Source organism: Callionymus lyra, chromosome 16 (assembly GCF_982586985.1).
Source record: "Callionymus lyra chromosome 16, fCalLyr1.hap1.1, whole genome shotgun sequence".
Lineage (NCBI taxonomy): Eukaryota > Metazoa > Chordata > Actinopteri > Syngnathiformes > Callionymidae > Callionymus > Callionymus lyra.
The window spans coordinates 2,650,207-2,761,387 of record NC_141833.1 but is presented as its reverse complement, the minus strand read 5'-3'; the positions used below and the strand labels follow the sequence as shown (position 1 = coordinate 2,761,387).

Here is a 111,181-nt window from a genome sequence, read left to right as displayed (position 1 = left end):
GTCGTAGTTGATGCATCATTCTGGGCTACTTCTCCGTGCTGTCATTGGTTTTTCACCCAGGCTCATCATTATTTTATGCCTGTGTCCTTTATTATACTACTGTACAGAACACACTCACGCACACACATGCACAGAGAGTCAAGACCAATGATAAATAATAAATCAAGCATTGATTTACAAAGTAGAAAGAAGCAAAAAATAATGAATAAACAATAATAAAATTAGGGGAAAAGATAAAACATTCAAAGATAGATCAGGATCTCATCAGTGTTTTTGATCAAAATAAAGCCACTCTAATGGACGTACTCTCTTTCTGTTATGGCTGCATTATTTACGATTTAAGGGTCCAGATATTGTGGGATTGTCGCACTAACATCGTCATCTACAGTCTGTCACGCATCATCCCGCTGGAGCTGTGATATTTATGTGACAGAAGTGATATTAGGGTGAAGGTTTCAGGGAGAACTGAATGGAAAATGACATGAAGCAGCTCTGAGCTGTGGCACGCTAAAATGTTTTATAATTTCCCGTGAATCATAAAACTCTGCACAGTTATAGTCGGACAAACCGTCCTGTGGAGGAGCGACCTCAGACGTGACGTCCATTTCTGCTCACGCCTACGACATACTCAAGTGTGTATCACCTGATACACTACTAAAGTCGTCCCCTGGATCACCTTTAAACATGCATCAACGCTTTTGTGTGAGTTCATGTTTGTGTGTTTTACAGAGAGATAAAGTTGGCTTGAGAAGGGATAGCAATTCTGACAGCTTGTCACTTTGCATAGACAACAGTTTGACAATGAGGTCTGCACTGTTTTGACAGGCTGCTACATATGCGCGCACACACACGAGCACACAAGAGACAGAAAGAGACATTATGAACTTAATTGGCTTGCACAGGTTTGTTACTTGTGTAGGTGAACAAAGTGTTACAGGGATCGTGATAGTGGCATAGAGTAACTTGAGTTACTTGGAGCTGAACTCCTGAATTCTCTACAGATCTGATTTATTTAGAATTCAATTCAGGTTACAAGTTTCATGAGACAGAAATACCTCCTATTATTCCTTGAAACAATAACTATTGTGCTTATTTATTTGTTTTCTGCCTCTAATTCTCATTTGTGGACTAATGGCATACTGTGTTTACAATCATTGAACAGTTGAAACAGCAACAATTCGACACAGAATATGACAAGAAAGAATTTCAGTTCAAATAATAGCTATTAGACCCTTATGTGCAGTACTTACTTACTTACTTACCTACTTGTAAACGTTTAACAGCAGCGCACAAAACTTAGTTAAAAACACTTGCAGGCAATTGTTTTAGGAGTGAAATGTTTTAGAAACCCTGCTGCAATAAGCATGTAAAAACAATGTATCTGTGCCATGTTAACTACATATTGACTTTTGAAACTCAACACTTTTGTAGAATATTGTAGTTTTAAACCCAAAATTAGTTAATTAACTTTGATATTCAAATTTGTTCGTCCACCGATATTTTGTCTTCTTTTTAGGGTCTCTTAACATAATTCCATTGTATTCATTGTGTTCTATTTAACTAGTTACTTGTGTTACTATGTCTTACAGTGTCTGTTGACAGATTTTTTATTATTATTGTTATATATTGTTTTACTATATATTTTTGTAAATATCTTACAGGCAAAACAGCAAAAATAAATAGTTATTGTTAAAAAAATATAATTCATTGCATTAGTTTGATCAATCAACAGATCAACAAAACCCACAATGCACTCACTATATACATTATATTTATATATATATATATATATATATATATACTCAATAAGTGCACACAATCATTTTTTATCAGAACATGTAAGGAATGTTGTGAAATTTAAATATTCAAGATCTGCTTTCCAAATAAAAAAAAAATGGTGTTGGAGTCAAGATAATGGTTTGTTGTCTGGTTGTTTTGTTTGAAAGCTTCAGATTTATCAACGTCGTTATGCTCGCTTTCCCATCCAAGTGTATAACTTAGATGAGGTTTCAGCTACTGGACCATGGTTGTCAAGAATGAGAGCAGAGGGTTTGATTTCTTGATTTGTGTTATTTATAAGCAATGCAAGGAAGTGAGGTGAGACTGATGAGTTGCATCCAAACTACAGAAAAACAATAATTTTGTTGTACTCTTGATGACAAAAGTAGTGAAGCTATGAATATAAATCTATGCTTGTGCCAATATTCCTGTTGTGTGTGAACATGGAAGGTGTTTTAAGGTCTTCTAATCGTTAATTTTTTTCTGCTTTTAGGGTTAGACATACTGTTTAGATCGACCACGTCGCCATTTTAAACGAACAATATACAAGTACCTGTTACTTACACTTCCTGGTAACTTCAAAATGTCTCTCAGTACTTCATCTGACAGTACGCTCTCTGAAGTACTGCAGTTTGGAGTTCACATGGTGCACCCAGAAGTGAAGAGAGTTGATTCATTCAATAAGGAAAAATAAATAAATAACATAGAATGTTATGTAATACTGCTTTAATGCGCAATGCATATTTGTTAACATTTTCATGCATCAACAGATAAACTGAATTAACCAAATACTGTACAACATTTTAAGTACAATTTGTCTTCACCACATAGTAAACAAGTTCTTGAACTCCATTGAAATATGTGAAAAAACAAAGCGAGGAATAAAGTGCACTAAATGAGGCTTTAAAGCTTTTACTCACACTCAGTTTTGAATCATGGTGGGAAAGATTATCTCGACAGTACAGTACATTGTAAATCCTCAACAATTAAATCTGCACTAATGGTTAAACCAATACAAATGTATCTAGAAATATAATGCATATGCAGCATAAACTTTATTTTAAGTGTCTCAAACAGGAAGTGCAATTGCACAAAAAAAGATCAATATGAGAATCAAATATATTATTCCAGCTCTTTTATTAAGTTGGTCAGTTCCCATTTTAAAGGATTTGTTTGTTCCCCAAACCACTTATTTCCAGTAAAACATTAGAGTAATCCAGTTTACGGAGCAATTTCTTTATGGTAGATTGCAGAGCTATCTATTATCTGCACACAGTGATGCACAAATGCACATCCAGAAAGGTCAAGTGAAATGACAAAGAGATTGATTGGAGCTCTAAAACAGATCTGGGGTCAAATAATCTTCTCAACTATTCATTCAATTTGACTTTTAAAGGGTTTTTTTTCTCAAACAAAACCATTCACTTTATTTCCCTTTGTCTGTTTTTTCTTTTTAAATTTGTGTAAAAATGCAGTTAAGGACACAAAAAAAGAGAAAGCGCATGATAGAGAGAAATAAAAAGAGAGGAAAAAAACAGAGTCCAAATGGGGAGAAATGGAGCGCAGCACATCAATCATTAGGATGATTATTATGGCAGTTGGCATGGCAACCTCCTCCCATCCCCCTCTCCTCCTCTCTCCTCTTTTCTGTTTCTCTTTCCTCCTCAAATCAATTCAAATGCACTTAAATGCCACGGTCAGAGTGGTAAAGATTGTGCAAAGTGAAAAGTGATATGGAGAACATATAACCCAGGAGGAAACAGAAAAATAAAAATCAATCTGCACGCTATAAAGTCTTATTTTGAGCCAGACTTATAAGTATAAAGGACAAAATAGAGCAACATTCCTACCTGAGTCTTACAAAAGGGTCAGATACGATACATTTGTGTACATGAGGGATCTTCATTTGAGCTTCAAATCTCTAATTTGGGGCTAAACCACAAATAGAGGGTGATTCACTAAGATGGGCTTGAAGGTAAATGCAAGGTGTTGCAATATTTTTAATTAACAGCAAAACAGCTCTGTGGAGACACACATGTTGGATTAATCCAATGTTTTGTTATGCCTTAATGTTCTTTTCCACCGAGAATAACAGTACAGTAAGTCATTTTAAATATTTTTCTATAAATCATTTGTAATAACTATTATTTAAGAGATCAAGCCAGTGCTGGAAAGTATGCATATATGTGTTTCTAGTGCGGCCATACACCACCAGACCACATCCAGCTTCTACAACAACAACACAAACCAACAAAGTATTTCTTGTTACTTTGATATTTGATACTGATAATACTGTAGTTAAATCAATCATCCAATACAGTCGTAATGATATAAATTAATGTTTGAACGACTGTTGTAGGTTAATATTAAAGCAGCAATATACTAACAGACGAAAAGTTTACGTAATGATATTTGCAAATCAATTGAATGTAATAAATAAAAGTTTTGCAGTAAGACAAACAAGACCATTATGCATGAACAACATGTCATACATAATAACAAAATATCAGTTTTCAAGCAATATACATGGAAGCTTGATATAAAGATGTGTTGTGTGTGTTTGTATGTGTGTGTGTGTGTGTGTGTGTGTGTGTTCATCCATTCCTGCAGTGCACTGGAGCATCCAGGCGGGTGATCAGAGCTGAAGTGTAATTGTGTCAGAGCAAAGAGCCAGAAAACACAGAGAGACAGCTAGATAGATAGAGACGGGACGAGAGAGAGGGCACAGTTCTTTATGTCATCAATCCACATATTTTATTGTTTTCCACCGTCGTTCTGTCAGAATATTTCCGATTGACTCACCTTCCTTCCACATGTGCGTCACCATCATCATCCTCATCCTCATCACCAGGTCAAAGTTCCATTTCAAACTCAACTATTTCTCTGATGAACCATTTTGATAGTAATATGTTACGATGGTTCACCCGGGCTGTCATTCGCAATTGAACGGAAAAAAAAATGATCAACCTTTTTTACAATAGGAATGTTGCAAAAATTGAAAGTGTTTATCTGGTGTGAAAAATGCTCTAGCTTAAAAATAAAAGTAGACACAGTTGTAAGAGTATTAAGATAAACATTTATTTACATTTAATATAATAGATTTTATTTATTTTGACACATGACAGACTCACACTCTTGTTTTAGTTAGCGTGTCCATAATACATAATAAATAAAAGATGAATTCATAAAAATTCAAGACATTAAAAACCAAGGATGAGCTGATGAAGCTTCATGAAACAGTATCATGTAGATGGCGCTCTTGGCTTGAAAATCGTGGATGGTTTTATTAAAGTAGTTTCTCTGAACCAAAGATTATACAGCAAAGAGTGCCATCTAGTGGACTCTGAAAGGAGGACAATGCTTCAAGAAGCTTCATAAACTGACTTTAGCGATAAATAAACCTTAGCCTAAATGAGATCATTTTTGTTCTACAATTGAATGGCGATTCAGTGCAGAATATATATCGTCTACCAAACATCCAAAGATGATGTAAAGATTAGCTTTTAACTCATAAAACTTCATAACATTTATGTGCAGGACGGAGGTCTGCGGACTTCTTTCCTCTCTCCTTCCCTCCTTCTATTATGCCCTCTGTAAATCAGGGGTTGATGATGTCTGTGTTAATGTGATCGAGGCCAAGGGCACTATCCAAACACACACACACACACACACACACACACACGCACACACACACACACACACACACACACACACACACACACACACACATACAGAGAGAGAAAGAGAGAGAGAGAGAGAGAAAGGGTGGGAGATTGAGATCAGAAAAATTGCTTTGATTATATCTGACATTATTCCATTTCAACTTTCAACATTCCCGGAGCAGGAATCCAGAACCTGGACCTTCACAGACACTCTTGTTTTCTGGTGCTCACTCAACATAAATATAAGAATGCGACTCTAAGAGCAGTTTTTAATCTGTTTTCGTTTCTTTTAACAGCCTCCCCCCTCAGTCCTCTCATCCTCTCATCGCCATCCATCAACCCATCTGCTCATTAACCAGTCAGTTACTATGGAAATATGAAGTTGACAAACACACACACACACATATATCCACACACTTTATTTAATCAGTCGTGAATTCAGCTGCTTGTGCTTCAGCTGTGGAGAAATACTAGTTATAATCAAAGACCCCTTCATGGGGATCTAGAACCCATGGGTGTATTTAAAACCCTGGTTAAAAGTGGTCCAGGACTGGCTGATATATCAGTGGAAAATAAACAAAATTAACTCTTTGCTAGTTGCTATTGATAAAATGTGATTTTATCTAACGTTAAGTCAACATTTCACCTTGTAACACAAAAGCATGGCATCTCTACTTTGGTTTTTGTGTGGGGGTACAGCGACACCTGCTGGTACATAGATCAAACGTCCCAACGGCGAACAATCTTTCTTGTTAGATTATAAATTAGTTTTATTAATAAGTTACAGACTATAATCTGTAACAAGTATCTGCCGAAATTAACCAACAATTCAAATTCATTGAACACGTATTGATGTTGATGTTGTGTTTGATCAAATGTATTTCTCTTTATTGATTTTAACAGAGGTTTGTGAGATTGACATTGTTTTTTTCTGTTCCTGAAGTCAAAGTTTTGCACCAATATGATATATATAGAACTTAACTAAATAAAGAGAATTAAATAAAATAATTAATAACAACGACACGTTTTGTTACAACAGCTAAGTTGAAGTTGTTTTATTGATTTGATATTGATTGAAGTCTGGGTTTTGTACAGTCCTGTTTCCCTTTCTTGTTGTCCTGAAGACAGCACAACATTGAAGCTCTCTCTCGACTTCACAAAAAAAAAATCAGTGATCCTTCAAAAGTTTCATTTCAGGTCGTTTTTTTTAAACGTTTTTAAAATACGATTAGACACGAAAAGGTTGCTGTTATGAACACATTCAAACAATTCAAACTTGGAATGCTTCGTTCCATCTGCGTCACTTGTAACAACAAACAATGAAAAATGTTTATTCCACTTTTTCAACATAAAAATCCCATTCAAATACTGTATACATTTAATAATTGCTCATTATAATGGTCTACAGTCTTATGGTTTTCATTCTCTTTTGTTGAGGATACTTTCACATAACATGATTCTCCTTTCATTTTCTTCAACACTCATGAAGTCATGAAGTATTAACATTCTAGATGTAATATTTAGTAAAATACTGTGTTTCATACAAAGGTGGTGCAAATGGAAGAAAATAAAAAACAACACTTTAAAACTCATTCTTCCTGCATGTTATATGAATGTTTTCCCTTTAGAAACAATAATGCATTAATATTGTTAAATAATGTTTTAGATGTATAATTAATAGTAGTCGTATTAGTAGTAATGGATAAATAGAGTTATCTCAAAACAATCCATGAGCACAGCGGAGGTCTTCTTTCATCTTCTGTGTTCCCCCTGTCAGAAAAAATATAAATCAATTTAAAGCAGAAAAAAAAGGAGCCAAAATGATGACCATGATGACACATTTGATGAAAATGATTTTACCAGTTTGCTTTGTGAATGTGACACTGAAAGGCTGATGATCATGTAGCATTGTCATCACAGTCCGAGCAACTATTTTAATAAAACTTAAATTACAGAGCGCCATCTACTGACCTCTGGATGTGATGACTCTGCTACAAAAAGACTCACCAGCACAGCTTTAGGTGGACTAATATTAATGATATGATGTTATGCTCTAAAAGCTCTTCCAATATTTTTCAGGGATTATAAAGACAAGAACGGGATCTAATGAAATCATTATCATGCATTTCCACCCGTCTGACTCATTTATGCTAGTCCGCCTGCCTCGCTTATGCATGTTGCACTTATTTTTTTATTTTTTTATAAGATAATCTTAAATATAGGATTAATTTAAAAGTACATTCAAGACTAAGCAGTATATATTTATTCATGTATTTATTTATTATTATCTCCTGACTGAACTACCTTCAAAATAAATCACAAAAATTCATAACAACTCAAAACTGCCATGAAAGAATTAATTATTGTGTTAACTTTTTTTTATTTGTTATGAGTGGAAAAAATAAAAAAGTAAAAAGTATTGATCTTCTGACCAATTGCAACAAAGTAGGCAGGGTCAGTTCACCTTGACCTAGAAGCTACACAAAGCATAAAACAATTTTTTTTCCGGGTCACATTGACCCTGAGATAACACAAGAGTTAAGTGTTAAGATGGTAGTCGCCGACTGTTTATTATTAATGAGTATTTTCTTCTTCAAATAAACCTATAAAGTGTTCCGCTGAGGTCCAAATATTTTGTATTAGTATTTTGAAGGGTCGACAAATGAGTAGACATTGATACGACTTGTTTTCTGCGGTGGAATATGACGACTCATGATGTACAACTTGTCAGCATATTGCCACATCTCTAAAGGTCAGCTATCCACAGATAGACTTAACTCCGGTTTCAACCTGCAGCCAAGAAGGCGGTGCTTAATGTCCGTCTCTAGACTTGACTTCTAATATTGCAGAACACAAATGTTTACTGATGGATAATCAAAGGTTAAGCAGAGGTCTGCTATAGTCTGAGCTGTGTGGACTTTAATACACAATTTGGTACGTTATGACATTTTTTTTGGCTGGAGAGCTTATGTGATCGTCTACGTGGTATTAAACGAGCAGCATCAAGTTTCTGTGTTAAATTAAAGCCATTATTGTCATTATGGTTGCAGCCGAATTGGAAAAGGTTTTATGGCTTGAAAACCCTGACCTGTGCAGAGAAACACAACTCAACATTACACACTTCTCTGAACTATTGTCTGATTATCTCTGAACTAGCCCCCCAAAAAACGCTAGAACTGTCTAGACACGTGAGGAACCTGCTCCCCATTTGTGCCCCACGGTTTGAGTCGGTGGGATCAGATTAGGATCCGTTTACAGCGCACATACTAGTCCCTTGTTCATCCCCTCTCTGGTATTTTCCTTGCTAACAAAGCCCCCTCCTCATATTTGAAACAAGAAGTTCCCCCTGTTTGATGCACAAACTGAATTTTCTGGGGTCAAGAGGTGGGTTCTTCTGGAAAACTAAAATACAACAATGGTTGACCCGGGTTTGTAGATGCATGAGAGGATCATAGGACAAACTGTGAGGCACATTTTAAACATGGCAGATCATATAGACGTCACTACTGAGGTAAACTTCCTCTTTTGATGAACATTATTTTGTGTTTTTATTACTATACCTATGTACTCTGTATGAGGAACATTTTCAGTCTAGAACGTAAGACATTCTTTTATATAGTTAAACTTTCCCTGTTTGCTTCTCCAGGTCACATCTTCCTATATCAGCACTTCTGAGCTAAACTGAGACTCTTTGTATATAGGTTTGTCCCAGATCCCTCCCTGAACTGGGTTACTTCTTTGAGGACTTGATCTATTTTGCTGTGGTTTCCAAGGGACATAATTCCACTGTGGAAGTTTCTTTAAATGGCATTTTTAAATGCACGTGTGGTGAACGATTAGTCGTAGGTTTTTATTTCCAGAGTTTAGAGATGAAAACACCAGTACCGTCTCCTAGTGTGGGTGTAGGTGAGCAGGGCTTCCGTGTTGGCTGAGTGTGAGTCACTGGAAGGCAGCAAAAACTGTCCGGTCACTCAGCGGCTGCGTAGGACGGAAGTTGTCCCCCAACAGCCCGTCATTCCCTTCAGGCAGCTCGGCCCCTTTGACATGAGAACGCAGACGCCGAAATTCTTCTATCTGGAGTAACACAGAGATTACACACAATATTATGTCAACTCAAGTTTGTGAAATAAAAGTGTAACATTTTGACGTTTTTCAATTTAAAAAAACACTAAACTACTATTTGGTAGAATAGAATTCCATCATGAGTAAATATTTTTTAACAAATTAAGATAAAATGTCAAGGTGCTGGAGACACTTCTTTTTCCAAGAGTAATTACACTGTTCTCACAGAGGAAGGAGTCAGAAATAATCGGCAAAAATTGTATTTAGTGTTCCGTAGTGTTGCTTTAAATGGGCCCTATCCTGCGTTTTCTAACCTTTTTTTAAAATGTATTTATGTTTTTAAATGCTGAACTCTTACTTTACGTTATGTTTAAAGTTCTACTCTATGACGAGGCTTAGTTTTAAAGTAATTTTTTTAATAAATTCTCCCCCAGGGATCTTTTGAAAGAGAAAATACAAAAGTAACAAACATGTCACAATGTCACAAAATCCGAGTCTAAGTTACTGTAAGCCTTGTGTTAACTCAACACTTTGACCCTGAGACAACACAAGGGTTAATAAATTCTCTGTCCGGGATCTTGGGGATGAGAAGATACAAAAGTAACAAACATCTCACTTAATTTGCGTCTAGCTTCTCTTAAAGGGAAACACATTCTCCAAGTTGCAAGTTTTACATCAACAAATAACAATGTGTGAGATATATTACGGCCCACCATCATTTCATATCATTACCTGGCATATTCTCAGAATGTTAACTAAATAACTACATTTACAATCTAAGAACCAGTCGTTGTGTGTCTAGGATTGTTATAAGTTAAGTTCTGGTTACACTTTTTTAATAAGGTCGTCCATTAAGTGGGATTGATGGGCGTTTATTGGATCAGTCGCCCGTCAGTTAGTCCAGTCCAGCAAGGCTGCTTGTCTGAAAGCAGCTGTCAGCAGAGAAGGTTGATCGTTTGTAGGTAGAATCTTCCTTTTCTAAAACTTTGTACATGCAGACTGCAGTGTTCTATATGGGTCAATCAACATATCAAAAGCCACTTAAATCAGTGGGTTAAGCCCGAGTTAATAAAAATGATTTGTCTAAATCAGGGATGTTAGTCAAGAGAATCCAGACAATAACAGCAACAGTTCTGAGATATACAGACTTTTGTGCTTCAGATTATTAGGCAATTTTCCCCAGAATAGAATTGACATGTTTTCCCAAAATGTTGATTGTTATTCCAACGAAGTTTTTCTTAATGGAAACATTCTCAAGTTGTTTTAATGTGGGGGGAAAAAAAAAACATAACAACCTATATTTAGGTTTTTGGACAATTTTTTTTTTTTCCAAAGCACCTGTACGGCAATAGCCCTCATTGTCTGAATGACAACCGACGTCGGTGCCGTGTAACAGAAACATTGACTCTAGCAAATCGAAAGAACAGTGGATTTCGGAGTTCTGGCTTTCTCTTTTCCATCTCTGAACTGAACCCACAACAGTCCTGGCCCGCTGTAAAAGGATCGTGAAAATTCTACAGAGTAAAAAAGTTGCCATAGTAATTGCAGTTTGACTCTCAAACACACACACACACACACACACACTCCGCCGTATCCTGGCACTAATGCACCAGGCACACACACTTCATCCAGAGCAGGATGTTTAATGTCTTCGCTCGTAAAATACGGGACCTGCAAACAGCTGTCAGTCGGAGACATTTTATTGTTTGCAGAAGAAAAGATACCACTTAAGAAATATGTTTGCTAGTGGCAACATTGCAAAGAATAGAAATACATTTATTAACAGAGATAAAAAGATAATTCAAATGGTTTATAGATAATCCAATATAAGAACGAATAGTTTTGGTTAAAACGGTAGGATTTTAAGAAGTTTTTTCTTATAGAATATAACATTTCCTTTATTTAAATTTAAGCTTGGAATGGCATTACATGATGACACATTCCTAATAATTTGACAACATTGTCCAAGAGACCAAAAGTTCACAAAAGTTAAAAACATGTTTGAAATAAAGTAATCACCTCTAGATCAAGTTCAAGTTTCCACCTATATCCTTTATTTATCTTTCGTTATTTGTCTTGTTTCATCAGACTGCCTTGTTCAACCAGACGGCTCAGGTGATGATTATAATTGAGTTGCTTTAAGATGTTGACTGAGGCTGTTCCTGTTGAACTGCCGATCGTTTTTATTGCCGTCACGTGAAAGAAAATGATGAAATGAAAATGACTCGAAACATTCAAGCGTTGATGCTATCTGTTGATAATGAACAAACTTGTGTTGTTAGAAAAGGACAAATATAAATGGTGAATTTCTCCCACTGAAGAACGTAAAATGACTATTATCATAACAAGATCTTGATGTCAGTATCATGGAACCAACACAACCACATGCAGGTTTCTGCAAATGTGGGAAGCCGATGGCACAGGTGTGGTCGGGCAAACATGACATTATCATAGTCTCCCCAGCAAACACTTGTGTTCATTATCCTGTTTTAAGTAAATAACATTATAATATAAAATAATATTCGAAAAACAATCAAATGGCAAGTGTTTTGTTTACATTTTTTCTTAAATCAAGACCAGATTGATTGTCTATGTTTCTTACTCCCTCTTGAGTGTGAATGCAAAATGATGAGAAGAATGAAGTGTCCCCAGCCGTGTTTACAAAACAAGATGAAGCACCTTTTTTGTTTGGTGTCCATATTTCTCTGTCTGAAGCTGTACCCTCTGCTCCAGCCGTGATGCAAGTAATTCATCTCATTCATCAGTTCATCCACCCATTCTTCGAGCTCCTTTATTATTTAATGATGGATTGATGAAGCTTCATGAAGCATTGTCTTCATTTTCAGAGATTAATAGATGACCCTCATTGCTGTATAATCTTCGGTCGTCACGTTAAAGCCAAGAACGCCATCTACTGAGCTCATCAAATATTGACAGTGTTTCATGAAGCTTTATCAGAATCACTAGCATTTTTGATTTAGTGACACAAAAACCACATTGAAAGCAACATGGTTTTATATAAGCAACCAATTTACCTGCATTTTGTAATTGTTTGATAAAAAATAAATAAATACAATTGGAAATCTCAACTTTCTATAATGATGAGTTGTGATGGTAAGGTTTTACCCTTGAGGTCATTCAGCTGGAATTTGACATGGTTCTTAATACATTATTAAGCTCTTATCAAAAGATTTAAATCTATAACTGTGAACAATGGAGTTGTTATATTTTAGATACTTTCACTGTAGATCTAAACTGGTCAATAAAGCAAAGTCAATACCTGTGACTGGGAGATGGTCAGAGGGTAGCGGAAGAGAATCCAGGTGACCTTTTCACTGCAAGGCGGAGTGGTCAAGGAGCCTTCATAGACCCAGTAGTCTCTCAATAAGGGGTCTGAGAAGTGAAGTGATAAATCATAGTAAATACGTAACAATTTAGTCACCTATCATGATTATTAAAACAATTGACTTAAGTTTATTATTTAATAATTAAATATGTGTATTTTGGATCGCCATATTTAAATAAAATTGAGATACTAGAAAACATGGAGAGGGGAGAGGAGATGATAAAAAAAGAAAATCAATTCCACTTGTACAGTATGCATATGAAAACGTATTGGTAATAATAACTTGCCCCAATAATTCAATAACAGTAACATACATATAATTCAATCACAACATTAGTTGACATCACTTTATAATGTTTTGATTAAATTAAGAGGCGAGCAGAGTGGAGAATAGTTCTTATTATTTCTGTCTTTCATTTTCACTATTTATATTATATAACATAGTTATTTGAACTTGTTGTTTCTGTTGTTTTCCTTTTCTATAACCTGTATTCCAAAAGGGGTCTTGAAATTGGGCAATGTTGAAGAGATGGTCTTGGTATAATTAAAGAAACTACTCAATACATAGGTTATGTATTCATTAATGTATCTTAAGTATTAAAAAATAGTGTTAACTTGTACTATATGTGAAGGTTACATGCCTTTTTCTGTTACTTTTATATCAAATCAACAGTGTTTAATATTACTGATATGTGTCCAAATCTATCTAAAGTATATTCAAATTTAAATGTCAGAAAAATAGGATTTAATCCTGAGATTGTGACACTTTAAAAAATACACAATTCAAATATACAAATTTGACAACTCACCAGGTAGTAGAGTGTTTGGATTGAAGCAAGGAATGAGCTTGCTCTTTCCCTGGAATACACACAACAATGCTTATACTTTCCCAAAATGGTTTGATATCCTTATTTTGTGTTGTAATGTCACCTTGTACTGGAGGTCCTGGAGAACCTCTGTGATGGCCTTCAAACCAAGATGCTCTTTGCCAATCTGACACACAAAGCAAGAAGAGTGAGCTGTTCGTTCATGGCCAGCAAAAGCCTTGTGTCAATGTTGTCCTAAAAAAGGTAATTCCAGCTTATCTGGAGAAATAACTTCTCTGTGTTGTCCAAAAACAGACTACCATCCCTAGGTACAATCCCTGGAAGGAAAAGCGTCACACTTGGATGTGTCAATATTTTCAAAAGGAGACAGGGAGGGAAGAGATTCATACCCCTAATGTTCTGGTAGCTATGGACACAACTGATCTCGTGGGAGTCACCTGACCTCCACTTTAGTTGGACTTGAGTCTTACCTGCACAAACAGAGCTATGTTGAGGACCCCGTTCTTCTTCCCTTGTGCGTCCTCCAGAGAGTTGAACAAGGTGCTGTTCCAGTGGATCAAATGGAGCTGCACAGACATGAAACGGTCTGGGATTGAAAGGCCATTGTGGTGAACAGGTGTGTCTAACAGTAAGAAGGAGGAATCAGCTGGTGCTGACTGAAGACTCTTGAGTCAACAACCTGCTGAAACATCAACCTGGATCAGGCAAGAAATGACTGTATACATTTGACCTCAAGATAGAAATGTTTCCTTCATAGTTTTGGAAATAAAAGTAGCCTGGGTTCTTAGTACAGGATTTTTTTTGCTAACCAAACAATTTATAACTAATTTGATTAAACTTTTTTGCCTTGAGTTAGAGACGCTACTTACACTTCAGAACCATCTTCAACCCTGCAGCCTAATTTGCAACATTCATGATAAAAATGTTTACAAATGTTACCTGTTTTGTTCTTGGTTCTTACACTTGGATTGACCTAAATTGATCCAGCATCAAATGAGCTTGGCTTGTTGCACTGGGTAAGGAAAGTAAAGGAAACGAAGCAGTGATCATGACATTATATTTTTGTTATTAACATAAGAATAGAACAACAATATATCTGTTGAAATGAAGACAATTACAGATTTTGCATTATTTATTTATACTATCGTGTGTTCAGTAAAGAGTGGAAAACTACTCTGGATCCATGTCGACCACAGCCCTTCCTGGTTTTTCTCAACAACATTGCAGCCAGCCTTTGGAAATCGATCTAACGGATTCAAAGCAATCTGTTCTCAAGTCAAGATACTCAACAGAAATTGCCTTAACTTCTCTTAATCTCACCTCATTCCTGGTTTTGGTCTTGCAATGATAAAAGCCTAATTCAACTGGAAAATCAATCTGAAAGTAATCTCTTTCTGAAATGTGTTTCTTTTCCACTAGGGTCCTACAAGTATCTGTGGGTGTTCTTTAAATCTTGTTTATCAATTCACACGATCTCAGTATCACCCGTGAAAACTCTGTGATCACTAATTTACACACTGCATAATATCTGAGTAACCAACCTTCCATGAAGGCCAACATTGCTGAAACAACTACTGCATCCCGATGGTTTAACGTCTCAAATTTCAAAGCCTGGAAGTTCTGGTCCAGTCTCTTGTCAATTTGTGGTTTGATTGTATCCTAATGTATCCGCTTCAATTTCCTGTCTTTTTTACAACCACATTTTCATTTCTTTCTATGTTAAAAGCAAGCCTTTCCTGCAGTTTTACCTTCCACTCTCTAATTATTAAATCTCCTGGCTATCACACTGTACAGTACAACTTATTAAAATGTATCTGCTTTTTTTGGTAAAGAGATAGCGCCAGCTAAACTTAATCTTACCACCCTATAAAGCAGTATAGATAGAAAGGCTGTTTAAATCATACGTTTTTCTTCAACTGTAATGAGAAATGTGAGCAGGGATTGGTCCGGTCTCTCATGGGTGAAATGTACAACCCTGTTACGCTTTTTTTTTAAGATTAGAATCGATTTCACTAAGTAACTGACCTCCTGTCTCTTTTTTTTATCAATTCTTAAAAAATATTTTTTCAAGAAGTGGAAATGATACCGAAGAATGCCCCATGGGTCCAGTGTTTCCTTGTGTAGAGTGAAATTGGTTATACACAGTTAATGTGACGGATGTTCAGAGTCAAAGATAAGAGATTATTATATGACTCAGAAGGACACATTCCATCAGAAATCTTATCTCTGTTTTAACTTTGTGAAGGTTGTTGATTTGGCACCCTGGTGGGCCTCATGGCCACACTTCTGTTACCAACTAGTTTGTTTACCTCCATTGGAAAGGCCTTGAAGTTGACAGTGTGTTCCGATCCCCTCTGGTTTTCTTTGCCCCAGTGGAATCGGACTTCATGCAGTTCAAACTCGTGATCACTTGGCAGTGGACCGCCGGTAACCACTGGCAACAGCACAAGAGACACAAAGCTTAATGGGTAAAAGCAGACGAGACAACAACATAATAGATCCTTAAAGAAATAAACCGTTTACATTTTTAACAAGCATATGAGAAAACTCCAGCAGCTGTTTTACTGGTCAGGATGATCAGGGTTTGTAGTAGTTACCTGATTTAGACTTGAGTATGATGCGAACTGTGTGTCCATCGTTGATGACCTCACAGTCTCGACACACCACGTAGTTTGGTGATAGGCGGACATTCAACAGCGACGGGTCGTACTGGGCCTCTCTGGAGTTCAGGTTGATGGGAGACTGGTACTCACCGTTGGCTGTTGGGAAATGTAGACCCCACTCTACACCTGTGAGGACAGAGGGACCCTCAATTCATCTTCCCTTTTAAAAAGTGTATATACAGTCATACGTTAGATAAAATGTCTGTAAATGTGTGTGAAAGAATTTGTAAATGTGGAGGGCATCGGGTTCAGTGCAGCTCGGTCTAACCATGAGTGCAGTTGGGAGGGTGCAAATTCAGTCTTTTCTCAGCAGCTAAAACCTTGACAACAATTACGAAACGCAGCAAGACTTTGTTTGTGTGCGAGCAGCTTTGGCAGGAAAGGCAAATGAATCTTTGACTTTAGAAAAAAAGTCATTCTAAATCTATTTTGTCTTTTTGAGAAAACAATACCATGCCTATGTAAGTTAGTGAAAATATCACGAAAAGATTCCAAATACATAGATGTATGTGCATATACAGTATATACTGTATGTGATATGTTGTCCTATTTCTTACATTGTGCCAAATACTAAATATGCAGTCACCCTTCTTTACCAGTAAAAAAAACCTTACTATTACTCTGTACAAGAATATATACTACAAGAACATATAATATTCTTCCCATATACCCATGGAAAGATTGAACCACTTGACTACACACTCATACTTCTTCTACACAATAATGAACATGTGAAAATGTGCAGAGACACGTAGAAGACCACTCATCCGCACCGCTAAATCAATAACACATACAATTATACAGATCCATACAGCTGAAACAGACACATGTGAACGATGCACTCCTTACCACACAGTAAAGTACACACCAGACACAAATCCATTTGTACACACAGTGTGATCGTTATTGTGATGTCTTTATTGAACATTCATGTACGTAATAGATGGCGAGGCCCACCTGTTATACTTACATTTGGAGTACCATGGGTCAACACAGATGGCAGTAAAAGAGAAAAAAAATCCAAAAATTATTTTTTACACATCAAGTTAAGAAGAGAGAATTTCATGAATGATAAGGAGTTTTTTTTAAGGATTAATTTTATTACCTAAAATCCTCCTATTAATGTTGAGGCACAAAAATATTGTCCAGTCATTTAAACAGCCTGCTGAATATATTTGTTGTTAATATAACAATTGTTTCAGACTTACAGTAAGAAAACCTGAAAATGGATTAACCTGCTTTAATGTTTTACCTCTGCCAATGGGCCGACCATTTTGAAATGGTTCCAAAAGAGAATCTGGATCTGAATATTATTTCATTCAAACATGAAAACTTTCTATAGGTTGATAAAATTAAGTTTAAAATAAAGTTTCTACTAGGAAAAAATGTGTGTCTTGAATTTTTTTAAATTGTTTTTGATTGTTCAAGTCCTTTGTGACCCTGGTCTAGAAAGGCACTTTACAAATAAGTATTACTTATGTACTTACTTACTTACTTACTGCTTTATCATGTCCACACCCACTTAATTAGAATTTTTCATTGCTATAACTTGAAATACTGAAAATCCACTCAGGGTGAGGCTTGCATGTATCGTGTTTTTCTTTTAACAGCTGTTGACACAACATATATACAACATACATAGAAAGTACAGTTCTTTTTTCAAGTTTTTTTTTGTGTAGTAAAATACTATTCATTGTATGAATAAGCATAAAGCTAGTCGAAACGTAGGGGGAAAAAATGCATTTATAAAGGCAATAGATTTCAACAGAGTTGACCTGGACCACCAAAAATGAGAAATGTTTTGGATTTAATATGAGGAGCTAGACTTGAAGTTACCATGTTTGTACTAATACCACTCTGTACACTGGACCTATAAAGTAAGTGATTGACATGCTGAACAGAAAATGACTGTAGTCGATCCTTATCTTGTTCTTTCCAAAACATAATGCTGAAATCAGGTTTATTTCTGAAGTAATAGAAACAAACTTGAAACAATAGAATGTTTTGGAGCCACTCTGTGAACCAGAATGTTATACTGTCTTGTACTTCCGGCGCCTCCAACCATAGTACCTTACCTTCCTCGTATCCCCAGTCCAGCTCATCTTTCCCGGGATTATAGTCTGTCCTGTCGTTCATGTTGTCAGCCATGGTGTTTGTCAGTCTGCTCACTGTGTGTGGAATCCAGTCTGGTTCTGCAGTTCTCTCCCAGGCTCACTGGAATTGACAGTTAACTCTCCCTTCACTCTGTGTTGGAAAGAGTCCAACTTCACTCTTTTCTACTTCTCTCCTTCTGCTTCTGTTCTCCTCTCTCCTCCTCTAGATAGTGTCAGGACTTCTACAATTCTCCTGTTTCCCTTTTCTCTTTGCTCCTCCTCCTGCCGTTTCTCTCTTCTCGGTCATCCGCCCCTACTTTTTTTCTTTCTCTCTCTCCTTCTCTCTGCAGGTGCCTTTGCTTCCACTTTTGAAAAACAAGATGACTTTTCTCTCTCTTCTCCGATTCAGGATTTCTGTGCTCAACTTCTACTCTGTTGCATGTCCCTGAACTGAACGTTTTTTAACCTTGTGAGTGTGTGTGTGTGTGTGTGTGTGTGTGTGTGTTTGTGTTGGCGGGAAGGTCATGCTGGTGTTTCTAGTGGAAGCCACAGTAACACCCTTGGCTGGAATACTGTTTTAGACACACCATGCCCAAAGGAGAGAAGCCACAAGAGTAAAGTCAACGGTCATGTAGACTTGATGACTTCAAGATGGAAGTCCTTGTCTGCTTAAATAGCTACTGAAAAACCACACAAACATGCTTCCTTTTTCTTCCACCACACCCATAATCCTAATGCATGCACCAAAAAGACACACAAACACAAAAAACACACTTGTACAGACAGGTAAATCAAGTTACATTCACATGTACACAAACAAACGACAGAATACGTACTGTATATACTGTATGTATGTATAATGTTTACCTTTATTTTCTTAATGAAATGATCCACATTTATCTTTTGTCATTATATTTTCACTTCATAGTTGAGACATTTTAGTTGAGATATAATGAACTATCTCCACTTACCCTTGAGTCTGTATATTTCTAACAACTACTTCAGTCAAAGGTTTAAACCATGCAAATTCTGATCATGAACTCAAGAAAAACTTTCACGTCAAGTCAGTCAGAGTGAATCCCACATATACTTTCTGAGAGCTCTGTACATCTGAAGTTCCTCTAAGTGTGATAAAAGAAGGCAACTGCACTTGGCAATAGTCTTCATCTCTCTGTGTCAGTCCTGCAGGGTTATCTCTAAATTGCCCTAATTCTATAAAAGGAAACTCATTAGAGGCGAAAGCAAAGTTGCTTGCAGTGATCTACATCTGACAGCAGCGACTACAGTATATATTCAATCGGATTATGTTATTACATGAATCTTTCAAAACTTTGATCACTATCAGCCAGGTACTTCAGCCTTTCCACAGGGAATTGAAAATACTTCTTGAGTCGAGTTAGGGTTGTGAAAATAGGCAATTTGTACAAAAGTTCTGTAGCGCTGACAAATGCACAGAAACTAAGTAAGTAAGTAAGTAATTTATATTTGTAGAGCACTTTTCCAGACCAGGGTCACAAAGCGCTTAAACAATCAAAAAAATACCCAATAAAAGATATACTTAGAAGCTCAAGATAACGCAGAGAACAACACAGGAGTCTCAGAGAATCAAGGAAAAGCCTGCAGGAATAAAAATGTCTTCAGATGTTTCTTGAAGGAGTCAGTAGACTCCATCAAGTGCAGAGAAAGAGAAATATCGTTCCAAAGCTTATGAGCAACAGCCTGGAAGGATCTCTCTCCTCTGGTCTTGAAATGTGGGTTCTTCTTGAAGGAAAAAGTTTCTGGTCAGTTTTCGTATGTATACATTTTTCTTGGCTTATATGATACTTAGCAAGATTAGCACTGAAAGTCAAGATGATGTTGATGGAGATTCAATCAAACAAAGAGGTAGAGGAAGATCATTCCAAAGCTTAGGAGCAACAGCCTGGAAGGATTTCTCTCCTCTGGTCCTGAACCGTGTGCGAGGAACCATCAGTAGATTCTGATCCACAGACCTCAGAGCCCAAGCTGGGGTGTAAGGCTGGATCAGATCACTGATGTAAGGAGGAGTCTGACCATGAATAGATCTGAGAGTAAGAACCAGAATTTTAAAGTTGATCCTGAAAGAAACTGGTAGCCAGTGAAGAGATTTAAGGATCGGAGAAATGTGAGTTCTGGGGAAATACATTTTAATCTACTAGTTTAACCGTAATCTGTGTTTACTTGTACTCTTTCAGGTAACAGTTCCTAGTTTTCTATCATTCTTGCCTAAAGAGTCAAGAGTAGAGACAGTGCACAGAAGCGAGCAGAGGGGAACTCCTAGACCAGCTAAAACTTTGGCCAGCCAATGTCTTTATCCATAGTGAGTGTGGAATGGACAGAACCTACTCCTAGCCTCCCCTCATCATACTCTGTAGAAGAGTTGTGTGTCGTGCTGGAAGGAAACAGGGACCCAAGCTATCTTAATTACTCTTAATCAATCTTAATTTACTCTGCTGTGGATTATAAAATACAGAAGAAGTACCGTACCTATTGTCGCAGTCTGAGTCACTAATCTAATCCCCTTACGATATCAGGGAAGGGCTAACCTCAACATCTCGAACAAACCTGCTTTCTGTGACAAAACACTGACACATGCCCAGTTCTGGACCAAAGATTATGTTGTCAAGGTGGTCAGGACAAAGGGCCAACAGGGATAAATCTAAGTGGGGACGGTCAATCTGAATTCTATTCCTTTGCCATCCATGATCGATGGGAAGAACTGGGTCACTGAGAGAAGAGCTGTTGCCTTATCCTGATCCTCTGTTTACTCTTTGGACAAAAGACTTGTTCTACTATTATAAGTTAGCTGATTAAGAGAGCTAGTCAAAACAACCTGTAACACGCTACACCAGGAAGGTCACTTTTGACCTTTATATGGGGATTCTGTAGCTCCAACAGTACCTTACAGTGGTTTCATGTTCCGTTCTCTAGGTGTGAGAAAAAGGTTTAGGTTTTAACTTCAAGCGCTTAACCAAGAATGTGGGAGCAGGGGTCATCAACTATTTGGCAAGTGTGAGCTACCACAAAGGCATGGCACCAGAAGTGCTACCATTAGTTTGGTACACACTAATATGACTTAATATATATTATTAGGAATGATAAATGATATTCCTCTATTACTCCTGGCCCATTATTAATCCTCCAATAAATACCAATGGGGTAACACGAAAGAAAAGACAAAACAAACCAATGATGTTTGAAAAAATATTATTGAACAGGCTCAAGGGTTAATCCTTTGGTGCCCGCGGGCACCACCGTGTTAGAGGATGCGGCAGTAGGATATTAGATATTTAATGAAAATGGTTCTGCTCAAGTTTTATAAGCATTGCTATCCCTATATACTATATACTTTCAGATCTATTCGTGGTCAGGCTCCTCCTTACATCAATGGTCTGATCCAGCCTTACACCCCAGCTCGGGCTCTGAGGTCTGTGGATCAGAATCTACTTATGGTTCCTCGCACACGCTTCAGGACCAGAGGAGAGAAATCCTTCCAGACTGTTGCTCCTAAGCTTTGGAACGATCTTCCTCTCTCTTTGCTCTTGATGGAGTCTACTGACTCCTTCAAGAAACATCTTAAGACGTTTCTATTTGTTCAGGCTTTTCCTTGATTTTCTGGAACTCCTGTTGTATTATCAGTTTTACCTTGCCCTTTAAAGTATATACAGTACTTTATTGAGTATTGTTTTGATTGTTTAGGCGCTTTGGATTGTGACCCTGGTCTGGAAAAGCGCTATATAAATAAAAATTACTTACTTACCTACTTACTTACTTACTCTCGGCCTCAGTCATCACTGTGTCCTCTCGTTCTCAGTCATCAATGTATCCGCTTGTCCTCAGGCATCCCTGTATCCTCTCATCCTAAGTCATCACTGTATCCTCTTGTCCTCAGTCATCACTGTATCCTCTGGTCCTCAGTCATCACCAGGATCATGCTGAATTTCATTGTCACACACATTGTTTCACTTTATTGAAATGAAAACAAAATCGATCAAATTACTTACTTACTTACTTACTATATGAGTAACGATTAAAACATTCTTTCTCTGCAGTAGAATTTAACTTAACTTTGCAGGCGACGGAATATTAACCGTACGGTCGATCAAGCGGCTTTTTTTGAAGGAGCAAAACAAACAGACACAAATAATAAGAAATGGATGACCGCGAACGCATCTCGAAACTTCCGAGGCACCCTGAAGCCATCACACTGTAGCGTGGCGAGGGCGGGGAGTGTGACGTCACCGCTGGGTCTGGCTGTTTATTGTTCCTTGTGAGCGGCGACAGAGAAAAACAGGCTAACGCGCTGACAGCTACACCGCTCACTTTCACGAAGGTGTTCCGCTCGAGACAGCTGACTGCGTCAACAAAGATCATGGCGTACGCGTACCTCTTCAAATACATCATCATCGGGGACACGGGTAAGAACGCCTACACACTCGGGTAGTTAGCTTTTAGGCTAGTGGCCCATTTCCGCAGTGTTGGACAGTCCAATGACGTGGTACAAACAGAACCCAGCGCTGGGATGACAGCGCCTTCTCTATATCCCCATGTTTTTTTTTAAACATCATGCCCTTGTTGTTAAAGCAAACATCACCCGAGTACGACCCCGAACACATTATATCTTAATTTAAAGTCGGAATTAAAAGTTGGGCCTTTTGTTCCTCTTGGGTGGGGGGGTGTTAGCATAATGCTAGCTAGCACAGATTCCTCGAAAAATAATGTTGCACCGAGTATCTACATGACTTGAATCTATTGTTTTCCAGTTGTATCGAACCGGTGACTTCAGTATTAGTTGTTTATCTTTCGCATTTATCGACATACATCACTGTTTGTTTGAGGTAACGTCCCTCCTCGGAAAAAGGCCACAGCGACCAACTAAGCCTGTCAATGTGTGAATTGCGCAGGCCTTTCATAAACAAGTGCATGTGTCCCTCCGTTATAAGTCGTAAATGTTATTTATTCTGATAAATATAACCTTCTTTACTATCTTAACCGGCCATTTGCTCTGCCTTAACCAAGGCACTCGGTGCAGTCTGTGGGAGAGCAGGTGCATCAGTAGAAACGCTTACTCAAATATCATTTTCAGCTTCTCAATTCCAATTGAAAAAACAAACTATTAAGGATAAAAAAAACAAAAACTATAAGTAGTTTAGCTTGTGTTGCACATATTGAAACGAGAGTTTCATCATGACTTGGCTTGTTTACATGTTTATCAAGAAAATAACTATTCCAAAAATGTTTGGATTGCTTAGAAACACATTTACCAGATGCTGGTTGTCAAAGTTGATTCTGTTTTTTCAAGCTAGCATAGCCAGGTCAGAACTAACAAGTTTGATTTTGCTGTTAAATTTTTAATATGCATTTGTCTGATGTGTCATAAATATATGGCAATGTCTGAAACCATTTTTGGATATGAATAACTTTGGCCAACTCCCCATGTTAGCCTGTTTAATTGGGAACAACCTCTCTTGTACAGCCAAACACTTTGGAATATTATGTATAATAGAGTATCTGATTTAATGTCAACCTCTCAATCAATAAAGACACCTAAAACAATTGGTTGGAATACCTAATAGTTTATTAAACTCAAAATATTCAACTCTGAATTAAAAGAAAAGAGCTGTTGGACCTTTTTTAAAACATTAAAGTGATATGAAAAAGTCCACTTCAGGATCATTTGAGGTCAGTAATAATATTTCTGTGTAAAGAGATTGTAGAAGTCGGACCGGATGTATATAGTAACACATGCCATCTGAATAGATGTAGCAGAGGTAGATTAAGATGCATTTGACGTGTGTGTGATAATCCTAAAATAACCATATTTGTGAATTCCAGCTGGTTTCATTTTTTTAATTAAAATTGTATTTTTTATTTTTTTAAGTATTCCATAAAAACAGTTGATATATTAATAACATTGTTTCTGATACAAACTTAAATATGTGATTCTCTTCTCAAACAAGTTTCTTAGTCTAACATTCAAAACTTTTTTTTAACGGTACTTGCGGAGAATAAACATGATGCGTTCATGGCACTGTTGGTTGAATGTATTATAATCCTAAACAAGCAGGCAGTCAAGTCCTTTGACAAACTCTCTATTCTACCTTTTATTTTTATTTGAACTACAGGCAATACTTGAAAGAAAACATGGTGAAGTTTGATTGAAGTGTACAGTCTATTTATATTTATTTTACAAATGGAGGTTTACTGTAGTGCTCAAACTTTAGTTTCTTTTCACTGAATCAGCATTGTCTGCACTAAAAATGTGCACTGTCACCACAATGTAGCAGACTGTCATACGTTTAATGATTACAATGGACATGAAAGGTGAAAATGTAAAAAATTTAGTGGGTTTTAACATAAATCATACACACTAATTTTGGCTTTTTTAATGTTTATTCCACATCTTTGGTTCCTCAGTTGGTACCTTAAGAAAACAGGCTTTAATTTCATAGAATTAATAAAATACTTCCTTTATATATTTATATACATATTGAAATACTGCAAAGGCCTAATTTTAGTTTGTTCATGTTATTCCCTCTGAAAGCTCATATAATTGCATATTTTCCAATTGTTCACATATTTGAAATAATACCAAACAAGTTGATGGTATCATTTTAGTTTAAAGAATTTGCTTTAATGCAATACTTCAAACCACTTTAGGAAAAGTGTTACAATAAAATAACTTGAGAAGCTAAATAATTTATTTTCTCTTCCCTTATTACCTTAATTGAGTCGTGGGGGTCTGGTGACTGTCCCTGCCTCACAAGGCAGTACTCTAAATCAGCAGTCAACACTTTTGTTCCCCCAGAAATCCTTGTCATGCGCCTTAATTAAAGGTGAACGCTGTCTATTACGGATTTATTATTCTATTTTCTCTCGGTGTGGAATTTTCAGGAAAATCTGAAATGTATTTCAATCTTATTAAGAGGAATGCTGCCTCTAACTTCAATATTAAGCCAACGTGTTCTATATATGTCCAAGGTTAAGTGCAAGCCATAATTTATACAGTACATACTAATTTTAGTCTTTATAATCTTTTGGAAACTTTTAATTAAATGCTTTTCTCAATTTATTACCTCTTTAACTGATCATACATCTACGTTCAATGACCATAACACGCTAATTATACATCTGCATTATTGGATTATTAGTGCAGTTGTGATCATTATATATACTGTATATATATATATATATATATATATATATATATTTGATATTGATCCACAGGACATAAGCTTTACTGGATGTTCCCACATGAGTAACGTTGCATGATACGGTAACACGGCATAAGTGGCTTAATCTCCACGAAAGTGATATCGGATTATCTTGAGATTGATTGAAACACTAGTAGTCTGAAAGTTGCACAACACCCTTTCCAGAGGGTTCTGAGTTTGTTTATAATAGAAAGGATACTTTCATAGGACAAGTTCTATTTTTTTTTTTACAAAATATCATCTTGATTTTCCTTAAATCTTCTGTTATTTTGGAAAAATCCCTTACAGCTGCATGCAGAGAAACTGCACCATTAATGTAAAGTGTGAGACTGCTTTTTTTTTAATATATATATATATTTCGACTCATTTTAATTTTGTAATTGTCTTCAAGAATTTACTTTGATGACTTTGAGATCAGAAAACTGTCTTTAACTGGTGTAAACTGTCCCAATATTTAAAAGTGAGCTACATGGCTCCTAGCTGTGTGTTTAATTAAATTTCCCCCAACCCCCCACGGGTCTTAACTCATGTATTGAATTAGTTACTGCGACGTTTGGGCTCATCTTCACTGTTTGTCATGCTACCTGACAAAGGTTCCTAACAAACCTGTCAGTTACACAGTTGACATTAAACTGTTTGCTAGTGGACTATGGTAAGACGTTGAAGGTAATTTCTCCTTTACTCATCTGAGGAGTATATTTGTTAATCTTAATGTCAAACTGTAAATTCCCTCATTGGAGATACTATTCACATTTGTTATATTAAAATGTTGGCCTACTTTAAAAAAAATATATATATATAGAGTTAGCAAAGGTAGCATGACTTTGTATCAGAAACTGACCCATAATATAAATTATTATTCCTTTTCCACTTCTCTTGTCACAATCTAAACGCATATTATTGACTGTATGTTAGCTAAATACATTTATTAAACAAAGTTTGAACTAACTTGATGCTTTGAGACTTGATTTCTACAATGTTTGATTTAAAATGAAACAAAAAACACATTTTTTGCAACCATGGCCTTTTAATCCTTAAATTCATGAATGAGTTTTGTAATGCAAACGTGTTTTAGTTACGGTTCACATAAGTGCCACTGAGCTAAGAGCGTTATTAGAACCAAGACCAAAGCGTAAACCATTTAAAAATATCTAACCCTCATCCTTAGAACTCTGACATGAGCTTAAAGCCATGTTTTCCCAAATAATAAGGAAACGTGTCCCTCCATCTTATTGTCATCCTCGCGTTATTTGCATCCAACAGCATCAGTGCCTGGCAATGGTAACCCTTGGAAACCATGAAAGTGGAAGCCAGCACCAGTTTGTCATCTCCACCATTTTCTCTCCATGACCGAGCCATTATCGTTTCTTTTTTTTTTTTTCACTTGTCTTCTTTCAGCTGCTTCCTAGCTAGTTGCTAAGATATTGCTGCTTATAAGTTGATACACAAAGCAAGCGATGTTTAAATCGAATGTTACTGACAATGGTCATTATTATTAACCAATGCTGAAAAATGTATATTTGCACAACTGGATCTTTAAACCGTGTCACATAGGTACGATACAGGGGTGTCCAACTTTTTAACCTTTTCAATGTCGTTTTAATCGGAAAGTTTAGTGCCATTTGTTTACATGTGAAACACAAAGCATCCATTGTCTCGCCTTAATCACTTTTGGTTATAAAATGTGTATTTTCCTTCTCTGTGTTGTGTATTACTTTTTAAATATTAATTTACAAACCAGATTGAAAAATCTCTTTGCAATTATTAACTTAGTTTTTCTTAGACTTCCTTATTTAATTGAGTGACATTAGTAAAATATGATTTCTCTCATCTCAGATGGAATAGTCATGTCTTTGTTTTAGGTCATGTTGTCAACTTAGGAAAACCTGTTGTGTCTGTTTTTCGGCTTCCCACTGTCATAATATTGGTTTTGGCAAGCACTTGAGACAAAGTTTTTCTCATGTGACGCTATAGATGTTTGCATACTGAGGCAACTAAAGCCTTTTCACTGTCATTTCTTCAATGACATTTATAATGAACCATATGCTTCTTATAAAAAATATTTGTCTTTCTTGGTGAATTAAACCTGTTTTTCTGTTTTTGATTTTCCAGGCGTGGGAAAATCGTGTCTATTACTACAGTTCACAGACAAGAGGTTTCAGCCAGTTCACGACCTCACCATTGGTAAGAGAACCTTTTCATTTGTACTGTTGATAGTGTGTTGTTATAAATGTATATATTTTAATACCAAACTACTTTTATTCTCACTATGAAGAACTGTCGCATTAGATTGATTTAAAATCACTCAAAAAGCCTCTTGAATTAGGTGTTAAAGGCTAGTTGACCTGCAAGGAGGCCCTGGGGCCAACCCAGGACACGCTAGAGAGTTATGTCCCTCAGTTGGCCTGGGAACGCCACAGTACTACCTCAGAAGAACTCAAGATTTCTGGGAAGAGGTCAGAAGTCTAGCCTGCTTGACTTCTGGTGCTGCCCCTGCAACCCTGCCTCAGATAAGATGTGGGAAATGTTTGGCTCACGTGACATCATGACGATTCACTGGGGATTTGGGCACCAGACAGTGACGTTTCATTCCCTGAATCCTGGACTTCATCTCGAGAACGCCGCCTCTGGTCAGGCATTAGCCGTGAACTGTTGTGTCTGAATAGTCCCGAATGTATATTGTTGGACTCTCATCAGCACATAATTAAGCTCAAATACCACATTAGCGCTACATGTCGTGTGTTTTTTCTACTGTAGAGTTGACCAAAAAAATGTTACAAATGTCATAGAAAATCTAGCCTGTAGGCCTTAAATTTTACACATTTCTAGAATGACAAAGTGCTATTGGCACATCAGAGAACCATGATCAGTATTTATTCTCTCTTTTTTTCTTTTTCCCTATCTTACACCTTATTTATAACTAGGATTCTTGATCTCAAATTTTCCACCTGCTGAAGCACGCACAAAAATGTACTACAACTGTCTTGTCTATTGGACAAAATTTGTATCAGCGTGCTATATTTTTGATTCATTTTAATGTTTGCCTTTCTTCGTCTAGGTGTGGAGTTTGGAGCACGGATGATCACTATAGATGGTAAACAGATCAAACTGCAGATCTGGGACACGGTAAGATACTACTTTGATTATCATTTTGGTCATCCTACTTTAAAGTAATTATGTCTCATTTTTTAATCTTGAAACCTAACCCAAGTTGGGCTAAACTCAGAATACAGGGTAACAATTCAAACATTAAAGGCCAATAAAATGGATTATAATCTGTTTTTTGGATATATAGTTTCAATACTTTGTTATTTTTAAGGAGATATTTTCCGTTTCTTTCACTCATAAGTGAACTGATGAACATATGTTGAGAGTGGAGCCTAACTGACATGGCCCTATCAAATCATTTTGTACGGCCACATAATATGATAGCACAAGGTTTTTTCAGCACTGCCGGTCCCGATGACGGAACTGTTTCATTTAGAGATTTAATAAATTGGAAGCACTATGTTTTCTTTAAAAATCATCCATGAAAAAAGTATCCTACCCAAGCTACAAGACGTTCAATATTGCACTGTCATAAGATGTCCATCTAAAAAAATCTTACTAAGACTGTAATTGTCTGTCAGGACCAGGACTGACTTGACACAAGGAGTGAGACACTTAAGGTCATTTCTAATATAGCTGGTTTTGCACAGAGTGCTGTTTTCATGCACATGAAAGAAAAACTGTGTGGAATGGGGAAAAAACAAACTTGAATAACTCTTTTAATTGGAGAACTTTCTATGCCAGATCACATTGGGTCATCACAGGCATCTTTCAGGAAGTCGTTGAGTTATTTATTATTATTTTTAAAGTTAATGTTTTGTATTTTTATCAACCTTTTGGCTCTCTCATAAACACAGTATATATTCTACAAAGTACATGAAAAAGAAAGCTGACCCAACAAGGATCAAAGCTGCTATCTAAGTCATCATGAAAAGTAAATCTACAGACTGCTTCCCTCAACGCTACTTTGCCAGTATGGTTTGCTGCTCATGGTTTTCAGTGTTCAAATGTTTTTGTTTCAAAATATAATTTGTGTCATTGGTCTTGAAAAATATTTAGATCTTCTGTGAACCTTTTTTTCTTCATTCTATAGCTGGTATATGTACAAAATGTACGAAAATGCTATTTAAAAATATTTGAGAAGCTTCAAGAACCTCTGAGGTTTTCTACTGATGAAATGGAGCCGAGAGATGTAGTGTAAAAAAAAAAGGCATGCATACAATACAATACAAACCTGGATGTTTGTAACTTTGTAGCACAAGAGTTGAATAAAAACACAATTATTAGGAAACTAACTAAGGTACCCAGCAGTGCCCTAGAGTTTTAATAAGATACAAACCGTAAAGAATATTTTAAATGAAAAATGCAAAGCTTTAGTTAGGACCTGTGAGGGGTAACTAAGCTGACTTCATGAATATAGATTTATGTTTTACATTTTGGATTTCAAATAAAAATGTGGTTTAAATAAATGTGTCAGCTTATCAAGATCTAAAGAAGTATTCAACTAAATTATTTTCAGTGATGTTGTACGTTTCAACATTCATTGCTCAGTGAAAGATGCGGAGCCTCTAATATCAAGGGCGAGCACCTCAATGTTTTCTTTTTAATTGTATTCATTTTAAGTAATAACCTTTTTTCTTAAAACCTTTTTATCATAAAGAGAAGTGATGTTTAGTTAGAGGGGCGGATGTTAGGGGGCTGAGGTTTCAGGGTAATTCCAGCAGATGGCGCCAGCGCCTCATCAATAAGCAGTATAAGGCACGTGTCCTTCAATGAGGAGTTTCACTTGTGTGGTGTTCCGTCTGATGGTGTGTAATTGTAATGAAACCCTCCAGAGCTGCGTGAGTGTGACACGAAGCATGATACTTGATACACCAACAACAGAGCATAGAGAAGCAGTGTAGGATCCACACATTGTGAAGATGTGCGTGTATTCTGCACAAACGCCTGTAGGCCAGATGGCAGCCAGACACGTCGAGCGCCCTCGCTTTCACCCTAATTTATCATTAATTCACTAACGGCATCATTAGCCGATTGGCTGCTTCATGAATGAAGGATTGTTTCAAGCTCCGTGCCCATTGGATGACCCGTGGCTCCTGTAACTTGGTGACCAATGGCTTCATCAACCAGTCGTTCTGCAACCGGTTTCTCTCTGACTTGTTGAATGATTCACCGACTGTCTGTCTGACACATGAGGTCGGAGCAGTGTGGGGCTGCAGCTGCAGGCACAGAAACGTTTAGTTTCCCCCCCCCACTCGTGTCGTAACGAGACACAGAAAACATTGTAACTGTACTTCTGACTGAAACACAGCATGAATAGTCTTAGCTGGGGGTTGGGAGGAATACAATTGCTCTATGCAGGACGAGAGGAGGCCCTGCGATGGGGAGGAGAGGGGGTTGGGGCTCAAGGAACAGACTGTGAATGTGAGACAATGAGTGTGGGATCATACAAGAGGTTTCACAGGACAAGATGACCTGCGCAGTAAGCCTCACAAGTTTCTACCAAACAATCATGTAACATCATCTTATTCATGAAGACACACAGAGAGTACATCAACGGGCTCATGAAAAAGTCATGGCTGTTGTCAGTAAAGTCCTCCGAGGACGGGGATCCTGCTACATTTCTACGTAATCTCGAGCTTATAACGGCACCCGTGTGAATTCTAATAGTCCTAATTGAGTTTCTCTCCTTAAATGTTTCTCGCTGCAGGCTGGGCAAGAGTCGTTCCGTTCCATCACCAGGTCTTACTACAGAGGAGCTGCCGGGGCGCTGCTAGTTTATGACATCACAAGGTAACTACCGGCTATGCAATGCCAGGCTGCAACACTGAAGCCCGTCCACACTTTTAGTGAACAAGTCTTCTCTGTCGGTGCAAAGAGCAGTGAGAAATGTGGCACTTCCTCGACAACTCCTGTTGCTCAGCAGCACTCTGCAGCCATCGGCACAGTCTGCCTTCACTCAGAACGTGTCCTGGTCCAGAGCTGAATGAAATCTTTACTGATCAGATCAGCCGTAAATGTATTATTGTTCCGCCTGGTCTCAAGAGTCAAATCATAATGAGTTGAAGGACCGTATGATCTTTGACCCCAAATGGATGTGGATGTGTTGTCTTCACTCATCAGACCTGGGTGGACTTAAAGGAGTTTACAAGAAATTGTAAATAAATAATGATTTGCTAACTATTGCTGTACATTCTATTGTAGAAGTACAAGTATATTCTCTTGTTTACACGGTTGGTAACATGGCATCTATTTTAGCAAGTAAAATCCATTTGACATACAAGTCATCTGAGTTATGAGCTCTTTCACAGAATGAATTCAAACTTCCTGATTGATCTTCCTAAAATGATGAAGTGTGCTTTTTCTTTAACCGCTTTCACACTTGAAACTACCAGATACCGTTTATAAGAGTAAAAAAGAAATGTATAATGTTTAAATTATTGAATATATCAGTATTTTAAAGACACCGTTTGTTGGATTGATTGGTGAATGCCAAAGATTTCTGGATTAAATTGTCTTAAAAAGTCATGTTGATTTTCCCATCAGGCTAAAAAGTCAGTATTGTAAATGTTTATTTTGTTTCCTGACAGACGGGACACTTTCAACCACTTGACGACTTGGCTAGAGGACGCCCGTCAACATTCCAACTCTAACATGGTCATCATGCTCATTGGCAACAAAAGGTACTTCATGTCATGTTCCAATCGAAAGAAGGACTCCGAAACCACAATGAACTAATGCTAAAAAGCATAAAATATCAGAGTCTGTGTCTATGTTGATGTATACAGGTTTTCATTTGGGAATTTCTGAGATCAATGTCAATGTTGAAAATACACTTTTCAAAGTAGTAACATTATCATTAACACTGCCTTTAATTGCGCATATAGCTTCACATAAATTCAGTTGTATTATAACGTATGAGAAGTTTTTGCATATTGACTTCCTCATTTACTCTTGTTATTATTTTGTTTCAGTGACCTAGAGTCCCGGAGAGAGGTGAAGAAAGAGGAAGGAGAAGCATTTGCCAGAGAACACGGGCTCATATTCATGGAGACGTCGGCAAAGACTGCCTCTAATGTAGAGGAGGTAAGACCGCGTGAACACAAACACATTATTGTTTAATGAATCAATCTTCTTTTGCCCACATTGAATTCCAGATTAACATATGACCGACACAACTCCAGTCAATTGAAATTGAAAGAATAAATTGACTTAGGTTGTGGTCAGTTGTTACAAAAAATGATTGACATGCTGAATAGGCCCTGCACAGTTCTGCACCGCGTGTTGTAAGTCATTGCTACCATGACTTTTCTTTTAGTGGCAAATATGTCAATCTCGCCTCGCTTTGACACTGAAATGTAATCTGTTCACGATTATAGTAAAACACCGAACACATTACCCGCAAAACTTACAAACCAAGGTTTTCTACCAATAATTTCAGACATTTTAAATGTTTTTCACTCATGACAAAAAGTCAGATAATGAAGTGTGAATAATAAAACAAGTAGAGCCTTATGTTTCCTAAAAGCAAGATGTACGAAAGATAATAAAACATGCCCTAAAGCAGTATTTTTGGCTGTACATCGAGGTTAGAACTAACGTGGTTATTAGCAAGACAACATGGAAAATATCTAGATATTAAACCCCTAATTCTTAAATGCCCTTTTTTTTCTAGTAGTTTTTTTTGTTAAAAAAAAACATACCTTTTGTTGGTTGTACCAACGAACATGGAAAACTTGTGTGTGAATATTTAATATATAGAAAGACGAGAATAGAAGTGATGAGACGTTTCCTACTGTCTGTCACCAAGCTTTTACACAATTCAAGAGGGATTTGGGCCCTTTCCACTCTGTCCTTCAAGTTTCCAGTTAAAGAGCTTCAGCGCCCTCCACAGGTTTCCACTTGGGTTAAGGTCTGGAGCATGACAAGCTCACTCATTGACCTCGATAGGATTCTTGTAGAGCCTGTGGTGCTAGGTGGGCCGTATGTATGGAGTTGACAATATTGATATTTCACAATTCAAATGTTGTCCTAAAGAAAACAAACATGCATAGATGGCAAATGAGCCAAATCGCTGACGTCGCCTGTGATTATTAAAACCGGATAATCAACACAAGACAAATAATTCGCCGCATGCACATCTCACTTTATCAGGACGAGTTTATGGTTTTGTGCATCTTCAACTTTTATAAATGGTGTCTATAGCCATAACCTTCTTACCAAGGCCTTTGCTGATGACCAATATCCTGGCTTTGTCCAGTTCTTCTTACACTTGTACCTCTAAATACATGGAGAAACGTAAGAAACTGACTCCATGAGCAGTTGTGCCTTGTAAACTTGGTGAGTTAAGATCAGGGATGTTAATAAATAAACACATTTGGCATGCAATAAAATAGTATTCTCCACATTGTACTTAAATAAATAAATTAAACTAGATTTTAATGTTGTCATTTTGACTTAAAAAGATTATTGTGTTTAACATAAGATAAAAACGGATACAGGTTATGTCAACAATTAAACAATGAAAAGGAAAGAAAATGTATCTGACGTTTGAGTAATTGGATGATAGCAAAGAAAATTATGATTTTGAAAGAATGAAAAGACAAGTTCATGACAGTTTTGGAAATAAACCTTTTTTCAATCCAAAATTATGAACAAAAGTATTTTTTCCAATTAACATACTGTATCATTAGAGTGAACCATAGATATTTGTTATGTATTATTGGAAATTTTAACGCACATTCATGAAATCCTGTATGAAACTACCAACATTAACTACTACAGAGTTAAATTACACAACCCACAATAGGGCTGATAATGCATCAGAAGACAAAGTAATATTAATATTCTACCAAAATAATGAGCAAAAGTTAAAGGATGATGATGTTTCAAGTGTAGTTAGGGTCTTGAGACGGAGAACTAAAGTTGTAATTTTAAAAGGATAAATGTCAATAGAGTTTAATTTCATGATTAAGTAGTAAATAGTTACTGGTCATTCTTGACACAAGAGCTTTTAAATTAAACTTTATCTGAACCCTTAGTGTATGAAGACACTGTTTGATGTAAAGCTTACTTACTTGCTTACTATTATCATCTGAACTAGCAATAACCATTTCAGATGTGTATATAAGACGGGCTAATGCTTAACTCTCCTCTTATAGTAAGCGATAGTATTGATGAGCAGTTGGCTTGACATCAGCAACAGCGAGAGCGTAGCTGCGATCGTGCAGAGACACACCCCTCGTGTTGTTGAGAGCCATGAATGCAGGCTGTTGTCCTCAGGGACTCCTTTCTCACTTATCGGCTCACATAAATATTGCCGTGCTACAGGGCACATCGTGGCAGCCTGTGGCCTCAGCTCGGCATCTCTGTACGTGTTGATGCCTCCGGTACGATCAACTTTTCAGGTCGATGGTCGTCACTGTAGCGTGGACGTCTCACCTCGGCATCGGTGTGTGTGTGTGTGTGTGTGTGTGTGTGTGTGTGTGAGAAAATGTGGTCGGCTGAAATGTAAATGCCGACTAGAGAGATTAAGAGTTTTGTCACAGAGAAGAATGCAGGTTTTGTGTTTGAGCCATTGATTTTTTTTTTCTTCCGCTCCATAGCCTATATCATGCAAACGCACACCCACAACAGTGTGGAGTAGTGCTCTCAAGGGTTAAGATGATGGGGGAGGGGCGTGTGTGTGTGTGCGCGTGTGTGCTTGTGTGTGTGTGTGTGGTATGATTAATTTGTCTCATTAGTGTCCTCTGAATCCTCTCGATACCACTCCTCTTCCACGTTACCTTCATCCTCGCTCACTTCATCCCTCGACGTCTATCATTTGCTCTTTACCCCCTCCCCCGTCCTCCCCCTGCCTCTTCTTCCTCCCCCATCATCCCTCTCCCTGTGCACCATCATCTCCCCTTCCACTCCTCCAGCAGTATATCAACCAGTTGTAGTTCATACATATTCATAAGCTGCACCCTGCATCGCCTGAGTGACATCCAGCAGCCAATCAGTGTGCAGGGTTTGTCGTCAGGCTCTGTGCGTGGACACTGGGATGGTCCTCGGAGGAGGATATCTGTAAGGATCCTCTCATAATCATGCCATCTTTCCTTACATCCTTCCATTCTGTTTGCCCAAACCTATGTTTTCTGAGTCCTCCATTTTCTTAAATGAGGCCTTTTTATTAGTACATTTTTTAAAGAGTTTTTATTCTGGCATTTGTGAAGTGATGTGTTCATTTGAACCAAAAGAAGAAAACAAACGATACGCTTACTTGCGGGAAGGTTTGGGCTAGTGAGTGATAAAGGAACTCAAAAGATGAATACCTTTTCCCCTCATCACAAACGCAGCCCTTTTTAAAAAGCAGCATATCTGAGCTAAGAACTGAAAGTTTCATTGATTTGTTTCAATATTGTGTCCAAAAATATCATCATTCAAAACCAAAATAACCAATTAGCTTTTTGTTGTGTAACATAATTTAGGAATTATTATAAGGGACAAAAATTTAGATGGAGAATGAAGATCTTAAAGGAACAATATAATAATTTATTTGGTGTAAGTATTGCTTGAAATTAATTATTGGTTTATTGTTTTACAAGAGGAAATGCAACTAATGTAATACTTGTATTTCTGATTAACATGGATATTAACTGATTTTCACGTAGGTAGTGTTAACATGTAATTGTTTTTGGTAAGTGTAGGAGAACCGAAAAATGAAAATCTTCTCGAATAGCAATTGGAAAAATGATGAAATGGAATCTTAAGAGAATCAAAATGTGATGTAAAAGTTCCCACAAAGTTCAGAGACGCAGATGTTTTAGCAACACCAACAAGAACATGCAAACCACTGACTTTGTTATTATATTATATTATTATATAAGACAGAAGTATGTGTTTGTGCTTGAGAGACCATCTTCGTTGTTGCACTGTATCTGTAAAATGCAAAGCTGTTTCTCAATTAGCAGCCAAAGAAAAGTTGATTCTTACAGTGTTATAATGGACCAGCCGTCATCCAACAAAGTAAAGTGGTGTTCACTGGATGGATGTTTGTGTCGTATGCTAGGAAAACATTTTGATCTTACAAGAGTTGGTACTTAAGACGTGGTTTATTATGAGTGGGAATAATTAATAATATGATTGCTTTTCTTCCATCCAGGCATTCATTAACACAGCCAAGGAGATCTATGAGAAGATCCAGGAAGGAGTGTTTGATATCAATAATGAGGTAAGATGCTCCACTACTGTCCCTTTTTTTCTTTTTTTCCCCAAGAGTTTATCACACTCACCTTCCCCCTTTAAAGACCTCTTTGCTCCATCTGACTCTGACTACACAACCCTGCAGTTTTCCCACTCTCGTTCCTGAGCTTTTCTGTCTGGATCCGTCTCTCTCTCTCTCTCTCTCTCTCTCTCTGCAGCTCGCCAGCTCATAAATTCCTCACATCCCACAAGATCTCAGTCATTCAGCAAGAAAACAAACATTCATCCAGCCAGCCTGTCACTTTGCCATCAAGTCATCCAGAAGGTTATCAGATTAGTTGAACAGTTCTCTAGGCAGGAATTTCATGCAGGCAACCTGTCGGGAAGGAAAAATGTTCCAATGGTCTACTTCTCTGTTTTTCTTTGCTTCACTATTGTACTATACTGTGTATGTGAAAGGGGCAGTAAAACTCATCAGTTCTAGAATTAGATTAATATAAACAATTTCCCACTATACAGCATATATACTGCTACAGCACACAGCGTAGGTCTTTGACTTACTTTGATGTTCTCAAAACAAATGTATCGACCCTTCTCACTGTACTGTACTCCCTGCCATACATGGACAACTGAACTGATTAATTCCAGTAGACCGACTAAACTAGTTCAAACTTCAACCGGTTTTCAACAACCCCGTTACGGTACAAAACATAAAGCGAGTGGCTACCAGCACACAGACATGGTTGAAGATATAGCAACTTCTGAATGAGTTGTGATTTCACTGTTCACATTTGGAATGTGGCTCACTTGAAAGCCTTTTTCGATACCCCTGACTTAAGTACATTATATAAAAATAAAAATATTTTCTTTAAAAAAGCAAAATGATTTGACATCAATATACGCATTAACTTTTGAAAGCATATATGGTTGACCATCCACATATTTCTATATAATATTGGTTGGTTAAAAAAATTTGAAAAATATTGCTGAGAAACCAGATATTACCATATCTGTAAAACACTGGCATAACATGGGCTGTTATCATGTATCAGGAACAACCACGAACTTGTACAGGATGTCATGGATTCTACGTTGGCAGTATTTTTGGATTTTCTAATCATACCCGGACGAGTGTTTGTTCCACGATGTGGGACGACCCCATACTCTCTCACCATTACAAGCTTGGACAGTCTCCAGTCATCCAGAACGTTATCCCCTTAAAGAAAGTGCACACTCATTCTTCTGCATGAAACCGTGAGACTTAACTGGCATCATGGTTTGCTCTGTGTTCAAGCCCCTCCTCTTTTTAAAGTCTGGGCCTGTGTACACCCTCGACTGCGGCCAGATCCATATGCGTATCAACAAGTCCACTTGTTAGCCAAGCAGTGTGTGTTTTGATATGAGCAAAGCGTAAGGAGGAGTGAAGGCTGGCTCGTCGGCCAAAACCGCATCAGCTGACTCGCTGGGAGAGAAAGCGAGGGAGCCGGGGAAGCCCCGGCAGAAATGTTGGCAGCCACGATGAGAAAACACTCATACACACACAGCCTTAGCTCAATAAATGTGATTTAAGGGCATACAGTGTTTCCCAAAGGCACAGGCGCTACTGAGAGTAGGAGGGGGAGTTCTGCTGAGAAAAACACGGAGATAAATGCATTATAGCGGCGACAGTCGGGATGAGAGATGAAAGTTGGATTTCTCCACCTCCCACCTGCTTCCTTCTCTCTGTTTCTTCGTTTTTTTTTTCTCTGCTATCTTTGAATGCTGCCGGTGTTCCCTTTGCCTTTGTGCGGCGCAGGAGCACCTGTTGCCATGTCACTGATGTGATCTAATAGGAGCCCCTGCAGGCGCTGTGTAGTGTTAATCTCACCATGAAAGCTGCCACACTCCCATTCTGCAGGCGACTTTTATTCCTCCGCACAGGGGACGGCCACGGCTGCGGCTGTTACGTTTGCAGTTTCTGCGTTACGCCGACCGCTCGGAACAGCTTGAGGGAATTGCACACAAATTTGCCGCCAACATCCACCTTTAGAAGTATTTTTTAATCAAGGTTTGCTGACCATAGTGTGTTGAAGTTAGCTTTGTGACTTTTTTTGGCGTTGTTACCGTCTGGTATGTGTTTAGAACATAACCAACTCCTTTCAACTCCACTTTAACCATCATTTGAAGTCTATGTATAATCGTTGACATCCATCATCTCTGTTCTTTATCTTGAACACGGGCATCTTTATAGGTTTTCTGCTTTTGAGCAAACATCATGGGGGGCCCCATAAAACAACTTCTGGCCATGAGTTTGGAACATGTGATTCAGACATGAGAGACAAGATTAGAGGAATAAGTTCAATTAAAAAAATATTTTTAAGAAACGGGGTGTTGTCTAAAATTGTAAAAAATATGATCATGAAAACAACTTGGTTTTATACAGTGTTTGCTCTTAGCAAACTTTGTTAGCTTCCGAGATATAGGTCTTCTGTGTGTATCGCATCCACGACCTGTCCAAGGAGTGTGCGATCCTCTTCTCTTCTTAATCACTGTGTTAATTGTTTGTTTTGTGTAAATCTGCTCAAAATAATCATTGTTGCCATGCTAAAGTTTACACGCTATTGCTTCCATGGCGCAAGTTTCAGCCTAAGAACTAGAAATGGGGACCACCTGAAGAAATTAACATGGAGCCACATCCAAATTTGCTGGTCATAATCACTATGTTGACTTGAAAATATCTGCCAAACATTGTGCATATAACTGACTCGTCTTCACCTTTAATTAAAGTTTATTTCGTCAAGATGTAGTTAATCCTTTACCCAGGATATGATCCTAACAATCTGATCCTGTATAAAGAGGGTCTTGTTCTGGCTGCTCTTGAGTTGTGGCGGGCAACATAATGTCATCACGGATGGTGATCTCCCTTTAATGAGATCCAAATGTAGCCACAAGATGTGTTGAATTTGGCAAAATACTGAATGACATCATGAAAAGTGCACTCATGAATTTCAAGACTGGGTGTTTTTTCTGCTACACTCGAAAATGTCACTGATGTATTGTATGTATTCCTTTCACTCTGACTGCTGCTAGCGATTCTGGTAGTTTGGGAATAAGAGCGTTAATGATCTCTTTGTTTGTCGTCTTTCAGGCCAACGGCATTAAGATTGGACCCCAGCATCCCACCACCAACTCAACACTTCCTGGAAGTCAGGGAGGCCAACAGGCCGGAGGAGGCTGCTGCTGAAGACACTCCCGACCTTCTCATCCTTTCAACTGCTCCCACAATTCCCCCCTCCCTCTTTCTGCTCTGCGCCCTCTCCAACCATCCTTTACGTTTCTACAGAACTGTCCATGCGGCGTAACAGTTAACCTCTCTTCCATCCATCCAGCTATCCTTTCTGTGTTGTTCCTATCTTCTTCCCTGTTCCTGCCACCACTGAAGGTTTCATCAGTCTGCGCTTTTTACTAGGGCAGTTCCGGCTTCACATGCACATTAACCCCCTAAAGTCAGCGTTGAGTTTTGCAAAAACTATATTCATCATTTCTTAGGACATACCTTGTTGAAACCATGAGGATGTTGTTAGGGGTGCTAGAGCGAGTCCCTTTGAGTCTGTAGCTTTGGCAACAGGAAGTTGACTTTGTCCAGGCAGAGACATGATGTGGGTCGAAACTCGACACCTTATCAAGTGGCTGTTTAAAATAAAACACACACACACACGGTAGTGTTGAAGGAAAATGACGCGTCATGTTGGCAGCAGACGTGTTTGGACATGAAGAGTCATTTTTCTTGCATGTGTGGAAGAGATCTAGGTATTCCAGTTAAGTCCCCCTGTGCCTGCTGTTCATGTGTGCTGATGACGTTTTTGTGCTTCTCTTCTGTTCATTTTGCCCTTCATGTTCTTCTCTTTTTGTTGACTTGCAGATGAAATGTATTTAATGGACACTACAAATTGTGGCTTAAATGTGTTTTAATTGTTATGGGGAGAGAATAAAAGACCAAACTGTACATTGTCAACATGGATCCTTTCTAGAACCACAAGAGACGGAAAGGAGGTCTTTTTCCGAGACGTTAATGGATGGTGAGAGCAGGAGCCGCGACTATGAAGTTAAAAAGCATAATTTTTTTTTTTAAATGGAGATTTTCTTTGTGTATTATCGGGCGATGCTTTGTGTAAATATAGATCTTAAGATTCTGTCCCTTTTAGGTTGTTGAAAGTAAAACTTGGCATGTAGTTACCTGTTATCTTTACTCTCTGAAATTCCAGATGCTTTTTAGCATTCCTAGCAACTTTCATTTAAACCCAGCGGCCCGAGCTATGGGGGTAGCTGGTGCCCTTTTGTTTAAATGACAAGTGTGAATGATAACAGGCTGTTAGCGAGGTCGTGAAGAAGCATTGAGCGTCCCTGATGGAGAACAGACTCCAACTGTAAATGTCAGCGTGTCTCCCTCGAAAGCGAGCGTTGATTTCCGCCATGAATTAGCCGGCTGATCTATAATATGTACTGTTGGGCGCTTGATTGATGACTGCTTCAATCTTTCCCTTTTCCCCTCTTCTTTTTTCGGCTCGAGATCTTTGATGTAATGGCAGCGTTTCCTTGTTGTATCTGCTTAGTCTAGTTTTCTCTGCTTCTTCCTCCATAAGCATTTGTGTTTTTATTGCCAAACTGTTGTCATGGAAGAGGTGGAGCTGAAGAAATGACCTGTTCCTTCTTCAGTCTCGCCCTGAGATCAGGATCTGCCTTAACTTCACTACCAAGACACCGGCTGCATATAAAAGGCATTTCACCACTAGCTGTAAACAAGGCATCATGTATAAGACACGTGCCGATTTGGCATTTTCAATTTAGCTTTGGGCATTTGAGTAAAGCCAATGTTTCCGTTCCTTATCCCCTTTCTTGGTGCGCACACACTTAAATGACACGTTGCCTGCCCTCTCGGATGTATTAAAATGTAATCTTTTAATTTTATTTTAATTCATACTGAATTCTGTTCATTGGTTCAGGAACATGTGTGTGTGGACTGCGAGGAGTCACAGGGAGGATCAAGCCAGACCTCATCCATCCATTGATCCATCTCTTCATATCTCTATGAATTGATTGATGTTTTGTGTGCGTGTCCCTTTCTTGCTTCATTCCCTCCTTTACCTTCTCCTACCTTAACGATATTTGCTGTTTGTTCTTTGGAAAAAAAAATTACATTTGGAAAAAAAAAAAAGACAAAAAATGAAAATGCTATCACATTAAAGTATAATAAAACATTATAAACTCAGTAAAAATGTCATTCTGATGGTTATCTATAGATGGTCTCTACAAGACAACTCAACCCAGAACCTTTAACTGTCCATGTCACAAGCATGAGTGAACGCCACCCTGTAATTATATCATCTGTGACATGATGTGGTCAAAGGTCACATCTGTGGATTATAATTCAAAGATTTAGACACTGATGGTTACTATATTTCAAACAAATGTTCAAGAGGATGAAATTGTGACATTTTAATACAAGAGGCGCTGACCTTGTGAAACACTTCATTAATATTTGTAGTTGTTAATGTGGGAAAACAACATGTAAGTGACTTTTCAAACCTAATTTCAACACGTCAAATACAACCAAGGATGTCATGGTCACAGATACGCAAGTTGGATGCGCCTTGTTTGTCTCTTCATGTTTCTTTCCCAGCAGACTTCCTCAAAGAATGACCAGGGTAGTACAACATCTTCAGGATCCTGCCGCTGACATTTAACAATCTTAAATCGCTTTGTGTTGTTGTAGAGAGCATCAAGTGAAGCAAAGCTCCAGCTCTTAGTAGGACTGGACACTCACCGATGTCACCTGTTTATTGATACACATGCGGTGAAAAACTTCCAAAGACTTGTCACCCAGAACTGGCATATGATTATATTTGGCAGATTATTTTTTGCTTAACCTAAAGAAGGTATATTAAAATGTATAAAGGGATAATTTAAAGCACAAATTCAAAAAGATAAATATGTTGCCTTGCGAAAAAAGGCTTTACATCATCATTTATGTGGAAAAAAAATAAATTGGTTGAGTTGTTTCCTCACTTTAGTGCTTCTGGAACATAAGTGTTGGTTTTTCTTATTAAGACATAATAAGCTTAGCGATACAGCCATTCTACCTAGTAAAACACTTTTATATTAAGGTCTAATCAATTCCCTAAAAATGTTTTACGGTGTAATATTATTTTAAGTGCAACACGTTCATCATTATTAGAAACTATAAACTAAACTGGATAACAAGTTTAACATTTAAGAGAAAAATCATAGTCTGCTTTTTACCCATGTTGTTTAAGGCTAACAAGTACAATCGTTTTTATAAAACTTTTTTACACCAACTACAATTGACTTTCACCACACCAAAATGAGGTACTTTTCGTTTTAAATTACTAAAAGGTTTAATTATTAGACATTATCATTGATTAAGAGTTTGTAACGTTTTCAAAAATATATATATATATATATATATAAATAGTGTATACAATTCTTCCAGTTATACAGGACTTTCATCTGCATTATTCTAAATACACAACCATGTTATTGTAGTTTGTTAAATTATTGCACTGGTGACGACAGATCTATCGAAACAATGATATATTTATAATAATACGATATAAAACGAGATAATACTTCATTTCTATGTATATTTGGTTATATATACTTGGACAGGAGGACATAAAGAATCTTCTGGCGTGGAATGAGTGAGTAAAAAGTATAAGAGTAACAAGAAAAAGACACTACAAGAAGAAAATGGATGTCATTTCATTTTGATCCCTCTCAATGCAATTTAAACTTTTTAACAATAGTTATTTTCCGCTGGAATCCCTGATTTTTATTTCAATACCTCGCGTTTATTATGTGGTATCTGGTGTTTCCGCTCTAATTTATGTTGACTGAAGAGAGAGCCAAGCGCGGGCACGCCAGGGTCAGTGACCGCGCACGCTGCCTGTTTATGCGTATGAGGAGGTCCTCGGGAGCGCGCCCCCCCTGGCCGAGGAAGGTGAGCTAGTGTCTGGAGGGGAGGACTCGGGAGCGCGACCAGCCGAGGGATCGATCCGATTAAACTCGATTGGAGTGAAATTAACACAAAGGAGAGACGAGGACCGCACACTCGCTGGCCAGGTCGCGGATGCGATACACACCGGAGACCCACATCTCGGGAGAAAAACACTGAAATTGGAACTTTTCCTTCTGTTTATTTATATTTCGAGCGAGAGAGGACAACGGCGTTTTTTCTTTCAAGCGGACATACTAACAAGGAGTTGGTTTGATAGAACCTCGAGTGACCGACCTTGCTGGGTGAGCGTTTCTTCTTCTAAAGCTTGTGTTTTTCACTCCGAGGGAGAACAAGTGCGTTTATTCCACCGAGTCCTCGAAGCTCCGGGTTCTAAGCGGCCACCTTTTTATTTGAATGGCAAGTTTTTCATACTTTTCAATTGCGCCCGAAGCCGGAGAGGGAGCTGTGTTTCCAGCCGGGTTGTTTTTTTTTTTTATTGACGCCAAACTCGTTGGAAAAAGCCGTACTCGAGAGTCTTTTCGTTCCATTTTTGACTTCTATTTCATTGAGAAAGTCATTGAAGAGCGATGGTAGCAGCCATGCCGACATGCTAACAATAGCAAGTTTAGCTGTGGCACCCGCTCACACACACACGCACTCACACACGCACAACTGTCCCACTAGTTAGTTGAAAAAGTGTTCGGGGAGATGGATCCACAAAACTGTGCTCCGAGACCCACACACTTCCACTTGTCTACCCCTTTTCCAGCACTTTTTTCCCGCTTCGAAATGTTAGGTTTGTCCGGCGAGTGTTAGCATGTTAGCTAATTGTGTGGAACCTTCAGGAGACACGAGGTGGCTCGAGAGTAGAGGTGAGTCACTGGCCACAGGACCAGGAGACTCCCGGTGGATTTTTTTTAAACTCGCGGATATTGCTCTTTAAAAATAAACTTTTGAGCGACCCGGAGTGTGTTTTTTTTAAATCCATCTCTTCGTTTAAATGAATATCCGAAGCGTGTGCTATTTGAATGGAGTAGTGAAGTGTCGCTAGTTTGGACGGAAGGGACGGAGGAGGAGGAGGCGGTCATACAGCCATACTTTTCTCTTTATTCTCGCGCTCGGTGCGTTTTCTACCATCGGGCTTTAATAGCGAATTGCACTGATTTTAATAAAATAGTTGTGCGAGTTTATCCAGCGAGTCCGTGTGTTGCTGTCCGGACACACTGACGCGCTAGTGAGCAGTGCTAGCACCCGAGGTTAGCCGAGCGTCTTCCTCATTGTTAACACCTTTTACCAGCCCTGGAGCTAAACATCCACCGAACACCCCGCGGCTTGTCAGCTAAAAACCCCAACTTTTGGACCACTTTCTGTCGTTTTAAAGCACTCTCCCGTCCCCCATCAAGGTGCAAACGCAACTCCACAATAACACTTTACTACCCCCCCCCCCCATGTTCATCGAGCAAACACTACGATCTTGTAACACTTTTGAATTTAGTTACACGTTTGATCCGCTCGATGGTGACAAACATAAAGTTAACTTTGCTACACTTGTTACACGACATCGACTAAAAACACTCGCAAACCCCTGCAGATATTCAGACGCTTCGTATACATGGATCTAAACAACTTGTATCTCTATGTTTTGCTGGGATTTGTCGTGGTCTCGTGAACTTGCTACTGGTCACCATTGCTTTCACGCAACTTGGACTGGCTTAACGCGTTATTAAAAAAGACACAAGCCAGCCATTCAACTGTCTGATCGTTCTTTCGTTTCGCTTCTTAGTCCATCTCTAATGCATAATTCACAGTCTGAAGCTGTTCTGTACTGTTTTTTCCTCCCGCTCCCTGACTGCCATGGAGCCAGGAGCTGCGACCCCCCCACACACACCACCTTGCGCCTCTGAGCCAAGATGGCAGCTAGTCATGTTAGCGGGCCACAGAGGTAGCGATAAGAGGCCCCGACCACACACACACACATACACGTATACACACACCAGATGTTCAAGCACTATTGGCTTCTTGTTGATCCCCGTCTTTTCTTGTGGTTTTTCTTCAGTCTCTCTTCCCCCATCCACCAGAGACGGCTCTGGTTTGTTTCGGGGTTTGTTGTAGACTGAAATGAAACTTGAAAAGCCCACAGATGTTGGCATGTAGTTTGTCTTTTCTCCTTTGGCCAATTTCTTGACAAGAACACTGTAGGCACTTAGATCTGATATTATTTATTTTTTTTTTTGGAATTGAGAAGAGGGCAAAAGGCTAAGGTCTTCTGGTCATTCGTCACTGGAGGTTGTTTGAATCTCTTATAAGGATCCCATCATACAAACGTGGAAAAATACCCTTGGGAATTGATCGTTGTACTCATTCTCCGGTTAAAGATTGTTGAAACAGAAAATTGGAGATTAAAATGATCTTCATTTGCAGAATGTAAGTAAAAGACAATGTAGATAAAGTGGTCCTCTTGATGTTAAATACAGGAGAGCATCATCCTGTGGCTTAAGAATCAATAAGCTCAAAAAGTAAATCAATAACAAACAGCTTGTCGCCATTTTGTAGTGGGATGTTTTAATTTCTAGATTTGAAATTGGCTTGCATTAAAACTCCACAATGCCATCTTTTATTATCCCCTGCGAATACTTTTGTTTGCACTATAGCTTTTGCCCCCAAACCTTGCACTTTCCCATATATTTGACAACATGCTAAACATCCTATATGTTAAGATACAAAAAATATTTTTATTGATTCTTTTTACCAAGAATGTTTTGACTTGGGGATTAAAGTGTGTCAACCAAGCTGCTCAAATGAGGTTTTAGTTTTAAGTCGGTCAAGATGGTTATTGTTAGCAATGTTACACAAAGTAGAATATTGTTACTAAACATCTTGTATAGAATGTACACCTTTTGGAGAAATCAAGTACTTGTACTTGGAACCAACCTCTGATGCCTTGTCTGCCTTGACTGACTTGCACATGTTATTCAATTACTTTGTTGGTAAAGTAAACAAGAAGATTCGATTCCTGAAGATTATATTAAAATCGAATATTAACTTTCCTTGTATGCCTTAATGCAATCCTTGATTTGATTTAATTATTTATTTTCAAAAGATAAACTTTCTTATGCACAACAATTTTAGATTTTGCAGAGTAAATGGGTTTAAATGTCTAGTTTATTAATAATGGGGCTCATCTATGATATTTGTTATCATCTTTATATATATATATATATATATAAACTGTATCCTATTAATTTCAACATTATGAAAGAAACGGGTCTTAACAATGTTTGAATTTGTGTTTTCATCCTTTGTAATATTGTATGCTACATTGATTTGTATCGGTCAGAGCTGTAGTAAATGCATGAACATGCTTTATTCTGTCATTTCCCTGCATTTGATTTAATCATCTTAAATAAAATGTACGTTTGATAAGTTACAAGGAAGTTGTTGGGTTTCGTTATTTTATTTGTTATAATAATAATAATAATCTCTATTTATATAGCACTTACTTGACTCCACATAAAACATCCTACATGGAGCCAAAAGCTTGGAGGTTTTGGATTTAATCAGATTATATAGAAGTTTCGATGTTTGTTGGTTGTGTATCCCAGTGTCTTCTGCAAGATTTCCCCAGTCCCTTGCTGTTTTCAGCTAGGATTATCCACTGCTCTGTTATTTGGGCTTTTAGAGATTAGCTGAAAAAGATGAAAGAATATCATTAAAGCGGTCTATTAATAGAATTACTATTTAGTATTCAATAAACCTGGACATGTTGGTCTATTTGTTTGAAAGCTAAATAGTTTTCAACTTTGTTTACCATAGTGAATTGATGTAAATTTTTATTTATATAGCGCTTTTCCTGCCCGAAAATGCTGTCTTTCAGTCTTCCGGTTAGAGAAAATAAATCATTAGTTGTTTAATCCATTTTGCAGGAAGTACAATAATGTTGATGTTAAGAGTAACAAGACATTTCTGTAATTAAGCAAATGCGGAACTCAAACTCAACATAAGCTCTACGTAGAATAATAAGAATAAACATGTTAAATTAAAGCTTTTTACACTCAATTACTAATTAAACCTCAAACTAAGCACACAACCTTAACTTTAGGGAGTATGGTGTTGAGGCACTGTCAGTGAACACGGGTAATATACGCAAATGCAGCAGAAATGAACGCAAGCAGAATCTGCAACCGTCAAACACTGATAAAACGACAGCGGATGTGGAGAACAGCTAAGACAATAGAGATCGATTGCAAAACCCAACTTTTCAGTAAATTATGTCATTAAAGGTAAACTAAGAGCTTCTTCTCTACTCTTGATGGTGCTTGCATCATTTACGTACGTTACTAGTGTAGCTCGGTATCAACAGGCTCTCTTTGTTGGAACTCATGTGTCACAGTACAGATTGGAATCCAGTAGGATCAGGAATCCTACTAGTAGAGCTTGGAATTCCAACTGAACTGGGATCTTAATATTGGAATTCCAATCTGTCCTAGGATGATTCCAGATTCTGCTAGTGAATTCCAATCTCTACTAGTCTAGGAGAGATTTGAATCCTACTACTGTATTGGGATCTGAATATTTGAATTCCAATCTGTCCTAGGACTAATGGGAATTCTACCAAGACAATCTCCAATTCTAATGTGAGCAATTTGGATTACATCAATAATTTTTCTCTGATTTACATATCAATGTTTATATACCAGTTCAGTAGCAGGATTCCAATCTGTACTAGTAGATTGGAATCCTACTAGTACAGATTGGAATTCCAATATGCTCTCAAACGTGAAGGTGTTTTCAGCATGAAGCTGTCATATTTGCGTACTCTACCGCTCTATTGCGCGCGTGAGACTCTCGGCAGACATTGTAATGAAGCGAGACGCTTCACTCCATTGGAATCATACATATGGCCAATAAAACGATGAAATTCGGCGTTGACTTTTTTTCATTGTTGATTTTTGTAGACCACGTTGATTAATTGTTGCATCCCTATTTATAAGAAGCTTGCAGTGACTTGATAATGACGTAGTTGATCTTCGTCATGATCCAGAGTGCAGACAGGAATGTAAATTGAACTGGCCAGTAATTGTTATGTTTTATGTTATTTATGACCTTGTGCAAAAGTTTCTGTGAATACATATTTATAGTAGAGGTTGTCTGATTACAACCAAAATGATAAACGCATTATTATATACAAAATTGTAATCAAGCTTCTTGGTTACTATGTTTGATGGTGTTTTTGTAAAACATTTGTATTTTCTTTTTTTGTATTACTTTACATTTTAATTCCTTTTCGGCGCAAACAGAAACATTTGAACAATTAAGTTGACTAAGATGTTTTCACAAAGTAAAACCTGATGGAATAACTATTATAAATGAACTATTCTAAAAACCAAACATCTTTCAATTCTCACATGAATGCGTGAGGTGGAGAGTCTTGCAGCAGAACGGAGGATGCCATCTTTGCTTGGTGTGTGGCAGGGTATAGGCAACAAGTGCCACTGAGCTGCTTTGCTTTCCTAGCAAGGTGCTGAGGCTTTCAGTGGATACTATCTAAGAAGATATCTCTAATGGGTGACAACTGCATAAGTGGTGTATTGCACTTGTACTACTATGACCGTGTGGCCACTTTGAGCTAGTTTTGTTATCTCCGATAACGATGAATGGAGAAAATGAGACGTTACCCATTTTTACTTTTTCAACTTATTTTGCTCTCACCCTGCCAACAGCTAAGACTTCATGAAACATTCAAGTTAAAACCAGTTGCTTTGGGTCCACGTCATGTTTGGCAGATTGTGTTTAAAATGCTATTCAATATTTGAATGTGACTAAGAACATCTATCTGCTCGTGGTCCAGTTCATGCATTATTTACCAACTCCACGTTTGTTTTCTGAATTCATCACAGAGCTGTTGTTGTAGAGCACCGATGACGGCAACAAGTCCTGGCTTTTGTACAGTAGACTTGTTTGTCAGAGAAGCCATTTTGTCTCTTATCATGTGTCATGGATGGCAGCCCTGTTAGGAGAGATGAGAAGTGGTGCTGTTGTTTGCCTCCATCTCTTTCATCTTGTCATCTGTCCCCCCCCCCCACCTCCACACCCACCCACCCACTCACTCACTCCATCTCTGCCCATGCATGAGCTCACTCCTCTCCTTTACCACTCTTCATCTCTCCATCTTTGCCTTCATGTCTGCATAGCTCCCTCCCTTCCAGTCCTCATTTCCAGCCAAAAGGTTAGCAGGGGTCCTTAGCACTGCGCTGACATTCAGAACCGAGTGTCACTGCCGCCCTCCTCCCCGTGCACTCATCACTCCTCCACCATCCCCCACGGTCCCCCATCCTCCTCCCGCAGTGAAGGCCTTCTGGACCGAGTGCTGTGCCTAGAAGAGCCTGGCTATATTTCAACTCAAGTTTTCAATGTTTTTTTAGGTTATTTGGACACTTGAAAAAAAGATGAGGATGTATTGAATGGATTTTTTGATCCATATATTATTCATCTTTGTCTTTTTCAAATCCTGCTCCGACCTCTAATTCAACCACCTGGACTTCAATAGATTTGTCAACATCAATGTGTCTCTTTGTCTCCCTAACAACGGCTTTTAAATAATGGCGCCAATTTGTTCTGTATTCATCCTTCCAAAACAATTTTAACACAAAGCTCATTTAAAAAAAATGTATTGGTTCACCTTAAGCTGTTTTAATGTTTCTTATTTCAGTGTGAAACCATGATAAACCCATCAAAACTGACTGGAGAAGGGGTTCTTGTTCTGAAGGTGATGTGTGACCCAAGATCTCAATTGGTTGCCTCTGGGAGTTAATTGGGTGTTAGGCAAGCAGGCGGGGCAGGAAGGGAAACAAGTCAATCTCCAGGGACATGATCTCGACCTCTTCGTCCCACAGGTCCAAGAGTGCATGTCAATATTGTTCAATGATGCACACCAGAGCTGTGTGTGAGTTTTATATTTTACATTTATCAAGTATTAATGGACACTTGCTTCACTTGTGCATTTCAACTAGTTAATAATGCAGTTTATTTTCAGTAAAGTAATATAAAATAATAACTTTGCTTGCTTCTGGCTTGAAACTTCTGCATTTATAAAATTGCGTTTTAATTTGAACTATTAGAACATTTTATTGCGTTTTATAAACAAAGTGGCTAAAGGTTGCATCTTGTTACTGAGATTTCAGATGGGGGAGAACTTTATAAAGTAATAACTTCAAAACATTGTCATGATGAGGGATGCATCTTGAAGAGGAAGACTTCCTGTCTTCTTTGAACATGACTAACAAAAGTTGGGTTTTGACATTAATTGCCCTTTAATAAAAAACCTATCACGACATATGTTGGCTCATATGTTCTCTCAAAGGGAGAGCCTTATTGCCGAGCACCATTGTTGCTGCTGCAATACAGGTTCATCAGTAATAATCAATCAATACCCTGATGGAAACACTTGTGGCTTCTTTTACACAGGAATTTGGTTTAGGTCATGTACCCTAACCTTTACACTACTGTAAAGAACTTGCAACTGACGCTAACCTGTTCAGAAAATAAGCCTTTAACTAGTTCTGAGCTCTCTGAGTGTGTGCAGGTTCTCTTACCCCCAAACCCCCCGCATGGCCTACTTCCCGCCCCCCCCCGCCAAATGGGACCAGTCTCCCTGCCTCTGTGGCGTCTGGGATCAGACTGAGAGCCGGCCAGTGGTTTTTCCGACCACATGGTAAGGGAACAGATTGGATAAACACAGCCCTTTCCTGCTGACCCGCCCTTGCCACCCCATCCCCCAAACGCACACACGCATCCACACACACACACTTCTGACATGCACACCACACACACACTCTCCATTAACGAAGCAGCCGTGCGTAAAATAACCAGATTTTCTCTTGCTTCACCGCTTCTCTCTTTCTTCTCTTGCTCTCTTGATCCCCCATTCCACCAGCACCCCCCTCTTTTGCTCTCTTCCTTCCTTCCGGGCCTCAAATCCCAGCCCCAAACACACCGCCCAGCATCCCCTCACTTGAGCATAATTACACACACAGCCAGCCAGCTTCTGCATGCTGTCTTCCATTTGGGAACAAAGGTATAAATTATAGCAGCTTAGATCTCATGGTAATAAGGGGTGGGTGGGTGCGCACGTGTCCTCTAGAGGAAGAGAGAGATCACTCACTACTTCAGGTGTCTAGTTAGGTTCTATAAGCCCAACGCTTGGTGTCGTTTGCTTCACTCACTTGGTTTTGTTTGTCTGTTTCTGTCTGAGTCTCAGAGGAAGCGTGGTGTTGTTGACATGGCAGAGATTTCCTGTCGTAGAGCCTGGAGGCTGCATACAGTTTAGCTGCCAAACTGTCGACAGCACAGACAAGCCCTACACTGAGCTGTTGTTGGCTAATCTTTCTTCCTTCCTTCACTGAAGACGAACACTGACTGAATGTCCTCGGCAGTTCAGAGAGCGTTGTTCACTTTGATTTGTCGGACTTGTTTAGGATTCAAGTGTTCATCCATTTAAAGAAGTTACACTTGTCAATGGTAGTCCATCTCGACTTTTTTCCAATTCACTGCAACAATACTGAAGTTTATTGATGCCCATTTCATTAACAACATTTCTGTGTTATTACAGATGCATACAAGTTTATGCAATGAAAAGTTTTTTGGAATATCTCCACAATCTCATTTTAGTGTCACATTTGACAACAAGTGTTTGTTTTAAAATAAGGTTTGCTTATATCCAGTTGGATATCCCTTTACCACTTTTTTGGAGAGCTTCTTGATAATGCAACTGATAAACTCTTAATATATGAAAAAAAATATATGTACTTATTGATACGTTATTAGTACTAATGCTCTTAGAGAGCTGTAGACAAACTTCTGACTTTTTTAAAGTTATCTTTTCTGGAGCTTTTCAGTCTAAAAAAACGTATGAGGACCATCACCAAATCCTTCACCAAACACTTTGTTTTGTAATGTTTTTTTTAAAGAAATATTCTCAGTGTTACGACATTCTGAAAGTTGTGTATTTAACGCTCACTAAACTGGTAAAATGGCAAATAAATCAAACACTATTGTTTTCCAATTAACCTGGCAAGTACTAACAGCAATCACTTTGGTAATGTTCTCCCCTGATCGGATCTAGATGGCTCAACCTTGATGTGCTGCAAGTCTCTGCTTCAGAGATGGACAAGGTGGTTCATTGAAATCATCCTGATTCTAAGTGCATTTGTATCCAAAGACATAAGTAACAGTTCTGTACCACTGAATGCAGTTACAGGCAGTTTACTGAAGATGTGTGACCCTTAGTTCCACTGTATGAAGTTGCATAGAATGAGACTATGTGACGGGTAATGGGAATTTAACTCGGGACTCGACAAGTAATGACTGTTAAAGGTACAGAAAAATGGGCAGCTCACTTTAATGCAGAGGGTTAAATTGATTCTGTAAGATTTGACTTGGCGCAGGTTTTGTTACAACCAAACTGACTGTAATCATGAAGTCTGAGCTCTTGTTTGGCTGGAACAAAAAAACTGAAACCATTTGCTCCTATTTTCCACTAATTGAAGAACCTTGTTTTAATAGCATAAACAATAGGCTCAACAGCTCATGGTTTGTCTTCATTCTTGCCCGATTTGATGTTATGGTAGAACACAGCTGTGAGTCCTCTTAAGACTGAATCTGGAACTGCAAATGCTCCGATATCGAGTTTTTCATTGACTCATATTACACTAGTTTCTGCAGTTCAACCCTGCCGTAATTGATACTTTAATTACTGATGTCATATGAACATTTTTTTTCTCCAAAAAAAATGCATTATTGCATTATTTTGATATAAGACTAGTGGTCTTGTGAAAATATCACCGAGCAACCTCATGATGTAGCACCATCACATTAACATTATTGAAAACAGTTGACAAACCTACTGAACACTGTATTTGTTGATTTCCCTATTAGTGTCTCCTACTTCCTGTTCTCACTTGTTGCTTATCAGATATGTTTTATGTTATGATTTTAACAGAGGCTGTTGTTGACGTGGACATTTTGGGATTGTGTATACATAAAATATGACATATGACAAAATATTAAAGTGTTATTCGGCTTGTCATTTAAGATAACATCACAATATTGTTAAAGGGAAGCTGTCAGACGGCATTCCGTGCATAGTCCTATGGAATTTGTTGATTTAAAGACATAGCAATGAATATCGCCACGTCATCGTTTCCTGAGGACTTTTCTTGACATGTTTTTGGAATGACCGCCACTGAAAGGTCCTCAAAAGTTCAAACAGGTGAAGTCTGTGTTTATACCCATGTTCTCACTAGGGCTAAACGAATCAGCCTTTAATGAGATTTGTTGGCATACTGACCATTCACCTAATTCCTACTTCTGTGACAGCCTTGTCCTCATGCTGTGAAGATTGTGAAGGAGTTAATCTGCATTGGTGATGTGTCACAGGAATTTGACCACAACAGTGAAAACTTGACAATCTTGGTGTCTGGGGTTTAGTAAGAGTCTTTATTTTAAGTATTGATGTGTTGTGGGAGGTGACACCTTTGTTCCTTCTCTTACACACCCCCAAAGCCTACTTATGCTTGGACAACTACCCTTTTAGGTTCGCAATGTCCCCATCATAGTTATTTTGAAATTATACAGTTGACAGGAAAATGTCTTTAAAGAAGCTAGTTGTAAAGAAATCAAGCACCACATGCGTCTACTTCTCACTTTAACGACAAATAAGTTAAAGACACTGCAATAGTAAGTGCAGAAGCTGCTGTGATATAGCAGTAATTTACATTCTCTGAAGGTGTGGGCAGGACCAGTTTTATGTCATACGATAAAGATGAAAGAAGTTGCGGTCTTTCTTGCTAGTGTCTTAAAGGACTCTGGACTGTTCACTGCTTTTTGGTTATGAAATTAACACTTTTAAATGGGCTACTTATTGTGTACATCAGATTTCCATGAGCAACACAATTATTTATTAGAAACCCCTTTGACATATATTTATGAAACTTTAACCTATGAAGTTGAGCAACTTCTCTGTTTGGTTATTTATACAGGCACTAGACCGCTTACATCATTTTTGGAATTTTGTGTGTCAAGCATTCAAACTGTATTGAAGGCTTTTTAAATGGGCGAACTAAAAAATGGATTACTCCTCAAGTAGACTAAGGCCACTTTCGGCCATTTTAACAGGATTCAAGAATACCAAAACACTCATGGTTGATGAGAACACTCAAATATTATCCAAATCTTAAGACTGCATTTTGGTCCAAACTTGAGCTGCACCAGTCCAATCTTGGTATCAGTCCAATCCAGTCCTTCAAAATTGGTTCGGGTATGGTTGATCCGCTGAGCCAATATGAGCAATAGAACTCCATTTGCACTGACATCATGTGCCGATGCCTGTCCAGCAGTGGCTGCTCACCGCATCGTCTGAGTAGTGTGGATGTGTTTCGATATTTTACTTGAGCATCTAAAAGTAGCGTCACAGCAAAAAATATGAGCAGTTCTAAAAAAAACAAGAATAACCAACAAGGCAGTTTTTTCGGCTATTCTGCAGATACGAGAGATAGACAGACCTTTTTATTCTACAGAAAGTGTTATATTTTGTTCTGATCTTTAACTTAAGGCTTGGCACGTGCATTGTTATGTGCAATACATTCCTGTTTTGTTTATAGTATATTATTTCACAGGCAAACAAAGTTTAACTGTATTATCTTTGTTCTCGTATAACTGGTAAACATATTTAATCGTTGTTGCTTTTTATTCAAAGAATGACCAGAGAGAAGTTTACATTTTGACACTGGTATCGTATTGGTGTTGGGACCATAAAAGTCGGATTGGTGCATACATAGTCTAGACATGTTTTTGTTTTTTTGACTACAATCATGATTCTTTTAGCGTGTAAAAATAAACATCAGAAACCCTCCAAAACATACATTTTGATGTAACCTTAATTATTAAGCAATATATAGAAAAATAATCGAAGATTATTTTCAATAGTTGTTCAGCCCTAGCACTAGTGTTTTAGTTGTATATGTATTACTGTATACGTAGTTTCCATTTTTGTTCAAGCTGTAACATGAAAATACATGTTTCTTTCCCTGCAGGATAAGGTAGTTATGTTTTTATTGTTGTGATACCATTATAAGCATGTTGTCTGAAAGGATGATGTGTAGGTGTTATGACTAGTACATTTATAAATTGGTTGATATACAAATAGGCCTTGTAACACAAGGTATCGGGGAAAGATCTGTGAACACTTAAATTAAAAGTAGAGTAAGATAGTAAAGGGTTACGGTAATGTAATAGGTTAGAAAGCTATTTATGATGTAAATGTAAGCATAACCTGGTTGAAAAGGGTGTTCAATGGAGGTTTTGGTATTTGCAGAAATGATTTCTAAATTGCAGAACAAATTTTATTATGGTTATGTGTGTGTAACTTTCGTTCATTATCATTGTTTTAAACACGATTTTAATACAAGAAACACTCAGTAATTACTTTAGTATTGACAGGTACTACGTGGTGATGGAAGTTATTCAATGATAAGAGTTTTCTGTTGCGGTCCTCCAACTTCAATCCTCATTTATCTGTGATCAACAAGATTTAAAAATGGATTACTAAAGTGTTTAACGGTGTTATGACTTAACGTATTAAATGTTTGTTATTTTTTCATTATTTATCGTCCTGAAGTTTGTGTTCAATAATGGTTGGATAAAAGCTGACAACACTCACTATTTATTGGATTGAGGCAGTTTTTTTATTGTTAACTTTCATGCAGTGGACTGGGAAGTTTCTCTTGTCTCTATTGTACAGCAAAGTTAACTGCTTCCTTTAGTTTCGTCTTTCTTGTTTCAATCTGCTCATATTCTTTAGCGCAATGCGTCTTTAAATGCTTAAAAAAGTTAGTGATCTTAAACTTGAAACGCGATTTCTCGCCCAAAAAGCAGGTCGCTGCTTGACAGGCGCCGGTGCGTGACATCAGCGCAAATATAGTTATTTAACTGCGTGGATTGGATCCTTTTCACGATACCCGAATCCAACATAGAGAGGCTTGATCGGACCGATACCCAATCCTACTATCGGATCGGTGCTATCCTATTCTTCAGTGTGAAGCTCCTCTAGTTCATTTAGTGGTTCATCTTGTGGCGTGACACTGCAGCAGAGACGCTGAAAGACCTGATCGGTGCATCCTTGGAACAGACACTTCAGTTGTCTGGTGTCCTTTGTACTTTTTGCCATTACTTGTATATTCCAGCACTTGATACACGCCGCAATCGAAGAGCCGTCGGATGCACATCAAAAAGGGTGTTTTCCATCATAAATCAGTCATGATGGGGCTTATGACTGGGGGGGGATGTCAGATTCTGGAGGGATTTTTTAGTTGTTTAAAGTATCAAGACTACAAATGAATCATTTGAAACTAATTTATTTTGGTTATTTAAGCTTCAGTTGGCGAGTAATTGTTTTCTTGGTACGGTCCTTATTAAGGGTGCTTAATCCTTTTAATAGAACTGGTCAGAGATGGTGGTTATAACAAGAGTTAATTTTATATTTTATTTGTTGCTATAAGATGTTGTCGTGTAATTGACAATTTATTTTGGCTAAGTCACTCACAATTCTGAAGTGCAGATATGTTCCTGCTGGTCTTGTGGAAATTAATAATGAACAATATTAAAATTTTAACACCTTTCTAGATTAATTTCAAAGCCATAACGGGTATGTGGTGATAAATCACTGGTCTAAGATTTTACTTAACAATCTCAGATCCTGTTCTATATAGTGAAATAACAATACCTGTACACTATTTTTAATACCAATTTCATCAGAGCAATTCTTACAACAACAAAAAATCTCATTACACATAGCACAAATCCGCTTTATTTTTCTATTTTGCTATTTTCACAACCAGTTGCTGTCTTTTAAGAAAGAAAACCAAAACAATTTCTATGTTCACACATTATCATGTTTTTATCACACAGAACTGAAACTTGGCACCCACAAATGCGGCATGTTCAATACTACAGAAGCATTTTGGTCGGTGCTACAAAGGAATCGATGTTCGATACCTTTCCCTATTTCTGAGCCACAGTCTGAACAACTACCTCTAGGGGGCAACCTGTGTGTTCACTTAGTCCATTGAAGTGATACTTTACCCAAAACTAAATTTAACTCATTTTCTACTCACCCTTATGTCGACTAAGTGTTTGGATTATTTTCAGAGTAATCTGTTCCTTTTTAGAGTTAATAAAAAAAAAAGACCCTCATAAAAAAATCCAAATCCCTCCATGGTGCTTGTCTGTTCAGAGCTCCAGGAAGATGTTTCACCTCTCATCCGTTCTTCCAACTGAAGAAGCTTCTGGGATGAGAAGTTAAAAGTGGGATGTTGGTCTAGCAGCTAGACTAGAAGCTTAAAATGGACATGGAACATTTTACCTGTAACTCTAAAAAGGAACGGATTACTCTGAAAATAATCAAACGCTTGGTGAACATGAGAGTGGGTAGAAAATAAGTACATTTTGAAATTTTAAGCAAACCTTCCAATGAATTTTTTTTTATGCTATGCCTCCTGTCTGGGGGAAAATTATTTTGGAAAGATAAATATCAGCATGACCTTCCAAATACCTGACAATTTACGGATAAAGAAAATGTATAACTTTTCTAAAACTATTATTTGAATGCAATTGTAATGTTAAGTGAAGATAAAAGCTAATGGAAGTTTTGATTTCAAGTTATACTGTTTGGTGTGACCATCCAACCATAAGCGATTGCCATTGTCTGAGGTAATTTACAGCCAATAGTTCTACTCTGAAGAATCGCAGCTCCGATCCCATGATCCTGTGTCTGACGGGATTTTGGTTGGATTTCCCCAGATCTTCTCTCATAACAAATAAATTGTGAGGACAAGCCATTCTTGGTCATCGCGTCGGTGGTCATCTCTGCACATTTCACATCATTCCATGTATGTGGGTTGTTGTTTTTCTGTATTAGCGGCAACACACTGTGCATACGTCAATGTCTTCCTTGAATTAGTTATATGTGGGTGACTGGAAAAGTCCTCCCTTTATGATTGACTTTTTGAATGGCAGGGGAGGGGTGATGGATAGAAAAAAGACATTATGATAAACTGAACTCTGAATAAGACTGTCTGTTAGCCAATTCTACCTGTGAATTACTGGATAAAATGGTATTGTTTGCTGTAAAAATGCATTCAAGATTAGTGTTTTCACAGAGAAATGTTGTCTGATACAGGTGGGCCGACAATCACTCCTGCATGTTTGTAGCTTGGCCATTCATGCTTCTGAAACACAATGTTGGCGTCATTAAATAAGCAAATGTATTGCCTAGAAACAATGCAAACCAAATGGTCCCTTTGTAGCCTCTGATGCTTACAACTAGGTGTTCATCTCATAATTCAAGCAACCCTTTATGCATACATTCACAACATGACTTGTCCTCAAAGGTAATTTATTGTTATTGGGAAAAATCAAACGGGACAATAATGAGCCGACTAAGCATTTGTCACTCCAACGGTCTGGTTAAATAGTAGTTGTAGACCATTTCAATGCCCATCTTTCCCCTTTGGTCTTTTTTCTTTTTCCACTCTTATGCTTTTGTCTATACAAGAAGGAGGTGTCTCGCCTCAAGTTTTATAAGCATTGCTATCCCTATATACTATATACTTTCACAGCTATTTATGGTCAGGCTCCTCCTTACATCAGTGATCTGATCCAGCCTTACACCCAAGCTCGGGTTCTTAGGTCTGTGGATCAGAATCTGATGGTTCCGCCAACACGCTTCCGGACCAGAGGAGAGAGATTCTTCCTCCTAAACTTTGGAATGATCTTTCTCGCCCTTTGCGTTTGATGGAGTCTACCGACTTAGAAACATCTTTCATTGATTTGTGCAGGCCTTTTCTTAATTTTCTATTGACTGCTCTGTTTGGCTCCTTGTTATCCTGGTCTTTTAAAGCACGTATTTTACCTGTGTATTGTTTTGTTGTTAAAGGGCCTTGTGACCATGGTCTGAGAAAGGCGCTTTACAAATAATACTTACTTTCTTACTTTGTCGCTGTACTTTACTCCTTCTCTGTGCTTTGACTTCACAATTATTCTTTTCTTGCTCATTAACTTTATCCTGTTAACGACCAACAAATGCTATTTAGCAACATCGACTGCTCACCATTCATGTCATTCCAACGGCATTGCTATAAATCTCGTTATTTAGGTTATTCTGAAATTGTCAGGTAATAGGGTAAATGTTCTTTGCTATATTGTTTTAGGATAGAAAAAAGTGCATTACATTATTTAATTCATATTTATAACACCAAAGCTTCAGATGTTTCATAAGTTTATGCTGCTTTTAAATCTATTTTCTAATGAATTTTTTACATGTGCTAATTTGACTCTTTTTTTTTCTCTCCCTTTTTGTTTTCTCTCATATAGAACCTCTAGAAATGATGACCATGGAGTAGCAGGCATCAGGTCTGTAGCTAGCTAATTAGCTCCCCACTGCACCACCCGCATCCCTCCATCTGTGGGCCAGCCATGGCAGACCCAGGGATGTTGAGCCTATTCGGGGACGATACAGGCTTGTTCTCGGATGGATTGGATGGTTTAGGAGACTGTTATCCTCAGCAGCCTGCACCGAATCAGTCAAACTCCCTCGCCCAGCAGACAAGTGCTACACTCAACCATGAACATCAGGGGAACAGAGTATACCACCAAGGTATGCTTCATGGTGCTGGACCTGGGCCAGCCCAGCCTAAATTGGGTCAAATGTATGAGCATGGTCCTTATGCAGGATATGATCAACCCGGTGCTCCTGGTGGACGGATGTTAACCCAAAATGGTCCAAGCCAGGGCCCACCGGTTGTTAACAATTCTATGAATGGTATGGCCACTCACTACCATAATAACCCAGCTAACTCGAGCAGTACCCACCATGGTTACACGGGTGACACTGGTGGAGGTGGTAGTAGTGTTTGGGGGCAGCAGCAGCAAAGGTCAGCTTACCCGCCAGCTCCAACCCAAACTAGTGGTGCTCCCAACCAGATGGGCGCCTACCAGATGTCTCAAGGAAACTACAGCGGAATGCAAGGAACACCTTCATCCAATGCAGCACACAGAAACCAACACTACCCTCCACAAAACATGACCCACCCCCCTGCTCAGGATCCATCTCATTATATGGGACATGTTGGAATGGGCCCTGGACAGATTAGACATCCACAGCCTCAAACCCAGGGCTACCCTAATATGGGCCACACACCTAGATACCCACACTCCCCTTCGCGGCAGCCCCCTCATCCTCTTCCACACCAACAGGGTATAACCGGTTTTGCAGCTGCGCAGTACCCTGGATATCAGGCCCAATATGGAGCAATGGGTTCAGGAATTGGACCGAATTCCAACACTACTGTTGCTGCTAGCACCAGCCCATCTATGGGATCAGGGCAGTTAAACCAGAGGTTTAATCAAACATCTGGTCCAGCTCCAGGGCAAAGATACCCCCCAGGACCACCGCATCAACCCCATTCAACGGCATTGCACCAACAACCAGCTGGGCAACAAGGACAGCCAATGCATTCCCTTGGTCACCCTCAGAATTTGCCCCCGTCCCAGAATCCACCACAAACTCACCTTGTTCCCCCAGCTCAGGGATCCTACCCCTCTACCCCTTCTCTGTCCCCTATGCGAGTTTTGGGAACCCCAACCCCTCCCCCACAACAGGTCCATCCCCCAAGCGCTGGACTAGCTAGTCCCACAGATGGGGCTGGATATGCACCTAATGCTATTGTCCACCCTCAGAGACCCCCTCAAGCCCCTCTGTCAGCCCCACACCAGCAACACAACATGCCCCCAAATGGTGGGCAAATGTATGTAGGCATGGGCCCACAGCGTGCCCAACAAATGGGGCTTAACAGGCCACCTTTCCCACCACAGCAAGGTAAGCACCTTACTTATACTGACGTTCATTTCTCAATTATTCAGTTGTATTTCCATATATTGGGTCAGAAATTCCATTACAGTAACAAGTTGGGTTAGGGTTGGCAACTATTAAGTGTGTAATGATGAATTTAACTCATCCAGCCAAATACTGGATGTGTAATTTTTTGGTTCAAAATACTCATCCAGGAAAGACATTTCTTGTGTTTTACTGAATTGCTACCAAAGTGTCAGTTCTTGTGAGAACGTTATTGTCTACCCTGGGAAAATTGGCTTGAATTTATAAAATGGCCATACGATCGATTGAAGAGGATTGACGCAATATACATTTTTCTATCTTCCCTACAGCATACTGTATATTGTCATATCGCCCATCACTAGAATGTTACAACACCAAAGGAAACTCCCTGTTCTCAAAGTTGTTTGCATGCAGAGACTTTCATTAAATGCATTATTTCCTTTAGGGTTGTCTTCAATGAGATGCTTGCCTGGTTATGTGATTATCTAGAAGACACACCTTTTTATTCCAACAAGTCTTTTTTTGTCCACTCTACAGGAAGGAAAAAAAAAATCAGAATTTGGAGAAACATTTAATCTTTTTATTTTGGCTAAGAGAGATATTTATATAACTTTATTTGAAATGTATTTATATACTTTGGTTTACTAGTGAACATTGAATAAACGGGCAGTAGTATTGATCAACTCTCCTCTCCTGTGTCCAGGGCCTCACGAAGCTCCAGTAAACAAAGGTGGAGAGCAGCATCTGCTTCAGAACCAGCAACAGGCGTCAAGGAATGGGCAGCCCCTACAGTCTACCACCATGGGTTTCCAGGGTCCACAGGCAGCGCTGACCCCCAACCAGAGCCTTGTCACACCCAGCCCGAATGCTAATCACGCTCTCCTGGGCCACCACCTCCAGAGCACTCCTCCGCATCCTAACCAAGGCGCTCAAGCTTGGCCTCCAGGAGCCATGGCCCCTCAACCTCTCTCGTCCCCTCCTGTCACGCCACAAAAAGTGCCTCATGTACCGGTAAGACACATTTTTAATGATAACTTCCTGTGAATACTTATTCTGCACAAGGGTGGGTTTGGAGAGTATGTGCACAGCATCTGTGTGCTCCTGACATTTGAGAACGCAGCAGTACATCAGGCATAGATTTGTGTGTGCGTATTTTTTGCAGCTGTTTGCTTCCTGAGACATGTGTGCAATACACATCCAAACTAAGGAGAGCACACACCGAGGCGCCACCAGTATAATCTCTCCTCCCCTGAGCTCCCACATCTACCCCTCCTCTTCAGAGGAAACCTCCCTTCCTGTCCTCCCCCTTCCAGTCTCCTCTCCTTCCGCTGTCACTTTGCCTGTCTCCCTGTCTGTTTGCCTTTTCCATTAGGTGTCATGGCTCTGTTGCTGTGCAGACTGATTTTTCCTAGAGGTGGTTCGACAGAGGCAGCGACACGTCAATTTGAGGGGAACTTCCTGGAAAGATCGGGGAATGGGAAGCATAAAAACTGCTGAGATGGTTGGTATCTTGAAGGAAAGTTGAGGGGAAGATGGTTGGGAAACATCTTTCCACAACCCTTTGTCTGCTGTTGCTCTCACGTGCCCCTGGCTTCCATTAGCTTATTTTGTTGCTCAAAGCCCTCATTCTCCACTGACCCATTCACTTACAATAGTAGCCTTGTGGTCACACACAGATCTAGTCCCCCTTTTCTCCTCCTTTCTTGTTGACACTCCTCACCAGCCGCCCTGCCCCCCACCCCGCTCCACCTTCAAGTCTGAGCGCCCTCGTTTCGTGGTTGACATTTCAGCTGCCACACTTAATTTATCCAGCCCTCCTGACCTACATGCCAGGTTGACTGGTGAGCCCAGTTCTTCGCCCGGGCGCACCGCATGTGCCATCCCTGCTTTTGGCTATAGGCCCCAGTTGTGCACACTGAGACGCAAAGTTGAGTGTGGTTGTGAATAAGATGGCAGATGAGCCTGAGGATAGTCTAGGCTTGCAGAGTTTTTTGGAGTGGGTTGTTTGTTGCACAGCAAGAGATCTTTCAGTTCCTCATGATGCACTTGTTAGATGGAAGCAAACACACACACACACACACGATGGTCAGTCAGTCGTGATGACTGTATGTCTGGTAGTCTAAGCCCCATCTGTTCACTAAGCATGGTTATTACACACAGACAGATACACCCAGGCACACGTGCATCTCCGTCAGAGCTCAAGGTCACAGCTCTGCCTCTGCTGTGCCACGACCTTTATTCCATATCTTACACACACACACACATTCACACACACACACAGTGTTGCGTGCAGCTCCACTTGACGTATAACATGCCTGTCTCAACCATCCCCCATCGAGTTATGCCGTCAGCAAACTGCTAGACAATCCACTCGCCGTATTTGTGTAGCTTCTAGGAAAGTACTCCTATTACAAAATGTTTGAATTTTGCAACTTTCCAGTTTGTTTAAAACCAAAGTTACTTCCGAGCTAGTTTCATTTATGGTATATTTTCAGCATTGGAAGCCAGTAGTTTTAAAGGTTAGCATATCTCAGGCTATTAATTCTTGGTATGTGCGGTTTAAATGTAGAATACTACTTTAAGAGCCATTTGTCCTTTTTTAAATCTAATTAAAAAATGTATGGAACTACAAAATATAACTTTTTTTTTTTTAAATGTTGGAAAACTCAAACCAAAGTACAATGTGCATTTTGCATGTACTTTAAAATGAATGCAATGTTCTACATTCTTGTACTCGGCTCCAAAAGCCACAAATATACACGCAACTTGTCAGAAGTTGAAATATCAATAATGGCCTATGCCATATTGATTTGTTGCTCTAGTGTGGGTCACCAACATGACTGTTACGACTGTTTTCAGTTCGAAGTGATGCTACCCCTAATGCATCAAAGCGTAGATTTAAGAGTGAGCTGTGAAACGGTATTAAAATATTAACGTTTTATTTTAAGTCGTTCTTTCACCAGGTGTGAGAATCTTTGCTTGCTCTTTCTTTTATAGACGGCACTTGATTGTAAAACTTGACTAGTAATGAAGTGATTATAAAATACACAAGTGTATAATAGGTTTTGGATTGCACTTACTTAAATGGAAACCTTTAGATATTGTCTAAGTTCTGCTGCCTTTCTTATTAAAATATTCTGCGTATTTCAACTGAACTTTGACATTTCACAGTGGAGCAAGGTTATTTTTAATATGTCACAAGTTAAGTAGAAGGGTTGTTTTTTTTTGTCTTCTGTTATGTGGTCAATGGAGACACAGTTTTGTGTAACTACATGAAGTCACGTGATTGATGAAAAACACATTGTGGTGACTATGTGACAAGGTGCCAATGGTGTCTGTCTGATAGGGGCCTTTTTGCACACCTCTCTCACCATTTGAAACTCAACCCACCTCCCGACCTCCAACCCCTGGTCGACTGTCATGATGGCCTAGCCCTGTTTCACTGCGATGCGTTCTCGTCACAATGGATCGTTTCTTATTCAATTGTGTTATTGGTAAGATTTAGAATATTTCCATCCTTGGGAAAAGTGTCATTTTCTCAGCGCAGCAGCCTACTACTGCAGCCCTGTGTGTCTGCGTGCATGAGTTTAGAATGTGTTTCCACATTGTCATTTGTGTGATTGATTATCTAGAAGCTTGGCAGGAGGACAGATTTATCTCCTGGCACTCTTTTCTCTCTCCTTCCTTGCTCTTCTTCTCCCCCTGTCGTTTTCTCCAGGCTGAGGTTGTGTGATGTGTGACCTTGCAGTAGTTTGTTGTGTGTACGTTACCCTTGTCCAGATGCACGTGGAGTTTCCCCCACCATGCCTGTACCAGCATAACTAAAATTGTGTATTATATGCACTCGGTGTGCGTACATAAACTTGCTGATGTGTGCTCGTACGCCCCTTGTTGACACATTTTAACACACTGGAGTGCCCGTCCACACACCGAGGCAACTCTCCTACTCAGAAGTGATGCACACACATATGCGCACACTCCCTCACTGTGCCTTTTTGAAGTATGGAGATAATTTATTCGTGTCATCAAGCCTGATTTCCCATCTGCTACTGGGACCCTGAGCAGCTGGAGAGAGAAAGAGGTAGAAAGAAATGGTGGGGGGCGATGGAAGAGAGGCAGAGGGAGGAGAGGCAGCTGGAAATGCTCCAAACAGCTGGTTACCAGTTTCCTGTCATGGAAGCCTTACTTGGGAATTGGGATAAGGGGCAAGAAAGACTTGGTCTGTGGTAAGAAAGTGGAGTGTTTTCAAAGATCAAGGTCTACAGGTGTGTAGTATTTCTCTGATCGTGACCAACTTATTAACCATGGTCATAGGTCATTTGATTGTTGAATGTGATTTCCCAATATTAAAACGTTATAAGGTGATTTACCTGCTCACTTGGGGCCAAACTTGATATGGACAGTATACTTTTTAGAAGCTGTAGTGACAAATATTGGCTTTATAGTGCAAAAGTGCATGATGTACACCTCAACCAATCACAGCAGAGTAGGTTTGCATTGCTGTCAAAGAAAGCGGGATGGAGAGGAAGGCTCACCTTATCATGCTAACTCATTGGTAGGTTTATAAATCATGATAGGTGTACAAAGTATCAGCAGAACGTTGTGTTGTGGCTGGTTTAACCCCAATACTAACCTAGATTCATCAGATTGTCCCCTTGGCGAAAAATGCATATATTGATGCAGTGTTTTCAGTGTAGTTGGTTCATTTTATTCCTTAATTTTAGCAGCTGATTCAAAGTTTGAAAGTTGGTTTTGTCGTGGACAAAGTTTCAGATCTTAAAAATAAACGCTTAATACATTTAATAAATGTTTTATTTTGTTTAAAACACAATTTGATATCTTTCCTTTTAAAGTGTCTTTACTTTAAATATTTGCTAATAAACTTTTGTTTTTGCAAAACTCTATGATTCTAATGCTACCTGGTCACACAAAAATTAACATCCTCTCTGTGTCCTCCAGCATTCACCCATGGACTCATCAGGCGACGCTTCAGTGATGGTTCCTGACAGGCCGACTGTAGATGCCGGCAACCCCAGCGAGCCCATCAGCAGTTCAGAGCAGCGCAGCGACCAGGAAACCAAACCAAAAAAGAAGAAAAAGAAGAAGGCAGCAGCCACCGACGGTGAAGGCGTGGAAAAGGGCACAGCGATAAAGGGAGGAACACAGGAAGAGGACAAATATGAGTTTCCTGAAACGGGAAGTGAAGTCGGCGAGCAGTCCATGGGCACAGGAAGTAAGGAAGGAAGTTCGCCGCCATCGGAGGAGAAGAAGAAGCGCAAAAAGAAACCAAAGGAGAAGGCAGAGGGCAAGGACCCCAAAGAGCCCAAGGCCCCGAAGGCACCCAAGACCCCCAAAACCCCCAAGACTCCCAAAGAGCCCAAGGAAAAGAAAGTCAAGATTTCTACACCCAAGACAAAGACTCCTAAGAAGACCAGGTGAGAGTCCATATTGAATGATCTGTTCGAAAAGCTGAGTTTGGTGGCACTTGAAATTCACATTGTTCACCTGGCCACCTTTCAGCTAAATGATAGATAGATAGATAGATAGATAGATAGATAGATAGATGTAGCTGGGTTGAATGTTTACATCTGTTATTAATGCTAGTGGTGGTTCCCTTAATTTAAAGTAGTCGGCACTCTCCTGTCACCTGGCCCCAGTGAGGGCAAAGATATTTGTGCTGGAGTCGATTTCATTGTACAGGGGAGAAACTTGATCTAACAGGAATTTATTGAGGGCAACTCCCACCTCTCTCTCTCTCTTCCCCATTTTTTTTTCTTCTCCCTCTTCCCCATCGTTTGCTTTCTCGGCCCCTTTTTATCCCAAGGAAGAGGGTGGGCTGATGCAGAGGTCAGCACTGGGGGAGGTGTGTTTGTGAGCATGCAGCAGCCACTGCAAGAGCAACTGGATTGGGGACCAGGGGTAGGGGGGGGTTCTGTGGGTGTTTTCTTTTGCATTATGGGGGAGGGGTTACTCTTTGTGTCATTGTGTTGTCTAATGATAATGAAGGCTGTGTTGACCACTCTGTCGACAGGACAGTGTGAAGGCAGGGGAAATGTGGGGGTGGTGTGGAGTCCTGGCCATATGTATGCGTGTGTGTTAGTAAACTGGCTCTTATCTGTTGTCGGAGCTCCTCCATCTTGAGTGGCGCCCTGTTGCTCGCAGGTTAATTTAGCATAATAATGGCTGCTGGCTATTCATGGCTACTCTAAAATGGTGGTCCTCAGCAGTCACTACTTTGTAACATTTTGTCTTTCGAATAATTTACATCTTTCCAGGGACAAGTAATGCCATTTTCATCTCTGTTTGGATACATACGTTTTTGTTCAGTGGAGTGTAGCTTCTGATGTCAAATTTTGGCAAAAGACTAAAAACTTGTATCATGTCAGCTACTGTTTAATTTGGATATGTTAACTTCAAAGTGAAGAAACAGAAACGTTAAGTGAGATGATTTGCTGTTGTGCAATTGATTTTTTTTCTGAATGAGAAATTACAATTTTTTATATCTTAAGCATTGACACGCACGATGTTTGGGGTTGAGTTGTGTTGATTCAAGCTGTTTTTGGATCAGGATAAACTTCTGTAAAACAATGCCTTATTTATGGAGTTAAAGTTTAGTGCTTGAACCAACCTGTTGCCTTGTTGTGTCCACATTATAAAGACTTGTTTCATTGCTTTGATTGTTTTACCAAAGTTAATTTTGGGCAACACATTTTCATCTGACTTGTATATCAGTAAATTAAGACGACTGAAATGGACTGTTTGAATCTAGGGAAAATGTCCTATACTTCAAACTAATCACCATTTCTATAATACATTAGTATCAGTATAAATTACTGTATTACTGTATGAAAACGATATCATTGACCTTCTTATTCAGCACTATTTCAGCAAACGCATTTTTCTGCAGAGGAACACTCCTTTTTCCTCAAGTTTTATAGGTGCAACAACTCTACTCTGCTCTCTAGGAACTGAGGTTAGCGACTTATTTGCAGTTAAAATTCTGTTATCGTCAGTGCAAACCTGGACTGACCATTTCATCACCGCTGTCACCGAGTTCTGGACGTGTCGGCACACAGTCATAGCTGCGACGGAGGGATCTGGGTGGTTAACTTGCCCCGTCAGTCCTTCTCTCCTTTGACCTTGCTGTCGCTCTTCCTCCTCGCTGCTGCTTTCTCTCTTAGGAAGCATCGCTATAAATAACCTGGCTCAGCTGCCACGCCCTTCTGCCGGGGTGTGTGTGCGCCTGTGAGGTCGATTTTGTTTGCTGCACACACACCAAAGTCGGACGTGTACTCAAACACCTTTTTGTGTGTGTGTGTGTGTGTGTGTGTGTGTGTGTGTACACACTCGCACGCGCGTCTGAATGAGTGAATGTGAGCACATGATGCCCCCTGGACACAGCTGGTGTTTTTTTTTTTTTGTATGTGTTTTGTTCTTGTGGCGAGTGGGTGTTCAGTAGTATGACTCATCATGGCAGCAGGTGTCCCATACGCTGTGGCCACACATTTCTTCCTCCTCTGCTTCCTGTCTATTGCCCTTTCTAAAAAGAGCAACACACCGCTCTACAGCTGGCCAACATGTGTGAATGCCAGGCCCGTGGCTACACAACAGTGCAAATGACGCCCGAAGAAGCCAGCTGAGTGCTCTGTGCACCTGGACCATCAAGTCAAGTCGAGGAGATGTGTTGTAAAAGTAAAGGAAAAAATGTATGTCTCGTCTGAGAAGGTAGTGAGATTATCTTTACACGTCGTCTCTGCATTTCGAAACAATAAGTTGAGTCATTCAAACAAACAATGCTTGTGCAACAAGGAAGTATGAGGGAAGGGTGGCGCAACATTTATTTTTTTTGATACAAAGTGTGTGTTGTTATGAGTGTGCTCTACTGTAGAGACTTTATTACCTTGTGTAAACAAGCCTTTTGAAGTTGAACCAATAACACTCATTTTAAATGGGTCCCCCTGCTGTGCAAAGACATTATTTTCATACATAATATTTACACAACTTTTGGTAACAACGAATGAGAAGCAGGTCTCTTGTAAGTGCGATGGTTTATAACACAATTCTGAGTTATAATATGGGACATTATTCCGAAAACACTGAAGAGCCTTACTTATGATCACCTTTAGGACAGCCTTGACTCGTCTTGATCTATCGATTCTATACGGTTTCAGATAAAGTGAAAAGAAACGGATAGAGATGTATGTTATTGTGAATTAATTATTCTATTAACATTTCATAGTTAAGTTATATTTAGAGAGTGTGTGTGGACGGAGAGAAGACGAGACGAACGAAAGAAAGTCAATGGAGTGCAGAGGAAGAGAAGGGAGCCGGCAGTCAAGAAGTGTGTGTGTGTGTGTGAGTGGCCAGATGGCTCCAACGTGTGGCGACCAGCCAGAGGAACAGGTGCAGGTCACATGACCAGCCGTTACCAGGGAGATGGTGATTGCTCTTGGCGTGAGGATGAAAGGAGAAGGGCCCTAGGGACGGAGAGGGGGAGAGCAGGGAGGGAGGGACCAGTGAGGGAGGGAGGGAGGGATGGATGTGAGGGAGAGCGACACATGCACAGAGCAGGAGAAGACCTACTGTACTGCAGGAAGTGGGAGGCGAAGCAGTGATGCGTCTCACAAAGTTGGAGCAACACTAGACGCAAACAAACCAAAGTGTCAGAGCTTTTGCTTCAAATTTGCTGTTGTCTATTTAAACTAAAATACACGAGTCTCGTCGGGACACTTTTTTTGCTCCAGATCCTTCAAATTTACTTTCTTATTTTTCTTTACGTATTAGTCAGCATGTCTGTGTTCCACTGCTTTATTTCTGTCCTCGGTACTCTTTGTCATCTTCTGAACTAATGTATGTAAAGCACAAATGTCTCAAAAGTTTGAATGCTTCATTTGGACCGGTCTAGTATTGTACAGAAAAACTTGACTCTAGAGCCTTTCCTTTTAGCTGCTCGCTCCAGGGGTCGCCACAGAGAATCAACCTCCTCCATCTAACCCAGTTCTCTGTATCCCCCTCTCTCTCACACCAACCAACTTCATGTCCTCTTTCACTCCATCCATACACCTTCTCTGTGACTCTAGAGCAGTCAAATATCTGTTAATAAAACCGAAATGACATTATTCCATAGTTTCCCTTGCTTTAGTTGTCATAAAGGAGCAAGACTGATCAGGATCTGTGTGGGAGACCAAGAATGTCCTATTGACTTCCTCTGTAGCTTGCATAAGCACACACACATGTAGACACAGACACACACATGCACACACACAGGACCTCTTTTTTTTCTTTTTTTTTCCAAGCCAAAGATTAGAGGAAGTGTGGGGGCCTCTCAACCCCTCCCCCACTTCTCTCTCTCTCCGTCTGTCTGCTTGTATCTCTCTATCTTGCTCCCTCTGCAGCCTTGCAGGCTTTCATCATATTAACCCCCTGTGTTCCAGAGCCTCAGGCACACTAATGATTTCTAAATGGGTAAATCAAACATGGCGGCTGCCCTGGGACTGACACGAATGCACATGAACTCTCACACACATGCACTTCAAGTCTTTGCTTTCGCGGAAACTTCAAAGTTTCTTGACTAATGTTAGAAAAAACACTTTAAAGAAGTTCCTGTCATGCTCTTTCAGTGTCAAAAAGGAGGATTCTGAGGGTGATGCTACAGCTGCTAAAAACAAGGACTCCAAGAGGAAAAGACAGTTGCCCATTGGTGAAGATGTGGAAGTGAAGTCTCCACCTCCATCGGCTCCTGAGGAGGAGGACGACGATGGCTTGCAGGTATGTAAAATGTGTTTGTCCGGAACTGAAATGGTGCTGCAGGAGTCTAATGTTTGGGCTGTAAACTGGCCTTGTTGACAGAACAAGCAGCCAGGTTTCTCTTCCAAGTTCATATGATGCCCCATCAGCAATTCTTTCTTCAAACAATGTCACTTACAACTTAAACATATAAATAATTACACTGGTCAGCTATAGCTTCCCCTTTTTTAGTTTCCTCCATGATACACACCCACGTTATGATTGTATTTAAATTTTGACACTCTAAGGTTTTAGACCAAAGTTCATGCATATTATTGGTCTTCATTTGACCTACTTGTTAATTATATACTTTTTTTAAATGTATTACTGAACCTTTTTCATGTTGTCCTCAGGTGTTGCCTTCTTTGATTGTGTTTCCATTTCCTTTAGCATCTTGAGATGATCTGCTTTAGAAATAAAAAGAATTGGACATGTTAATAATGTGCACCCACTCCCCCTCCATCTCACAGAAGCGTCGCTCCAGCCGTCAGGTGAAGAGGAAGAGGTACACCGAGGACCCCGAGTTCAGAATCTCAGACGACGATGAGAGCGGAGCGGACTCGTCAACACCAAAGTCGCCGCAGCAGCAGGTATAGGACGAGATGAAAATGAGTTCTCTCATATTTATGTTATAATTTAAATAATGACACTGCAAATACCGCAAAATTGAAAAACCATAAAGTCATGTAAAATCCATTTATATTTGTACAGAACATGCTTCTTTTTTTAGATGTTTCAATACAATTTTGTCTTTGTTTTGTCCAGGACTTTGCAGAAGCTGAAGGGCCAGTTGTAGAAAAGATCATGGGTGTTCGCAACACAAAAAAACAGGTAAGATGCAAACACAAAGTTTCATATATTACAAACATTTACACATTATTTCAAGACACGGTTATGTCATCTGATTGCCAACTCGGCAGCTGCCTCAGTAGATGACATGGCATCCATGTCTGCCTGGGTGTATTCATTTTTGCAACCAAATACAAAAGCATGTTATTGTGTGTCTGTGAAAGCTCAAAGTGTGTGTATGCTGCTTTAGAAGCCCTTGTTCTAAAGAAAGATCCTCCTGTAGCCAACACATGCACGCACAAATAGTCTGCAGCCAACTTTTCTCTGTTGCCAGCTGCCTCCACGTGCACACACGCATGCGAGAGTGCGTGTGCATTGACCTCAGGCCTGGCACCGAGCCAAAACCACAACGCTAGCTACGCCAGACGCCAAGCTAGCATTTCCTCAGGCTGTGTGTGTGATTGATGATTCATGGCATTACAGTAGTAGCAGTGTGTGTGTGTGCATGCTTTTGTGTGTCAAAGTAGTAATAGTGAATGGAAGTAGAAATCTTCACTCAAAAGAGCTCATATTTCTTCAGTTCCTTTTTGTGAATCACTTAAAACGGCTTTGTTATCATTTCCTATGATCCACTTTTATTTTGTATGGTTTCCTTCTGTTTGTGAAAAGCTAGCACCAGCACCGTCAAGGTTGTTCACAAAGATCTTATTTACCTTCTAACAGGTGGAATCAGAAGAAGAGGAAGTGGAGGTGGAGGTGGAAGAGTTCTATGTCAAGTTCAAAGGCTTGTGAGTATTATCAACCTAAACTCCCCACTGTATTCAGATAAGGTTGTCGGGTTAAGTTCTGAACTGATTTTAAACAGTTCCCTCTTAGGTATTTAATATTTATAGGTCATCAGTAAATTTGCTGTGTACTGAATGTTTTTCAATCTGGTCAATATTTAAATAAATGTATGATATGATGCTTTCATATTGATTTATACACAAACCGTTACTGTTGTAATCATACATTTATCTTATTTTTAAAATGTAACTGTCAAATATAATACTAGTTTAAGACTGACGTTTATTTACTGCTATTTATGAAAATGTTTGGAATCTTTTGAAATTGCGTGGGATTCTTTATTACAGACAGCCATCTGTTCAATAATGAGTTTTTATGCTGAATACTTTTTATTTTGTCAAATGTTCCTCTCCAAGATGCAGTAAGTCCCTCATCATAAAAATGTTCCATTTGAAGTTATTACTTTATAAAGTTTTGCCTCATCTGATGGTGGTGCTTAATCACATTTTCTAATGTAAATATTTCAATTAAAAGATATTTGTACAAACGGACACATACTGATGAGTACAATAGAGGTCCAAGATCTATTTAAGGCGCACTTAAATCAACATATTACTTTCTTTTTAATGCTATCTGTCAGGTAAGGGGTCTCACCACGGAGCATGTGCTCAGTTGCTTGCTTTCCTAGTGGTATGGCCCCATGAACTCTAAGCAGGTTTAAAATCATAGTCTCATAGTAGGGGCTCTTTAAGACATGCTTGTCTCGCATTTTAAGCCAGACGGGTTAAAGTGTACACACTGCTGGTTTGTCAGGTAATTTACATATCCTATGAAACTGTCATGTTCTCTCGTTTCTTCTTGCCTCATGTCCGTTTGAGCATTCACTCTGATTTCTTTTTAGGGAAAATGCAGCTTATAACACAGATTTTTCTTTCTTTCTTCCAGTTCATACCTTCACTGTCGCTGGGCAGACCTGCAGGAGCTTGAGAAAGATAAGCGAATTCACCAAAAAATTAAAAGGTTCAAGGCCAAACAACTTCTCAACAATTTTATTACTGAGGTTAGTGTTTTCTTTCTGTTGATTTTTCCCTCATTTACATGTTACGTTTGTTGAGATGAGTCGATAGTACTTTATTAATCTCTTCCGAAGGTTCTTTTTGCTCCCTGAAAATTGGATTAATTACAAAATATTACCTGTGCTCAAAGTTGAAATTTGTTTTTGCTTTTTCTCTAGATGGACGATGAGCCTTTTAACCCAGACTACGTAGAGGTGGATCGTGTCCTGGACATTTCTGAAAGCCTAGATGAAACCGGAGAGGTGCTTTGATCTTCTCTTGTCAAGTTTAGCTGTGTTTGAGTCTCTTCCTGACTTCATCTTTCCACAGTCACTGACTCTTATGATCTCTGTTTTCCATTACGTCTGTGCAGATGGTGACCTTGTATTTGGTGAAGTGGTGCAGTCTGCCTTACGAAGACTCCACCTGGGAACTCAAGGCGGACATTGACCAGTCCAAGATCGATGAATACGAGCGCATCGCAGCACGCACAGTTAACACTACAAGAGTTGTAAGTAGGGTTAGTCCCGACCCAAATTTTGAACGTAACAACTTGATACAGAAAAGATGATGGAACATTAATTTAAATTATGAATCTAATGATAATCAGCAAAGTACAGTTCGATAAAGCCTCGTAACGTGTAACCACAGGGGGTCGTCTGTCCCCCAGCCACCCCGGCGTGCACATGTGTTTATGTTTGTGTGCATTGGACTGCTGCCGGCTCCTTCCTTCAACAGATTTACAGCCCCCTTAACTACACTCCACAGGGCCACGTTCTTGTGGTCTTTGCACGCACACACGCCCTGCTCTTGTGGCCAGGCCAAACCGCTAACAGTGTGTTTAATGCTGAACAGAAGCAGTTCACTGACTGTGGTCTTCCCATCACTTCCCTTGCTCATCTTTTAAGATCCTATACATGCTGTATTGTAACGCACAGAATGATTTTTAGTTAAAAAACTTTATATTTAAGGTAGTATTAACTGTTAAAGACCTGAAGGCTGATAAAATACACTTTATATATCAATCAAGTGTTTGCTCTTCTTTGTGCAGGAACGCCCCCCTGCAGATGACTGGAAAAAGCAGGAAGGCTCCAGAGATTACAGGAACAGCAATGAACTCAGGGAATACCAGCTTGAAGGCCTTAACTGGCTCACATTCAACTGGTACAACTCGTAAGTTATTTTTGCTCATCTTCATTCTAAGACGTCTTAGTGTATAAATATGTTAATAATATGGACTTGCATTAATATGTTGCTCATTCTCTACAGACGTAACTGTATCTTGGCTGATGAAATGGGTCTTGGAAAGACCATCCAATCCATAACATTCCTCTATGAGATTTTTAATAAGGGCATTGAGGGGCCTTTCCTGGTCATTGCTCCGCTTTCCACCATCCCCAACTGGGAGAGGGAGTTCAGGACCTGGACCGAACTGAATGCTGTGGTCTATCATGGTAGCCAGGCCAGCCGCAAGACCATCCAGGCATATGAGATGTACTTAAGAGATGCACAGGTAACATACAAATGCTTTTTTATGGTGTGTGAAATTGGTTTGAAAACTGGTTATCACATTTTTTCTATCATTTCTATAAACGTAACCACAGACCTATAGTGTACCTCAACAAAATAAAAATAAAAACGGATGAATTCTATGTACGTACACATTTTCTAATCAAGGCTCTCCAGGCTGTTGGATTAGACCTCACCACAGAAAGATTGCACACTGAATGAGTTTATGCCTCTTTAAGAGCTAGATCGATCACCTTCAACTTAAGAGCTCCATCATATGTTTTCCATTATGAAGGCATGTGCATGATGCCCAAAATTGACTTTTCAAAACAAAATCAAGCTGTCTTCCTTCTCTTATTTCTTCTACCCGTCATGTCGGTCTTTGTTCTTTCTTAGAAATGCGTGTCAAGGGCCAGGGTGGTGTAGGCTTTTGATCCAACCAGTCAAACACATGTAGTAGAACAAATCTGGTGTCTGAGACTTCAAATAGTTGATTGTCAGTCAGGCGCTTCTTTCAGCTGACACTTTTTTCAGTAACTCATGTGTGCTTGCCTGGTGTAAACAAAAACCAGCACCATCCCAGCCCGTTGAGGACGGAGTTGGAAACCACTGTTCTAGTTGTTGTCATTTATAAAGGTTAGCCGCACCATTGTTTAAGCTTATTCATTTAAGTTAACCAGTTTTAATACAGTAACCGTCCATCTTAAAATATCCTGAATGATATTCCATAATCATTTGTTATGCTCACGTATCACTGTTTCGCTCATTATAGCTTTGTAACATGCCATTCAAGCAACAAAGTTTAAATACACCGACCTATTTTCTTTACTTCTTAGCTTTGTAAATGGGGATTTGACACCTTAAGCTGCTAACTTTTTGATGTAACTGGGACGGTGTGGAGACACGGTTGTAATTAGGACAGTCTAACCATAAGCTGTTTACAATCTTTAGGCCGTAATCCACATACAGTAAGTCTTCTATTCTACAATGCAACCAGCATCTTTATAACCTCAGCCACACCGAGTGTGAAGAAAATAAGCTGTAGTCTGTGTCCTCAGTAGCATCATGTCCCTAATCCAGGCAAAGGTAATCCTCAAGGTTATCATGGAGGGTAGTAATGTTAGTCTTCACCAGTGCCTGTTTCACATCTTGACACTATTGATGACGCAGAACAGACATTTCAGCAATAAATTTAAAAATTGATAAAATTCTCCTCCTCTCCTAGGGTAAGATAATAAAGGGAGCATATCGCTTCAATGCGGTCATCACAACATTTGAGATGATTATGGCCGACTGTCCGGAGCTGCGTAACATCCCATGGCGGTGTGTGGTGATCGACGAGGCCCATCGACTGAAAAACCGAAACTGCAAACTCCTTGAAGGACTAAAAATGATGGACATGGTGAGTCTTGATGAATGGTATCAATACTAAAATGTTACTAAAACCTCTGACTGAAAAACTTGGTTCCTTTTTCCTTGTCTAGGAGCACAAAGTTCTTTTGACAGGAACTCCTCTTCAGAACACGGTGGAGGAGCTATTCAGCTTACTTAACTTCCTAGAGCCGGAGCGATTTCCATCTGAACAGACATTTATGAACGAGTTTGGAGATCTTAAAACTGAAGAACAGGTACATTTATTTTCACTTACAAGTGTAAATCGTTTAATTGCACTTTCATTTTACAACTAAACTTGTTTCTCAGGTCCAAAACCTGCAAGCCATTCTCAAACCCATGATGTTAAGAAGACTTAAGGAGGATGTTGAGAAGAATCTGGCACCCAAGGAGGAGACCATTATTGAGGTAGGTCTGAGACCTGCTCTTCTCTCGAGGACTTTGATTGTTGATGGACCTTTGATGTGTTGCTGCTAGGTGGAGCTCACAAACATCCAGAAGAAATATTATCGTGCCATCCTGGAGAAGAACTTCTCCTTCTTATCCAAAGGCGGTTCAGGAGGAAGCACAGGAGGTGCTGGCTCTGGTGTCCCCAATCTCCTTAACACCATGATGGAACTGAGAAAGTGCTGTAACCATCCCTACCTCATTAACGGTATGTTTGGGGAAAAAACGTTTTAAAATGATCAATGACTCATTATATAGTTTCACTTTTAAAAACGTTTTTTATTGTTTACCAGGAGCCGAAGAGAAGATCATTGACGAGTTCAGGGACACCCACAACAGTGTATCTGACATGCCAGACATGCCACTTCAAGCCATGGTCCAGGCTGCTGGCAAATTGGTTCTCATTGACAAGTTGCTGCCTAAACTTAAAGCTGGTGGTCACAGAGTCCTGGTGTTCAGTCAGATGGTTCGCTGCCTTGATATCCTGGAGGACTATCTCATCCAGAAACGGTGAGATGGGCAGCAAATGAAGGACAAACTTGTCTTTTACTTGCTATTTAAAATAATCGTTTTGAGAATAATACAGTTTTCATGTGTGGCTAATTTTGTGCTTTAACGTTACCTTTAAGATTTTTTTTAACTCTATAATATTTATCTCTAGATATCCATACGAAAGAATTGATGGAAGAGTTCGTGGAAACCTGCGCCAAGCAGCCATTGACCGCTTTTCCAGGCCAGATTCTGATCGCTTTGTCTTTCTGCTGTGTACGAGAGCTGGGGGCCTTGGAATTAATTTGACGGCAGCTGATACCTGTATCATCTTCGACTCTGACTGGAACCCCCAGAATGACCTGCAGGTATATCACTTTTTAAAATTAGTAAAATTTTCTATAATATATGTAAGGAAATGGTTTAAATTGGGTTAAACTTCTTTTACCAATAGGCCCAGGCTAGATGCCATCGGATTGGCCAGTCCAAGGCTGTCAAGATCTACCGTCTGATCACTCGCAACAGTTACGAGAGGGAGATGTTCGACAAAGCAAGTCTGAAACTTGGGCTGGACAAGGCTGTCCTGCAAAGTATGAGTGGACGTGAGAACTCGAACAGTGGGGTGAGTGTTAAATCTCGTGGCATCGATTGGATGTGTAAATGCAGAGAAATTGTTGTTTTTTCTTTTTATTCTTTGGAATCCTAGTCATGTTGAGAGCAAACCAATAATATTTAAATAATGTTTGCACATTTCCTACTCTAGGTTCAACAGTTGTCCAAAAAGGAGGTTGAGGACCTGCTGAGAAAAGGAGCATATGGAGCTCTGATGGATGAAGAGGACGAGGGCTCTAAATTCTGCGAAGAAGATATTGACCAGATTCTACAAAGACGCACACACACTATAACGATAGAGTCTGAGGGCAAGGGCTCTACATTCGCCAAGGTGCGATGGCTTTATAACTGACACGTTTGGTTCAAATGAGGTAATTTGTAACGTAATTTTTCTTTGATCCTTTAGGCCAGTTTCGTTGCGGCCGGTAACCGAACAGATATTTCTCTTGAGGATCCAGACTTTTGGCAAAAATGGGCGAAGAAGGCTGAACTGGACATGGATGCCATCCATGGACGGGTACAACACACACATAATTTTATTAATCAATGTACTGGATATATTATTGACAGAAGGAAATCTCCATACCTCCTTAATTATCATTGTTTCCTTGCTCATGTGTCTGGATGTATGAGCGTAGAATAAGCTGTTTAGCTCCACTTAATGCCAGTAGGCTGCAGAGATATCAGAGAAGCACTCGCTTGTTCATTGGTGTGTCACACACCGAGCCCTCAGCACGCAGCATTTTTCTTCCCGTCAGTATATCTTAACTTAATTTCCATTATTGGAGTATTTCTCCCCACCAGATTCCCCCCACTCCATCCTTTCCTCGATGCCGTCCTGGTAAAGAGCTCTCCACTGGATCACTTAATCCAGCTCGATGAGTGAATATGCTCCACTTGGGCTGCTCCCCTGGGATTTCTGATTGTGTGATGCTTAAATGGAAATGACTGCGACTGTGATAATTGTAGCTCTAACTGCCAACTTGTTTGTGCTCCGTGATTTGATGTTAGGCTGGAAAAACCTTTAACTAATTGATCTAAATGCATTTAATGACTATAAGCCAATATTTAAAATGATAAATAAAAATCAGCTTAATTGTTTTGACCGTTAATGTTGGTTCTGACCACTTCTAGCCTCGTGTAACATCTAGATAAGAATGTTTTAACTTGCATTCTGAAGCATTTTTTGCATCTACAGAAGAGTATTTTCTCTCTATTTCAATCTTTCCCTTGCTATCTAACACTGAAACTTTAAAGGATGTTTAAGGTGAATGGTTGTTGAATAAAAAGTCCAAATGTTTAAGGCAGTGTAAAAATGAATTTTAGAAAGAAATGGTAGCAAGAGCCATTTGCTTAAAAGTTATTTTGTTGACACAATTTATTTCCCCAACGCCAATACATTTAATATGCGATGTCAATGAATCCGTAAATGTGAAGCTGCAAAACTATGCAATATCTAATCATTAAAAATGTGTGACTTACAATAATTACATTAGTTGCCTAACGATTTAAGTGTCTCTTAAATTTAATTTGGACCTCTATTGTACTCATCAGTATGTGTCTGTTTGTACAAAACTCTCTTTTTATTTAAATATTTACGTTAGAAAATTATCTTAAGCCCCGCCCACTGAAAACGCTTGTTTTTTCTGGAGATTACATTTTGTTTACCTTAACCACACCCACTCTGCTCTAGTTAAGTATCGAGTTTTGTAATGCCATGTTTTCACATTAGTTACCCTTTCACCTAAATAAATTACCATGCTTGTTGTTTTCAGTTTCTAATGTCTCATTTCTCTTCAAAAAGAGGTTCTAAACTCTACTGTTGTTGACTGTTTTTATAATGCTAACAGAATACACTCGTGATTGACACGCCGAGAGTGAGAAAGCAGACGCGCCACTACAGCAGCGTTAAAGAGGATGAGATGCTGGAGTTTTCCGAGCTTGAGAGTGATGAAGATGAGCCAAGCAAACCCTCATCCAAGCCTCGCCGGCCTCAGGATAAAACCCAAGGCTACCCACGCTCTGAATGCTTCAGGGTGGAGAAAAACCTGCTGGTCTATGGGTAAAATATTATTTTATTGTCTGAAACTAACTTGAATTGTATCTGCTTTTATCGTGGCAAATCGCCTTCATAGTTTATGAGTAACAGCATTCCAAAGATAGTCAGGATCAAGCCCTGTTCTTTTTTAAAAAGTGTCAGATTCATGGAGAGCTGACTTTTGAAGCGTCAGTTAGAGCAGATCTTGATTACTGGGTGAGGACGTCCATTTTCACGGATGACTTGGTGTGACTGAAGAACAGTGGTACCACTGAAATGTCAGCGTTGTTATTGTTACAGTCTAGTCTAGGGGCCTGAGGCTGTGGGACACAAAAACACACTGTCTGACTGGGCTGTCCTCCCTGCTCACCACTCACTTGGCTTTTCCGCTTATCTGTCTCTCACTCATTCCCCCCTCCTGCCCCACCGCCTCCCCCTCTTCCACCATTTTGCCTCTTCGAAAATCATCCTGAACGAAACTGACTCTCATGCTTGAGTGAATATTCGGAAGAGACAGCAGAGAATTGTAGTCCAGTACCAGATAGTCTGAGAGATGAGTGTCCACCCTGTCAGCCTGTAGGGTCACTTGCACTCTGGTGGTGGTGGGATGTTGGGCTGTGATCCGTGACTAACATACATGCATGCGCGCACACACACTTTTAACAAGCATGAGTTGGTAAGCCAACAGACTGTTAAGTGTTATATAGTTAGAAAGTCACTCACCGGTGTCTATAAAATTCGGACATGTCAAAAAAACAACTCCACAATGTAAGAGTTGAGTCCCAAAAGGTCAGTCAGGTTGCCCCTTGATTAGAAAGTAAACCAGGATTCCTGAAATACTTGATATTCCAGAAAAATGTTGAGCTATGTCATTGTATTAGTGTATTGTTATTCACTCATTTCACTTGTACAGTTATTTTATTGCATTCTAAAACGTTATACTTGATGTACAATGATATACAATGATTTTCAGATCAGATAGAAACTGAGGTTAACCTTGTTGTGACTCTAATTGCGTCTTTTCAATTTAGCATTGGTTTAGCATTGTTAGTTTCAGTGTGTTGTTGCTGCTGTGCCACACAAGCAGTAAATCATGCGTTTATCTGTCCAGGTGGGGCAGGTGGACTGACATTCTGGCCCATGGTCGCTTCAAGCGCCCCCTGAAGGAGGCTGATGTGGAAACCATCTGCAGAGCTCTGCTGGCTTACTGCCTGCTTCATTACCGTGGCGATGAGAACATTAAAAGCTTCATTTGGGATCTTATCACACCCAGTGAAGATGGCACAACCAAAACTCTAACCAATCACTCAGGTAACCCACAGTCTTCCCATGATGCCATTTTTAGAACCCATTAGAATAATCTGTCGAGCCCTCATTGCATTGCGCTCCACCATAATGTTAGATGAAATGGTTTTATAATACATTTAGTATTTATTGGTATATGAATACGGCAACCGATAACAGCAGCTATTCTAGAGTCCTTTAATTTTGATCTAAGGAGAGTTATTGATCACACACAACTTTTTGTAATTTAATTGATCTTATAACTGGCATGTAGGTTGTGACTGGTCAATTGTTACATCTGTGATTAATGTGATATTAGTCTGTCTGTAACAAAATAACCTAGTAAACGAAGTCGAAGCTTTTAATTAAATTCAATGCAGATGTAAATAACAATTTAATACATTTTGGTGGTGATCAAAATTATAGGCCAAGGCAAATATTTTCTCGTCTTTCTTAGTTTTTCAGGCCCAGTAAAGATGGCAAAATAACAGGATAAGAAACAATTCAAAATATTAGAAATGAATACTAGTATCATCTGGACCCAGAATCTTTTGAAGGATTTATCCGCTTGATTTTCTAACATTACTCCTCTTTTACTTTGTGTTGTGCAAGTGGGACTAGAAAGCTAGAGTAATAGTACTTGTACACCCCACAATTTTCAAATATGTCTGAGAGCTTTTCAATATGTGGATGTTATTATTCAGTAATCGCGTGAAAAGGGGACTGTTGAAATGTGAAATGAAGCCATCCTGAGATGAGACTAAGAACCGTTCTCCACAGGTCTCTCTACTCCAGTACCTCGAGGCAGAAAAGGCAAAAAGGGGAAGCCAGCTGCCCCAGCACCACAGACCCCGAGAGCTGATTGGTTGGCCAGCTGCAATCCAGACCATCTTCTCCAGGAGGACAGCTACAAGAGACACTTGAAGCACCACTGCAACAAGTACGTTTCTGCCTCAAGTGTTGAGTTGTGGGAAAACAAGATCATGTGACTCGTGGTAAATGCATTTAGCTGTGGATGTTAACTTCTGGCCCGTACATGTTGACACTAAACACATTATTAAATAAATAGTAGATGCTACTCTGAATCTTTGGTTTAGCTGCTTGTGGAACTCACACACGCACACACACGCACGTGTATGCATGCGCCTGTTGTCAGGGAGATATGCTTCTTTGCCCTCCAGATTCCATTCCAGGATTTTTTTTTACTGGGTGGAAAGTTTGTGTGTGTTCATGTGTGTGGCGATGTGCCAGGCCAGGTGCTAGGCAGGCAGACCTGTTGGAAGTGGGTGAAAGGCGCACACAAACACACCCACATTTACACACACTTGGGGGTGATTATGTGGTGCCATCTGCTAGGCTGGAGCACAGCGTTGTGTGGCTAATCAGGCCTGGCACATTGATGGATGAGCACACATAGCCTGCCAACAAACACACATACACACACAAACTTCTGATGCCATTGATATACACACGGTGACTGAGTTGCAAATGACTTCCTTTTGTGCCCCCTCCCCTCTCTGCTGCCTCTCAAAACTTTACAAGCCCTCTTTTTAAGTTCAGCCCTCTGTCCCTTCAATTCTACTCCAAATGCTCCTCTCACACACCAACTCTCTGCCCCTTCCCCGACCATTCATCAACTTTCTTTTTGATGACGAATTAAGTGAAAATGTTTGCAGTGAAGCTCACCGTCAATTTTAATATCTAGAGTTGGAACGGGAACCGACAGTCAGAAGTCGTTTGCCCTTAAAACGAGGGCAGATAGCAGGAAACCTCATTGTGTCAAAATTAACAACATTATCAAGCGACTACTTCCTAAAATATTTGAACATGAGTTGACATTTGTGTGGCCATGTTTGCATCCATAGGTTCTGTAAAAATCTACATGGCAAATTGAGGAAAAGTTTTTGAAGCACCTCTTGTAAATACTCCTTGTGAATAAGTTTCAGTGTTCAGTTAATCCTCTTGAGCAAATGCTTCTAAAGTCTTACCTGGGAATACCGTGGGGTGGAATCAGGACGATATCCACTTCCACACGGCAATGTCTTGTAATCCCTCAAGCAGATAAAGTGGCTTGAATGGCTTCCAATAATAATATTGACGCATCAGTATATGCAACAGTGGCTTGATGGCGATGTGCATAACATCCTATGTTGGGTAAGAAGTTTCATTCATAATTTTGCTACTTTTTCAGAGTTCTGCTGCGGGTGAGGATGCTCTACTACCTACGCCAGGAGGTCATTGGAGACCAAGCAGACCGTATCCTTGATGGTACAGACTCAAGGTGAGTCCATTTACACATGAAGGTATCTTTGTTTCGGCTTTTTTTTTTTTTTAACAAAGAATTGTATTGATCACATTGATGGTGTGAAATTGTGACGTCTTCCTTAACAAAAGCCTTTAGTGTTTCTGTAAAAGGCTCCCTTTGTCTGGAACTATCATAGAATCCATCTAATGTTTCTATCCAACATACATTTTTACATGGGGAGATATATGCCGCTTTACTCGCAGTCAAAACATGGTTCCAAAGAAAACTTTGTTCCGTATCAACATCTTGACCCTTCTTTCCCACTGTTAAAGTTAAATGACCAGTGTTGCATCTTGCTTCACTTTTTCTTTTTCTGTGCAACATGGAGCTTTTATTTTCATCCGTCTATCTCTTCGTTCTCTCTCTCTGCAGTGTACTTGTGTCTCAATCATCTCCCTTCCCCCCCATCACCCTTTCACCCAGATGTGAATGCATTTATAATGTGGAGCACGTGCACTTCACCATCAACTCTCCCTCCCCCTTGCTCCAAAGCTACTGTGACAGACCTGTGTATTTGCTTGTGTGTATGCACATGCCAGACTGGAGCATACGGGATGCCATAGTGCCAACATATGCCAGGGGATTTAGCACGTCAATCTTGGCACGTACGTGTGTGTTGCCAGGCCGAGCGTGCTGTGGTTTGCAGAGATAAGGGAGTGTGTCCCCAGGTCTTTCTCTTCTCCTGTCACCCCCTGTCTCTCCGTCTCCATTGTGCATTGTGCTCTATCAATCTAACTAGTTGGCAGCACTGTTTACTACCATCTTCTTTCCATAATAGATTTTTTGTTTTCTCGGTTCAACAATGCAGAGTGTATCCTGCAGCAGTAAGCAATGATTTCATATTTGCCAGAGGGGTTGTGTTGTTGACCACTAACTTTTGTCTTAAACCACAAATCCCCATAAGTTTTTTGGCTTCTGTTGATGTATTTCTATGGTTGCCAAGTTACTGTCGCTTTCAGTATAGTGTCGTGATCCAATTAAAGTTGGTCAATGAGGTTATCAGGGAGGAGATGATTGTGAGCTGGTGGTTTCTAACCGTGCACTGCTGGATTCAAGCTTTCTTTCCAAGTCATCTTGTTTAACGACTGCTAACCCAGTTCACAGTGTATAAGGTTGTTCTCCCTTTTTTTTCAACTACAACACACCCTTTATTAGGGCTGACACTGCTCATATTTAACATTAATTTAGCCTTCATTTGTTAAAGTTGATCCTTTCCACACGGATAAAACCTAGAAGATGTAATAATCTTCTAGGTTTATCTATTACAAATTTACAAATGTGTTTAGTTTGGCTCATTTCTGTATTGTCACTCAGCCATTTTAAATAATAAAAATCGTAGAACCTGTTAAAGGAAAATAAATCGGTTCAAGATCCCTTTAAAGTAACAGTTCACACAATTTACTATTTTATTCTCATCCTCATGTCGAGGGTTAGGGTTGTGATTATTTTCAGAGTACTCCGTTCCTTTTTTGATTTGTAGGCAAAGATGTATGTCGATTATAATGTAGCGACGGTTGCTCACTCCTCTTTATCTTTGTCCAAAATTACCCATTTTATAACGTCTGAATACCTCCATGCTACTTGTCTGTAAAGTCCATCTTGTATTGAAGCCTCAACAAGTGTGTCCCCATTGAAAGGCATTGCAAGTGTCGGTGGACATGCAGATTTACGCTAAAAGCCTAGGATCTTCTGCTATCAGCGCGCTTAAAATATGGAACAGTTTCTGAAAAGGCTTCAATACGAGATGGACGCTACAGTCAAGCAGTATCGGGGTATCTTTTTGTTTTTTAAGTATTACATTTTAATTTGTGTGAACTATATCCTTTTAATAAATGCTATAGATTTATTTGGACAGCAAATAAATCCACAGGTTTGTTGGTGTTGAATATGATCAATGTTATTGAAGACTTGCAGAAACCAGCATAAAGAAAAAGCCTAAAATCACCTTTGCTCATTCATTTTTGCTTCATCCTCAACTTGATATACTTTGAAGAGACTTCAATAATTTATTGGTGCCCTCTCTTCCTCAGTGAACTGGACATCTGGATTCCCCAGCCCTTCCATGCCGAAGTTCCGGCTGACTGGTGGGACGGCGAAGCAGACAAGTCCTTGCTTATTGGTGTCTTCAAGCATGGTAAATAGGCTCACACGTGCAGCTCCAAATCCTCCTATATGGCTCTTTGTGGTCCACACACAGACACCCCACCACCCTCCAGCTCAGTTTGGATCACATAGGTGCCTTTCCGCTGCTGTGGATAGTTTGACGTGCCGTCACTATGGCAACCGGTGGACGCAGCTGTCAGGCACAGTTTGCTCTGGGGAATGAGATTGATGGCTGCCTGTCATTGCCAGTGATGTGTCTGCACTGTGTCACAGGTGGTGTTGTGTGCACCTGGATGTCGGGGTGAAGGCTCTCATCCTCATTGTTGCCTGTGACCCATCTTTGGGCACTAACTTTTTTGTGTGTGTGCGCGCGCACGCTTGTATTAATTAAAGCTTTAATGATCATCATTTACACTCAATGTATACAGAACGCTAATCCGTAGTTAACCATAATCCTCATTCAAACCTTATAGTGTACACGCATACAGTCGGCTTTGTATGAAGACACACAATCGAGCACACACTGAAGAGTGATGGCCTGTAAAGGCCCTAATGATTAACATTTGGCTGTGGGCGCAAAGCTGTGTGTGACAGAGACGCTCAGGAACAATGAGTCACATCTCTCCTAATTGAACGGATTGATTGAGGGAGGGATGGAGGGGAGGAAGGAAAGAGGGGCTGTTTCTCTGACAGAGCGTAGCAGAAGTCCCTCCCTGTATGGCTTCTTGCCTTTTTTTTATCACCTCACCTGCTCCTAATTTTTTTCCCTCACCGTCCATCTAAATCTCCACACCCTCCCCAGTTGACGTGTCTCAGTAGGGTCTGCACATCTAATCTGTTCTGGATGAATGCACCTAACGGACAAACACACGCTTCCACACAGCTTCTCTCTGACTTTTTCACAGAGACACACATTTTGCTGCTCTTCTGGTGCAAACGAGCACCCGCTGGCAGGCACATGCACACACACACACATGCACACACATGCACACACATGCACACACATGCACACACATGCACACACATGCACACACACACTTGCACACTGTTGTCAGCAGCTGGCTCCTGGGGTCTGCCCTTCTGCTGCTGTTTTTATCGGCTACATCAAATAAACACGTCTTGCATCCGCACAAGTCTGAAAGTTGAAGCACTCGCCGTGTTAAATTGTTTCTATTTGGTTGGAATTGGTTAACACCAATGGTCTGTTTTTCAGGCTACGAGAAGTACAACTCCATGCGGGCTGACCCCACCCTGTGCTTCTTGGAGCGGGTGGGCATGCCAGATGCCAAAGCCATCGCTGCTGAGCAGAGGGGCGCGGACCTGATGACAGATGGTGTCGAGGGGTAAGGCGGCATCATATTCTGCATTTATTTAGCAGACTGAAATCCTATAATTATTAACCCTTTTTTAATCTGGCCCTCTAGTGAAGATGAAGATCCAGAGTATAAACCACTGCGAATGACCTTTAAAGATGACATGGACGATTTCACCAACTCTCCACTTGATGAAACCGTGGATGGTGAAAATGAAGGTAATGCAAACATTGAATTGTCTTTTTCTGTCATTCCACTTACAATCTAAGTTTATTTGATTAATGTTTGTCTTTTCTTACTCCACATTTTAGGCAAACTAGCTGAAAACGGTGGAACCTCTGAAGGAGCAACAGGCGCCAGCGGACGACTCTATTGGCCCGCAGCCTCTGCTCTGACTGCACGTTTGCGTCGCCTCATCACAGCCTACCAGCGCTCCAATCGCAGGGAGCTGCTCCGCCAAGAGGCTCTTAACCGACCCGATGGACGCAAACGTCGTCGCCGTGATTTCCTGCCGACAATCTCCATGGTTACCGAAGCTGGAGGAGCAACCACTTACATCCAGGATCCCGGGGCTATGTTCATTGCTGACGGGACCCCATATCTGGCTAAAGGAAGTACATACTTTACCCAGGGTGGCCAGTTTATGACCGAGGACTCGCCTGTGATGACCACCAGCTCTCTTTTAGCTGATGGAGCCATGTACTTCAAAGAGAGACGACAAAGGTATGCTCTCCTTGGCATTTCACTAAATTGCAGGCTTCTTAAACTAACACTAACACTTTTTCTTTACTTTCAGGTGGACTCGCCGAGAGGAGGCAGATTTCTACCGTGTGGTATCCACCTTCGGAATCATCTTCGACACACAGAACCAAAAATTTGACTGGACACAGTTCAGAGCTTTTGCCCGACTGGATAAGAAGACGGATGAAAGCCTTGAAAACTATTACTATGCCTTCATCGCTATGTGCAAACGTGTCTGCCGCATGCAGGTCAAAAATGAGCCTGGTAAGTGTTTCCTGTCCACACTTTTCTATTGGCTCTAATTCTGATTTAACATTTCCGTCCTTTATCTTTCCCAGAACTTCCGGACCCGTCACTGATCATTGACCCCATCACAGAGGAGCGTGCTTCTCGCACACTCTATCGTATTGAGCTTCTTCGCCGTATAAGAGAGCAGGTCCTCCCCCATCCACTGCTCTCTGAACGCCTTAAACTGTGTCAGCCCTCCCCAGATCTCCCAGAGTGGTGGGAATGTGGGCGTCATGACCAGGACCTCCTTCTTGGGGCGTCTAAGCATGGAGTGAGCCGGACAGACTATCATATACTTAATGATACAAGCTTGGCCTTTCTGGAAGCCCATCAGCGCTCCACCAATCAGAAGGGGTCAGGTGCTGGTGTCATCTCCCAGGGAGAGGGGACCAAAGTAGGGATGGCGGCAGTAGACGAAGCCTCAGCTCCACTCCTGACCCCTGCAGAATTGGCAAGCGTTGCAGCCGCTGCTAAAATGTCCATCGATCCAGTTGTGGAAGGAGTAGAAACCAAGGTGGAGATGAAGGAAGAAAAAACGGAGAATGATATTAAAACTGAGGCTGAGGAAGCAGATGCCAACCCAACCAAGACTGACGGGCCTGAAGAAACGAAAGCAGAGACGGATGTAGTGGAGGAGAAAGAGGCCTCTGCTTCAGCGGCTGATAATTTGAAGGTGGAGTTTAAAGAAGACAAAAAAAGTGAAGAGGCTGAAGTTGGTGATGAAACAAAAATCACCCAAGAAGACAAAGTGTCGCCAGAAGAGACGAGCGACTCCTCTGCTAACAAAGTGGAAGACTGTAATGTGATCGATGAGGCCTCGAAACCTGCGCAAGCACAAACTGAGCACAAGGAAGAGGAGATGGACACCTGCAAGTCCATTAAATCTCCAACATCAGCAGACACAGAGAAAATTGAAGAGGAGGAGAGGATGGATGAAGATGACAAGTCAGAGAAGTCCTCCCAGGCTGAAGGTAGGAGGTCATATACTTCAAAGTATTTTAGTTCATCTCAGTCGTCTATTTCTGCTGTTGCCTCCTGAGATTTGAATAGGTGCACAATCATAAGGAAGACATGAGACATGACTGTGGCTCTTTTTCCAGCCAATGCTGCATCCGAGCAGAAGAATTTCGACGAGGAAAGCATCGCTTCTCTCAGTACGTCAGCGCGAGAGGAAACCCGAGACGGGTTCTGCCCTGATGAGCTTCCGGAAACCAGTGCACTCCAGGCACTGCAGGACAGAACCTTCGCCTTCTCCTTCTGGCCCAAGGTACGCGTTGGCTAAAAGCAGTTTGTGACATCACTTGACCTTCCATCTAACCTTGGGATCTGTAAGGGAAGAGGCATCTCATAAATGGGATCCTAGATTGTTGACTTAATGTCTTTTATTAGCATAGCAAATGGTTGGATTATTGAGAATCATGGTAAACAGTAGTGTTTTAATGAAAAGAACTGAAATCCGAAATATGCCCAACATCAGTTTTAAAAGCAGCTGGAGCCAGCTCTATACCATAGTCTCATCCTCAGTAGTATCTCACAGGATTTAACTGTTCTTTTGACGCTGTGGATGTAATGACTGTTAGTTAGTCCTGAGAGGACATCCCTCCTGATTCATTCTAATCAGGCCCTAAATGTCAAGATATGGAAATAAATATTCTGATATTTTATTGTTTCGATCTTTAACTACACCCCTAGTAAACAAGTTTTTCATTTAAAGAATGATTATAAACTTTATTTTTTTACTTTTGATTGCAGAAAGCTGCAATAGTTGGTGAAATATTTGTTTTTATTTTGAGTCTCATCCCCTCTCGCTGTTTTTACACAGGACCGAGTTATGATCAACCGGATGGACAACATTTGCGACACTGTACTAAAGGGCAAGTGGCCAGTGAACAGAAGACACATCTTTGACTTCCCAAGCGGCCTGCTGCCCGGGGCCATGGTCAACACAACGGGCATGGCGTCGGCGACTGAGAGCCCATTGCAGCGGAGAAGCTTGGCTGAGCTGACCATGAGTGGCATACATGCCGCTTACAGCGGGAGTGAAGAAAAAGCCCTGTCGCCACAGACCCATGTGAGTAGATCTTCTACTTGTGACAGCTCTTGGGGTGATGCGGTGTTGCTAACCATCCTGGTGCTATGTCAGGAGGAGGCGCTGGGCCTGTCCATGCCAAGACAGAGGAGGAGAAGAAGGAGGAAAATTGAGATCGAAGCAGAGAGGGCAGTTAAGAGACGCAACCTGATGGAGATGGTGGCACAGCTACGAGAGAGCCATGCCAGCATAGAGACCCAGAATCAGGCTATAGATCTCACCAAGGTACCATCACATCATCCATCCTTTTTTCTAAAGTAAAGTTCACACCAACTATTCTTGTGTACAGGGCGGGCACCTTCACCATAAGGCCTCTTCGTCGTTGGCTGCCTACTCCAGTGCCGGGGTATCAAGCCCCTCTCTCAAGGCTCAGATGGAGCTTCTGCAGCAGACGCCGTCCTCTGCTCACAGAGCCAATGGTTCACTGGAAGCTGACCTGCCCAACATGAAGCGGAGACGAGGTCGTAGGAAAAATGTGGAAGGCCTTGAACTTCTCTTTATGGGCAACAAGCGAGCAGGAGGGGTATGTAGTGTTATTGTGTGTGTGAGTCCATCAGGTTATTTTGTTGACCCTCTTTAACGCTGCATCTCCTTGACCCTCAGGATGATGGCGAGGCCTCGAACGCTGCCATTTTAGAAGCTGTTCAGGAAGCTACCCGTGCACAGAGACCCCTCCCTGGCCCTGAGCAGAGCCCCAGTGCAAGGTCTCTGGCATCTGGCAGCCTTGAAGAAGAAGAAACTGCAGTGTCGAGCAAAGATCTGACCGAGTGGCTGAGACAGCACCCAACGTACACGATGGACATGACTGGATTCACACCAGTACGTCTCTTTCAATGGCCTGCACTTGTTTCCTCTGGTTGTTGTCCTAACCATCCTTTGTTTTTCTTCTGCAGAAGACAGAGGACTTGCTACTGTCCCAGTTCTCAAAGCCCAAACAGAAACGCCACCGCTGCCGAAACCCAAACAAGATTGACATCAACACCCTTACTGGAGAGGAGAGAGTCCCCGTGGTCAACAGACGTAATGGACGCAAGGTCAGACACCTGGTCCCTAGATCTCCTGCTTAACTGTACCCAGCACAAACTCACTCATCCCTCGGTTCTCTAGATGGGCGGAGCTATGGCTCCACCAATGAAGGAGCTTCCACGCTGGTTATTGGAGAACCCAGAGTTCTCTATTGCTCCAGACTGGACAGAAATCGTCAAACAGTCGGTAAGTTAGTAAGGAGATGGTGTGCTTCTCCAAATGATATTTGTGTTTAAAGGTTGGCTTTTCTTGAAGGGTTTTCTTCCTGAGGCCATGTTTGACCGCCTTCTGACTGGACCGGTGGTCAGGGAAGAAGGCGTCCGTCGTCGGGGGCGACGACCCAAATCTGAGATCGCCAAGGCAACGGCAGCAGCACAGGCTGCAGCAGCGGCACAGGTTGCCCAAGCCACTCTGGCTTCTGCCGCATCATCTGCAGGTACAGCTGCTCTTGTGTGTCGTTTAGGTTGGGCCAGGGCTGTCAAACTGGTCCAGAAAAGGGCCAAGCGGGCGCAGGTTTTTGTACCAACCAGTCTAGCACACATGAGTTAACGAATCAGGAGTCGGCTTAAACAAGTTACACCGGACTGAGAATTAATTGATTACTTTCTTCAGACGCCTTATTGGTTCAACTATATGTGTTGACCGGTTCGATCCAAAACCAACGTCTTGGCCATTTCTTGACCAGTTCAACACCTGTGGGTTAGGCCAAGCTGTCTTTTTGTCTTTCCTCACACGATCAAATTCAACATTCATCTTCATTCTGGTCGACATTTTGTGTGCAGAGATTAAGTATGTTTGTGTCTGCAGGAGGCATCAATCCTCTGCTGCTCAACAGCCTGTTTGGAGGAATGGACCTGTCGTCCCTCCAGAGCCTCCAGTCTCTCCAGCTGGCTGCTAATCTGATGGCCTTCCCTCCTGCCACGGACCCCAAGCAGGCCGCTGCCAACGCCGCTGCCGCCTCAATGCTGCCACTCATGATTCCCGGCATGGGCGGACTGTCAAACATGGCTGCCGCGCTCCCCAACATGTTCAGTCTTGGGGGGCTGTTTGGAGGAAGCCTTGCCTCAGCAGCTGCCTCTGCTACCACCAACTCTACAGTCACCACCACGGCAGCGACCACCAATGGTTCTGCAGTGGAGGGGGAGGAGCCTGGCGCAGGCAAGAGGAAGAGGCAGGGTGAGGACGCTAAAGGAGAGGATCAGGAGGTGTCGGAGAATGAAGGGCCTGGCGAGAAGAGAAAAAAGGTAGAAAAGGGTGGAGGAGCAGCAGAGAAATCGCCTGTGGCTTCAGCACCTCAAGTGCCAGGACCTGACTCGCCTGCTGACTCATCCATCAACAGTGACACAGCCGCTCTGCTGGCTGCAGCCGGCATGTCTGCCAATTCTTTAGCGTTCAACCCCTTCCTGCTCTCCACCATGGCTCCCGGCCTCCTCTACCCCTCTATGTTCCTCCCTCCGGGCCTGGCAGGGCTCAGCCTGCCCGGCTTCCCCACCACCTCCAGCCTGGCTGAGCTCCAAAGTGCCATGGCCGGAGCGTTGGGAGGCAACGCCTTGGCCTCCTTGCCACAGAGAGACCAAGAGAAGATGGGAATGAAGGCTTCTGAGGATGGAGAGGATGATGACGAGGAGGAGGAAGATGAGCTGCAGGGAGGAGGAGAGAGTGACTTGGCGGATGAGAAGGACACACCAGAAGATCCAGAAGACTCCGCGCTGGACGACACTGAGATGGCTGGTGAAGACGAGTCTCCACAGAAAGATGAGTGACTGAACTGATAATGGCCTTGGACATTTGCTCACCTCTGACCTCACGTTTACACACTTCCACCATGAATATCCAAACTATTAGGACTTTTTTTATGATTTCTTACGTGTTGATGTGTGGAAGGGATATAGTGTGATAAGTTAAATCTGGTTAGTCAGGAAAATCACTCAGACTGTTTTTTTTTTTCAGGCCGGTCTGTTCACATTTCCTCAGAATAGAACACAAATCTCCAGAACTACTATTGTTATTATTATTATTAATATTATTGTTGTTGTTGTTGCTGCTTTCAGCTCTCAGATCTGTATTTTTCCATCCTGGCTTCCTTCCTCTCGTCCTGACTGTTTGCTGTTAGCAGCGTCTCCTCTCGCTGGTGCCGATTTTGAGAAGTTTTCTTGTTGAACTGTGGTGTCTGTCTGACAATGCTGCTGCAGGAGAAGGTTCCTGGTCCACCGTGACCAGGGCGGAACCAGACTGGCCGAAACTTCAGTCTCACACTGACGACTACATCACACACTTGACCACAACACACACTCACACATTCTGAAAACGACCACTACACGCACACACAGCCCTGCCTGGTGGAGTGTGTGACTCCACCTGCAGCTGTGAAGTGTGTGTGAACCTTTACTGTTGAACCAGTCCGACACTGTTTGAAGACTCCTGTCCTGTCCTTAAATCCTGTCTTCCTGATCTCGTGGGGCGGCAGGCGGGCCCTCGGATGGGTCACTTGTCTGCCAGAGCAGTGGTGGAGGTTCTGAAGACAGGATTCAAGGTGGTCCAACTCAATCATTATTCAGGTTTAATAGTATGATCTCTTCCCGGTTGCTGCCTCATTTTGACCTCTTTCTTTAACTTCCTGTTTTGTTGAGACGTCACGCTGCTCTCCTCTTAGACTGTTGCTCTAGTCACACACACTGACACGGCCCGCCCGGCCTCTGCAGGACTGGCATCAGAGTTGCTCATTCAAGATCTTAACATATGAAGTTTAGTTGCCGATTTTTTTTTTTCTGTTTTCCATTTTTTCATAGAAATGCTTGAACTACACCATCCGTGTTTGTGTCTCAGAACCAAACACCCCTCAGAAGTCAAAACATTGGAAAAGTACTCAAACACAAACACTATCTCCAGGTCTTCGTCGGTCTCCCAGCCACATCCTGAGGTCTGGGACGACAGCTGTCCCCTTCAGCACAGGTCCCAGTTCTTTTGAATGCTGAGACGGCAATAACCAAGGCAGCTTTTGAATGTTCCAACATAATATCCCAGCACACACACACACTTTATAAATAACCACAAGTGTCGTATGAATAGAAAAACTGTAAATGATGAAATAAGTACTGCAATCAAGTTTGTCTCACTCTGTTCCTGTTGATGCACTGGTGTAAAAGAGTTAATAATCAGGTACCTTTATTACTTAGCTACTTTTCTTGAGAAAAATGGACTTTTTGTTACTTTTAGCCAGCAAGCTGAAGAGCATTACCTCAAAATTCTTAACTAGCCTTGAAGTTTACAGACATACCATGTAAATGTTTTTTTTCTCTTTTTGTTTCAATTTTATTTTTCTTTGGTGTGTGTCTTTTTGTTTTGTTGTTTGGAGACATCATGTATGATGCATTGTAGCTATGATGCTTTTAATAAAAGTGAATCAAGATATTCGCCTAGGAAACCAAATACAATCGTCTGCTTTTTTTTCCATTATATCCGCATTTTCATCAAATGTCATTTTAAAATGTGTGTTCCCTCTGACGGACCCGTGCAGAACCTTTCGCTGAACACCTCGCCCACCCTCCACCCCCGGATGCACAGCAATAAGTAAATGTATTAAAATCTGGTTGAGTACATTACAAATCATCAAAAAAAAAATGCTTCTATTATGTGAAAAAATATTTTCGGGAGAAGGTATTTAAGTAGATTGTCATTTACCTGTCGGGGAATTCACTTGAAAGGCATTCACACAGTAGTGCAGTGTCTACAGTTTATACTAATGTATTTTTCAGTTGTTGTTGCTAATGTTTCAGGTTGACTCACCTGACAGTACCTGTACTCAACTTATGTACCAATGAGTTCATCATTTAAACTGTTTTAAAATGTATTTAAAGCCCACTGAAGTCGATCAAGCTATTGAAACAAAAGCTGCATTAATAAAATTCCAAATAACCGCCAGAATCTAAGCCCGTCAACAGTCATGCTCGTCTGTGATGCTACACGTGTTAGCATCAGAAGCGTTAGCCCGGACTCTGGAGTGTGTCCCACGAACGAGGAGCCACAGAAGACCAACATCTCTTCGCTAAAGACTCCGGTCACGGTGGGTGACACTTCAATATCGTTGAAGCTTGAAAACTTCTCACGAACAGCTCCTGGTAGTTGCCATTATTCCCTTCACCGGTTAACTGTAAGTAAGTAATATTTATTTATATAGCGCTTTTCGAGACCAGGGTCACAAAGCGCTTAGACAATCAAAACAATACCCAAAGAAGTACATACTTTAAAGATCAAGATAATACTGAGAACAACACAGGAGTTTGAGAAATTCAAGGAAAAAGCCTGAACAAATAGAAACGTCTTAAGATGTTTCTTAAAGGAGTCAGTAGACTCCATCAAGCGCAAAGAGAGAGGAAGATCGTTCCAAAGCTTAGGAGCAACAGCCTGAAAAGATTTCTCTCCTCTGGTCCTGAGCCGTGTGCGTGGAACCAGTGTGGTAGTTAGTTGCGCTTTGTCTCAATGTTAAATGTTTTTGAGGCGAAATTTATTTTCATTTAGTTTTGGGCAGCGAGTAAACATTTAGCTGCCCCGAAAAACTTGTGAAAAGTTAGTCCAACCATTCCCAAAACTGAAGCTTTCCTTGTGAGGTTTATAATATTTAGTTTGGAAAAAACAACTCACGGCTTCACTGATGCCTTTATAAAACTTATTTCCGAATCGTTGTCGATAAATTGGGATTCTGGTTTCCTGTCTCCTGACTAAAGATTAACATTCAGTTTAAACTAAAGGTTCATGATGACACTAGTTTTTTGTTCTTAACTACTCTAGGACAAGGTACTAGCATTTTATTTTCTTGCTCCATAATGATTGAACAAGCCAGAGAATGGGTAAAAAACTTTTTTTTTGTTTAAGAAATGTACCCAAAAATAAGAGTTTTATACAGAATTCAAGCCTGTGGGGGGTTTTTTATTTAGGCCAAGAGCCAAGTCACGTTCACATGTTTTTAACCTTTTTACTCTTTTCACCTTTTACTATTATTATCTTATAATTATACAAGCAGCCTTTTAACCTTGTTTGTCCATCTTTTTAATTTATTGAATTGATAATCTGATTTTTATACCTGTAGAGGAACAATCACAGAAATCTATTTAAATAGATAAAAAGAGGAAAAAAGGGTACCCAAGGATGTCCAACATTATGATTATTAATAGGCATATGTTTTTCATAAGCAGGGAAAATGTTGCTTCAAATTTCAGGACTTAGAAATATGGGCAACAAAGACAGTAGCAAAATTAAGAGTTTCCTCTGGGCACTCTGGTTTCCTCCCCAAACAGATTTGAGAACCCTGGTGTGAGGCTGGTTGTCTATGTTTGCTCCTAGACGGACTCTGGCTGATGACTGCTTATGGGAGTAATTGAAAGAAAATGGATTTTACTTTATTTTTGCTTCATTGTTATTCCCTTAAATTCCACTCGAGTCGTGCGCTCGGATCATTTCTGAGGAGCATGACCGGACACTCAGACCCCTCGCACAGCTGAGACGTCTCACTGGTCTAATATCCGAGGACAAGTTTGAAAAGACAGTCGTGGTAAGATATTTATTCCTCCGATGGTGTGAACCCGCCACACCCGCCAGTCGGAGGACAGCATCTTTCCCCAGCGGAGCGCTCTGACAAAACACAAACTGACAGCCAGACGCACTCTCCTCTTTCTGGAGTGGATGTGTGCGTGAATATGAAATGTCTGCTCGTATCAGCAGTTTAAAAACTTGGTCGACACTGAACCTAGCACATGTAGCAGTTACTCAAACGACACGTGTAACTGTGTTTGTTCTTTTTTTGTTAAAACATAATCAAGATGGCTACACTGTAACAGCACTTCTCAACATTGACTCTGTACACAAGACGCATGTTTGACTGATGGATTCATTCAAATCCTAGTCCAACAGCCTAAGGAAAGAAACCAGACATTGAGGAACAGAAAGACGTGGAGTTGAATATGATGCGGGAGAAGGTTTAGGTCCATAGGTCGAGGAGAGACGCGCTGAAGAGGATAATAGGTAAAAGTCAACAATATAATGATGATAGAGATAATATGAATAATGAGTTGAGGAGAGGATGAAGATGACGTGTGGTGGAGGAGTTAGATGAGGGTGATGAAGTTTGACAAGGAAGATGATGAAGGTGGTTTGACGATGATGAGCTTGACATGGATCATGAGCATGACAGAGATGATGGATGTGACGAGGACGTCGACTCTAGAGGATAAGAGACACAACCATGCCGGAGATTTGTGTCATTGTTGCAACCACGTGTTTTTTCTCCAGCAGAACCTCACATTCTCCTCGCAGCCTCTCCAGATGATGCAGAAAGAATAGGTCGAATAAACGTAAAAATGGTGTGTAGTCATCATATGTTTAGAGGTTTGTGTTCAACAAATTCTAAATCTGAAGGCAATAATATACTAGTAAAAAAACTTATCTGAACAAGGATGACTTTTTTTTTTTTTTCTTTCGCATTTCTGCTTTTATTTTCACATATTGGTTATCAAACATAACAATAATAATACGTTGCATTTATTTAGCGCTTTCGAGACACGCAAAAACACCATAATAAAATATTAACACAATATTTATGGTAGTGAATAATACATGCCAAATTCACAAAGTTATTGGCTGTGCATGGGCTACACACATTAATGATAGGCTGATGGAGCTTCATGAAGCAGAACTCAGTAGCAAATAGTGCCATCTAGTGAGCTCTTAAATTACAGACAATGCTTCATCAACAAACCACTTATTTGTGGATTCTATCATTTTACAATCGTCTGTTAGCGTGATTAGTTAGTTAATGCTCTAGTGGCTGTAGATCAAATCGTTCTGCGGATTTTGCAATTGACCTATAAGATCTTGTCGAACAGCACTATTACTCATTTAAAGCTGTGGTTTCCAAACTATGGCCAGCAGGCCAGATACGGCCCGCCTCCACATTTGGCACGGCCCCTGATCAATACCAGAGGTATATTTCCATATACAATGCATGACATAAATATAGGACCACCCATTTTTAGGGGGAAATTAAAATGAAGACTGTTTTTTTTGTTGTTCAACACCTATTTGTTGCTCTCTACGAAGGTCTGGTTTTAAAGACACACAATTTTATGGCCTGAAATTATGTTACTTGACTATTTTTCTGTTTCAAACTGACCCCTGACCCCCGTCAGAGAAGGAGAAGTTATGTGGCCCTCTCAGGACAAATTTTGGGGACACCTGATTCATGGTCTCGGTTTTAGGATTAGGAATTATGTTTGTTTTATGGTTAATAGTGCTGATTGGGGAAACCCTAACATAACCATGGTTCTACGCTCGGGGCATAAACCATGAACGAAGCCCGGCTGGAGGGCGTCGCATCATGAAGTAGAACAATCTGATGAATTTGGGCGTGTCTAGATTAGCCTCTGAAGTGAAAATTATTATTTTATTAATTCTGAAAATATAGTATTCAATTCAATTCAATTGTATTTAAGTGTCTCATCATAACAAAGTTATCGCAAGACACTATACAGTTTAAGACTTTAGTGGAAAAAGGAAAACAGATCCCAGCAACTCCATAATGAAAAAGCACAGTGTGGAAAAACTTCCTTTTAGAAGTCAGAAACCTTGAGCAGAACAAGACTCATTGTTGACGGCCTCCTTCCGTGACCGGCTGGGTGGAAAGATAGGGGGGGAGACAGATGGATGGAGAGAAGAGTGGGAGAAAAGAGGAGAGTATAGAAGAGTACATGGAGGTGCTGGAGAGAACTCTGGATCCGATGACGTGGTGGAGATCCTGGATCAGCAGCAGCTCTGGAGGTGGAGCCCTGGGGCTCCGGGAGAGAAATAAAAGGTGTGGGTTAAAACTGCACAGGTGATGAATGTAATACAGAAAAGGAATGGTATAGAGAGCTCGGTGTCTAAAGCTCCTCCAGCATTCTAAGCCTATAAGAGCTTAAGAAAAACAAAAAGGGCTGATTCAGGCAGAGTCTGAGTCACTCCTAATTATAGGATTATCGAAAAGTAAGGTTTTAAAATTGTTTTTAAACATAGAGAGGGTGTCTGCCCTCTAGATTGAAACCGGTAGTTGGTTTCACAGTAGAGGGGCTTGAAAACGGAAGGCCCTGGCTCCAAATCTACATTTAGAGATTAGTGGTATAACTAATAGATCTTTTAGAGAGTTTAAGAATCGTAAGGTCCGAGAGGGTTGATAAGTTTGGATTAGATCTTTAATGTATGTTGGTGCTAGACCATATAAGGCTTTATAGGTTAAGAGAAGGATTTTAAATTGTATTCTAAATTCTACTGGAAGCCCATGTAAAGACGAAAGTCCCGGGGAAATGTGTTCGCGCCTCTAAGTCTTAGTCAAAACACGAGCTGCAGAGTTCTGAGAGACTTTTTAGATCCTGACAGAAGAGAGTTACAAAAGTCCAGCCTGGAGGTTACAAAAGCATGGATGAGTTTCTCAGCAGCATCCAAAGGAAGGAAGTGCCTGATTTTTTAAATGTTAGGAAGGTGGAAGTAGGCAGTCCGTGAGATTTGTTTTATGTGTGAGTTAAATGATAAGTCCTCGTCAAAGCATACACCCAGACCATTCTGTAACGCTAGATCATTAGTTAATGATTGTCTGAGATGTTGCGGACCAACTAGTAGAACCTCAGTTTTTTCCGAGTTCAGTAAAAGGAAGTTTTTGGTAATCCAGGACTTGATATCTGTAATACAGGACTGTAGTTGTGTAGCTGATTTATTTCATCCGGCTTCATTGACAAGTAGAGTTGAGTGTCATCAGCATAACAGTTCAAGTTAATAAATTGTCTTCTGATCAAGTCCCCTAGTGGGAGCATATATATTGTGAATAGGATTGGACCAAGAACAGAACCTTGGTGGACACCATAGCTGACCTTAGAGTGTGTCGATGAGGTGGTTGACATGTACATAGTGCTTTCTATCTGAAATGTAGGATATAAACCAGTTTAGAGCAGTTCCATGTATGCCTATATGGTTTTCTAGCCTCTGTAGAAGGATTTGGTGTCAACAGTGTCAAATGCAGCACTGAGATCTAGAAGAACAAGAACTGAAACATGGCCCTGATCAGAAGCCATTAGCAGTTCGTTACTAACTTTTACCAGGGCGGTCTCTGTGCTGTGGTGTTCCCTAAAACCAGACTGAAACACCTCAAATTGATCATTCCCATCATGTAATCACAGAACTGACTCGTAACCACTTTCTCCAGAATTTTTTAAATGAAGACAAGAGATAGATAGAGATAGGCTTATAGTTAGTGAGAACCTCTGAATCAAGATTGGGCTTTTAAGGCAGAGGTTTAATTACTGCAACTTCAACAATCTGAGGCACATGATGTCATTGACAAGTTCATAATCTCAAGTATGAAAGTGCTAAGTAAGGGGAAAGAATCAAAATATAAATCAGCTTTAGTGTCTTTGTCCCGTAAAGCTGCACAGGTTGTATTAGTATAGTTATGATTTTTTTCATTAAACAAATTTCATGAAATCACAGCTACTGAGATGTGGATGGATGGACTGCTCACTGGAATGACGGCTCTGTTGGGGTTATTCTTATTTGCTACTATAAGTGATGAGTAATAGCTGGCTCTGGCTTTCCAGAGAGATGCCTTGTAGCAAAGTTAGTGTGGCTGGTGGTGTTGATTCATTTAAAGATACGTAATCATCTTTAAACAGCCAGGTTTTGGTTAAGCAGAATAAGTCAGTAGTTTTATCTGATATGAGTTCATTAATTAGTTCAGCCTTTGAGGACAGGGATCGGATATTCAACAATCCACCCTGTCCTTCACAATAGTAGTGGAAGTATTTATTTGAATTAGATTTTCTTTAACAACTCTTTTACTGCAGGCATTTGTTCTTGGTTTTATTAAACGGAGCAGATTCACCCTCTCTATGTGACCGCCGACTGGTAAAATTGGATGTCATTGCTGACGACATGGATAATGATCTTACTGTATTTACGTTTAGCTTTAAATTTGATTCAACGTCACCCGCTCTGGCCCCAGGAATGCAGACTACGGTTGCTTGCTTCACTAGTTTAACGTTCCAAAGTATCGAATCGCCTATAAACAGAGCTGGTTCCTCGACCTGTGACTCCGGTGGCTTTGGCCGGGAACTATTCCTCCCACGAACAGTCACCCACCGACCCTGGTTTCCCGGCTGCTCGGGAATTGCTGGAGGAGATCTGGCTGATATGTCGCTGTGCACTGTCTAACTGAGACTGTCTAGCTAGCTGTTGAGCTTCGACAGTGCACAACCGGCTCTCTAGTTCAACGAGCTTCACCTCCAATCTAGCTAACAGGCTACACTTCACACAACTGCCGTCATCACTAAAGGAGGTCGAAGCGTAACTTAACATCTGACACACCGAGCAGGACAGAACAGAGGAGGGAGAAGAAGAAGAAGGAGACATAGTGACATAAAAGTTTGACGAAATCGTTCACCCGGTAAGTCTTTCAAACTTTGTCTTCGGGCCTGATTCGACTCCGGAGGACGTTGATCCAAAAATAAATGTAGATGTTCCAGTAACAAGGTAACAAAAAAAAGAGATATAGTGAGAAACGATTGTTCAGCCCCGAGGGAGAGAGACTCTGCAAGGTGGTGCGTTCACTTGGAAGGAGGAGTACTACAAACATTTACTAATACTAGATTATTATGACCTGGAATATTGTTCAATTTTTATTATTTAAGTTTCAAGTCACTCACATTTTTTTTCTTTACTTATCACTATATATTGAATTATAATGACTGTCGTCTCTTTTAAGTAACATAAACCTTAAATAATTGAATGTATGTAATAAAAACAGCTTTAAGATTCTATATATCACAATAATTCATTATTTCTTCTGTTTTACTGACATGTTACTGGCCTGTCTGCGATGACTGTGTAATGAAATGTCAGGGTTCATTTTTACATCATTATTATTTACCTTCATAGGTACAGCAATGTTGAAGTCACTTTCAGTTTTAATGCCGACTCATAAAATGGTTAACCTGATCTAGTGTTTCCATCAACAGAAAAGTTATTTGAACAGTTCAGCTGTTAAGGAGTCAAACAATGGAGAGTTGAACAGACAAACACACATGTACACACTTGCTAGGATGAGTGCCAGTCATTTTGTCGTAAATCAGCTCAGATTAGTGACAACATGCTCGACATGATGTTGATGATAATCCACATTATCGCGTCCAAATGGGAGAAAAGATGAAAACACAAGCGCTGGTTACCTGATTAAGAGAACCTTGTATGTGGAAATGTGAATTCTCAAGGCTTCTTCAATCCTGATCAAGGACACTTGACTGGTCTCTGAACCAGCCTGAAATCAAAACAGCGGGTTCTAAACCGAGACGTGAGGTAAGGGAAAAAACATGTGAGCAAGGTGTCCCTCCAAACACACCTTTGCCTTCAGGAAAGATAAGCCTCAATTTCCAAGAAGTCAAAATGTGATACTCAGGGTTATCTTGTCATATTTGTAAGCTAAGTAAGCAATAGAATTTTTCCTATTTCTTGCTTCCCTCTTCCTTCCTTTCTACTGTGTCACCACAATTTTACGTTTTTACTAAATGTGTCTCATGTAATCAGGGATGATGATGTGAATAACTGGTTGATTTACATCCAGGTTGCACCTGCGAACATGTCGATTATCCACTTCACAAGTTCCAAAGTAACACATTGTAAAAATGAGAGAAGCAGCCATATTGTCACGTTGTTACGAGCCTTACTCCACCTGTGTTGTTAGCAAAGAAGTGGTCAGTCCATAGTTATTACAAAATAATCTTGTGGGTGGTAAACTTGACAGACCTCATGTTAGGCTCTGTGAGTGCATGTACCCATTTGGTCATACGTGTGCATGTGTCTGTGCACGCGCCTCTACTGGGCTGCATGTGTCACTTCCCCTGCTCTCACTGGTTGTCATGGAGAGTCCAGGGCTCAGGCGATAAAGAGCCATCTGCCATCAACATGACCACCTACAGGCCGGCTGCCGTCACAGCTCCATGATTGATGGACCCAAGAGGGAAGAGAGGAGCAGGCAAAGAGAAACGCAGAGAGACAGAAATGCTGCAATCCAATGACAATTTGTATCTAAAACAGGTTATATATCAATCTGATCTTGTTGATTTCAGGATGCAACTACTGAACATCAATTTCAATGCATAGACCAGAAGTCTCAGTGATAGCACTAGGCTAATGTGAGCAGCACTATGACAATAGAGGCACAGTGTTGTGTTATATACAAGGCACATGCATTTTGGGAAGAAAAAAGGCATTAAAAAGCTATTAAAGTGTCGTAGAGTCAGAGTCAATAGGGGGTTGGGACTGTGTTCAGGAGCAGATGGAAATGAAGACTTGAAGCAGAAGGTATTGGTCCTTAATGGTCTCGGCCTCCTGTCTGAATCCAGCACTTCAGCCGAGTGGAGTCCGTAGTGACTCGGGTTGGCTGGTATCCCACCTTCGTGTCCTTGATATACAGGTACACTTTGGTGAGGAAGTGTGTCCCACAGGGTCAACCGTGTTCACGCGACCACAACATCTTCACAGATGTCCGTGGATCTTTAAGATGGAAGGTTCTGGTGAGATGGAAAGCATTAAAGTTCACTGTCATCTGATAGATTTGGTGTCAGAGGAGCTCTAGACTGAGGGCGACGTGAACGACCTTCATCTCTCTTGATTTTCTGCCTCACTCCTCCCTTACAGAGATGTTTTACAGATATGCAACAGCTTCTCTAACTGCATCTTAAATAGATTAATTTGATTAATTCCTCACTTATTTCCAGGTCCGATCACATTTCAACCCGTCCAGTTCATCTCCTGATCTAAATCATGGGAAATATGAGTCCTCCTGTGGTGGTCTGCGAGGGGAAAATCCATTTCTATGACAGGAGATACCAGATCCTCACTGGATCTGTGTGTGTGTGTAAGAGAGAGCGAGAAGTGAAATATGAGCCAGAATTTCTGCTCTCCATCCATTTCCAGTGGCAGCCGCGGCGGTGGCTGAAGGCGGCGTGTCAGCCTATCACATGGCTTTACGACTCTGAACTCATCACTTACCTCATCTTGACATCAGCGATCGATTGGCTGGAGGGGGGAAGGTGTGATGGATGGACCGGCAGACCGACAGACAGATGGACGGGAGGCTAGGAGGGGCGGATGGAAGGATGAGGATGGCGATGATCTCATTAATACAATGTGTTCATGTCAAGTGACTCCATCAGTTGAAGTTTGAGCGGCAAAGCAGCAGGATTCACATCTCTACAAAATCTGGTTTATTCTTTATGAGGATTGGATTCAAGATGAAAAACTCCCAAGCACAAATGTTTTGAAGTATCCAGTTGATCCTCTGTCACACCCTGTTTGAATCACCAGCTCACTGAGTCAAGGGACTTGAAGATACCAATGGTCTAGGGAACAATGTTGCTAGGAGGATTCAGCCCCTGGAGTTTTCTTAAAGCAAACATGTCCTATGTGAGGGACCAGACTCATGTTCTGATCATGACATTACCTTTGCCTGGTTGTCGATTTCCAAGACTGCACCCCGTAAGCTAGGCCTGGAGGGTCAGGCACAGCCGAAAGAAACCACTTCAATCCCTGTGTGGTGAAACCACCTGTGAGCGTCATCTGACGGTACACGATCTGGGAGATCTACGATCTCTGAGGCGTGTGCTCGATGGTTTGTCTTGATTTGCCATGTTTTAGTTCACCTGATTCGTACCAAAACTAAGTGTTATCAGTGTCAGCGCCCAATTTGGAAAAGTTTGCAGTACAGTCAGTTGGAGAGCTTCTTAACTCTTGAGTGACCTCTGGGTGAAGGTAACCCGCTGGCCGAAAACAAATGTGTTTGAGGTATCCCTTGTCTTGTCTCTAGGTCAAGGGAAACAATTCTGGTAGCCAGCGAGGTCTTCTAAGAGATGATGGCTCCTCTGAATGTCCTCTCCAGTGGGATATTCAATTATTTTGCATTCTAGTATCTTGAGGTCGTGTTCACGAGTGAGAACGTAGTGAGTTTACATGTAGATCAGTGCAGCCTCTATACTTGAACGGTGAATTGTTCTGTCGTGAGAAAGATGGTCAAACAGAAAAAATCTCTAGTAGTTGCAAGGACAGTCAAACCCAAAATGATCAACATAGATCCAGTTGCTGTGTCAGTACGATGCATATACCTTAAATAAATTGGTTCTCTGTGGCAAAGAAAAACTGTAATAATAGTATTTGGTCCATGTTTCCCAAAAATGTAGCATAATCTTCCTTATAAAAAGTAATGGCTTCATTTTAAATCTTTTTTTTTATGATTTACAGTCTTGAATTCTGTGCTTTCTTCTCCTGAGTTAGTGCACATACATGCAGTGAAGTTTGTGTGTTTAAAAGCACCACTCCCTACATTGTTCTTATAATACACAAGTAAACCCGCTGAAAACCAAACCTGCTGGTTTCTGAGAAAAGTTTTGTTTCTCGACAAAGTGCAGCAGCTTGGCAAGCGTGTCACAAGCTTTCTTTGTTCTGTTAAGAGCAGAAAGTTGCAAAATACCTTGAGAACTTGTGACCCAAATTAATTTAACCAAACATCACAGGTGGGTTTGGGCCCACAATCCAGGCAAAAGGTGTGTTCCTAATGCTTCTTAAATGCTCTTACCTATACTAATGGTCAAGATATTCTGCTGGTTTTACAAGTGCTTTGTAGACGGACACACCAAGAAGATCATTTGGGGGCTAACTTCACAATACATGGATCTCTGTGTGCCTGAAATGCGGAGGATATGAAAATGAAACGAGAAAATATTAAAAACAATCTGTATTATTATACTTTAAAAGACAGGAAGAGCCTGCAGTGTGACATTAGATATAAGACAATATTAATGTACACATCTATGATGTTTTGCACATTATTCCATACCATATACCATAGTAGCTTTGAAGCTCTAGCTGTTTGTTTTCTTTGCTCTAAGAGCACAGGTGTATTTTAAAATATTGTCAAATCTATTAAAATAAATGAGAAATATCTCCACCGAGACTTGTTGGAGATACAGGCTTAAAGAAGAGAAAGAAGAAGACTAACATGAGGTTCATGGAAGGGTTGGATAATGACTGAAAAAAAACAGATACATGGCTTGTCCACCTGCTGTGTGTGGACATGTGTGTGTGTGTGTGTGTGTGTGTGCACGCTTGTGTGTGTGTGTCCTTGTCCTCGGTTGATGTTTTATTGATGCCTGTGTATTGATTCCCAAAGACGGAAGTCGGGTGCAGCTTCTGTCTCCTCCATCATGGTGTGCATGCAGAGGTGAGTCATATGGCGACATGTTGCACTGTGTGTGTGTGTGTGTGTGTGTGTGTGTGTGTGTGTGTGTGTGTTGTTGTGTTTGTCTCCTCCTCTTATCCTGCTTCAGGTTGACCCCTGGCCCCTCCCCTTACTCAATTTCCACCCTCCCTCTCCCTCCTCACCAGGAGCTGTGTGTGTGTGTGTGTGTGTGCATGTGTGTGTGTGTGTGTGAAGGACCTGGAATAACTGTGGGGGGAAGGGGAGGATCAAGCGCAGATCTGAGCATAATTTGCACGACGGAAAACACGCACACACAAGCGGAGGGTGAGGCTCTGAGGTCACCGGGGAGAGCGCTCGCTATTGGTCGATCCAGAGGTGAAAGGTTCCACATCTGCCTGAGTAAAACTCTTTCTTCCCTTCTCTATATGCGAGCGGCAGCGAGTCAATCCCAGCATGCACTGGGTGAAAGTCAAGAAGGTCAAAACTAGTCTCGGGAGAAATTAAATTAGCATGTGTGCTCCACCTGACATCCACCAGTTATTAAAAAGAAGGTGAGAAGGAGGGAAGTGAGGCGGCGCGCACCTTTACGAAACACCTTCTGTGGAAGATGTAAATAAGAGGAGAGACCAGGATCAACAGTCTCAGACACGTTCACCATTCAAAACAAATTAGGGCCCAATTTAACTGGCTTTTTAAAAAAAATTGTACTATTTTAACAGTTTTTTTCTCTACAACATCTTCGTAACAGTTTTTATTTGACAGTTAAACTGTTAAATAATTAACTTTCATTATAAATAAACACTATAAAAACATACTCAATAAAGCATTGATACACACCCAGGACAGAAAACTACAGCGATCAGCGATTGTTACTTCTTGACCTGTACATGCGTTTTAGATCTGAAATACTGTAATAACTACATCAATGAAGGCTTTATAATATCATCCACTCACCCTCACATCTAAAGTTACTTCTGCTTGACAACTAAGTGATGAAGCTTCATGAAGCATTGTCCACTAAATGTCACTCTTTGCTGTATAATCTTTGACTCTGAGCAATTATTTGAATCAAACATTTAATAACACTATTCATTTTAAACTGGCAGTGTAATATTACTGTAAATTATGCTAGAATTCCTTTAACAACTTGATTTCAGTGAATAAATGTAACAATTTGACATTAAAAAGAAACTGTTGAGTTTATAGTGACATGTCAATGAAGCAGCCATCTGTCCTCTCTGAGGAAAAGCTAATGACAGCTACGGACTCCTAGTTTTGGGGGAAATTCCAAACGTCTTCACATGTGAACATATTTAAGAATAAACATTGTAATCTAACAAGTTCACTTTGTGTTGTTTCTATTTGACTTGACTTGTAAAAACATGTTTCTTTGATAGTTAAAATGGCTCCCGGGTTGGATCTGGACATGCCTTGTTTACACAAGTAAATCTTTTTATACCATTGATTCCCTAATCAGGAGGCTGTGGGCTGGAGCCTCTCCCAGCTACCTCGGGTGAGAGGCGAAGGACACCCTAAACGGATGAACAGAAACTGATGTCATGATTCAGTAACAGGTGCTTTGAGTGGCGCAACCTATGAGGCGACAGTTACATGAGCACCAGCAGAGTTTGCCTCCGTCTGCTCCTCACAGGAACCTAAAATACATTTTCTAACAACTCTGGAGCCGACCCGTCTGCTGCTGTCACTTCTGAACATGACATCGCACATTTGAGGGGCACGTCGTCCTCTCGTGTGCTAAGACTTCCTACTGCCTTGACGTGGAGGGAGAACCAGTCCCTCACACAGGTCCAGGAAACCAGTCACAAGATCATCTGACCCCTCTTCAGATAAAGGGGATGAGACTGAAGCTTGTTTGCAATAAAATAAAAAAACACCAGAATCCTCTGATCCTCCTAAAATGACTATTTAAAATGCTTTTTTAACTATTTGTTCAAATTAAAGCTTCGCTTTTTGTTGCGCAACAGTTAATTTAAAAGTCATCAGATATACAGGAGGATTCAAAGAAGATCTGAAAAAAAAATTATGTTGTGAATGTTATCAGCAAATTGAGAAGCCAATGAGGACTTAACACAACTTTCTATTATACTTGATACACTTGAGTAATTCAACTAAAAAAACATTGAAAGTAACAGGTGAAATAAACTTTTAACCAAATGTTTCAAATAATTATACCCACATGACAATTTAAACATGGTGTGCATGAAAAGTTTCTACATTTAAGAAAACTTCTTGGTGTCTTTGATTTACAGTATATATAAACATTATGAAATCACAGTGAAGAGGATCAGGTGTATTATCGCAGTTGTCATTTATGACCTGCTTTTTCTGAGAGCAGATTCTAATAATGTAGCGATGAAGATTTATGAAGCACGTCCTCGTTTTCAGAGACCACTAGAAGGCCCTTTTTGATGTATAACGTTTGACTTTGAGCTACTATTCTAATGGAACCTTACATCATTTTAAAACAAAAGCACCAACTACTGAACTCAGAAAACGATAATATTACTTAATGAAGCTTCATCAGCCCATCACAGATGTTAACTGTAACACTATCACACACAAGCAAACAGGTGAGTGAGTGTCCTGAGACCCTTGGCTCAGATCTTCCTGTTACACCAGTTTCTCCATTCACCATCTGTACATCGGTTGACTGATAATTTCACTTAGGATACAATCTCACCTGGCAACTTGACCCCTCCATCACACACACACGCACACACACACACACACACAGGAGTGGACGGAGGTACACACCCAAGACCAGGATGCATCTTTTGGTACACAATATAAGATTTCTCACTTAAAAGTTCAACGTCAAAGTGATATGAATTCTTTATTTAAGTAAAAATAAAGCCAACAAACCTCTATACCCCACCATGAGGAATAAACTAAATAGATATGTTGATTAAGAAACTGATAAAGCTACATTTTGAACTGAAATAGCGTCAACATTTAATACAGAGGAAATCTATTTGAAAAACAGAAAACAGAAAGATTTGTTGAGGATCATTTGAAGATGAAAACGAATTTCTGTTCCCTAAATATATCATTCACAACACAGCCACTGAACACAAACATTTTCTCAAACCAATATTAAGACTAGTTTTATTTATTAATAATAGTGTCTCTGGGATGAAATAATAAAGGAGATACACCTACAGAATGACAAAAATCGAAATGACTTTTCAAATGCAGTCTGAAATATGTGCTTGTCTTTCTAGCATTAGGCTTCTAAAAGTACTGTGGATTTATGTTTACTGAAATAAAATTACTGACTAAACCTCAAAATAACTCGACCTTTTTTCCCCCACTTTCGGTCTTTTACTCATTTGAAAAAAAGTTTTAATGGATATTTTAATGATATAATAAAAAAAAGTAGATAATGTGATAAGAAAACCATGTATTTGTCCCAGTGTGGGGACAGTTGTGTTGTCTCAGCAGCAAGTTCACAGTAGAAAAAGATGAAATATAAAAATATTTATTATAATAAAGGCTGATCCACCTTTCGATACAAAGTGACTGAACCACCACTGAGGAGAAATATTTACAATATGTGTGTATGATATGGATAGAAACATCTCTTCCAATCGAATCTATTTCATGTTATTTGTCGCCCCCTGCTGGCTACACTTGTAAAACACTACTTTTCGAAAGTCTGACGCGTGAACAGCAACGATCCTCCAACTGAACATTATTTTAATAATACATTCTTTTCATCTCTGTTCCGAGTTTATTATCTAGTTCAGTCGACCTTACAACGTGAGGGTCGCCATTTAAAACCGTTTTTCGTTTGCAATGTTCTATCTTGATCAAACTCGACCACTGACATCCGTGGACCACCCGAGTCGATTCCCTACTTCGTGACGTCATTTCCTACCCGCGTGCGCACATGGTTGTATGATTAACGTCGCACATTAAATTATTGGAAATCTTAATTTTAAAACATCTGAATTTAAAATTCAAGTGAAATTTGTCGATCAAATTAAATACATAATGTAATTTCTGT

General features: G+C 40.2%; 3 protein-coding genes across 4 annotated transcripts; 2 read left to right on the top strand and 1 right to left on the bottom strand.

Moving 5' to 3' along the window:
• Positions 1 to 6,466: 6,466 nt before the first annotated feature.
• On the bottom strand, positions 6,467 to 18,661 carry ca8 (carbonic anhydrase 8 (inactive)). Of its 2 annotated transcripts, none has more exons than XM_087811630.1 (9): positions 18,415 to 18,661; positions 16,274 to 16,459; positions 15,986 to 16,110; positions 14,147 to 14,242; positions 13,780 to 13,842; positions 13,659 to 13,707; positions 12,784 to 12,896; positions 9,327 to 9,515; positions 6,467 to 7,211 (listed from the first exon to the last, which is right to left on the bottom strand). In XM_087811630.1, the coding sequence occupies exons 1-8, from the start codon at positions 18,485 to 18,487 to the stop codon at positions 9,381 to 9,383; spliced, it is 840 nt and encodes a 279-aa protein (XP_087667756.1). In that variant the 5' UTR covers positions 18,488 to 18,661; the 3' UTR covers positions 6,467 to 7,211; positions 9,327 to 9,380. The 2 variants fall into 2 exon arrangements, with proteins under 2 accessions (XP_087667756.1, XP_087667755.1); XM_087811629.1 differs by having other exon boundaries at positions 16,274 to 16,465; positions 18,415 to 18,660.
• A 4,025-nt stretch (positions 18,662 to 22,686) lies between these two features.
• Positions 22,687 to 40,881, top strand: rab2a (RAB2A, member RAS oncogene family). The gene is made up of 8 exons (XM_087810448.1): positions 22,687 to 22,868; positions 27,777 to 27,848; positions 28,723 to 28,790; positions 31,423 to 31,505; positions 32,303 to 32,395; positions 32,687 to 32,798; positions 36,856 to 36,924; positions 40,024 to 40,881. Exons 1-8 carry the CDS (start codon positions 22,823 to 22,825, stop codon positions 40,117 to 40,119), a joined length of 639 nt encoding a protein of 212 aa, XP_087666574.1. The 5' UTR covers positions 22,687 to 22,822; the 3' UTR covers positions 40,120 to 40,881.
• A 2,917-nt stretch (positions 40,882 to 43,798) lies between these two features.
• Positions 43,799 to 95,323, top strand: chd7 (chromodomain helicase DNA binding protein 7). Its single transcript, XM_087811609.1, has 41 exons — positions 43,799 to 44,192; positions 60,316 to 61,819; positions 62,541 to 62,848; positions 66,797 to 67,272; positions 71,458 to 71,605; positions 72,094 to 72,213; positions 72,389 to 72,454; positions 73,136 to 73,200; positions 74,144 to 74,258; positions 74,433 to 74,516; positions 74,627 to 74,764; positions 75,305 to 75,426; positions 75,523 to 75,766; positions 76,988 to 77,164; positions 77,247 to 77,390; positions 77,464 to 77,562; positions 77,632 to 77,809; positions 77,895 to 78,111; positions 78,263 to 78,458; positions 78,545 to 78,712; positions 78,854 to 79,033; positions 79,109 to 79,219; positions 80,553 to 80,764; positions 81,852 to 82,051; positions 82,805 to 82,964; positions 84,216 to 84,305; positions 86,360 to 86,463; positions 87,646 to 87,775; positions 87,857 to 87,963; positions 88,057 to 88,468; positions 88,542 to 88,750; positions 88,825 to 89,745; positions 89,875 to 90,041; positions 90,597 to 90,845; positions 90,918 to 91,088; positions 91,153 to 91,386; positions 91,467 to 91,682; positions 91,757 to 91,897; positions 91,971 to 92,075; positions 92,145 to 92,325; positions 92,697 to 95,323. The coding sequence occupies exons 2-41, from the start codon at positions 60,418 to 60,420 to the stop codon at positions 93,650 to 93,652; spliced, it is 9,723 nt and encodes a 3,240-aa protein (XP_087667735.1). The 5' UTR covers positions 43,799 to 44,192; positions 60,316 to 60,417; the 3' UTR covers positions 93,653 to 95,323.
• The last annotated feature ends 15,858 nt before the right edge of the window (positions 95,324 to 111,181 follow it).

Coding starts and splice junctions, on each gene's coding strand:
- ca8 (XM_087811629.1), bottom strand. CDS start 18,487: ATGGCTGACAACATGAACGACAGGACAGACTATAATCCCGGGAAAGAT. Junction 16,466..18,414: donor GGACTGGGGATACGAGGAAG/GTAAGGTACTAT, acceptor CTGTCCTCACAG/GTGTAGAGTGGGGTCTACAT. Junction 13,843..14,146: donor ACATAGCTCTGTTTGTGCAG/GTAAGACTCAAG, acceptor TTTGTGTGTCAG/ATTGGCAAAGAGCATCTTGG.
- rab2a (XM_087810448.1), top strand. CDS start 22,823: ATGGCGTACGCGTACCTCTTCAAATACATCATCATCGGGGACACGG. Junction 28,791..31,422: donor AACTGCAGATCTGGGACACG/GTAAGATACTAC, acceptor TTCTCGCTGCAG/GCTGGGCAAGAGTCGTTCCG. Junction 31,506..32,302: donor CTAGTTTATGACATCACAAG/GTAACTACCGGC, acceptor GTTTCCTGACAG/ACGGGACACTTTCAACCACT.
- chd7 (XM_087811609.1), top strand. CDS start 60,418: ATGGCAGACCCAGGGATGTTGAGCCTATTCGGGGACGATACAGGCTTG. Junction 80,765..81,851: donor AAAAACCTGCTGGTCTATGG/GTAAAATATTAT, acceptor TTATCTGTCCAG/GTGGGGCAGGTGGACTGACA. Junction 82,052..82,804: donor AACTCTAACCAATCACTCAG/GTAACCCACAGT, acceptor CGTTCTCCACAG/GTCTCTCTACTCCAGTACCT.